Source organism: Eublepharis macularius, chromosome 19 (genome assembly GCF_028583425.1).
Source record: "Eublepharis macularius isolate TG4126 chromosome 19, MPM_Emac_v1.0, whole genome shotgun sequence".
Taxonomy (NCBI): domain Eukaryota; kingdom Metazoa; phylum Chordata; class Lepidosauria; order Squamata; family Eublepharidae; genus Eublepharis; species Eublepharis macularius.
The window spans coordinates 4,568,588-4,712,328 of NC_072808.1; the positions used below are offsets into that span (position 1 = coordinate 4,568,588).

General features: G+C 44.3%; 4 protein-coding genes across 6 annotated transcripts in view; 3 read left to right on the forward strand and 1 right to left on the reverse strand.

The window, feature by feature from the left end:
- The first annotated feature begins 16,261 nt into the window (after positions 1–16,261).
- VDR (vitamin D receptor) lies at positions 16,262–112,163 on the forward strand. Of its 2 annotated transcripts, XM_055003366.1 has the most exons (11): positions 16,262–16,303; positions 29,660–29,756; positions 60,777–60,848; positions 64,762–64,912; positions 73,906–74,036; positions 100,658–100,842; positions 102,242–102,350; positions 105,594–105,756; positions 106,871–107,022; positions 108,724–108,840; positions 111,098–112,163. In XM_055003366.1, exons 3-11 carry the CDS (start codon positions 60,785–60,787, stop codon positions 111,355–111,357), a joined length of 1,332 nt encoding a protein of 443 aa, XP_054859341.1. In that variant the 5' UTR covers positions 16,262–16,303; positions 29,660–29,756; positions 60,777–60,784; the 3' UTR covers positions 111,358–112,163. The 2 variants fall into 2 exon arrangements, with proteins under 2 accessions (XP_054859341.1, XP_054859342.1); XM_055003367.1 differs by lacking the exons at positions 16,262–16,303; positions 29,660–29,756 and adding an exon at positions 35,666–35,753.
- An 8,083-nt stretch (positions 112,164–120,246) lies between these two features.
- On the forward strand, positions 120,247–130,276 carry MYG1 (MYG1 exonuclease). The gene is made up of 7 exons (XM_055003168.1): positions 120,247–120,402; positions 121,940–122,052; positions 123,084–123,243; positions 124,202–124,351; positions 126,357–126,479; positions 128,423–128,604; positions 130,015–130,276. The coding sequence occupies exons 1-7, from the start codon at positions 120,247–120,249 to the stop codon at positions 130,199–130,201; spliced, it is 1,071 nt and encodes a 356-aa protein (XP_054859143.1). The 3' UTR covers positions 130,202–130,276.
- A 5,602-nt stretch (positions 130,277–135,878) lies between these two features.
- LOC129346585 (leucine-rich repeat-containing protein 3-like) lies at positions 135,879–136,661 on the forward strand. The gene has a single exon (XM_055003924.1). It carries the CDS (start codon positions 135,906–135,908, stop codon positions 136,659–136,661), a length of 756 nt encoding a protein of 251 aa, XP_054859899.1. The 5' UTR covers positions 135,879–135,905.
- A 6,789-nt stretch (positions 136,662–143,450) lies between these two features.
- Positions 143,451–143,741, reverse strand: part of AAAS (aladin WD repeat nucleoporin) — a 22,507-nt gene continuing 22,216 nt past the window's right edge. For both annotated transcript variants that reach the window (XM_055003535.1, XM_055003534.1), the window contains exon 17: positions 143,451–143,741. This exon is cut by the window's right edge and continues 262 nt beyond it. The gene's annotated coding sequence lies outside the window, so the exon portion shown is untranslated.

Below are 143,741 nucleotides of genomic sequence, written 5' to 3' on the forward strand. Positions count from 1 at the left end.
ACTTTCTAACCCGTTTCATTTTCCAGCGTGAAGCTGCTTGACAATATGGGCCACCGTTCCGTTCCGGATGAGGGTTGGTGTGAGTACCTTGTGTCTCAGGGCCAAGCTACACGTGACGAATGACACTTGAACGGCAAGTGTATTTCTCCCTGTTCACTTGCCCTCCGCTCAATCCACTTGCCGTTCAAGTGTCATTCGTCACTTGTAGCTTGGCCCTCTGAAGATAAAATAAGATGACTGATGATGATCCTCCATAAAACATAGGGTGCCTGCAAGCCTAGTGCTGAGGACAAGCTCAATGTCCAACCAGCATAGGTGCCGGAAAAGAGTTCATGAATGTAACTTAGAAGTCACTCCAGCATTGTGAAGAGGCGGACACATGAAGCTGCTATATACAAAATCACATCTTTGCTCCATCAAGCTCTTTTCAATATACTCAGGGCCAAGCTACACATGACGAATGACACTTGAACGGCAAGTGGATTGAGTGGAGGGCAAGTGAACAGGGAGAAATACACTTGCCGTTCAAGTGTCATTCGTCATGTGTAGCTTGGCCCTCAGACTGGCTGTGGCTCTCAAGACTCTCATGTAGAAGAGCAGCAAGATTAAAGACCAGTAGCTGAACATGTTCAGGATATAAGCTTTCAGGAGTCAAAGCTCACTTTGTCACATACCAGACTCTTGAAAGCTTACACCCTGGAAATCTTGTTGGTCTAACAATAACAAAATTCAATTTATATACTGCCCTTCAGGACAACTTAATGCCCACTAAGAGCAGTTTACAAAGTATGATATTATTATCCCCATAACAATCACCCTGTGAGGTGGGTGAGGTTGAGAGAGCTCTGAGAGAGCTGTGACTGACCCACGGTCATCCAGCTGGCTTTAAGCGGAGGAGTGGGGAATCAAACCTGGTTCTCCAGATTAGAGTCCTGCTGCTCTTATAACCACTACACCAAACTGGCTCTCAGGTGCTACTGGACTTGAATCTTGTTTTTCAGCTGCAGACCAACATGCTTGCCGTGAAACGATCAGTTAGTTTAGGTCTTGCTAGGTCCAGTAGCACCTATAAGACCAACAACATGTTTGATAGGGTATGAGTTTTTGTGAGTCACAGCTCACTTCTTCAGATACAGCTAGAAAGATTGGGAATTGGCATTACATGCGTAATGGTCTTGTATGTTAGGTTCTTGCAGGACTTTTTTCTGGGAAAAGAGGCACTGGAACTCCCAAGAGGGAAATGAGGGAGAAGCACACAGACCCCCTTACAAAACGGCCATTTCCTTCAGGGGAATACATATGTGTGAGCGTGTGTGTGTGTATGAGGTGGACTCTACAACTGTAAAAACCACCAAGTGCCATGTAGCAGGGTGGCAACATGTAATGAATTAATTGTTCTATCAATTAAAAACCTTTTGATTGACTTAAAAAGCTTTCCCCCGTGGTCTTTGGTTTATGGGGTTCTGCTGGGTTCCATTGACCTCCACAGTAATTAACATTTAGATAAAACTGCTGAGTGGAGTTTTAGAATTTGGTACTACCATTATGCCGATGAAACTCAGTTCTGTCTCCCGTTTCCATCTGATTCCAGTGTTGCCGTCCTGAGTGGGTGTCTGGAATCAATAGGGGTCGGGGCCACCTGACATGTGACCTCTTTGGGGAACTTCCGGAACTGCGTTCCTGCACATTCCCCCTCAAAATGAGCCCTGGGGGAACAGGAGCCCCTGTCTGGAGACTAGGGGGCGGGGCCACCAGACATGAGAGATGCCGGAACTCCATTCCACTCTGTTGCCGCTGAAAAAAAGCCCTGCGTTTTTGTATTAGTTATTTCATTGGTTAGTATCTCTGGCCATTTATACATTTTGATGTTTTGCTTCCATCATCAGTGTCAAATGTTCCCTCAGCCCAAAACAGGCTAAGCATTACAGACAATTTAGATTTTGCATGCAGCTGTTTCCCCCCCTCCCTTAACAAAAACAAAACCATGAAAAAATGGTAATCTTCAGTAAAGGAAAGGTTTGGAGAAAGGGCTAATCACCTCCCCCCATCAGCTTAATACTGCTTTCCCCAAACTGCTTTTCCCTCTGCAGGCAAAAAGCTAGGAGCGCCTGATTTTTTTCCGTAGAACAAGCTTCTTACATCATGGCTCTGCATTACAGAAGTTCCCAGGAATATTATCTTTTTCATATTAATATTGCCCTGCCAGAAGAAAAGACACGCCTATAGAGAATGACTCACATTGCTCTGCTTTCAATTAGGACATCTCTATAATTGAAGGCGTGGCACTGTTGATACATGTCTAAATGTTCATAGTGCTCTGGGACAGACCAATTCCCCCCTTTCCCCCACCCCCAGCAGCGTTTTGCACCACCTGGAGTCACCTAGTGCATTACAATAGTCGAGTCTTGGGCCGTTTCCAGATGGCTTACCTGAAGCCGCTCCATGCCGCAACGTTGTGGATCGTGCGGGGGGAAACGCGAAATATTGCGTTTTCTCGAGCGAGTGTTGCGCGATGTTGCACAAAACTCACGTGAGAAAACGCGATATTTCGCGTTTTCCCCGGCACGATCCACAACGTTGCGGCATGGAATGGCTTCAGGTAAGCCATCTGGAAACGGCCTTGATGTTTTTGACAGCATGGATCCAGGTGGCCAGGTTGGCCATGTCGAGGTAGAAAGCCATCTTCCAGGCTATAGTGAGGTTGTAGAAGGTGATATTGAGGTTGTCGAGCTTGGCCCTCTCCTGGTTAACGCAGCATGAGCTCCTGATCTAGACTGCAGGGATCCTTGGCTGGAAAACGTGCATACTCCCTATCTGGTTCTTCCCCCAACTCGCAAATATTCTTCTTCACTCCAGGTGCCTGCAAAGTTCTGCTCTTTTAAATTGTCTTTAAAAAGAGATACCAATTTCACAACGACATCTTTTTTCCTGATTTGCACCCATTAAGTCAATTTAGAAACACTTAGCAAAACATTTTTCCCCTGGGCAATTTGAAGCTGTTGAGGTTGCTGTGGATAGTTCATGGAGGGGACCAGTCTGTAGTCTTATTGCCACCTTTTCTATGCTAATCTTAGTTTTTACCTTTCTTTTGGTTTTGTGGTTTCCCAAATAAGTCTAAAAAGGGGGCAGGGGCAAGTACCTGCTGGGGACCAGGTGTTAGAAGATGCAATCACCTTCTTTGGGAAAAAAAAAGTATACAGAAGATCTAAAAAGCATATATTCTCCAGCACGTGACTAGTGAAAATAGGTAAACACTTGTTTACATTATGTGAACAGGAAAAAGAGATTTTACTGTAAAATCCCTGTTTACACTGGCGAGCTCTGGACGCTGCATTCCTTTCCAGGATCCAAGTGGAGGGGAAGAAGCAATAATGGATCTCTGGTTGCATTTACCTGCGTTTTCCCTTTGATGTGTGTAGGAAGGGGAATCAGGCTATACCCACCATTCTTCGTGATCTTTTTAATAGGGATCTAGACTCTGTAAGATCACAATCTTTATGCCAAGATGTATCATGATGGTGATTGATGTGAGATTCCAGAAAAACATGCACCAAGCTATTCCTGAATTATGGAAACGATTCTAATACTCCCCCTTCCAAACATTTTGCTTTTCTAATGAAGAGGTCTTCATCTCGGGGCTGTGACTCAATGGTAGAGTAGCTGCAGATGCAGAAAGTCTCAAGCTGTGAATTACCTACATTGTGTGGGGCGCTGGACTAGATGACCCTTGGGGTACCATCCAGCTCTATGTTTTATGTTTCCATCTCCAGAAAATCCAGATAGAAGGACCTGGGTAGAAAGACCTCTCCAAGATATCTTAGAGCCAAACTACATGATACAAATGACATGTGAATGACACATGAATGGACTTACACGAGTCTCCCTGTTGCTTTCCTGTACTCTCACCAGCACGGCCAGACTGCACTTGATCCCGTGTCAGTGCCGGCAGAAGTTTGTTCTGCACTCATCCAAGATGCAGGAATGGTATCCCATCACGCACCGCCAGTTTGAGCGTGCTTAAACCATCCCCTGTGACTGTCCCCTGTCCCCGATTGCCTTTCTGTGCAGAAAGAGGGAAGCAGAAGCAAAATAGAATCACCACTCTGCAACGGCAACTCAATGATATGGTCTGTGGACACTCGCCAATGTAAACTGCTTTTTTGCTGACACTTGCACAAAACAGAGCCATGGACACAAGTTCATCAGGGGTAAAAGAAACATGGGAAGGTGAGGAAAAAAACAAATCTGGCCACTCGCATAGACTCGTGTAATTCGTCTTGTTTAGTTCGGTTCTTAGACAGCTGCTGCCTGACAGCAAACTGACCTAGATTGACATATGGTCTAACTCTGGATAAGGCAGTCTCATATGAGTTACCTTCTGTGTGGCTAACTGTAGCATCTAGAAAATTCTGATAATTGACATGTGGATTAACAATCCATAAAGTTTCCACAGCCCAAAGGCAGTTGTTGCTAGTTTGATTAGAAAGTGGTACACAGAAGGTCTCACAGGAAAAAAATATATGTAGGAACCCTCTGCATGAACATTTTAGTACACGGGCCATAAACCTGTGAATGGTTCACACTTGGGTTTCCCATTTTGTAAAGTATTTCTAAGAAGGCTTTTGGCCCCCTAAAAATCTTTGCCAGCCACTTCCTTCATGTGCCAGTAGTTCTAGTATCCCACCTATCCCTCCAATACACCTTAACATAGGCCACACTACTCACCTTCATCTGGAACGGGGCACAACATCATGAAAAAAACGTGGAAGATAGCATCCTCTTGCGCGACGTCGCACAAAACTCAAGCAAGAAGATGCTATCTTCTGCAGTTTTTTTGCGACGTTGTGCCCCCTTCCAGATGAAGGTGAGTAGTATGGAAATGGCCATACAGTTTTCATTTGTTTGCTTGCTTTCTTGTTTGTTTACAAAGGGTCAAATTTGATTCCATACTAAGCCACATTTGGCTCTGCAGCCACGAGTTGAGAAGACCTCCGCTGTAACCATTATACTACTGTTGGTTCCTGCAATGTTAGTGGTTAATCATGAATCCCACAGTACCATCTGCATGTGCAGTGGCATGCATTGAAATCAGCCCCCATTCAGCATCGAGTATTGAAACAGGTGATTTCCCTGCTTTTGCATATCTTGATGAAGTTAAAAACAATGTGGCTTGGTGCCAATATTTCGGTAAACCTTTTCTTGTCCTGTTTTTTGGCTACAGAATTCACAAAATGTAGGGCGACTTGGTAATCACTCCTAAGAGGAAGTACATTTTAATGAGACTAGGGAAGATGTCAGTAATGCCCTAAAACCAGTTTGGTGTAGGCGAGCCAGTTTGGTGTAGTGGTTAAGAACACGGGACTCTAATCTGGAGAGCCGAGTTTGATTCCCCCACTCCTCCACTTGAAGCCAGCTGGGTGACCTTGGGCTAGTCACGGCTCTCTCAGAGCTCTCTCAGCCCCACCCACCTCACAGGGTGTTTGTTGTGGGGATAATAATAACATACTTTGTAAACAGCTCTGAGTGGGCGTTAAGTTGTTCTGAAGGGAAGTATATTAATCAATTATTGTTGTTGTTGTTGTTGTTGTTGTTAAAGGATGTCATGGGAGACTTCAGCACTTTGCTTTTCATGTTTCTACCAGAGGCGTGTACTGTAGTTTCCCACATCATGAAATCAGTTCAGCACAAAGACTCTCTGGGTCAATTTGAGGTTATGTTAAAAGCTGTAAACTGGGATGAACTTTACCATCTGCTAATATTCTGGTTGCAACTTGCCCTGCGTAGATGGTTTTTATCAAATAAATTCAGGATTCCATATGCTGAAGTCACTGCACATTGATTTTGTGATGTGTGAAAGTGAGGTGAGATTATCAGCCAAATGAGGAACCAAATTGTGGTGTAATCATCTAGGAAGAGCCCCATGGCGCAGAGTGGTAAGCTGCAGTACTGCAGCCCAAGCTCTGCCCACGACCTGAGTTCGATCCCAGCTGAAGCCGGGTTCAGGTAACCAGTTCAAGGTTGACTCGGCCTTCCATCCTTCTGAGATCGGTAAAATTAGGACCCAGTTTCCTGGGAGTAAAGTGTAGATGACTGGGGAAGCCAATGGCAAACCACCCTGTAAAAAGTCTGCCAAGAAAAGGTCATGATGCGACGTCCCCCCATGAGTCAGTAATGAGATGTAATAGTATTGACTGTACTGGGGATATGGCAGTATATTCAACTCTTCCAAAGCGAAAGCTCCCTCCGTCCCCCAACACTACACACAGGGTTATTTTCATCCACATTTTTTTCTCTTCCCAAATTACGGCCCATTTGCACATGTTCCAGTTTTTTTTGGATTTTCCCTGTCACAAGGCTGCATCTTCCCAATTCGCTTCGAGAACTCACTTTTCACATCAGATTCATTTTATTGTATATGGCCATTGGCCTTCAAAACACTCTCGAATGTCAGTATAATACATTATCAAAATAATCAGGTGATCAAACACTTTTCACACGCATCATCCTCATGTGTGTTTTGTGGGTGCTGGTCACAAAAAAGGTCCCCAAACAGAAAACGTGTTCTTTATTTGCGCCTCGTAACAAATGACGCGGCACATGCTTAGTGCTTTGTTCTCTACCATTGATTTCCCGCTCAAAGTTTTAAATGCAAAAGTGTTTAATAAATATGCAAACGGTAGAGTAGCACAATCGCGTGATTCCATATTTAAAATAAAATCAGAAATGGCATTCTGTTCTCAGTGTTGTTCCGAGACTGATAGTCCAACTGCTGAGCGAGCCAATGTAGCAAGTACTGCAATATGATTCCCTTTGTATATGTAGATATCGTAATAGCACAAGGTCAGTTTAAAAAAGTAAAAAAGGGGGCGGGGAATTATACGATCGGACATGTGAGCCAGAGGCATACATGATGCTTAAAGGAGGGGTAATGGCGAGATGAAGGGTTGGAGGTTTGTGGGAGGGCTCTTCTAAACCGCAAAAAAGCCTGCACATGCATTGAAATGGTAGGATAATCGCGCAGAAAACCTGCATCAAAAATAAACACAGAACAAAACAGGTCTCACAAAAAAAGCTTAAAAACTGGGATCATCATGAACTGCTCACGCATGGTAAAAAAAATGAAGTGCTTAATGAGTGAGATAACCCATCCGATTTCTGTTGGCAGGCCATCATCCCATTAAGCAGGTGTGGAAGTGGCCCAAGTTGTTAGAATTTAAAGGCAAGGCAAGAAACAATCACGGATGATCAATGCTCCATCTCTGGGTTTGATTGTTTCCTCATCCTTGATGTGGGAATATCAGGTCTGCTGGTTTGAAACTAGTGCTGACAGATACGTGTTGGCAGCTGTTTATCAGATAGATCTGACGTCTTGGAAGCACAAGGTGCTAGAGCCAGAGCTCTCCAAACCAGCAAATCTACCCATCAAAGATGTCCTGCTGAGTTGCATCATATGGCAGACTGACTACTTCCTTGTTAGCAGTACTTCTGCCCTTTTGTGGGAGCGATCTACAACAAATAGGTTGCTAGCTCTCATGATTATAGCAGTTTTTTAAAAAATGTGTGCTGCATTTGGGACGACGGTCTGGTTACAGTGGCCTCACTCTGCTCTCACCCTGGTCAAAGCAGAGCACGAAACCATGACATTTGCATTAAATTGACAACACGTCATCTGAAAGGTTTCAAGAACTGGATGCAATGATCTCGTTAGATAAAGGCTCTTTTTGTGTGGGCAGACACATGTGCACACAGTTGCATGTATGCAGACTTGAGCCTGTATGTGCAAATGCTTAAAAAGAAAGTGGCATCGCTCAGAGAGAAGCAAGTAGGGCCCCACATTCAGAGGATAATGCATTACAGACGTTTCTTCTCTTAAACCCAGTATTGTGTAAAAATACATTGCTCAAGCCAGAATGAATGTGCCTACTATTTCTTCCTGGTTATCTGGGTCCTCCTGATACAAACAAGAACCACAGCTCTCTTTGTCAGATGCATGCTAGTAAATAGTCCAGTAGCACCTTTAAGACTAACCCACGTTATTGCAACATCAGCTTTCAAGAACCACAGCTCTCTTCATCAGATGCATGATAGATAAGAGTTCAGTAGCACCTTTAAGACAAATCAACTTTATTGCAGCATAAGTTTTCAAGAACCACAGCTCTCTTTGTCAGATGCATGCTAGTAAAGAGTCCAGTAGCACCTTTAAGACTAACCCACTTTATTGTAGCATAAGCTTTTGAGAACCACAGCTCTCTTCATCAGGTGCATGGGATGAAGAGAGCTGTGGTTCTCTAAAAGCTTATGCTACGATAAAGTTGGTTAGTCTTAAAGGTGCTACTAGACTCTTTACTAATTTACAGCTACAGACTAACACAGCTAACTCCTCTGAAACATTTGAAAAACCTGTTGGAAGATGGAGAGAGGCTTCCTACTAGCTTCAACATGTAATTGGTGTAGGCATCTCCTTCAAATAGCAACTGGAAAGGATATTAGTGTTTGTTTGTTTTTTAAAAAAGCCTATCGCAGGAAGCAGTTTGTGAAATTCTATTTCTTGAACTTGACTAAGTGGATATAAGCTTTATCTTTAAAAGTAGTTTAATGGTACAATTTCGGAACGGCAGAAGTTTCCCATGCACAGTGTCCCATAACGGTGAAAAAAACTTCAAGAAACCTCTCTGCCAAGAACCATCCGCAGCCAAGCTATAAATCTAGATTGCTTTACATGATATTCATCCCTTCACGCAATGTGTCAGAAGGCAATTTACATGCCTGTTGATGTTCCACAGGTAACAACATGATTTGGCTTTGGCTCCAGCCCCAAAGGGGCTTCTGGAGGAAATTGCAGGGGAATAAAATTAAAAGAATGTGGGAGACATCACAAGAAAGGATAATTAATTCAAGGTCATAGTGGAGACAAGGGGTGTGCAGGGGAGAACCAGGTGGAAATAAATGATTCAATGAAGCATGTGCTGTCAAGTCGTCTTCAACCGTATGAATGAAAGACCTCCAAAACGTCCTATCATTAACAGACTTGCTCAGATTCTGCAAACCGGAGGACGTGGCTTCCTTGACTGAGTCCAGCCATCTCGTTTTCAGTCTTCCTCTTTTCCTACTGCCTTCCACTTTTCCTAGCATTAATAATGACTTTTGCAGAGAATCTTGTCTTCTCGATGAAGCATAATGCAGGGAATTCCAGAACAAAACAAAAAAAAGTTCTAAGCTGTGATCCACAAAGTCACTGCCTATGTACCACTCATACTTGAAACGGTTTAGAAAGCAATCGTGAGTTGCAACTGCAGGAGAATCTGTCTACTTCAGTGGGGTATTAAGACTTCATCTTGTTGATCTCAATGGGACTAAGCCAGAGTATGTGCAAATACTCCAGTCTGAGTGATTGCTTAATTATCCACTTGAACTAACGAGCCATGTTCTTTATCTACTTTGCTATGTCCAGCACACATTTATTCTGAATAACGTACGATGAAGACATATTCAGGAAGCTGATCAGTAGACTGCAATCCACAAGGCTGTGTTAAGTCAGCGGGATTGCATATGCACTGGCTGAACAACACTAAAAGGGAAGAAACGAAGGGCGAGGATGATTGCCAAATGTAACACTGCCGTTCTAAGCATGCCAACTTGGAAGTAAGCCTCACTGATTTCAGGAAAGCTTATTTCCATATGAACGTGGCTAAGACAGGACTGTAAGCAAATGTTGAATCAAAACCTCCCAAGGCTGTTTCTCATATATTGCAGACTGATTCCCAGTACCATTTGTTACGGGGAGTGCCTACAGGGCCCACCCATACCTCCATTCATTCATCTGAAGCTTTGCACTGAGCCTGAACAAATGCGCTCCGTGTGAGCTGCATTCTGCAAAAATACTTGTGCAGGGCCAGCAATGTTATTCCCCTCTGATTATCCATAGATTAGTCATCTGCATTGGTTTAAGGGTTGAACATCATGCCAAAATACCTCCCCTGCATAATGTTCACACAATAAAATACAGTCATGTGAACTGACCCGAGTTTTATTTATTTCTTTATAGACTACTCTTTATTGGCTCAAGGCAAATATAGATCTGAGCATTTCTGTCCTTAAAGCATTTGCCAAGCCATTGCTATGACCTATTTCTCAATTAGTCCCATCAGCACAATCTTGCGTTTTAATTTTTCTTTTCAACAGAGATGAAACCTATTTGATCTGACTTCTTAACGTATTAGGTCATAGCAATTAAAAGCGCTCTTAATAGTTCTATTTGATGTTGTGCCCAGTTTAAGAGGGGTGTCGGGGAAAGGCTTCATCAGATGTCTGCTGTAATGAATGTATGAAATTCTGTCACCAACATAGGATCCTCAGATTTGAAGGCAGGGAACCTTTACAAACTGTAAGGCCCGTGTACTTGAACTGTCAATGACTTACGATCAAATTATTTGGTTTGTGCGCAATGAAAAGATGTCAGATTTTCTCTCAGCTTTTTAAGCAAATCAAAGAGTTGGATCCAGTCAGCTTTTTCATTCAATCTTACCCTTACTAGACTCCCCACCCCCCACCCCATCCCACGTGACTTTTGTACATGCAGGACCCAAGATCCTCAGCATAGCCTTTTGGGTTGCTGCTAGTACAGATCTCTTCCTTGCTTTTTCATCAGTAGATGAAACCCAGTGTCTGGGAGCAGGGAATACTTTTTTTTAACAGTAATAGTATTTTCACATTAGTATTCTGTGACAGTTTGCATTAGACTCCTCCTGATACTAAATTAAAGCACTATTTTCTTGCATATGAAATATATCCCCAGTGTACTACTTGTTTGGCATTTTTTTGTGATTAATAAAATGTGGGCTATTTTAAAAGCCACCATGGAGAAGTACAAACCACCAGCACATCTTCAGTAGCTCATTCAGGGATTACACAACAGTAACTCACATGTTTGGTAATGCCATTGAACACTTCATTTCCAGGCATAAAAATCTGCTCCCCCTTTTCTGTAATACTAGCTGCTGCAAACTTTACAAGTGATGCAAACATGTGCAATAATGGAACTTTACTTGAACTGTAAACATCTACAAAAACACCCAGAAAAAAATGGCTTTGGTCGTACTGATGAAAAACTAGATGTTGCTCGAGGTTCCTGTTATTTACAGGGGGATATTTTTCCCCTACATGTAAAGTGCGAAACATTTTATTTCTTAACTTTAATCACCATCACTACAGTTTTAGCCTGCGATGAAAATGTCTGCCAAGTTTTAAAACACCTCTACAGCAGCTGTGTGTCCAGGGACAAAGAAAACAAATAGAGGATCAGCATTATTAGGAATGGTTGGTAACTGAAAAACAGCACACACACCTTTTCGGATCATTCCCGGATTCCAGACATCTTGGAGAGACATCTTTCCATGAGATCTTTCTTGTTCGCAATATTCAGACAGCCAAAGGTCAAGACTGGAAGCATAAAGGGATTCTGATGTTTGTCTGTGACAAGCAGCATTACAATTACAAAATAAAAGACGGTGAAGGTGTAAAACCAGATGAAATCAATGGGTGGGATGCATCACAAGTCTGTACAGGACCACATTTAAACTTGTCCTTTTCTATTTTCTGATTTGAGTTGTGCAATGTATGCAAGAGGTTGAAACATGGAGCCCTGTGTGCTTTCAGAATAAATGGTGGGAAATAAGTATTACAGGAATAATGATAAAGGAGTTCACGCCTTTGATGCCAGCACTTCTAACCCCCCACCCCACCCCACCCCAGAACCTTACTGCTTGGGTAGGCGTGTGTGTTTTATGCTTCCAGCTATATATAAAAGAAAAATATAAGCCAGGAAAAAATATTGTTATTGAATCTCAGCAGAGGAGAATATGAAAGAAGCTTGAATTGAAAGGAAATAGACCATCAGTCTATTTATTTTTCTAAACCTTTGCAAAGTGACTCACGAACATAGATATATTGTTTTACCACATACTATTACCAAAGTCTGAGTTGTCCAAAAGTAAGTGACCGGTTTGCCTTTTATTTTGCTTAAATACTTTGGGTGCAATAAACACTATATTCTGACGCATTGTTTCCATCCTGACAGAAAGGCATGTATGACGTGGGTGGATTGCTTACCTCACTAGCCTGCCGGGTTCTACACAGAGAATAAAAACGATCTACTTTCAGTTTGAGAAAGAAAAATAGTGAATTAGATGAAATTCAAAGAGGGACCACTCTGCTCACACCTGATTTCCATAGCTACTAGGCTGTTATCATCATTCCCCTAATATAATCATACTGCACATGTGTGCATACACACACAAACACACATCTACAATTTGTATCAGAATTTGGAACGTAAGAAAAGAAATAGGGAAAGAACGCAGAGCATACATGGATGCTGAATTATTACTTGACATTGAATGATGGGAAATGTCTAGAGTTTAATATTTTCTGTCAGAGTCCTTCTCTCACACCTCATGGAGGTACCCATATTACAGTTAGGATAATGCATGGGGCCCCAGCTGGGCAAACTATAGATGAAATAGATCTGTGAGGGAATAATCTGTTTATTCCTCTATGCTTGTACTAGTTTGGCTGGCAGCATCCCCAGGCAGATATCCTCCAACTGTGCAGAAACTGGCCTTAAGAAGAGTTATTAAACAGGCCTGTCTCCTGTCAATCTTTATTACGGTCATAGACCACACAATAATAGCATACAACCCAGTCATGGTAAGTCATATTATTTACAAATTTCAGGGTACAGAGTCTTAAATATTTAAAACCTTAAAACCTGAGTGCCTAAGACCAAATTATTAAATATTAAAATCCTTAACATTATAAAATATTTAAATATTTCCCCCTGTAAAATACTTCCTAATCCGTATGGCTTGCACAGCAAAATTTGCCACCTTTAATGTAATTTCATGGTCCTTATCGGCTAAAAGCTTATCTAGATAGAATCTGTCATTTCTACCTGGGAACCGATTACAAATTGGAGTTATAAAGATTGCCCTAATATTTTGATAAAGCTCACACTCGAAGAGTACGTGTCCCCTAGTTTCTATCTTTCCAGCCCCACATATACATACTCTTTTCTCGAGTGGTTGTTTTGCATATCTGCCCTCCATGACCGCTGATGGTAACGTGTCCATTCTGAGGAGGGTAACTGCTCTTCTATAATCTGCTTTATCCAAGTTTTGTAAGTAAGGCATCATTATCACTTGGTTTAGGCTATCTATTCCCGGGAAATACCCTTTGACTTGACTCAAGTCGTTCTGCCTTTCAATATCCAGGATTCTTTGTTTCACAAAGGGTTTGACCATGTCATGTTCCATATTCATCAGAAACTGTTTGGAAAGACCATAATAACCCAATTTGCGCTCTGTTTCTTTGATTCTTTGATCCAAAGTGGTGCTTGCCTGTCTCCTGTATCTGTGAGACTGTTCATCTACATGGCTTGTTACAGCGGATTGGAGCACAGCTGCAGCAAGGTCCCAACCCAGATCCCAAGGCCAAATACCGTTTGGGGGCACTCCTCCCGCACGCTTCCACCTCTGCCGCCAATAGATAAAGTAAAGTAGTATTTAATGATGATAAATTCATTCACAGCCGTCCACAAACTAGGCGAACAAGCCTCTTTACTTCATACTGTAAACCACTGCTCTGAAGTTCAAAGGTGAAAAATTGGACAAGCACTACCTTGTTTGTCCACTAACCTTAAGCAACATGAACCTCTATGACGATGCTAATACGTTTATCTCAGAGGTTAATGGTGGTATGAAATTGACTGGTTAAAATATTATTAAATTGCCTATGAAGAAGTTATGTATGCGAAACGGGATGGACTTTTGACATGCTGGCGAAACCGGTAGGCGTGGTTGTTTGGACTGAACATCTGTGCCCTGCACCTACTGCATCTTTGCAGGCTTCTATAGTTCTATGAACTGGTTGTTAACAGCTGGATATGTACAAAGCCACTATGGAATTATAAACACTGGATAGTTCTCATGTGCCAATTGTATTCCCACCATAGAATACTGTCAACGTTTATGTACATATATTCTTGAATGGGTTTAGACATATACTGGATATTTTCTATGTACTTATTGTGTTCCCACCATTGAATATTGTAAAAGTGTGTGTGTGTATATATATATGGTTGAATTGTTTCAGATGGAGTTTGACTCTTGAGGCCCTTTGGGCACTTTCCATATACATTAGATAGTAGTTTTGATAATTTTGGCTATTATGGTTGATTGTATGCCTCGGGGGGGGGGGGCTGTTTGCCCTCTCCTGTCCCAACTCTTGAAGACGGCATAGCCTGAAAACTTGGACTTATTCCAGATATAGAACAGTACTCGCAGATAGTTATGGGCTTCTGCTTGATCTTGTCTGGGGCCAGAAGGTGTCTCGTTACACATTCCTTGTCCTCATTCTAACTTGCTTTCCCCCCCTTCTCCCTCTTGTTAGTTATTCTATATATTCTGTTTAGGTACAGGTGCAACAGAAAGTTTTGGCTTTTGTTCTCATTCAGGTTTCAAGAAGGTTACCCGCCTCCAGGCTAGAGGAGATCTCCTGGAATTACAGCTGATCTCCAGACTACAGGGATCACCTCCCTTGAAGAGAATGGCAGCTTTGGAGAACGGACTTTAGGGCATCACGTCCCCTCCCCAGTCCCCTCCAAACTTTGTCCTTCTTAAACATTGTATGCTGAGGATGAGGAGAAAAGAGCAAGAGTCCAGTAGCCCCTCTAAGACTAAAAAAAAATTAGTGGTAGGGTATGAGCTTTCGTGAGCCACAGCTCACTTCTTCAGATACAGCTAGATTGTGAATCCATCTTGGAGAGTGGAGTGATTGTAGAAGCCTTTTAAAGGGGAAGTATCATGTTTGGGACTCACAGGAAGGAGGCATTGACGGGGACCTTCTCTCTCCCCTTTGCAGAGCTGCAGATAGACCTAGAGGGAAATGTCCTGTCTCTTTAATGGAGGGTCAGGGTGTAGAAACTTTATTCTGTTCCTTCATTTCATCCTGTATTTCTCTGACAACCAATCGAAATAGTTTCCCATCTCTGGTATCCCATAGCTCACTTCTTCAGTTAGTCTGTCTATAGCAGTAGAGAAGAGCAAAAGTCCAGTAGCACCTCTAAGACTAACAAAATTAGTAGCAGGGTATCAGCTTTCGTGAGCCACAGCTCACTTCTTCAGTTTGTCTGTAGCAGTAAAAAAGAGGAAGAGTCCAGTAGCACCACCAAGACTGACAACATTTGTGGTAGGGTAGGAGCTTTCCTGAGTCACAGCTCACTTCTTCAGTTAGCCTGTCTATAGCAGAAGAGAAGAGCAAAAGTCCAGTAGCACCTGTAAGACTAACTAAGTTAGTGGCAGGGTATCAGCTTTCGTGAGCCACAGCTCACAGCTCACTTTCGTGAGCCACAGCTCACTTCTTCAGGCGTCTGAAGAAGTGAGCTGCGGCTAACAAAGCTCTTAGAATGAGGTGGTTGAAGCACTGGATTGTGTCGCTTTTAGGGTTGCTTCGAACATTCTTGAGGATTGGTGTGTGTGTGTGTGACTGGAGATGGTGGGATTTGGAATGAGGACTGGGATGCTAAAGAATCTACCCTCCAAAGCAGCCTTTTTCTCCATATGAACTCATCTATTGAGCCAGATCAAGATGAGTAGCTGTGTTTGTCGGCAGCAATAGAAAATAACAAGAGTCCAGTATACCTCTAAGACTAACAACATTTGTAGTCGTGTATGAACTTTCGTGAGTCACAGCTCACTTCTTCAGATACCACACCCGTTGGTGTGGTACTTTGCAAGTGAATTTTGAATACAGAATTTGTAGGAGATGAGTAACTTTTGGGGGAGAGGCATGCTTGCTGGGGAAAGTATCTGAATAAGTGAGCTGTGCCTCACAAAAGCTCCTACTACCAATTTTGTCAGTCTTAGAGGTGCGACTGGACTCTTGCTCTTTTCTACTGCTACACACAGACTAACATCTTAATCTGTCCTGGGCGCCTTCTTCCCCCCTCCGGCCCCGCCTCCCTGTTTTTCATTGGCCTGAAGCCGTGTGCGCGCGGGCGGGGAGGGGAGAGGAGAAGGCGGAGGCAAATCCTGAGGGAAAAGAGGCGGGGTCCGAACCGGACCCGCGGAAAGTTGTTTGCTCCTGGAGGGGAGGAGTCAGGAAGGACTCCTGCTCTCTTATTGGGTCGTGTCGGGAGGGCGGGGACGGCGGGGCGGAGCTAGGCAGCCGGCAGTTTCCCGTCAAAAGGACGGTTACGGGACGGGGTGGGGGGAGGGAGCGGAGAGGCCGGGACGAGCCGGGCACGAAGGTACGGAGCGGAGCGGGGGGTTCCCGCGCTCGCCCCCGAGGGAGGTCGAGGGCAACGCGAACGCGCCTTGGGGAGGGGTCCGGGGGAGGACTCGCCACGGGTGACCCCAAAGCACTTGTGGCGGTGGCTGGGAGGCGGCGCGAGTGAAGCGAAGCCTTTAATGTCGCCACCTTTTTAAACCTCGTTCGGTGTCTGGCTAAAAAATGAAGACTCGGTAGAACGGGGGTGAAAAGTAACCCGTGGGTGGCGGGTGAATTCGGAATAGAGTCTTCGTACAAGAATCCAGGAGCACCTTTAAGACGAATCAACTTTATTGCAGCGTAAGCTTTCGAGAGCCACAGCTCTGTTCGTCAGATGCTGGCATCTGGCGAAGAGAGCTGTGGTTCTTGAAAGCTTACGCTGCAATAAAGTTGATTCGTCTTAAAGGTGCTACTGGACTCTTTACTAGCATGCATCTGGCGAAGAGAGCTGTGGTTCTTGAAAGCTTACGCTGCAATAAAGTTGATTCGTCTTAAAGGTGCTACTGGACTCTTTACTAGCATGCATCTGGCGAAGAGAGCTGTGGTTCTTGAAAGCTTACGCTGCAATAAAGTTGATTCGTCTTAAAGGTGCTACTGGACTCTTTACTAGCATGCATCTGGCGAAGAGAGCTGTGGTTCTTGAAAGTTTACGCTGCAATAAAGTTGATTCGTCTTAAAGGTGCTGCTGGACTCTTTACTAGCATGCATCTGGCGAAAAGAGCTGTGGTTCTTGAAAGCTTACGCTGCAATAAAGTTGATTAGTTTTAAAGGTGCTACTGGACTCTATACTAGCATGCATCTGGCGAAGAGAGCTGTGGTTCTTGAAAGCTTATGCTGCAATAACTTGGGTTAGTCTTAAAGGTGCTACTGGACTCTTTACTATCATGCATCTGAAGAGAGCTGTGGTTCTCAAAAGCTTCTGCTCCAATAAAGTGGGCTAGTCTTAAAGGTGCTACTGGACTCTATTGTTTTGCAACTACAGACTAACACGGCTAACTCCTTTGGATCTTTGTACGAGATGAGTCACTTTGGAGGAGAGGCGTGCTTTCTGGGGAAAGTGCAACTCTTGCGGAGCATTTCCAGGCATGTTTTCTCACTTAATTCTGTGGCACTGAAGAAGCTGGAAAGCTTATACACATTATCAGTGATATCCTAAGCTGAGTTACTCCGGTGTAAGCCCATTGGTTTCAATGTGCTTAGACTGGAGTAACTCTGCTTAGGATTTCATTGTTTGTTTCTTTGAGTACAGTGAAGCTTGCTTCCAAGTCACCTCTCCCATTTTGCTCCGCTCTTGGTCGTTCTCTTAATAAGTTAATTTCTAAATATGTAAGCTTCTGCAACTCTGCACAAGCTGCTTCCCAAGCTAGAATTCCAAAGAAGTAGGGCAGAAAACTGGGGTAGAGTAACTTGATAGCAGGGCTGTCATTTGGGCGTCAGTGTCATTGATACGACTTAAGTGCTTCCTAAAGTACTTCACCCGCTTTTGCGGGAAAGGGGCGGAAGTGGCTTTCCTTGCTGGGAACTCCCTTAGACCAAGGTTTCCCTAGAAAGAAAATCTGTTGCCACCACTCAGGGATCTCCTGAGAACATCTAGACTGACCCGCTGAGAAGGTGCTTTTCCAACTCAGTCACAGCATAGTAACAAAGTAACAGCGTGGAAACCCTGGAAAACTGGGCAAAGAAAATGTGTACATGCGGCAGTATATGTCCAGGTTAAAAGAGCTGTGGATGCATGGTTCATGCTTCTGGTATGAAAATGGGTTAAGGTTTTTACCTTGTAGAGTCATGGTATGTGAATTTTTTCCTTGTTTCTTTTTCGCAATTGGCTGTACACCTCACAGTTAGGTATTGTGTATGTGGTGCAGTGGTGTCATATTTGTTTTCTCTTTAACCTGTGGTTGCTCATAAACATTTTGTCCCCTCCCACCCCTGCATGGATGATTCTGTTTCTCTATTTAGCTTGCTTCCCTTTTTCCTAAAAAGCCATAACCTTGTGACTGTATAGAAATGAGAACGCTCCGTACTGCCTAGCTTTAGACACGTTTAGACATAGAGCCAATGTGGTGTTGTGGTTAAAGTGTCAGGCTGGTTCTGGGAAACCCAGGTGGGAATCCCAGCTGTGCCACAGAAGTTTCCTGGGTGAGCTTGGGCCAGTCACACACTCTAAGCCTAACCTACCTCACAGGTTTGTTGTGAGGATAAAGCGGAGGAGGGAAAAATGATACAATCCACTTTTGGAGCACGTTGGAGTAAGGAACTAAATAAACAGAACCTTGAATAAATATCTTCTCTGAATCCAGGATTCGAGTCCAGTGGCACACCTTAGAGACCAACAGGATTTTCAGGGTGTCAGCTTTCAAGAGTCACAGCTCCCTTCTTCAGATCACTCTCAATCCAGAGTGAATCCAGGCTAGGCTTTCTTCTGAATATATTTTGTGAAGTCATCATTTCCCCCTCATGTCACTGTTATCTTTCCTAACATCACCTACTGCCTCTGGTTTTGAAACAGTACATCAGTCAATTTCTATGTCTCTTTTAGCATGAAGCTGAGTCCGTCTGATATTTTTGTTGTATTCCGTTCTACATTTGAATCCTAAACTTCCAACAGTCTTGTGAGGTAGGTTAGGCTGACAGAGAATATGGGTCTCGAGGTCACTCAGTGGAGACTGAAACTTGGGTTTCCCAATCTCACTTTGGCACCCTAACCGTTCTACTGCACCAGCTCTGTGTGTATCATGCTGTGATCTTCCGCCCTGAGCCTGCTGGTGTGGAGAGGGCGGAATATAAATCTAATAAATTAAATTCCATACCAGGCAGAGCTGTGAATTTGTCTGTGCTCATGTGCAATGAGTCTGTCCTCCTTGACTCACCTGGCTCTGTAATACGCAAACGAGAACTTTTAAAGATTCTTTCTGCAGTGTTCTAATTATTTAGAAGGCCAGAATTGAATTAAATTACAGATTACTTGCGTACTATGTACACGTTAATCTACCTTGTCACTTTTCTCATTGTTTTTAGAAACAATCAGTTGGCTGTTGTCCTGATTGTAGGAGATGTTGGGACAGATTGCTGACAAAATTAAGTTCTCTGCATGAGCTAAATGGAAGCTTTGAGATGTCTCCTTGAAAAATAACCTTTCTATATGGCATAATTGCTAATGCTCTAGAGAAGCTCTACGCCTTCCTATTAGCCCAAACTCTGTGCAAGTATCACCAACAGCAGAGAGCTCCTATACTTTTGCATGTCATGTGCTATCCACATTACTTAATCGCATCTACCTATTACATGTTATTCCTCCCTTCCTTCGAGGAAGTCAGGGTGGTGCGTACGACTCTTTCCTCATTTTATCCTCTCAACAAGCTGTGAGGTACGTTCGGTTGAGAGACTGGCCCGAAGTCACCAAGTGAGTTTTATAGCGGGGGGGGGGGGGGGGTTGAACTCAGGTGTCTCCAGTCATACTCTGCCATTCTAGCCAGCGCACCATGCTAGCATTCATATTAGTGGTTCCAGGTGAACAGATTTTTGAGTCTGGACGCTGCTCAGTTTCTAAAGTGAGCTGCCGAAGCTTGAATCTGCCTTCTTTAACACTCAAATTCTTGCCATTGATCCCAGATCTGTGATTACACTGCCCATGTTGATGTGTAACTGTCTCTGTTGTTGCCTCACATGTTTCCTGGTTAAACCTTTGCAAGTACTGCAGTTCAGCAGCGGCATTGAGGTTGACAGTGACATCCTTTGTTCAATTTTCTTCTAATTTTTGTTGTCCAGCCTGGCTCTGATTTTGTTAATACACTGCCTGCAATGAAACAACCACACTGTTCCAGGCGTTGCTTTCACACCAGTTCCAGTAGCACCTGCGGTTGTTAGGATACATGGCTAGGCTGGGTCCGTGGTAACATATAACCAGAAAACCATGGGTGAATGGTAACAATATCATGCCCTATAGTAGGTAGTCCTAGAGGAATCCAGACTTTTTCTGTTCAGTTTGTCCTGGACACCATTCTCAAATGTCTGGTAAGAGTTAGGAGGGAGGGTAGCAGGCCGAACTCTCCAATACCTGCAATTCTTCCCCGTACACTCTTGTTCCACACATCCCATCCCCAAGCCAGAGATGTCCGGTTGCACAGAGAGAGAGGAGAGAGAGAGAGAGAGAGGTGTGTTTGTGTATTTAAACATTCTCTTCCCCACTCAGATTTATCTCTGCAAAAATCCCATAAGTTAGCATTGTGTGGCAAGTGCCAGGTTGATGAATTGCGATGCAGTTCTAACCTAAGTGTTTTATTAGATTTTTCTCCCCTCTGGAGTAGTTTTGTTTTCATAAATACATGAACAAAACACACTTTCGTTTGTTTGCTGTGCTTCCCGGGCTATGGCCGTCTAAATAATAAAAGTTAAACCAGCCTAGCCTGGTAAGAGCCAAACCTGTACTTAGTGCTGAACTTTTTGGACCGCCTTGGGTCTCCTGTATAAAGCTCACAGACTTTGTTCTTGGATGAATAATTGCAAGTACTTTGCAGTTTTGTCTTCAGCACTTCCGTGGGAGAAGTCAACAGACATGCCCAAAGCCCATCATCGTTTTCCAGGTCTGTGTCGCTACTGGTTGGGTCTAAAGTGGGTATCGAAGACATTAGCAGTGTCGCTGGGGCTCAGCGTTACTCCCAGAGGGCCAAGCCAAGTACAGCTCTTGTTTCTCTTCCTTTTGCCTGCTGGCACACCAACATCTTCCTGGGTTGGTGTTTATTATCTATTTTACAAAATTTATATCTTGCCTTTCAGTCTTCATCAGACCCCCCCAAGGGCAGCTGAACAGAGTTAAAGTGGTGTATAAATTTATTTATTATTTTATTTATGTCATTTATAGTCCGCCTTTCTCATTGAGACTCAAGGCGGATTACACAGTGTAAGACCAGTATAGTCAATTTCAAGGAGATTTCCATAAACAATGCTTTAGGGTAAATGAACACAAGTTTACAAAGACATAGCATTAGTAAGAATCCAAGACAGAGTTGGAGAAATGCTGAAACAGAATAGAAGCAATTCTAGGGCTGACATTAGACCGCATGAAGCACAGGTAACTCATGGGAGCACATATTTAAGAAACAAATAGTACGTAAGGCAACATAGTGGTGAAGTCTATGCTGTTAATTGATTAATTAAAAACATATATAAAAACATGTCTGAAAAACCGAATAAAACCAAACAAACTGATCATTAGAACAATTAAAAACCAAAGCTAAAATACACTTACAAAACAACGGGCAGGAAAGAGGAATTACTGAAAGAATGCCAGACAAAGCAGAACCAAAAAAATAAATAAATCACCCACCGGCAGAAGATGACAGCAGAAAGGGACAGAAGTCTCCCTAGGAGCAGAGCTTCAGAGCTGGTGCCGCAACTGAGGCGGTTGTCTTCTGGGTTGCCACCCGCCTAATCTCGGAAGGTGTGGGCACCCAAGCGGGACCCTGCAAGATGCTTGGGTAGGATGGTAAAGGGGCAAGCAGTGTTGCATTTGTTTCAGTGCTCAGGCCAAAACGGTTGCCTACCACGAGTTGGTCACAGTCTAGTGGAACTCTTTGAGCACATACAAAGGTACGGGCGGGCATGTGCAAGGATCTTCATTCTTTTTCTAATAGCATGCTTTCCCCATTACACGTTGCCAGCTGTTTTTGAAACTCTTCTTAACCCCCCCTTAAAAAAGCACAAGGTGGCTCCTGCTTGTAGAAGAAAGGAAATGGTCATGCTTCTTGAATAGTTCTGGACACATGCGTCTCTGGATTGGGCAGTTTCCATAAAGCAAGCAATATATTTTCACAGTTTTGTTTGTAGTCCATGCATTCCAAGGAAGTTGGTATCATTTAATACTTAAGAGACTGAACTCTAAGCTCAAAGTCCTTTGTACAAATCTGAGCTCACTGGGTTCCCTTTGGGCCAGCTGCTATTTCTCCAACACAGACCTCACCTATATAATATGAGGAGGATAATGCTAACCGGTCTTGCAGTCTTCTTGTTAGGATTCGGGATTAATATAGGTGAACACATTTGAACTCTCAAAGTGCTACATAACTATGAAGTATTATTAGGCTTCTCCTGTTAAGAATTAGTTGGTATTTCAGAACTGTAATTAAGCTAAAAATTGGCTTGATACGGTGCTTTAGTTTTCAAAACACTTCCTATACCCTCTCATAAGGTACTTTCCATGTGGTGAGCATCTCCCAGGGTTTTCCAATTGCATTGCTGATAAATGCAGCCGCAAATTTTCCACATGGTGATTTCCCCCGTATTTTCTCTGTCCCAGCCCCCCACAGTAATCGTTTGTTTTAAATCAGCAAGTGCAAGACCACTATATCACTGTAATACATAATGTATCTACTAGGTCCCCTGAATTCCTAGCTTTAATGTAAAAAAGTAAGTCTCTGTTCCCTTTTGTAGCAGACATGTATGTTAGACATAGCAGTTACTGCTATCCCACCAGCCTCCTACTAAGTGTGGGGTTATACAGTGTCCACCGGCCGGCTGCCCATCATATGGGCACAGCACGGGGCTATGTAATGCCCATTCGTTGCTGACCCACATATGGGTTGCAGTACATTATCTGTCCGCTTCCCTCCTCCTGTATGCTGAGGGGCAGGAATCTGGAATTGACCCCATCTTGGGACAGTTATTATCTGTTTGTTATTTTTATGATGAACTGTTGTTTTATGGTTTTAATATTTGTATTATATTTTTATAATTTGTTGTACCTTGCCCTGAGCCTGCTTGTGGGAAGGGCGAGTTAGAAATGTAATTAATAATAATAATAATAATAAATAACAATACAGCAGTCTAGCAGTTGCTGGGATTTTTTTGCATGTGGAGATTGGGGGGGGCTCTGCAGGAAACTGGGGTAGGGAAAATGGCACCAGTGTGGCAAGCACTGGAAAAGTTTAAGACTTTCCCATCCACATTGCAGCTCTCCTGGCTCCGCTGCAGTCTTTTTAAAAAGATCGTAGTCCAGCAGGTTTTGAAAAGAAGGCACAAAAGCCAGGGAAAATCTGTAAGGTCCGTGGATGTACCGTGAAGCTGTGTGAAAGTAGGGAACAACCCAGCTTTCCAATAGCTCCCAGTCCAGACCAAATAGCAGGTGTGGAAAAGACCCATGTCTTGTAAGGTAATTTAGTAGTATTAACCCCATATTGTTGATTATTGTTATTGTTATTATTTACTTCATTTATACCCCCTTCTTTCTCTCCAGTGGGAACCCAAAGCAACTTAGGTTATTCTCTTCTCTGTCATTGTTTCCTCATAACATACCCTGTGAGCAGGGCTTTTTTTCTGGGGAAAGAGGTGGTGGAACTCAGTGGGTTGCCCTCAGAGAAAATGGTCACATGGCTGGTGGCCCCGCCCCCTGATCTCCAGACAGAGGGGAGTTTAGATTGCCCTCTGCGCTGCTGCGTGAAGAGCAATCTCAACTCCCCTCTGTCTGGAGATCAGGGGGCGGGGCCACCAGCCATGTGACCATTTTCAAGAGGTTCCGGAACTCCGGTCCCCCACGTTCCCCCTGAAAAAAAGCCCTGCCTGTGAGGTAGCTTTGGCTGAGAGTATGTGACCGGACCAAGGTCACCCAACAACCTTCCAGGTATTTGAACCTGAGACTCCTGGATCCTAATCTCTAACCACTACTCCACATTCCCTCTCTGATACTTCTGATGAGAAAGTGACTTGCGTAAGGCCGTTTTGCGATTTCCTGGCAGAAGTGAAATGCAACCCAATTCTTGATTCATAGCTCTATTTCTTAGTCACTACGTTTCACAAACACACAAATTCTCATAATTACTTTTATTGTCACTTGTTCTTGGGTATTTTTGACACTGGAACTTACAATAACCTTGAATCTGTTTCTCTTTTAAAGGATAAAGGGGTGGAGTGGTTGTGAGTCTTCAGGGACACATAGCCTAAGATCCATCTTTCCTTTTTCCCTTTCCTCTGTGGTTAGAGGAGGTGGTAACCATCCTTTCACACTGTCTGGGATGTGCGTAAAAAGGGTGAGGCATCTGTGGTTTTTTGGCACCCGGCTGGAGTAATGGAGAGGGTGAAAGCCCCTTGGAAGTTTTGGAGGACAGACAGAAGTCAACATAGGGCTTAGTCAAGGAGGAGGGATTTATTCTCACCTGGGTTTTTTTTGTAGGATTTATTATTTTAAGAGGTTCCGTCAGCACTAAAATTCTGTTGAGCCAAGCTTTTGGCTACGGCAGTTCCAGGGCTTGCTTGGTTCTGTGGCATGCTTTCCTCCCACACTAGATACTGGCTAGGCGGGTGACTCATCTTCCTTTACGGGATCATTCGCAACAACAGCTTGTTCAGAAAACCTTCGTTTCCTTCTGAAACAGACTTCTTTTTATCAGAGTTCAACTTTATATTTGGATTTCTTCAGGGCTCTGGGACGCTGGAGCCTGTAGCGCAGATGGGGTTGCCTCTGAAGTTCAGCATGTGCGTCAGTTTGGTATCTAGAGTTGTATTCATCCCAGGAGCCTGTCTGCTCAGAAACTTAAACTTGTATATTGGAACCTACATTTTTTTTTTGTATTTCCCCCCAGCTCTGTGTAGATCTGGCTCTTAGGAACTTGGAATATATTAGATCAGGTCTGGAAAAAAGGCTTATAAGGCTTCAGTAAAGACTTATAAAACAGCTTAGCACTTTGGCTAGGATGAGTGTAATTGGTCCTGTATTTGTGTACACGTTTTGTTGCTGGCTTCCTAGCTGTGCAAACTGATAGAATTTGAGTACAAGTGGATGTTACAACACTTCTAAGAGGCAGACTTATTCCTCATATGAGACCATACTTGCATTCCAGCAGGGTGGGGAATCTGGGGATCAGCAACTGAGGCCCTGCCCCGGGTTGCTAACCCAGTAGGAAGAGGGGTGTGTCAAAGTAAGGGCAGCTACCGACATAAATGCAGTTTGTTTTGGGGTAGGATAGGCTTCTCCTCAAAGAGGTCCTTCTGTATGTTGCTGGCCAGGGCAAAAAGAACACTGGTGCTACAATCCAATGAGTGCTTGCTTTATTAGAAGTCATTTGTTTTTTATTATTTAATTTTTTATTTTATCATATTTGTATTCTGCCCTCCCCGTGAGCAGGCTCAAGTACAAGACGCTTGAAACCTGCGGTGGTATGGTGTATAATCCTATGAATATGTTGCCTTCTGTCTTTATTCTGAGTCTTTCTTGTATGATCAATAGAAATATAGGTATAACACTTGTGAGTTCTGTGGTGGATCACCCAAGTGTGTTGCATTGTCAAGGTATGGCACAGTATTATCACTTTTTTTGGCCATGCTCTGTTGTTGTTCTTTGGGTTATGATCTTGGTTCTTGCTATTCATGTTGTGTGGTTGTAGTATTTTACTAATACAGGTAGTGGCGATGCTCTGGTCCTACAGATGTGGATAGGGTATCATTGTATCTCATAGAAAGTATCTCAGAAATTTAACGAAGTGGATGGTGGGGTGAAATACTTTGTAGTTTAAATATTCTGTTATATATAACTATCTCTGATTTACAAAGTTATGTTATATAATCCCTTTTTTCTTTCTGTATCTCCTCTTACAATTATCCTGAAGTACAGTATGTTGAAAGTGCAAAAATCTTCCCGTTTGAATACAATTTTCAGTGCAGCAAGACTGCACATTCCTCTGTTGGCATATGCCCCTGCAGCTATACTACACCAGCATTTTAAAACTTTTTTACTTATGCATATTATCCATACCTCAGATTGGCTTTGGCCCCAGTAAACAGCTAGTGCAACTGTATCTTTGGTCCAAGACCCAGTTGGTCACAGACTAGTCTCCCTTTTGGTATATGAGTGATCAGATACCTGATACATCAAAGTTATTAAGGATGAGAACTGAGAATAAATAGCTTTCATGTAAAAGTAATTTATGAAGTGTGATATTAAATCTTAGTGAGTTTCCACATGTAACTTGGGATTGGTTGAACTTAGTACTCAACCACGGTTTGCTATTATATGAAAAAGCACAAGAGCTACAAACTTGATGTTCTGCTTATGCACCACATTTTGATTAGTTTCTTCCTGTTTAGTGCAAACCATGGTGGTGGTGGAGAGTACCCTCAAGTCATAGCTGACTAATGGCAACTCCTGGCGGGGTTCTCATGGCAAGAGACTAACAGAGGTGGTTTGCCATTGCCTGCTTCTGCAACTCAGGTCTTCATTGGATGTCTCTCGTCCAATTACTAACCAAGGCCAACCCTGCTTAGCTTCTGAGATCTGATGAGATCAGGCTCACCTGGACTATCCAGGTCAGGACAGCAGAAACCATACATTGCCTATACATTGCCCTCAAATCTCAGCTGGTGAACTATGAATCGCATTATGATTTGCACCATGGTTTGAGGTTGATTTGCAGACCTTGTTTGGAGGGCATATGCAAGCCATAATGGTGCTTCAGATTAATAGCAAATTCTAGTTTGCCCTAAACGTGATGAAACTAATTGAATTGCGGCAAGAGAGAGAAGGGGAAGGGAGCGCATGAGGACAAGACTCATTTATGTACTAATTTGGTGGTATGCCTGAATCACCAATGTGTGACTTCTGGTTGTTTCATTTGATACATGAAACATCTTGCTGATGTATGGCAGAAAACAACAATAAATTATTTAATGCAACCCCCCACTTATGACGTGGTCCTTAAGCAAAGGCATAACCTAAGAATTATAGTCTATCTTTGTAATTAGATGTTTTCCCATGGCCTAATTGTTTTCATCTCATTCTGCTTCTACATCAGATGCTTGTGATAAAGAATGATATAAACTGCTTTGGGTCCCCAATGGAGCCAATTCCAGCTTACAGCCTATCAACCAGCTGTCCCTAGTTTAAACAAAAAATTCTTTTGAGTTTCTTTGCATGTACAAAGAAACTTTAACCATCAAAGGACCAGTTTTGCTGTCCATCACCAGTACTCCAGAACAGCAACTTCAAAATATTAAACCTCGAGCAAGTTTTGCAGTCTGTCACAGTCAACGCTTCCGATTTTAAAGCTCAAAGTTATCATTGCCACGACTATTTGGCTTCCCAAATCCATTTTCAACGAGTGAGCTATGCCAGCCCCAGATCTCATAACTGGCACAGAATATTCAGGGAGATTTTAATTTCTTAGGGTTAAAACACACGAGACGCACGGGCGAGTGTCAGATCCTGCAAGGATCCCTGGGAATTGTAGTTAAAAAAAACAGCCGCTTGATGTGAATCTCAGCTCAGCCGGGGAGAATTGCAAATGGAGAGACTTTCTCTCTTTCGAAAATTCTCTGGGAGCTCAGGATGGGGGTGGGGGGGAGGTTAGGAATGACATAACAAGAGGCAGGGGAAAAGCTGAGGTGTTTTGCAAGCGAGAGAGAAAGCCAGTCCCTCCTAGTCTTCTTCTTCTGGCAGGGTCCTGTTACACTCCCCCCCCCCCGCCCCATCTCTGAGCTGAAGGAAAACCAGCCAATAGGATTTTTGAAAGAGAGAATCTCCGCAGTCGAGCGGCTGTTCTTTGCAAGAAAATCCACTTCACTTGGTTTTCCAGTTGCTTAGAGGGGGGGAGGGTTAGACTACCACTCCCAGGGATGCTTGCAGGACCAATCAAGTGCTCTTCACATGTAACTTTCCACTCTTAGTTAAGGCATTCCATTCAACCGTATCCCCAGTCACTTCATATCACAAAGTACCTTTAGATTAGAACAATACATTAAAGCGGCTCTAAAATCCATAGAAGCCTTTGACCTGTCTTATCTGGTTGGACTTTTGTTCCTCTTTATCTTGCTATTCATACGCCATATGATCCAGTTGAACAGTTCCCTCCTCCATTTCTACAAGTACAAGCAGTTCCCAGGCCCACTGATAATATTATGTAGTGTCAGGCTAAGTCCATTTCCCCCAATAATATTCACTTTGGGTAAGATCATCCAGAAAAGTACTCAAATGCCACAATATTTGAGGTACATGAATATGATTTTTTTTTTTAAAAAAAGGAGTAGATGTGATTAGAATGTTTAACGTAAAGATTCCATTGGGTGTATGTTAATGTAAGTGTTTGGATTTTTAAAAGTGTTGAACTGAAATGTATGTCCGTCGTGGGTAAAAAATCTAGGGAGGGTAAATATCCTAAGCAGAATGGATTTCCTTAGTAAGAGAGAGCTTAAGATCAAGCAATTTGAGCTTTCCTTTGACACCGGCTTGACCTCAGATCTGCACCCTTTAACATTCTGTAAATGTACGCCTTTAATATGTGACTACAGAGTTCACAACTTCCATTTGTTTGTTTAAATAACCCTGAAAGCCTCCTCACTTAAATGTGGAAAAATGTCATGTTGCAAATTAAAACAGATTTACAAAATTTGCAATATCCCCAAATTGTCGTGAAGGCTTGAACTCCTTGCACGCTGAAAACTCCTTTCGCTGCTTTGAATAAATCTGGTATACAAGGCTATGGCTGTCATATTCTCCAGATTTGAGATGATACTTCTGAACTTTTTTGAGATGATCAATCTAAAACTTCTTTTGTGCAAAGGGGGATTAAAGGAGATCATGTTTTCAATATGGAATTCACAGAACGTAAGCAAGCTAGGAGGGGGATGTCAACAAAATAGATGGTTGATATGTACAAGAAACGATGATTTCATTCAGCTGCTATGATGCAATTAATGGACAATACATGATAGCATTGGAAATTGTTCATGCTGATAACTAGAGATGGGCATGAACTGAAATACGAACCAAAGTTCGTGATGAACCAGGCTGGTTTGTGGTTTGCGAACCGATGGTTTGTCAGAGCCCATTTCCGATGAACCGCCACGAACTTTAGGCTGGTTCGTTTTTTGGTTCGTCACGGCGGACAGCCTGGCACCAATCAATCAGTTTCCTAGGCAACAGGGGATGGACTTCCTGCAGACCTTCAGCTGACCCAGAAGTGGCCTTCTACTGGCCCAGAAGCGACCTTCTGCTGACGATTTGCTGGCCTGGATGAGACATTTTCACGAACCAAACTAACCAGTTCGCAAACTGGGGCAGGTTCGTGAAAGTTCATGGTTCATGAAATACGACGAACCGCACGATTCGTTTCTTTCCAGTTTGTGCCCATCTCTACTGATAACGCCCCTTCCACCAGGCTGCTAATATTGGCAACTGTCAAGGGAATTATCAACTTGTTTTGTCAAAAGTAAGGAGCCCCCAGCCCAGGGATACAGTTTTCAGTATTTCAGTATTTTATTTATCACAAATATCTTTTGCATTTAGGTACCAGTGTGGCAACTATGTAATTATGTCTAGCCCTGATGAAATTAATGACTGAGCAATCTTTTTCAGTTCTAGAGCTGGTCTACCTTGGATAACACTACCCTGGACTGCTGTCTGCCGCAAAGTTTACAGCATCCCATCTTGGAAATATTTCAAGATAACATAGGTGAGAAGCTTGCTTATTTTAATTCAGTCTCCTGGTGGGCTTTTAAAAAATTGCTGCCATTTCCAATATGCTTTTGAATTTTCTGTGTGTGTGCGCGGATTCAAGTGTGCAAGGGCATCCATGTCATTTTACATGTTGGGGTTTTTCATGGAATTATGTAAACGGATGCATGTCCTGCATCCATTTAAAATCCCTCGATGCCGGCCGAAGAGTACTTGTGTAATTTGACTGTGGTGTCTCAGTACTGACTGAGCAAAATGAAATTGAGGGCCAGTGTTCTTTGGCTTGTAACTGATACAAGACCATGAGTGTCTTGTTATGAGACATACTGTTCTGCAACACCCGTCTTGCTTAGCACCTTGCATGTGAGACTTGCCCAAGGCTTCATGACTGAACAGGAATTTGATTAAGATTCATTCGTATGAATCCACCATATCCCTCAAATCCTCATTTTTATTTATTAATGGTTTTATTTATTAAAATATTTATTCCTTGCCTTGCCTTTTGGCTCAAGGCAGCTTGATCAACTGTGGCTGAGGCTGTGATGTGCAAGCTGCTGCACCAATGGTCCCCGGAGGAAGTAGGATACACATGCCCAGCCAGCAATGTGAAACATGCACAGGAGGGGCTGTGGCTCAGTGGCAGAGTCCATGGCTTGCATGTAGAAGGTCCCACATTCGGTCCTCAGCATTAGTTAATGTATCCTCAGGCAGCCATTGCTGGGAAAGATCTTTCTCTACTTAAGACTAGAGTTGGGCACGAACCAAAATACGAACCAAAATTTGTGATGAAGTAGGCTGGTTCGTGGTTTACAAACCAGCGGTTTGTCAGATTCCATTTCTGACAAACCACCATGAACTTTAGGCTTGTTCGTTTTGTCCGTTTTTTGGTTCGTCGCTGCAGAAAGCCTGGTGTCGATCAATCAGTTTCCTAGGTAACAGGGGATGGACTTCCTTCAGACCTTCTGCTGCCCCAGAAGTGACAATTTTCTGACCTGGATGTGACGTTTTCACAAACCAAATGAACCGGTTTGTGAACCAGGGGCAGGCTCGTGAAAGTTTGTGGTTCATGGTTCGTGAGATTTGACAAACCACGAACCACATGGTTCGGTTTTTTCCCGGTTCATGCCCATCTCTACTTAAGACCCTGGAGAGCTTCTGCCAGTCAATACTGAATTAGCTGGTCTGATTTAATATTAGGCAGCTTCATAGGCAGATAGAAGCAGGGCTGGTTGTTTAATTTTGGATGCCATGGGTAATGCTGAGTTACTGTGGCTGGTTGAAGTCCAAGGCAAGGCATTCTTCTAAGCATGCAACCATTCTGCTTAACCAAGTTTGAAACCTTCCTCCAGCCGATGCAGCTTTTATTCAACAGCTCTTCCATTGGTGGAACTTTCCATGGGCAGAGGAAGGTTTTGAACATGGCTGAGTAGGGTGGTGCGATACAAGCCGTTATGTACAGAATAGATCCTTCAGATTCTAAACTTTTATTGGTATATTGTCGAAGGCCCGGAAAATCCACAACAACCATTTTATTGGTATGTTTCTGCACTGTGATTATCTACTCACTGGTTAGTATTGCTACTTTCCTGGCATTCATCTGATTTCTTATATAGCTGTTAATTACTAAAAATAGCATACTTGTAGTTTGGACTGTAATTATGGCAAACTTCAATAGCTCACATCAGATAAATTTTATTTTTATAGCATATAATCTGACTGCTTTTTTTAGAAAGTTGATGTTGTATAATTTCCTTGGTTGTACGATACAATTGTAAAATAAGGCCTTGAACCCAAACTGCTTTTTTGCTACTGACTTTGCACTGTAGCCTTGGATTGTTCAGTTCACCCTGTTTTAAGATTCCCATTCTCCCACCCACCCCCATGCTTATACTCCAAGTGTACACTAGTTATTTCCAAAGAGCTCAGAAGCATGTATGCCAACAAATATTAGCAAAATCTTTAGACCGCAAGAAACTGCACACTTGAGTGTTCCCAAGCATCCTCTAGAAGCCTGAAGACACACACACAGCAATAATAAATTGGTATTATTACACTCCTGGTGGTGGGAGTTTTAAAGCAGATAGCTCGAGTAAATACAGTTGAATTTTAAGGTCCAGTAAGGGCTTTTCTGTACAGATTTTTGGCTTCATTACTACATTGGGGAAAACTTAAAGGAGAGTAACCACTGGCAAAGGATACCATATGTAAGGGAGGGGGAAACTTAAGCTGAACTGCAGCAAAAAAAAAAAAACAATGTGGAAAAGCCCAAAGAAGAGCTGATAGGTGAATACTTTTTTTTTTTAAACCTTTGAATGGGAAAAAAGAACCATGTTGCATTTCAGTTTTTTCTTGCCCCTCCTGGCTCAGTCCAACCCTTTGTGGATTTCTTGTACGGAGATGGTTCTTCCTCCCAGACTTTTGAGCTGTTGGGAGGAGCTGTGGCTAAGCGGTAGAAAGTTCTAGGTTCGGTCCCAACATCTCCGTTTACAGTACGAACTACATCGCTTCCATGCGTGGTCACTTTCCGCCAAGTTCATTACAGTCTGGATGCACCCTTATACGGTTCGGGATTCTTTTTAAAAGAATGAAAACGGGGTAGGAAAGGATTTACAACTTCTAGTCACCACCATCAAATTTTATGCGCAAGCATGCCCTTCGCTGACTAACTTTTTAAAAATGTGTAGGAGCATATGACTAAGGGCCAAATCATGTTACACTATTTCATATAATTTCCTCCAACTTTATTTTAAAGGTAAAAGCTGCTGTAACAGCTTGCGGTCCTGAGTGGAACTCCAGAGCGGGGAATAATCTGCTTGACCCATCTTCCTGCTTAAAATCACCCTAGCTGTTTTTTCTGCCCCTGGAGTGGGGGAATCTCATAGGGGAGAAAAGTGGCTGGGTATGTTGAGTAGAAAAGGCCGGGGGGGGGGGGAATTAAATCGCTCCTTTCTTTGTCAGTGATTTACTTGCGATGATAGCTTCTGTTACTTTTTCGTTTTTTTTAAAAAAAGGGCCAGATTGAGTAGAGTCACATACAGCTATAATAGGAAGCTCAGGCTTTTTAGATTCTCAGATAGCGGTCGGTGTTTTGAAGCAGGACAGTGATAAACTGTGTCGCTGGGCTCTATAGCTGTTCCCCTGGACAAACATGGCTGCCAAAATGGGTGGAGCCAATAGCTGCCAGAGGGGGCACAGCCAACCACAGAATGGCTGCCGAAAGGGGTGGAGCCAACCCCAGGATGTCAAGATTATGCATAACTCTAATAGTAAACTCTTCACCATTTCAGGTAGAAGCTCTGCTTAACAGAACGCCTTTTAAATGAACATATTGTTTAAAAATACTTTATTACATACACACAGCTTACCTTCAATCACACAGTGAAGATCCTCGTGCTGTGGTAGCAGCTGCTGCCAAAACAATTTTTTAAAAATCTGCACAGCCAGTCAAATCTACAGTGGTCAATCAGAGCCATGCTACAAGAGACGAATGACACTTGCCTGGCAAGTGAACAGACTCAGGGCCAAGCAACAAGTGACGAATGACACTTGAACGGCAAGTGGAGTGAGTGGAGGGCAAGTGAACAGGGAGTAATACACTTGCCGTTCAAGTGTCATTCGTCACGTGTAGCTTGGCCCTCACTTGTATTCCTCCCTGTTCACACTTGTGCTCCACTTGATCAAGTGGAAAGCAAGTGAATGGCAAGTGAACAGGGAGGAATACACGTGAGTCTGTTCACTTGCCAGGCAAGAGTAATTCGTCACTTGTAGCTTAGCTCTTAGAAACCTTGCTGGGCAAAAGCCCCACCTGACCTTGCACCCTTTTTAAAAACACTTGGCAGGCACCAGGAAAGATGTTGGCAGGCACATGGCACCCAAATGCGCCATGTTGGGAACCCCTGATATAGACTGAAGCAGCTCCCCCCCCCCTTTTGCCATTGTCTGAGCAACAGTCATGGGAAACTTCACAAATATATTTTGACTGCTCAGGAGCCAGGTGTCAATAATAGAATGTTGGCAAACAACAGATTCCAGAAGGGAAATGAAAAGTCAAAGAAAACCCTCCTACAGAATAGAAAACAGAGGAACTGTGTACGTTTGAAACAATTATAAACTTTCACAGTAACAGACAAGGTGACACACAACGCATGCCATCTTATACTGCATACACACAACGGATGTAGAGTCGAACAACGCCGGTAGGGAAAATAACTTGCACCGACTTGCGCGAACAACCACATGCTGCAAAGAAATCAAATTAGGGGGAAAGTTTCAGGGTAGTTGACCAATATGACCTTGGGGGAAATGAGTCCTTGACTCCAAACGTGATGATCAGTCAGGCCACGAGCAGTTTGAAGGTCTGGAAGGAAGAAAAACAACAACAGGGGAACACACACAGGAGTCAAACTCCAGCGCACCATTGCTAAAGCTTTAGGCATGATCTCAGTCTCTAATGAAACCCAGATTTGCCGGTCCTTTTGTGTGCACAAAATGTATGACCACAGCCAGATAGGCAGAAGAAGTGGATGTAGACGGCATTATTACTGGAATATTAACAAAGGGTTTGTAATGCTCCAGCGAGGAAACAATTACAAGCAGCAGACTTCAAAATATATATTTTCGTTCAACAGCTGTTAATAGAGACCATCTTCCAAACCGTGGGATCTTACTGAAGTCTGGATGTTTTTATTTTTAATTAAGAGGCACTATTGCTTTGAAACAGAAGGGCCCGCTTTTTCTTTTTTAAATTAGCCTCTTAAGATCCTGAATACATATCCCTGGTGATGTCTATTAGCAGACTGGGCACTTCAGGATTGCTAACTGTGGTTTCAGCAGCGGATGGGGCTGTGGCTCAGTGGTGGAGTGTCCGCTTTGCGTGCAAAAGATCACAGGTTTGAGCCTTAGCAGGTCCTTTTTCAAAAGATCAGGAAGGAGGCAACGTGAAAGACCCACCGCCGCCACCACCTGAGACCCTGGAGAGCTGCTCCCAGCAGAATAGACAATACCGACCCTGTGGTTGATTTACTGTGAGGCAGCTTCATGTCTCCAGGAGAGGTCTGGCCTAAATAGCCCATGACCTTGGGTGTAATCACTCTGGTAATGCTAAGGATGGGCAATATGCAGGAGGAAATTTAACGTCTCACGTTGGCAATTGATTTAAAAAGCAAAATGAAAGAAGATTGCACTGTAAAGAATACTTGTTCAAACTAGTTGTAGCATGGCTTGCAGTCCCCAGCAAGCAACTAATGAATGTTTTGTTGGAGGGTGGGTTGTTGTTGTTTTTTTGGAAGCGTTTTTTGTTGCAAAATTGACAGCTGGTGTGAAGTTCTCCGCAGGTGTTTGCAAGAGGATTTGGGTACATTTCTTCTCAATACCCAGGAGGGTTTGGTAGTTTCTGGCTAAGAAGGGAGAGATACATCAAAGACTGTCACCCTGAAGTTGAAATTCCATGTGCTGTTACTTGGGAGTAAGCCCCAGTGATCTCACGGAGAGCGCTATGGTTTGAATCTACCCGTGGAAGTCTTGGAGAGGCCGAGGATAAATGAAGAACACTTTTTAGGTGTATCACACAACTGAAAGCTGTTTCTTTCTTGATGTTTGGGATTTCTATATTTGATTTACATGTTTCAGAATTCAGCTCTGTTTTTCTGCTATCGGACTGTAAAACGTACAAGTGCTGTAGGTGCTTTCTCTCTCTCCATCAGGAGTGGCAGCACTTACTGGAAAGAGGAATTAAACCATAAGGATTTTCCCTTCAGAAGGCGTTTCAAGTATAATACAACCAGATTAGTTTCCTCAGACTTATCAGTACTGCAGGAGAAAGAACTCACAACAACTGGAAGCTGGTGCATTGTCGCTGTGCCTTTGGGTCACATGACTGCAGCCGCCACCAAAATTGTCAGTTCACTAGTTGGCTCGACTGTTCAGTTGCTAGAGGCACAGACCCTGGGAGCTCGGATCTCCTGTAGCTTAGTGCCGTGACTCTCAGGAACTGCAGGTAAATATTCTGTCTAGTTTCTGTGTTAGAGACTTGATACTTAGGTTGGTTCCTGGTCACCAGCCTAGCTGCTTAAAAGTTTAGCAAAAACTCCTGTGACTTTATGTGATAAATCATGATTTGTTCAGCAGAATTTTTAACTCGAGCAAAAGGTAGTAATCCTGATCGTTACCTTTTTTTAAAAAAAGTTTTGTTTTAAGTGTCCCTCCTGTACTTTTATCACTTTAGCAATTAACTTGAACCTTTTTATCTGTATGAATGTTAATTAGCATTGATTGCCTTTCTGCAGATCTTTCACCTAGTTAATCACCATTTCAAAACAGGTACAAAGGTGTCTCTTTTTTTCTCTCTCTTCCTCTCTCTCTCTCTCTCCTCCCTCCACCTTTTTTTTTTTAAAGGCTTCTGCTAGTCTTGATCTAATAGACAGCTAGTTCCAAGAAAACAAATTTGTTGATCTATAAATCTCTTGCCTATACTTTCCTGGAAAATAGTTCACTAACCTGACAGCTGTGATTTAGCACTGTGTTTAATACTGCAGTCACTTGGTATATATGCCTTTTCTGAATTTCTTGATCGTACTTTGTGTGTGTGTGGGGGGGGGGGGGAATTACTGTATTTGAAATGAGCAATTAATTTTGGAAAGTCGTCCTGCTTGCACGAAGAGCTGTTCAAACATCCATAGCTCTCCAGTGCTAAATTAGGAATACTGTTCCTGCTTTCCAAGGAAGAAAAGTAATACTTGTTATATCGGTTCCAACTTTGTGTCATCTCAGCCCACTAAGAAATAATACTGTCATGCTGAAATGAGTCTCATTTGACCCTCTTTTAAGGGGAATCCTTAACAGATGTGGAGCACTAGCCTTTCTCAGCCTGTAAATGTGGGTCAGGATTAGGAATCCATCCGGAGGGAAGGAAAACCTGAGCTCTGCAGGTTGTGGGACCGAAACAGATAAAATTACGCATGCCATGGGCACCGGTTGGTTTTGCCAACTTGAATGGGATTTCCTTTTTTTTCCTGCTTCCAAATGGGTTGTGTTGTTAGAAGGTGTGCGGTTTGGGGACTGAGATAAAAGTTCTGTTTGAACACTTATGAGGAGCTTGGAGAACGCTTTTAATATAAATCTTGCATTCGAATTTATTGATTGAAATTGTTAGAACTGACGAATCAGTTTGCACTGAGAAGGCTTTGGATTAATCCACACTGTGCCAAATGAATAAACTTGTCACAAGATACACACACACCACACACACACAGTGCAGATGAGAGTTGTGAATAAGAAAATTTGCCAGTTCTGAATACAGGAATGGTTCTGAAAAAGAATGGGCCTTAAGTAGAGCCTATTCCTTGACAAAACTTCTGAATAAGCCTTCGATTGTCCCCCGTAGTATTCCTATATTTTACTTTAGAAGTTGATTTAAATTATAGATAATATTAAGCTGAAATAACTAAGTTATGTAAGTTTAAATTCAGTGGCGGCACTCAAGAATAGAAATTATTTGTCTTGAATAATGTGCTGTAATAAGAGTTCAGCCGTATATCTGGGCATGGACGTGAAATTGCAAGACTAACCACAGTAGAGTGTGCTATTGTGCAACAGAAGAACTCAGGATTTGGTTTAAAATGTGACACACAAATTGCCATTAGTAGAATCAGAGTAAGTTGCCGACACGGTCCGTTCCATACTTTTCTCTGCTAGTATTTTCCCTTCTTATTATAAATCCTGTTGTTTCTTTCTTCCCGATCTCTTGATCCCCAAGTCGTTTGCTAATTGTCACCTTCTATTTCCCTTCCAATCTTCATATTCAGAATTCTTGTACATCTTACTTATGTCTTAACTTTCTTCTGACTCACACTTTTCCATTCGGTGGTTTCAGTGTCATTCCGCTGAAACTGTTTTTACTTGGATTTTCAGTGATTTCATGTTTGATAAAGGGGGTCAGGGTTTTTATGATGCTTTTCTTTTGTCCGTTTTTGTCATTCTGTTCTTCTCCCCACATGTTTTGGGGCATGTGTGCTTTTCTGGTTTAACCCTTAGCTATTTTTCCCTGTTAATTATGTTAATTATGTGTTTTCCTTCTTGATACTGGAGTTCCTTAAGACTTTCGCCGAATCCACACTTACCAGCACAGCGCTAAGCAGGCGGAGTGAGAGCATCTTTCTGGCGCGATTTATGATGTCATCGCACCATGATGCCGCTCTCATGACGCGATGACATCATAAAACGCGCCAGAAAGACGCTCTCACTTCACCTGCTTAGCGCTGTGCCGGGTAAGTGTGGATTCAGCCTTTGTTCTGAGCTCTCTTATGTTGTCTCCTCGTCTCCCTAACATGCATGTTTTTATGCTCTTAATCTACAGCTTTCTTTCTAATATTTCTGCTTGACCTTTTATTTCTGACAAGATTCCTTCCATGTATTTTAAGCTTTTACCTAAAACGGAACTATTGGTTTGTCCTGCTCCTTCTGCATCCGTATCTTCTTCTGTTTTTTCTCCAACTCTAGGAGCCAAGCTACAAGCGATGCCTGACACAGGCTGGACACTTGTCAGCTTCCCTCAAGTTTTGATGGGAAATGTAGGCATCCTGGTCTTGCAGCTGTAATGGAGAGCCAAGCTGTGAAACCAGGACGCCTACATTTCCCATCAAAACTTGAGGGAAACTGACAAGTATCCAGCCTGTGTCAGGCCTCACTTGTAGCTTGGCTCTCAGTTACACTACTGTTTTACCTTTTCCTTAAGCACAAATGTGGGTCCTCTTTGACTTCTCCTTCTCTCTCCTGTTCTCCAAGCTCCTGCAAAAACACATGGCACAATAGCCTAGTGGGTGCAGCTGTGCATACGTGCTGTAGAGACAATAAGCTTACACAGAGCCTGAGTTATCTTCAACAAAGAAACAAGAGTCCTTGATTATAAAGAAGTGCACTAAGGACAAGAAAAAGAAGAGATATATCTAAACTAGGATGGCTGGAGATTCAGGAAGCGTGTTCCCTGCTCTCGTGGTGGCAAGCCAGGCTGGCCTGGATTCTGGATAGCCAGGCAGAATAACTATGATAGATGGGCACGAACCAGGAAAATGGCAGTTTGTTGCGGTTTGTGGTTCGTCGCATTTCGCAAACCGGCATGAAATTGCCTGGTTCATGAATACGTCACTTCCGGGGCAGCAGAAGGTCTGCAGAAAGCCCTCCCTCCTCGTTGCCTAGGAAACTGATTGATCAGCACCAGGCCATCTGCAGTGACGAACCAAAAAATGAACCGGCCTAAAAATTGTCATGGTTGTCACGGTTCGTCAGAAATGCTCTCTGATGAACCGCCAGTTCGCGAACCAAAAAATGGGCCGGTACATGATGAACTTTGGTTCATATTTCAGTTCGTACCCACCTCTAGTGGATACATTATTTTATACATTTAGGTATAATGATATGACTTGGTTTGTTTATATCTAGATGGTTATCCGTGATGCATACTCCCTTAGCTCAGGGAAGGAAAAACCCCTCTCTGCTCTGCTCTATTTAGCTTAATGTTAGGGATGGGCTATTGCAAGAGTTGACTAGCAGCAAACAGTTCAAAAGCAGAAGGGAAGTGTTTTCAGAGACAATTGAGAAAGATGTGGTGGCACTCCTGGGATGGTTAGAGAAGGGGAGGCTGTCCCAAACATCAGAGGAATCCTATCAGAAGACCCAGAAAGTTGTTAATAGATGAGAACGGGACTGAGAACGTTTACTGTATAAAATCTTTCTAAAGCTGACACAAAGTAATATGGGTAATTCAGAGATAAAGGAGGCGTGACAGCAGTGGGAGGCAAAATTTAGAATAATTCCCCTTTCCCACATTGTATCCCTAGACTTGGTTGGCAAGAACCTTCCAGTGTTTCATATCTTCTCCTATATAGGAGTCCTCCTATATAGGAAATAGAAACCTTTCTCCATGCCCTGTGGTACAACTCTGCCCATGCCAGCTTATCTAGGTATTCTTCCACTCTCTGCCTATGGCCGATTTTCTCATTCTAACGCTTTCAGCTAAGGTATAAAACAGACAATCAATCAGAAGGCCATTCTGTAGCTCGCATCATAGTGCGCAGCGGAGCAGTTATGAAGAAATCTGGAATCTTGTCTTTAATTATTTGGAACTCGGCGAGATCGTAGCACGGAGAAAAGACTGTAGACTTTGGTTTTCTCTTTGATTGTCCTTACGTCTGAAGCTAATATATTCTTTTACATTCTCCAGGAGTCTAATTGTGTTTATATTTGTGGACTTTTTAATGTGAATAATTTTTTTTTTGAATTGGAAGAGCATTGAGGGTGCTTTGAGGAAGCGTTGTACACACACTTCGTTTTGCCCCTCTTCCCCCTTGGACAAACAGGGATGCAGACCTATTGTGACAGACCTATTGGTTTTTAACTCAATTTTGTATATGTGTTAGCTTTATGTTGTACAGTTACTTTCACACATGTAACTCCTTCACACATGTAACTGCTATTTTGGTCACTAAAGTGTTTAGCGGAGAGGGGGCATCAGGGCTTTTTTCTGGGAAAAGAGGTGGTGGAACTCAGTGGTGGAACTCAAGACCGCACAATGACGTCACTTTGGGTCAGCTAGAACAAAGGGGGAGTTTTTTAAAGTTTAAATTGCCCTTGGCGAAAATGGTCACATGGCCGGTGGCCCCGCCCCCTAATCTCCAGACAGAGGGGAGTTTAGATTGCCCTCCACGCCGCTCAGTGCTCGGCGGCGCGGAGGGCAATCTAAACTCCCCTCTGTCTGGGGATCAGGGGGCGAGGCCACCGGCCATGTGACCATTTTCAAGAGGTGCCGGAACTCCGTTCCATTGGGTTCCTACTGGAAAAAAGCCCTGGGGGCCATAAACTGGAATGATTAAAGAGGTTAAATCAGTCACAAGCAGCCACCATTGATTCCCCAAGATAGCTTTCTCAGACTTGCTTTTTCACCCCACCTTACCAGTAGGTTGTTTCAATATTTTATTGAGAAAGTCAGAATCACAAGTTGTGTATCTTGGCTGAGTATGTTTAGTGGAAGGAGAACCTCAATGCAATGTTTGCAGCACCACAGCATATCCTAGCATGTTTAGCCATACGTCATCTACTTGTACTTTGCAGTGTTCACTGAGAGACATAAGTGTACACAGAGTAAATATAGCTGACTCATAAACTGTGGATCTGTGATTGATAGTATTGAAATTGATTGGCAGCAAAGCTGTGATAGTGCTCGGTTGCACGTATGAAGTCCTTTGCTCTTTGGCTTCATCTGCCTTATGGCTTTATCTTGCGACATACGTCTTGTAGTCATTTGCCTTGAGCAAGAAGGGGACCCAGAGGCACTGCACCATTAACTGCTATAAATAATGGCTTTTAAAACTGTTTATAATTACTTGTTCCTTCTATCTCTGTCTGTCAAATTTACTGTAAGTGCTTTTTGCTTTCATTTTTTTATGCTGTGTTTGCCTAAAGATAAGCTAGAATATTAGAGGTAGCCATCTGGAACCGGTCAAACAAAATTTTCAACCCCTAGGCATTTTTTCAAGCGCCTTGCCTCCTTGGCTTTGTACTAAAAAACATCAGTATATGTTAAAACTGCAGCTCCATAAATCAAATAAATTCAAAGAATAGGTAGAAGTTCTATTATTCTTCAGAGACTTATTGTATTGTAGACAGGTTAAAAAAAAGTGTGGGTTGCCTAACCCGCCATTATTATTAAATAGAACACTTTTAGAGAGGTGGTACAGAAATATATTAATAAAAATTATGTGTTTTAAATTATTGCATCGCCTCAGGACTGCATGTTTTAAATCTAAATGTATGTAGGCGAACTTTTGGAATACTGACTGGAGCACCTGTAAAAGTTAGTATTATAAATTCTGTCGGTCTCTGAATCCTAGATTTTAAAATGGACTGAAGCACCCTAAATGTGGGTCATTCAGACACCAAAGATGCTGGAGCAAGGAATACATTGAGGGTCATAAAGTTTTGTAACAGAAAACCTGAAGCAATAAAGGACTGGAAGTTTTGATTGTAAAAAGGAGTCATTTTTGGTAGAATGGAATGCTTGCATGTCTGTTTGGGCAGCCTTCATGGAACAAGGGATGGTTTCAAAAGCAATCCTGTTTTACAAAGGACTGCTATTAGACTTCTACAAATGGGAGACCCACAAAGGACATGCAGAAGGTATCTCATTTCCTCTTCCCTTACCATGTCTTGTTTCCTTTCCCTGCCCCTCATAGCCTCTCCCCCTTTTCCTGCTCTCCTTATTCACCTTTGTCTGCCCCCCAGTCTTCACCTTTCCCCCTTCCCCCTCCCAGCAACCTTTCCCCTGCAGCCCAGTTCTGTGGTACCAGCTGAGCCAGGCCTGATGGAGAACCTTTAAGGACTTGCAGGAGGTACTTCAGTTTCCCTGTATCCCCTTCCCCACACTATTTCCTCTTTCCATCTTCCCAGCAGCCTCCATACCACTAACCAGCTTACCTTTTATCCCCCCCCCCCATTTTCACCTATATTTATTAATTTTCTTCATTTATATACTGCCTTTCTCCACAATGGGGATCCAAAGCAGCTAACATCATTCTCCTTGCCTCTATATTATCTTCTCAACAGCCCTAAGAAGAAGATTAGACTGACAGTGTGTGGCTGGCTCAAAGTCACCCAGTGAGGTTCCACAGCAGGGTGGTGATTTAATCCTGGGTCTCCCACATCCTACTCTGACCACTGCACTACGCTGGCTTTTGGGAGGTGCTGCTGTTGAGCAGCAGCAGCAAACAGCCAGGCCTTGGTGAGTCATGCAAGTCATTTGGTATCAAATCACCCAGTGGTGCTGCTGGGCCTGGCCCCAGTGAGTCCTCCTTCAAAAGCCAAAACAGTCCTGGAAAGGGCCTTGCCCCTCTCCCTGCATTTTACTTACAGAAACCAAGCCTGCAATACTGGCTAAACTATTATGGTTGCCTAGCAACAGCCACTGAGGGAATCTAATTCTTAAAACTGCAGGCGCTCCTTTTATAATTTTGGATTTTTAAAAAAATGTATTTTCTTTTAGATTTCAGATTTTTCTGCAAACCTGGGGAATTTTTTAAGTGTGTAGGAAGATCTGTCTTGTCCATTCAGGGGTCCATTCTCCAGATTTAAGTATCCTCAGATCAGGGCCACTTGTCAATTATTTCATAAGATTTCACTTTTCACTGGTTAGCTTTAAGTACATTTTAAAATAGTTTTAACTTGTGACCTTTGCCTATTCCCTCTGTTCCCTTACTGTGGAGCATGGTATTTTTTCCAGTTCTTCTCTAACAATGTAATGGTTTTCAGTAGGGTGGGGATTTTTAGCCAAGTCTGCACGGGTCTGTTTCGCCAGTTCAATTCAGGGTCTATTTTGCTGGTTTCATGACCATCTGCGCCAGATTTGCCACCATGAGTAGTCACTCTGGCCACTATGCAGTGATTCCTGGCTTTCCTGGGAGGGCTTATACCATGACTTTTTTGAAAAAATCCACTTTGCGGTAGGCTGTTTCCCGTGCATGCTCTTCATTCCATTTTTGGTGTTCCACCCTCTTCCTCCCCTCTCCTGCCCCCCTGCCAACCCACTGCATTGTGATTGGCTACTCTTGTCTAGCCAGCCACTCCCTCTCCCCTCCTTTCCATTCTTCCTCTCTCCCCTCTTTCCTCTTTTTAATTTTTTTTAAAGTCTAGCACAGGATCGATGAATCGCTGGTTTGAAAGCACACGGTGGGAATTTTTTAAATTATTCTTCTTTTTGCTTTAGCACTGGTGGGAATATAGGAGGATAAATATCTAGGTATCAGAAATAATTGAGTTTTAGATTCCCTTTTTATCCCATGCTTGGGGCAACACAGGAGGCTGCAGGAACGGAGCTTTGCCTGCAATTCATCGCTGCTCCAATGAGAAGCGCAAACGACCACATACGAGTTGATTGCATGCCTTTCGGCTTGACATCAGGGAAAGCGAGGCGTTCTGTCCCTGCTGCAGAAGGGGCTTTTGCCCATCTCATGCTGTTCCAGGTAGGGAAGGCTCAGCATCTGGGAGGCATTTAGGTTGCACAGAAGTCACACCCCATTGACAGAAATTCTTCCATCAGCTGAGATTTTCAGTGGGATCAAAGCCATAGCCTTGTTCCTGTCCTGCCGTTCTGTAACCAGTTAAAGAAAACCTTAACTACTCTCCGCTCTGCTACAAATGGCTGTTTTCCAAACACTGTTGAACGTCTCCAAATGGTGAGCTCCCTTCTTTACCCTGCTTCTATCTATGATGTTTCACTGTCTGGTTTCATCCCTCACTTTGCCCATCTTATTTCCTTTTTCAACCGCGTCGCAGTTATCTAGCAACTATTTGGTTACTTGGAATAATAAGAAAGATCAGACATAATTGATGTCAGTACCGAATTTCAGGTCATATCTGCCCTCCTGTCTGCTTCGTTCAAAGGCAGGCAGTCCTGTTGTCTCGTGAACGGTGCATGTGGTTTCTTATACTGTATGAGGACCTTTATCTTTAGAATCGTGAATGCTAGTATGGTCATGTCTGAGTGCGAATGCAAAAGGAAACTCTAGAGCAAAATGCAAATGGGCATTGAAATAATTACACTGTTGTGTAAGAACAAGATCCGTGTGATATCATCTATTACGATCAACCAAGATAACGTAAAGAGCACCATGTAAGCCTTTGAGTCCTCTAGAACTCTTCGTTGGGCTGCATGTTTTTAAAAAAGGGAAAAGAGAAGAAAAGATTGGGGCATGAAACGTCTTTCCCCTCCCCTTCTACTCCCCCCTCCTTTTGTATGGGCTAGCATCCAGCCAGATGGTTGTAGGGGACTTGAATATGCACAGTGTTCTATGTTATTTCAATGGGTCCTGATCAAAAAGGCTATTATTTGGCTTTTTTGCTTTAGATTTTTCTTTGGGATGACACAACTACGTGTGCAATCTTTGTGCAACTGTGGGAGATCCTATCTGATAATTGCCTCTACTCCATACTATATATTGCCTAATAGGTGGTCTCAGCAGTAGCCAACATCAGGGCTTTTTTTTTCAGCCAGAACGCGGTGGAACGGAGTTCCGGCACCTCTTGAAAATGGTCACATGGCTGGTGGCCCCGCCCCCTGGTCTCCAGACAGAGGAGAGTTTAGATCTCCGTGCATGGCGCGGAGGGCGATCTAAACTCCTCTCTGCCTGGAGATCAGGGGGCGGGGCCACCAGCCATGTGACCATTTTCACTGAAGACAATTTAAATTTTAAAAAACTCCCCTTGTTCTAGCTGACCCAAAGTGACGTCATTGTGCAGTCCCAGAAGCGTGCACACACTTCACACGTGCGCATGTGGTACCAGGGGCACCACCTCCTGCCAGGAGTTGCCCCCTGTGCTGGCAACCCACTGAGTTCCACCACCTCTTTTCCCAGAAAAAAAGCCCTGGCCAACATTAATGACTCTTTGCTTGTCTTGGATTTATAAAAGGATGGATAAGACTGTTATAAAGTGGAACTTTAACTCTATCCACCTTTTGCTGTGGTTTGTATTAAACTGTATACGAATGGGACGGCGCCAATTGCCAAGGTTTAATGATACGGTAGTGCAATTAACCGGATAGTGATATTAGTCTGGCAATCATGTCGATCGAGTGAAATGCTCTGTTTTTCCAGTGGAAAAAAGGCAGTTTGCAGAAATAATGTTTCGAGATAAGAAATGGAAATCAAATATGTTCCTTCTATTTTTACGCTACTGTAATTGGATCTCTTTATTGGCTTATTTGTATTCAGCCTCTAAAACGTTCACATGGCTGATTTATTTTAATGGCTAGAGTCAGGCTTGTTTAATGTCAGCATAATGACACAGAAAACACAGATCAGTGGTGTGCATGTTCCATTCTCAAAACTGATGCACAATTTTAAATGTCCTTCACTAAAAGAAAAGAATAAGCCGTTTCAACTCTTAAAGCTCTCTGGGGAAAGGACTTACGCCTTTAAGGTTCAAGAGGGAAGGAACAGCACTTCAGGGCCGTTTCCAGACGGCTTACCTGCCTCCGGAACGTCGCGCCATCTTGCGGGGAAAACGCGAAATACCGTGTTTTCTCGCGCGAGTTTTGCGCGACATCGTGCAAAACTCGCGCGAGAAAACGTGATATTTCGCGTTTTCCCCACAAGATGGCGCGACGTTCCGGAGGCAGGTAAGCCATCTGGAAATGGCCCAGGCCTGCTTCTCTTGCAGGAAACCAGTTTTGAAATCCTGCTGTGTGTTATGAATGTGTGGAGGGATGCACCTAGAGTAGGGAACTGAGTTGTGCGAAGGTTACAGAGCTTCTTTGGGTACTTCTAGTCTTGCGTCTCTAGACCCTGCTGGCAGCTCAGAAAAGTGCATCTCTTCAGTCCTTAAACCAAAGTATGCTGTGACAATTGCCGTATGATTTTGCCATGAGTGATGAGGGTGCTACCTAGCTATTGAATGAAAACACTTTGCTTTTTTTAAAGTGGGGTAAAATAAAGAACTATTTTAAAGAGCCAGTTTGGTGTAGTGGTTAAGAGCACGGGACTCTAATCTGGAGAACCAGGTCTGATTCCCCACTCCTCCACGAAGCCAGCTGGGTGACCTTGAGTCAGTCACTTAAGAGCGGCAGGACTCTAATCTGGAGAGGCAGTTTGATTCCTCCTCACTCCTCAGTTTGAAGCCAGCTGGGTGACCTTGGGCGAGTCACAGTTCTCTGGAGCTCTCTCAGCCCCACCCACCTCACAGGGTGATTGTTGGGGGGATAATAATAATACTTTGTAAACCTCTCTGAGTGGGCATTAAGTTGTCCTGAAGGGCGGTATATAAATCGAATGTTATTATTATTATTAAAGGAAGGGAGAGAGAATTAGTGTAAGATTGGAGTGAGGCAGAAGCCCTTTTCACTTGCCACTGTGAACGCACGCACATCCAGCATATACTTGCGTATATCTCTTTGTAAGAATAAGCCAATGCACGTTCACTTGGTAGTAATAACAACAACAACATTCGATTTATATACCGCCCTTCAGGATGACTTAACACCCACTCAGAGCAGTTTACAAAGTATGTTGTTATTATCCCCACAACAATCACCCTGTGAGGTGGATGGGGTTGAGAGAGCTCTCAGACAACTGACGAAGAGAACTGTGGTTCTCGAAAGCTTATGCTACAGTAAAGTTGGTTAGTCTTAAAGGTGCTACTGGACTCTTTTCTATTTTGCTACTACAGACTAACCTGGCTAACTCCTCTGGATCCAATACAGCTGTGACTGACCCAAGGTCACCCAGCTGGCTTCAAGTGGAGGAGTGAGGAATCAAACCCGGTTCTCCAGATTAGAGTCCCACCACTATTAACCACTACACCAAACTGGTAGTTGAAACCAGGGACTAATTCCTGGATAAATGTGGGTTTGTGTCATATAGTCAACTGTACGTGTGTCGAACGTAACATGAGAATTATACAACGTGTATTTCAAAAGTCTGCTTTCATGCGCACTGAATAATACACTTTTACATGCATTCACTGTGACATGTGAATGAGTACCAGCTGCAGCTTCCAGATAGTCCTCAGAAACATCAGTGAATTTGAGAGGATGCCTGTCGCCCTCTTTCCATACTTGCAGTCTAAAAGGCTGGCTCATGGCAGCTTTTCTCAATGGGAGGAAATCTCCATTTCGAACTTGGTTTTATTGTTTTTTGCTTGCAATGTAACTGCCTGCTAGTAGCTGAAACAACCCTGCCACTCAGCAGGTTTCCTAATCACGTTTCCTGAATTAGTAACAAATGCCTATCAGTGTGTACGTATTTGCATCATCATCCAGACTGGCAAACTAAAAATAGTCTGTTAACTTTGCTCCGTAAGTATCCTGGAAACAGGGCTAGAATGAAACACGGTACGTGTATCTATAGCTGTGCTCGTGTGCTTAACAGGACATAGTATTCCCAGTAGCTAAGCAGTATGTTCTACTCTAAAATACTACTAAATTCTTGGTGAAAGACCTGGTTGCTTGCTACTGGAACGTGCCTCTGCCAGGCAAGTACGTTTACTGCATCCTGTAAAAAGCTTTTTAGTACAGTGCTACTTATTACTAGGTTGGTTTGTAAATAGTTGATTTTTCAAAGAAATAAATCTAGCATTCAATACTGGAATGGGCCGTGATTTATTTTCCTCTTTGAACGGCTGCTGGTTACATATCGTTCCCCCAAGCCTTCTGCCTCATAAAAGGTCGAGACCTAATTCATTCATTTTTATGTCGGTGCTGAAGCTGTGAATCATCCAGGGGAGCTACTAGGTATTCTAGAAGTTAATTGACTATAATCTATGGCAGAAATTTGGCATGGGGGACAGGAAGAGGTATTTTAGTTGCCAGACTTCGGCGTGTGCTAAAATGCTTTGGTAATAGCCAAGGACTAATTCTGGCTGTATTGTCGAAGGCTTTCACGGCCGGAGAACGGTGGTTGTTGTGGGTTTTCCGGGCTGTATTGCCGTGGTCTTGGCATTGTAGTTCCTGACGTTTCGCTAGCAGCTGTGGCTGGCATCTTCAGAGGTGTAGCACCAAAAGACTGAGACCTGTGACACTGAGAGATCTCTGTCTTTTGGTGCTACACCTCTGAAGATGCCAGTCACAGCTGCTGGCGAAACGTCAGGAACTACAATGCCAAGACCACGGCAATACAGCCCGGAAAACCCACAACAACCACTAATTCTGGCTGTTCGTAAGAGCAGATCTTTTTGAAATTGGTAATTTGCTTTGCAGAAAAATACGTATCGTCTAGAAGCTACAGTATGATGGCCTCTCGGAGCGAGGGTTGCCTCCTGGCGGGAGAGGGGAGACCCGGCACTCACTTTTTCTTTGCTCCTGGGAAGTGACGTCGCTACGCAGGCCTGGGAGCGCATGCATACTTTGCAGCAGGCCAGTTTGGGCCCCTGCCTCCCCCAGGGGACCAGGAATCCCTAGTCTTAGCTTATTTTTAAGCTCAGAAGGTTCTGTTGGGTGTAGGCATGCCGGGCTTCTTGGCTTGAAACCCAGAGATGGTGGGGGTTGGGGTGGTGGAGGCTGGGAGCCCCCGCCCCCATTTGGAGAAATGGGATCCCTCGTTGGCTGGTTTGGGTAGGTCTGAAATAAGAGGAGTTGTGTAAGGCAAGTGCACACAGAGTCTTTCATACCTGCTGGTCTGTCCTGTGCACATTCATTTCTTTCCAAGGCTGCTGTGTTTCCTGGGACTTAGGATGAAACTAGACATGCGGGTTTTTTTTTAAACAGGTGGGTCCGGGTTCCCCGCAGCCGCACAGCAGCGACACAGAATGGCTGTTAAAAAATAAAGGAGAGCCTGTTTGGGCTTTGAACATTGCCAGGGGGGGGGCTTGTACCTCCCTCACCAAACCATTTTTCCAGGTCAAAATAGTGCTGGGGGGGGATTATTTTCCCTGGTTTTGCTACTCCATGTGCAGAGAGTACTCCATGTGGCTCAGCAAAAATGGAGAAATAAACTCTCCCTCAGTGATATTTCAGTGTGGGAAAATGGCTTGGAGGAAAGCAGGAGCCCCCATCCGCACCCCGATTGATGTTCCAAGCCCAAATGGGCTGTCTTTTATTTTTAACCAGCCATTCCTCACAGCTACTATGCAGCTGCAGGGAACCTGAGTAGTTGGGTCCAGGGAAACCCTGACTCGGCTCTTTCAAAATCTGCATATCTAGTTTGGCCCTTACTCGTGGGAGAGCCAGTGTGGCTGCAGGGGTTAAAGTCTCGGCCTGGGATCTGGGAGACCCCAGTTCAAATCCCACTCTGTCATGAAAGCTCATTGGTTGACCTTATGCCAGTCATTCCCTCTCAGCACAACCTACCTCACAAAGAAGAAGGAGAAATTATGTATACCCCCCTGAGCCTCTTTGAAGAATGGCAGGATTTAAAAGTTCTTAATAAAATAACTCCCAAATAAGTACACGTTGGAGTGTTTTCTTGAACTTCTGCTTTATCAGCTTTATGTGCACTTTGTCTGGGACTGCAGCAGAATTCAGGAAGGCAGTGCTATGTTGGGCTATATTTCTCCCCTTTTCTCTCCCAACATTTTCTCTGCTGAGCTGACACATGTTAGTAGCAAAGCAATTTGGCTTATATTTTGCTGCATGAAAGGTACAAAACTTTTATGCTGGCAGTAAGTGAATGCTTGAGAAAACTGAGCATTTCTTCACTAATGTTCAGACGAGAGTACACAAAGGCCAGTTAGAAGGTGCATATTTAACCTAGCTTGTTTACCTACCTATAAAGGCATCCTCAGTCTGTGTCAAGTATATATGGAAATGCTGTAGGCACTGCCAGTTTATACCCACAGCGTATCACTGGACTGATGTGAAACAAACTTTTCCATTGATGTTGCTGCACTGTAAAAAGATCACACAAAAAAAGGCTTCTATGTTTTCCATAACGGAAGCAGTCAAAAGGCATATGCCATTGTAGAGTTCTCACATAAGATATTGAAACATCAAGAGGAACGGCAAAGTGCAAATGGTGACCAAGGATCTAGGGGTATGCACCCCCAAAAGATTCATGTTACCCACTTTGGGGGGGAAATCATGAAAAAAATCTGGAATTACCAGAATCCCGAAGCAGCAGGCCGCTTCGGGATTCTGGTATTTAGCTTGCTTCGGTATGCTCTGTAAAGATTTGGAGCATACTGAAATGAGGGGGAGCAGCTGGTGGTGGGGAAGGCTGGAGCTGCCACCTCCGCCCTGTCAGCCCAGGTAAGTGGGAGGAGGTGGGCCAAGTTTAAAGGGCCCTGCCACTGGCAAACAGCAGGGAAAGGACCCTTTAAACTCCAGCTGGCAGGCAGGGGGAATCCAGCCTGCCAGCCCCGGGCCCCAAAGCTTCCCGAAGCAATCTGAATGCTTCGAGAAGTTTTGATTCAGGAGTTCTGAATTGAGGCCAGCACACTTTACTGTTGAAATTCTGCTACCAAAAAGCCCTTGAATTTAAACAGCAAAATATGTGTTGTGCCTTCAGTTGTGAATGGTGCAGCACACATGTTTAAATATAGAACCAATGATCAGAAGGGAAAGCATTTTTTCTAAACTGGGTAAATCAATGGCCTACCAATAGTTACAGAGCTCTAGAAGCCACACTATATATTTTTTTTTCAGAAACTGCTTTATCTCAAAAGCCTTTATAGAACCGAAAGCAAATTATTAGCATAAGTATGTTCATGGAGAATACAGTTTCTGGGATTTTGCCTTGGCCAAACAGACATGCATATTTCAGCAGTTTACCAGAAGGCACGAGCTATCTACCTGACCTTTGGCATAATGCAGGTCGTATCATATAATCATTTCAGCATCCAAAAGATTCAGGGGTTCTGAAGTAAACAGCAAGGTGGCAGAGTCCACCACCAGTCGCTTAAGGGAAACGCATCCCACTCTCTTCAGTGCTGGAGCACGCGAGTGGGGGCTTTGCTGAACATCAAGCAACAATGTAAAGTTTGGTTTGGTTGATCTTGTGGGCAAAACTCCACATTCCACAACTTTCTGCAATTCTAGCTAGGCAGTAAACAAGGGACCACGAATATGGGGACCGAGCAGGCCAAACGACGAATCCAAGAAATGGTACGACATCATTTAAGCTCAGAAGTATGCAAGTTGTAGAAGAAAAAACCTAGTACTGCATAGCTGTTAAGCTGCTGCTGTAATCTGGGAAGTCCCTTGTCCAAATCTCGCCTCAGCCCTGGTCGTCCTTTCTGATAATTGGTTCTGTATTTGAACATGACTGCTGCACCGTTCACACCTGTTCACTTCTGTTCTGCTGAATGAAAACTGGATCCAGCATGGGAACTTGGTAAGAAGTATACAGGGATCTCTGATTCTTCCCAGGTGTCCCTGGAGGGATAATGTGGGTTGGGAGGGGGAAGGAGGCTGAAACCACTTTTGTTCTGCTTCTTCCATCAAGGGAGTTCCCCTCACACTAAGGTTGCCAACTCTTGGAGAATTGGAGATGGAGCCAGGGAAAACTGAAGTTTAAGGAGGAATGGTAGGGGTTGATTTACTACAGCACCCCTAGCACTGGAAGGGAAATCACACAGAAATCACTTAAGAAACCTGGGAGGAAAGCTGCCAAGAACAGCAAGCTCCAGTCAGACATAATGGGTGTTTCCTTCCTTCGGTTTCAAAGCTAAAGGAATTCAAAGATTTAAACGTATTTTAGGGGAAATAATAAAACATGAAAAAGCAGCCGTGCAAAGGAGGGGTAAAGAATTGTCTTGGGTCTTCAGTCACGTGACTGTCCGACTCATGCAACTTGTTTTCATGCGCTTGTCACGTTGGCAACTGCTGATTTTCTTTTTCCCAAAGGAAAAAGATAAGATACTGTAGTCTGAGCTCTGGGAAAGTAAAATATCCTCTCTGGAACTGGAATGTCATCTTGAGGGAAAACATCTGGATCTTCTGCAACAATTGTGTGTTTATTTCACCAAGGAATGGTAGAACGTCATTCCTTGGTGAAACATCTTGGGCAAACATCTGGAAAGGCCTCGAAACCAAGAGATCCCAAACTAAAGGCTTTTAACATTGCATGGGGGGAGGCTTCAGTCTGGATCCAGATCAGTCTTGCGTGTGCCTGGAAATTCAGTTCCCAATGGAGAACTCCCAGTACACTTCTGATCGAAACACATCTGGGGGCCACGAGGACTTAATAATATACGAATCAGTCGGTCAAGGTGTCTTCCAGCATAGGTTTATATTACAGCGTGGAATGATCAAAACTTGTAGGAATACGATAGTGAGCTATAAAAACATGAAGTGAAAGTTTGGATCGGACTTACAATCCACCTTTTTTGTCCATTTCGGCTGTAAATAATAGGTTACTCACAGCTTGCAAAATAGTCATCTTTCCCCTCTAATTTTAATTAAAAAAGGGTTTTCAGATCTATTATGGCAGTGATTCTTAAACTGCAGCAGTGGTCCACCAGCTTGCTTGCTTCTTTGCAGACCACCACGTTTTCTTAAGTTAGCATTGTCCTCGCAAGAGTGTGTTTTAACATTCTCCTGAATTAGAACCTCCTTCTTGCTACATTTCCCCGCACTGGTACTCCATGCAAAAGAACAAATGCACGGGGAGAAAAGAGCACAAGTAGCTAGTACACATTTTCACACATTGCACGTCACTGAAAAATTTCTCAGGGCTAATTCTTAATTAAGTTTTGGCCCCGAATCATAGCCTATTGAATGCTAAATGTCTGAGTAACGTACAGGAAGAGAAAATCTGGCCACGTCTACCTGCTAACCGGCAATTATTTCCCTTTCTCTTCCCACACATATTATAATGCTGCACTTGAGTGCTGAAGGAGTTGAACTTTGGCATTAATCATATTCTCTCTTGAAAAGGCCTTATCTTTTTTCTTGAGTGTCATAGTCCCGAAAGCACACTGTGGGTAGGCTTGCCAGCCTCCAGGTGGTGGCTGGAGATCTCCTGGAATTACAACTGATCTCCCGGTGACAGACATCAGTTCCCCTGGAGAAAATGGTTGCCTTGGAAGGTGGACTCTATGGCATTATAGCCAGTTGAAGTCCCTCCCCAAACCCCGCCCTTTCCAGGCTCCGCCCCATAAATCTCCAGGAATTTCCCAACCAGGAGCTGTGGGCCATAGAAACAATCAGTACATGACAGCAGCGACCAAATAACATAAGAAGATCCCAGCTGGATCACACCAGTGGTTCTTCTAGTCTAGGATCCAGTCTCACGCAGCAGCTCTGGAGGGTCGACAAACAAGGCACAGTGGCCATAGTTTCCCCTGATGTTGCCTCCCCGCACTGGTGTTCAGCATTCTAATGCCCCTGGATGTGGTGACTCCTTTAAGTCAGGGCTTTTTTTCGTCAAAATGCAGCAGAACTCAGTTCCTTTGACCATCAAATCCAGACTGGGGAGGTTGCGGTCAGTTAAACATTTAGCAATAGAGTGCTAATTGCTCCACATGACGTTTAGAATATGAACAAGGGAAGCCTGGGACAAAAGAGCTGTGCTTTTCTGTTCATGTATTATGTATGTATTTATTTAAAATATTTGTACGTTCTCGGCGCCACCTACCAGAATCCCCAAAGTGGCAAACATCATGAGTTCTGGCACCTCTTTTTTTTTTTAATAAGAAAAAAAGGATTGCTTTAAGTAATCATAGCTACTAGCCATTGATAGTTCTATCCCCTTCAATCTGTCTAATTTCCTTTTAAAGATGTCTATGCTTATGGCCATCTCTACAGCCACCGCCAGTGAGTTCCACAATATAATATCACTAATTCAGTGCAGAAGTATTTCTTTGTGTCTTTCCTTAAGCTATTGCATTGGGTGGTCCCAAGTTCTAGTATTATGTAAAAGAAAGAAAAAGTTCTTCCTGTCCACTTTCTCTATGCCGTGCATAATTTGATAAACCTCCATCATGTCTGCCGTTCAGAGTCTCTTATCTAAACTCAGCAAGGATAACTGGAGGATAACGATATACAGGATTCAGCAAGCAGGCGCATCCTTTAGGAGCTTGTTTTCCATGCATAACGTGCTTGTTGCAAAGCTGTTGCTGCTTAATAAGGGTATCAGTATTCAGTATCCTCTCACAGGAGGGCCGTCCAAACATTAGAAAAAAAGTTGAGCAAAAATAGTCACTGAGCCTTCCCCGCAGTCTCCGTATTTGAAGGTTTAGTAGCCAAAAGTCATACCTGTGGAACTCTGGAAAATTTAGTAGCCAAAAGCCATACCTGTGGAGCTCTGGAAAATTTTCCCCTTTGGCAAATTTCCTCTTTTGGTAAAATTCCATTTGACCAAAATTTCCTGCAAACTCTGTATAAGCTTTGTTCTGGCGCTTGACACAGATGTTTGAAAGACGAGGGTCGGAAATGTCAAGTAGGATTGGTGTCAGGAAGCAGAGAGATGTGTTAGGATTAGCAAGTAGCCAAGAAATGTATTATTGGCCCTCCTAACTGAGAGCAAGACTTTTTTTTCCCCTTTGACTAGATCAAAGCTGATTCCGCACATATTGGATAATGCACTTTCAATGCACTTTATCAGTCATTTGCGGTGGATTTTTTTCCCCGCACACGAAAATATCCGTTCCAAATGATCTATAAAAAGGATTGGAAGTACATTATCCAACGTGTGCGGAATCAGCCCAAGTTGGCTTTTAGCTGTTGGTAGAGCTGTGTTGAAAATGAGGAGATGGTATCTCTGAAAAAGGCATCAGTTCAACAATTACATTTGCCTGTAATGGCTACCTAATCCTTGTTCGCTTACGCATTTCCAAACCCCACCCTAGTCAAGTTATCCTACCATTCCAATGTCCTGTCTAGAAGAAAATACCACTGATGTACTCTATTTTAAATTAACTAATTTAATTTAGTAGTATGCTTGAATGAGTTTGTTGCAGTACTTTGGATTTTGGTTCCTCGAGAAATAAAGTCTTCATCCTAAACATGAATTCTTCCAAACTTTTAAAGAAGTCACATGAAACAGTTCTGTTTTTTTTAAAAAAAATTTAAAGCAACTGTTTGCAAATGAAGAGTTTAACTCTAATTATATTCTAGAAGACTCTGCAGTTTGCAAAGCATATTGGAGGTCAGTAATTCCATGTGGAAGCTTGTTGTAGCAATACAAGAAAGAGGTCTTGAGGAGTTGAAGGACTAACAGATTTATTGTGACATGAGCTTTGTAAACTAGAGGCCACTTGAGAAGACGTTTGTCCTCATTTTGGCAGGTCTATATGGGTGTACATAACAAAATTGTGAACAATGGGGTATAAATACGATGAAATAATAGGCTGACATTTCAAATTTCAGTTATATACAGGATAAACTCAGTAACCATTCCCAACAGCCATAATAGGTGATTTATCCCTTAAAAAATTAGTAGAATTGTAACTTGGAATGTACTTTTGGGGTTGGTAAATTGAAAGTGAATTGTGTATGTTAGAATGAAATATAGCGTAACAGCTTTCTCTAGGGGACAGTAAAAGCCCATGTAGCCACATCCGTGACTTCAGTTTTGGGAACCACAGTTGTATAAGTTATTGTTTAATGACATAGAAATAATTGTGTATGGGCAATGATCTGTAGGCCCTTTTTTCTTCAGCATTTATGTATGCATCATAGGGAACTAGCAAGGCAACCTAATTCCCTTTGTATAAGGGACTAGGCTAAAATGGGCCTAGATACTGAATTCTAATGATACAGTGTGGGCCTGCAGGATGAAAAAGCTATCAAGCAGGTGTATTTTTAATGTGACGCCTATTGTCGTGCAGTTAAGTACCAGCCCGGTTGGGACACGGCCTCTTCAGAGACTTTCCCAGCCCCAATGCCTGTTTCCAGCTTTAAAATCTTGCTTGTAGCGAGAGAACCAAGAATGCACTTTTGTTTATTGTACCCATTTGCTCCTTAAGAAGTAAACCTGCTTTTGCCTTCTCTTCAAGTAAACACTGACAAACCGTAGGTGCTTATTTTTAAACATTTAAATGTTTGACGTTTTTGTCAATACAATTAAATAACTTTAAATTGACAAGGCTACATGTATCTATGTTCTGGCTGTTCTGTATTGATTCTGTATTCTATAGAGAGCTGCCATAGCGTAGTGGTGAAGTGGTAGGGTTGCAAATCAGCACTCTGCTGGTTCGATTCCCATTATTGCCATCAGCTCTGCAGGTGGCCTTGGGTAAGCATCTCTCAGCCCCAGTTCCCCAGCTAGGGTTGCCAGCTCCAACTTTGGAGATTCCTGGAGATCTAGGGGGTGAAATCTGGAGAAACCTGGAGAAAGTGGGGTTTGGGGAGGGAAAGGAACTTGGCATGGCGTAATTCCATGCCATAACTCCATGCCTACCCCCAAAATAGCCATTTTCTCCAGGTGAACTAATTTCTGTGGCCTGGAGACCAGTTGTAATTCCGGGAGATCTCCAGCCACTACCTGGAGGCTGGCAACCCTATCCCCAGCTGTATTCTTCACCGCTCTGATCCAGAAGGGCGGTATATAAGCACACTATTGTTGTTATTATTCCTTCCCCCTTTATGCCTCTTTAACACACTATTACTGGTTACAGAAAAATGCAATGCCTTGTCTTAAAGTGTCTCCGGTGGCTAACGTTACATGGAAGATGGACAGCTCTGTGTTACGCAGGCTGTGTTCTGGTGGCCATCAACAAGGGCTATGTTTTTTTGCCTCTCCAGCCTTTGAGCAAGGATTATCATCTATGTACCAGATACCTGTTCATAAGATAGTTAACTTTAGCCCAGTTACCAGCAGGAAAGATTTCAGATATCTCAAGCAAAGTAACAAGACCTTTAGTCAAACCAGTTGGAGGCTTTATAGATTGCTTAAAAGATAGTGGGAAGGTTTTTCTGGCCAAGGTCAAATCTGTCTGTTTTGTTTGTGTGCGAGAGCAAAATCTTTACCAGGGAAATCTGTCTGTCTTGGCCCTGAGTGATCACGTGGCCCAAAGGAAGGGAAATTGCCCTGGAGGTGCCAGAACAGAAAAAAAAATTGCTTTTTAAAATGCTGTTGATGAAACTGTCCCTGGAAGAGTAAAGTTGTTTCTTACAAATTCTGAGTTGTCTTGAGAGCTGCAGGAGTTTTTTTTAAAAAAAACCCAACAACAACAACTTCCCACCCATAACAGTGAACCCAAGGCCGTTTTACAAAGAGTGGCTTCGGATGTTGTCTAAAAGGAAACATGTAATGGAAGTACATTTCAGATGTCAAGTATTGTCAGTCGAATGCATTCAGCTGGCAGCATTGCAGGTGATGTCTGCAACTTTCTAAAAAGAGATTCTGCCACCGGTGAGGCGCTAATCCCTTAACTTTTCAAAGGTATCATTGGAAAACTCCTGCCTATATGAATGACATGAGCGTTGCTCAAATGGGAGAAGGTTACACTGCCTGTAACAAGCTACCTGAGCCAACTGCTGGATTGTATGTTACCCCATGGGAGAGAAGATTGGATTTAGAAAACTCCTCTTGATTTGTATTTTCTTGTGCCCATGGAACCAACTGTGATTACGAGTTACTGAGTGCCAAACTTCACAAATGCCAGAAATGAATTTGAAAATATCTAGCAGGACTTCTGAGAAATCATTGTTCTTTGTCCGAGCATTACACCCAACATGTAAAAACTGCCCATTATCTGAAATGGGAAAACAGAGGAGACTGTAAATAAAAGGGGCTGTGGTTTTGCGAGTTGAAGTAAATCAGTGAAAACTGGTATCCCAAAGTGTTTCTCAGGAAGTAGTAGAAACAGCTCATCCCAACTTACGCTTTTTGGAAAAAATATGCAAGGGGGGAGAACTCTTTTCTACACACATTCTTATGGTGGATGCCCAACATTTCACATCCTTTCTGATACGTTTGAACTGTGCCAGTTGGATGCTTGTCCTGATAGAGAGATCTGATGGTTCTGAAATATGGTTATTATGAGTAAGCCATCTTGTCTGACTGTCACACCTGCATCCAACCCCACATAGTATGAAAACATGGGCAGGATGCGTTAAAGTTAGTTAAATCGATGTATAGCAGTGGATGTATTAGGGTTGCTAACTCTGGCTTGGGAAATTCCTCGAGATTCGGGTTGGAGCCTGTGGGGGGAGGGGTTTCGGGAGGGTAGGGATCTCAGCAGGGTATAATGCCATAGAGTTCACTCTTCAGCATAACTAGTTTATCCAGGAGGACTGATCTCTGTAGTCTGGAGATCAGTTGTAATTCTAGGCAATCTCCAGGGCAGGCCCCATCTGGAGGTTGGCAACCTGTGCATGTATTATATAATTCCTAGAAACTGTGGAGGTGCAGGCTTTCTTCTTGAACTCTACTGGAGAACCTCCCTTGACTTGGCTGGCAAATTTTTAAAAATGGGGGAAAAATAGAATGTGTGCGGTCTGCTTCAATTTAACTTAGATTTATTTATTTATTTATGTAATTTATGGTCCGCCTTTCTCACTGAGACTCAAGGTGGATTACACAGCATGAGAGTAGTACAGTCAGTATCAAGGACAATTTCATAAACCATGCCATAGGGTAAATAAACACCAGTTTACAAAGCATTATTAAGAATCCAATACAGAGCTGAAGAAATGCTGAAACGGAACAGAAGCAATTCTCGGGCTGACGTAGGAGCACATATTTTAAGCAACAGATAGCACATTAGGCAATACAGTGGTAAAGTCTGTGGGTGCAGTCTATGGTCCCGAGACCCTAACTCATTAAATTCCTTGGTATAAGGATGGAATTAAATTCCTCGGTATAAAGCAGTTGCTTAGTCTAAATTTTGTGTTGCTTTACAAAAACTGTTCTAGCAAAAAGGGGGGAATTCAAAGAGTGACTGTGAAAAGAAATAGTGCATGTGCCCAGGCCTTAAGATTCCTGGATGCCCAGTTGTGTGTGTGTGTGTGTGTGTGTGTGTGTGTATTGGGAATAACATTTGACAGCAGTGAGATGGCTTTTCACATTTGGCATACTAAAACAAGCAACCTCGATATATCTAAGTAATCACATGCAGGGTTGGAGAACCTACTTCAGAGCTGAATAGAAGCTGTGAGTGATGGGCTGCGCACATGTCCTGCATGGCTAAATGGAACTTCAGGTTCCTTAAATGCCAGTCGCAGAAGGGCAACGGCGGGGGAGAGCTGTTGTCTTCATACCCTGCTTGTGGGTTTCCCAGACAGTATCTTCTAGATCAGGGGTGGGCAAATTGCGGCCCGCGGGCCACATGCGGCCCGCTACAGAGTTTTTTGTGGCCCACCAAGACAGTAGAAAAGTGTGATAGGGTACATTTGTCTCATTAAACTGATTCTAAAATTAAATGTGCTTGCAGCTATAGATGATATGAAATTAGCACAATAAATAAATTGCATAAAACGACCACTATTTTATTTAATTTATATTTATTGATTTTTATGATACAATTTATACCTTTTCTGAAATGCAAAGTTAACTAATGAATGCAATCATTTTAAAAGGTGCGGCCCTCCACTAACCTCTGCTCCCACAATGTGGCCCCCGAGCCAAAACAATTGCCCACCCCTGTTCTAGATAGATCTCCAAGATGATCCAGCAGAGCTTTTCTCATATCGCCCGTAAGCTTGAGTGACTACCTAGAGCTAAACTAGGGGAAGATCCAGAGGAGTTAGCCATGTTAGTCTGTAGTTGCGCAAAAGAGTAAAGAGTCCAGTAGCACCTTTAAGACTAACCCACTTTATTGTAGCATAAGCTTTCGAGAAGCACAGCTCTCTCTGTCAGATGCATCAGAGAGAGCTGTGGTTCTCGAAAGCTTGTGCTACAACAAAGTGGGTTAGTCTTAAAGGTGCTACTGGGCTCTTTACTATCTTGCAACTAGGGGAAGAGCTGCTGTAGCATAGCGGTTAACTTCTTGGGCTGCAAAGGTTCAAATCCCACTCCAGCTCTCAGCCCCTGGTTCCCAGCTGTATTTGGGGGGTAATAATAACACAGACTTTGTTCACCGCTAATTTGGGATACTAATCTGTCTAAAAGACAGCTGTTGTTGTTATTAAACACAAACCTACTTCAGTTCTGCACCAGAAGAGCGCTGTATTATTTGAAATGCTTGTTAAGGTGAACTGTGAAACTAAGAGAGACTTCCGTTCATCGGCGTGAGATTATTCCATTTAACTATACCTTGATTCATTTAAAACTTTTTGAGAGACAGGGTGACACTTTATAGGGGAAATCCCTTTTCCTGTCCCAGGCCACTATTTGAATAGCGAATGTAATTATCATCTTGAGAATTCTTCTGAATTGCCTTGAGAGTAATGTACTGTGGAGTTAGCGTTATCTCTGCCATCTTCCCGGCAATGTTATAAGATCTTAGGAGGCAGCATAGAGGTGACACCTTGTATTTTGTGAGTCCCATTTGGGTGTGGTAAAATTAGTTGCTGAGTGCCACGCCTCGCTCTTTATGTTGCTTACGTCAATGGGTCAGGGTTGAAAGCCAGGGTGAATTCCCAAACGGAAAGTATTTAAACTCTTTTGCCAACAGCTGAACGTGAAGCCATTCACTTTTCAATATTTTTGGATCGCAGGTGGCTCCATGTCACAATATCAGGACTCCTGGGGACTATTCCAGCAAGATATACAACATGACCTGGATATTGGTAATGTACCTCTTTTTCTCATAAAATATTTCCGTGCTGCGTCTCCGCCCCTCCATTAGGAAATAGAGAATTGGGTATCTTTTTTTGTGTTTCCTTTTTTTAAAAAATGCATGTGCTAGACTTTTGAAAGAAAGGCTTCTTAAGACTTATTTTGGCATGTTTTGTTTTTAAGATTGGTATCTGCAAAGGTTATTTTGCCATCAGAAAATGATATAATTTCATATGAGACCAGCTTTTTCAGGGTAGAAGAATGCAGGTTTTCAACTTGCGTGGAAGCTGGGTACAATCAGAAACTACGTATTGCAGTGTCCCTGGTTTAAATTCCACCTCTTCTTTGGACTTAGCAGGTGTCCTTAACCGAGCTACTGTAATACCAATTTGCCTTACAGTTACAAGGGTTAAAGGATTACAGCAAAAATAATGTATGTACTTTGAACTCTCCTAAATACTCTATAGATGCTTATTTTATTATTATATGACTTCTTGCTTAGCAAATGGGGTAGTTGATTTTGTTGATGTTATTCTTCAGTAGAGCATTTGGGACACATTGAATCTTGGCTTCAACTGTATAGTTAGGTTATTTTGAAGGAAAATTGTTTCTAAAGATATAGGAGCTTATGAAAATGAGTTGTAGGGATTCTGTTTAGTCCCTTTCTCTTAAAATTTCTCTTTTGTCATCACTAAATACTTAATATGACTATGAGCTAAAACACACGAGACGAATTACGCGACGACGCTCAAGTGAAGGGAGTCGCAATGTTAGCCAAGAAGCCAAGTTTTAAAAGACAGATCGGAAGGCTCTGTCAATTTCCCCTCTCTACAGAGCTGCCCAGATAGCTCCTGGGAAGGTTTGTTTGTTTCATCTTTGCCTCCCAGAAGGGGAGGTGAGACAGACAGAGCCTTCCTGGAGGCGAGGAGCGATCTTGGTGGCTCTGTAGAGAGGGGAACTTGACAAAGCCTTCCAGTCTGTCTTTTAGAACTTGGCTTTCCGGCTAACATGGCATCTCCCTTCACTTGAGCGTCCTCGTGTAATTTGTCTTGTGTGTTTTACCTTATAGCCATCTTTGTTGTCCTGTGTCCAGATTTTGAATCCTTCAGGAACAGAGAGCATTCTTGTTTGCCCATTTCCTGACCATGCTATCAAGGCAGGCTTCACTGGGCTGGAAGAGGAGAGTGCTGAGTTGTGAACAGAAGGATGAAAGGCAGGTACCTAGACAAAGTCAAGCTTGTTTCTTCCCCAGAAACCAGGATTCTCAACGTCCTGGTTTAGAATTCTGATTTCTGGGGGAGGAAAGAGAGAAATTCTAGTTTGCCCAGGCACACATGTTCAGATGTCACAACGAACTGAAGTTCGAAAATTTCTGTAATGAAGAAGTTTCCGGTCATGTTCTGTATGTGAGTGGAGGAAGCAGGGGTCATCGCTCCAAGCCAAGTTCTTGCACATCAGGAAAAAATCTTTGTCGGAACCAAACCGAATATAATTCACTATATTTAACTGCTCTTCTGGGGTATATAACCTGTGACCACAGCTCTTTGTTAGTAGCCGCATATGGTCCCCAAAGGGTATTATCAAACGGAGATTCTTCGCCACTGCTTGGGAAAAAGCTGTTTCAGAATTCTGTTTGACTTCATAGCATTCATTGGATCGAGAGACTATAAGCAACGTCAAGCTTTAATCAGTTCGTTTTATTATGCACGTGGGCTATAAATGAAACGACGTTGCAAAATACTTCTACCCAGTGTGATTGTACAATCCTGTTTTAGTTGTGAAATGTAGCCATTACGCTGCCGATAGCGAAAGCGTAAAAACGGTAACATGTCACAGAAAGTTCCCTCTTGGCCCAGACACAACAAATACAGCAAGTGGCACTGCTTGCTAAACTGCCATTCTTCAGGGAAGCCAGTAAGATTATGGCCTGTTCCTGTGTCATTCTTTCGGCTCACAGGAAAACCAGACTTGAGTTTTAAATGGAAACTGTGACATTCAAAGGTTAGCAGCCCACCGTTGATTAGTCCAAAATCAGGCCTGTAGTGAACGCAGCAACTAATAAGTGCACTTCCTATTTTGGCAGACTGTCAATGTTTGCCTTTGCTCCCAGAGGAGCTGGGTTAAGTCCACAGTCAAGAGTGAGTCTAAATTTCCAGGCAGTGGAAAAAGGAACTGTTGATGCAGTAAGTTCGTCCACTTCCCCTTTATTTTAAAATGCCTTTTCGACTGACTGTTAGGAAGGGAGAAACAGCAGAACAGATTTGAGGTTGGACAAATGGAAGGGTCCTTTCCTGCCCTGGCGTTTCCTTTTCAGAAGGCAGGTGATGACCTCAGTCTCAGCCTAGGGGCCTGAGCAGATGTCTCCCCGGTGGAACCGAGACCCAGCACCTCCACTGAATGTGTGCGCTCCATCAATTATTAACCCAAGAGATGAAGAGCTGGTTTTGCCATCACCGAGTCCTCCTCACCTTGCCAGTCTTCAGACCTCAGGCTGTGCCAGGTTCCGTTGGTTCTGGGATAGGAGACAAACCCAAGCCCACCTCAGAGCATAAGTGTGTGTGTGTGTGTGAGGTAGATGGGCAACAGGCTAACCAGATGAGCACAACTCATAAGTGTGTATCTGTTGAATGTATATGTGGAAAACGTCATGTCTGGCTAAGGCCTCAAAATGCCTGCAGTAGCTGCAAACTCCGTTTTTTAAGACCAGATCCGTTCCAATTATGTGTAAACCAGGATGGAGGGAGGTCCACCAGGCTTCAGTACCTGCAATGATCTTAGCTGAGGAAAAGTACTTAGGAGGGAGTGGTTGTTAAGTTGTCGTCTGTTTTTGGCAGATGGTGCGTAGCGTGATGGAGGCAGACCCATGTAGTTTGCACCTCAGCCATGCAATTGTATGCAGTTTAGTAGCTGAGTCTTCATATCCACATGTTACTTGTGTGTTGCAGGGTTTATAACTTTTGGAGACCTCCTTAGGGATATTCCAGGGTTTTTTTTTTTTAAATCTACCTAATTTACTTATGGAGGAATAAGGAAAACATCTAATGCTTCCTAATTGTTCATTGAGAAGTAAAACCTGCTCCTTTCCTCCAGTGCTCTGTTCAAGGTTTTTTTTTTAAAGAACTAGGATGCTTATTTCATTTTTTAAGATTTATTCTAACAAACACGTTAGCCATATCGGTCTACTTGTATTTAGGCTTTTACTTTCCATGATCCTCCCACCACACAGACAATTTCGCATCAGGGACCTCTTTGAGACGAGGAGCAAAAGCCGTTCAACTTCTGCACGGTTTTGCTCATTGAAACCACTCTTACACCCACCCCTGGGCTGATTAACACTGCAAAGGAAAAAAAAATATTGGCTGTTAAAGAACCTGTCTTTTCCCTTGAAAGTGCTTGTAACAGCTCCTTGCCTTTTAAAGACAGAGATTAATGATCTTTGTCATGTCTTTGCCCTTGGTTTAGAAAAGGACAATAAAGGATAGAATCTTTAGCCAGACCAGTATTATCTGTTCAGCCTGGCTGCAGTTTTCCAGGGTCTTGGATAGAAGGGCTTTCTTAATCCACTGCCTGATTCTTTTAACTAGAAATGCCAGGGGTCGAACCTGGGACCCTCTGCGTGCCAGGTAGATGTTCTTCCACTGAGACAAGCAGATGCTGTACCACTTGTGAAGATAAAAAAAACAAAGCATAGTTAGTTGCCGTGAGGGTTAGGGATGTGTTTGTCAGGAAATGCTTATCTTGTATAGGGGGATTTTGTTACATCTCAATAAAATTTCCCGGTTCCTTTCTTCCTCATTATTAAAAAAAATATCCTTTCTGACTTTAGCAGAGTCTCTTTTACCTACTGTTTGTGGATGGGACTTTGTTCAGAAAGTTTTTGTGAAGATGCTAACTTTTCTGGGTGGTTTCCCCCCCCCTTCTTAGAAATGGAACCTGTGGCTGCTTGCCCATCGTTTGCTGATCCAACCAGTGACTTCGATCGGAACATTCCCCGCATCTGCGGCGTCTGTGGAGACAAAGCTACCGGATTTCATTTCAATGCTATGACGTGTGAAGGCTGCAAAGGATTTTTTAGGTACATGATTTTTAATTTGTAATTACAGGCAAGATTTTGAGCTATGGTCAGTAAACCGAATCCACATTAAATTCTATAGCTACGTTGGCTTCTCTCAAATTAAAATGTCCAGAAAACAGAATAAATCTGGCACAAGGGTCATACAGTTTGAACCATTTCTGTAGATGGGATGGAAGAGGGTAACACCGCTGGTACCTGTCTGTAATACTCCCTCCTATTGCCATCTTTAAAATAAAGCAGTTGGAAAAAGTTTCCTCTTAGAGAGGCTCCTGGGGCATTTTTTCAGTTTTACAGCTGTCCCTGCAAAGAATATGGAGGTGGGGGCAATCTGCAAAGGTGGAAGAACTGCCAGAGAGAACACGGTTATAGAGCCCGTTTTTGCCCCCTTCCCCTTGCACAGGGCTTCCAACATGCACGATTGCAAAAACGTAGAAGAAACCCGCATGCCATTCAGTAATGTGAGTAGCTCGGCCCTGTTAGCTAAATGGAAAACTGGCTTGAATGCCATCAGCTCTCAGTTAGGACACGTCCACACACGGTACATTGTCTGGGAAGCAAGTGCGGTGCCGAACATTTGGACACCATTAATACTCCCACCTTCTTATGGGCTACTCCTGCATGTGCAGGTTGTCTACCTCTGTTGTGTCTGCAGGCATGGCGATCTGAGTCCAACACTGCAGGTGCATGTGCGCTGAATGAGAACAGTGAGGAGAGAGTGGGCAGCTAACCCTCAGTCTCTTAACCCTATTTAAGTGGGAGGCCAGCGTTATGTCTGCATCAGCTCAGAGGATTCCAAAACCCATCCACGTTTTAGCCTACCTGATCAGAGGCCGCCATTTATTCATCTTGATCCCCGCTTTGTAATGATGCCACAGGAGGTTTTTCCTAGGAACTGTTTGTTAAACACGATGACTAATAGCAGGCATAATTATAAGTGCGGTGTGACTAATCATGGAAAAAGCCCCGTTTATATACGCCATGCTGTAATAGGATGCTGGGAATAGCGTGTATTAGCCTCAAACACTGAGCCTCAAAAGGACAATTCCCCCTTATTGTGAATCCCTGACTTCAGCACCTCTGTAGGAGATGTATCCATGTTGCTAGATCGTGGGATAGGACGCTTTGCATACTGTTGCCTCACGGCCAGACTTTCAGTTGGGCTGCAGTGCAACCTGGCAAACCAGAAACACAACATTTTCTTCAATTACTGTTGCTTAAATCAGTAACTCGAGTGTGTCTTTCCACACACAAGGTTATTGCCCTCAGCTAATCAGGTCTATACTTTAAGTCCCAGACGTGATACACGTCAGCGTGAGTTATTAATCATCTTTATGAGGCACTGGCTGAAGCATCTGCAGCATGACCTGGACAGGTAATCCGTGAGGCTTGCAGAGTTGTGTGCCTCTCTTCCGAAGGAAACATGCTCCGTTCAACTCTCAATCTGAATGAAATTCCCAGGCTGGAAAAGGCTTGAGCAAGGAAGGGCTTCTTATTTCAAAGAACCCATTTTTCAAACCAGAAGTCCCCAAATTTCTGATATCGGCAGAGGCATGCTGGGGATTTTTTCTGAATCATAATTTGCAAGCGCGCATCGTTCATGCTCCCAAAACATTCGGAAGCAGCCTTGTGCAGACTTCTCCTGAAGGCTGTTCTGTGCTGGGTCTGAATGCAGTTGCTTCATTCTGAGTCTCTCTACACAAGACCTCTGACGCGAGGACGCTCAAATGAAGGGAGCTGCAATGCTAGCCGGGAAGCTGAGTTTTCAAAGACAGACCAAAAGGCTCTGTCAGTTTCCCCTACAGAGACACAAAGATTGCTCCTCAGGGGGTTTATTTATTTCCTCTGTGCCTCCCAGAAGGGGAGGTGAAACTGACAGAGCCTATTATAGAGAGACAGCAGAGCCACCCTCCCTCAAAGCAGAGGTGGATTGGAAGGGAGGGTACCTAGAGCCCGGCTGGCTTCTCATCCAGGTTTTCTTGCATTTCTCACAACACTTTAATGGTTCTGTCAACTCACTCCTGTCTGTTCCACTGCACAGTTTTGGGATGACCACTATAGACCAAATGGTGGATTTACTTGAAGCTAAATCAAAGCCATCTTGAGGATCAAGCTTTGTTGAAAGTTCGGGGTATACTTACTTTAAAATATTAGTGCTGTGAGATGCTAGCCTGGGAGCTCTGGCCAACTTTTCAAAAGCATGAAGGTGAATGCAAACAGAGGCTGTTTTCTCTACGCTGCTCAAAGAATATTCTCGCCTGTGTTTTCTCTCTTGCCCGCAGTAGCAAGCACAGCTCTAGCTGTGTGTGTCAAAACGGGCAGAGCGCGGTGAAAGTACTGGCAAAGTTTCCAGGTAAACTGTGTTCCTTTTCCAGAGCTTATCACCGTACTACCTTTCCGGTTCTGTAGTGATCGACTTGGATAGCAGGAACCAAAGTGTTCCATGACATGGCGTATGAAGGGAAGGCTCTTTTATTCCCAAGAGCTCAGGCATTTATCCTGACACTTGGTCATTTTCAAGTGCTGATTTTATTATCGTTTAAAAGAAAACTTCTGCCACAATTGCAGTACATCTTTTTCAGGTATGAATTGTCTGTAGGTGGAATGGAATGAGATGGAAGAGTGTTTGTAACATGGCTGGTGACTGTATGTAATACCACCTCCTCTCTTTAAAATAAAGAAGCAATTGGAAAAAGTTTCCCCCTAAAGAGGCTTCTGGGGCCCCAAAGGCCATTTTTTTCAGTTTTACAGATGTCCCTGCAAATAATATGGAGGTTGGGGCAATCTGCAAAAAACTGCCTTCTCTTTGCATGGGAACTATCTAATGTGCAGTTGCCACTAAACAGGGCTAGTGTAAGTAAAAAAATATGTTTTTGTCTAGAAGTACCATTGGCTTCTTCCTCCTGGTAACAAGTTTGTGATGTGACACGGCCTACCACTGCCAGCTAGCAATATGAGGTGAGGGCTGAGACACTCTTAATGCAATGATGTCACATCATACGTGTTATACGAGATGTTATCAAGACGAGGGGGAAGAGACAGCATGGCGGCAGCAACTCTGTGTTACTAGTTCCGTCCAGTAATTATAGCACTCTATTGAGGATGGCTAACCACAAGGGTAAGTTGCCAAGGCGGTTGGAGTTTCCATTATTGGATACTTCTCTGAAATATGCCGAGACAACTATGAACTTGCTAACATCCTGGTAAGTGAAGGAACGTCTGTGGGTTAAATAATACCCAAGGTCAAACTAAAGCCCCAGTGGCATTTATCTGACCTCGAAAAGGGGATGAAAAATGCCACTCGGAGTAAGGTGTGTCCTGGAAGAAACTTGCATACGCCGTTTGTTTCGGAGACAAAAATGAGATGCCTGTTGTGGAACTTCCCCTCTGGACATTTTCCTCTCCTCGGCATGATTAAGAATGTTTTCTGAACACTTCTGCCCCTTGGTCCTTCTGAGAAGACTTTAGTGTGGGGAGTATAAGAAATGCAGGTCTTGGCAGAGAACACTGCCTGTGCTGCGCTACCCAGTCGTGTGCATTGTAAATCTGAAAAAGGAACAGGTCTCAACTGCTTCGCTAATCACAGAATCAGAATCACAGAGTTGGGAGGGGCCGTACAGACCTTCTAGTCCAACCCTCTGCCCAATGCAGGATGAGCCGAAAGCATCCCTGACAAATATTCATCCAGCCTCTTCTTGGAAACTGCCAGTGAGGGGGAGCTCACCACCTCCCTAGGCAGCTGATTCCACCTTTGAACTACTCTGAACATGAAAAAGTTTTTCCTAATATCCAGTCGGTACCTTTCTGCATGTAATTTAAGCTCGTTACTTCAGGTCCTACCCTCTGCTGCCAACTGGAACAGCTCCTTGCCCTCTTCCAAATGACAGCCTTTCAAATATTTAAAGAGCAATCATGTCCCCCCCTCAATCTTCTCTTCTCCAAACAAAACATTCCCAAGGCCCTCAGCCTTTCCTCGTAGGGCTCAGTCTCCAGACCCCTGATCATCCTCATCAGTCTCTTTGCTCTCTTTTTTTTAATCTAATACAAATGGATGGAAATAAGTATACACTGTTAGGCCATTGATAACCAGTCTCTCACGTTCTAGAACTGACAAGGGAACCCGGTTTGTGAAATGTTTTGGATAAATCTGCATAGATTCGTTTTCTTGCATTCTTCTCCATCCCTTGGCAGTTGTCCATAATTTCTGGCTACCAGCTGCTAATTTGATCTGTGCTAGAACCATCTTGGTTCTATCTGAGGGCCAAGCTACACATGACGAATGACACTTGAACGGCAAGTGTATTTCTCCCTGTTCACTTGCCCTCCACTCAGTCCACTTGCCGTTCAAGTGTCATTCGTCATGTGTAGCTTGGCCCTCAGAGAGAGAGAGAGATCATCATTATCCGTTGCATGATAGAAGGTTAGCTCACTTCAGCCCTGAAAACGAAAACAGTGGTAGAAGACGGAGAAGAGTGGAGGAGAGTTCTCTTAAATATGCATCCTACCATCTTGCTGTAAAATACTGGAAAGCCGAACCTACTGGGTTATGGGTGTTTAGGTTCACATTGCGGTTGGGGAGCTAAAAGATAACAGTGCTTTAGTGTGTCCTACTTTATATTAAGAGTCCTTGATTTCCTGTCTGCCTCGTCACCTTATCTTGCCCCAACCCATGGTGTCTTCCCTTAGTGAATCCGTTTCTCATTTAGCAGTAAAAGGTCTCCAGCAAAGATTTTCCTTGGTACATGAGAAATTCAAGTACATTATTTTAATTAATTAATTAATTAATTATAGTATGCCTTTCTCACTGAGACTCAAGGCGGATTACACAGTATGAGATTAGTACAATCAGTATCAAGTACGTTTCAAGACAGTATCAAGGACATTTCCATAAACAATGCCATAGGGTAAATAGATACAAGTTTAAAAGACATAGTATTAGCAAGAATCCAGTACAGAGTAGGAAAAATACTGAAGCAGAACATAATCAATTCTAGGATTAACATTAGACAACACGGAGCACTGGTGGTACATAGGAGTACATATTTAAAGCAACAGATAATATGTAAGGCAATATAGTGATGAAGTCTACGGTCCCTAACTCATTAGTGAAGCATCTGAGACCCCTTCCCTACAATACAGCCCTCCCAATTGAGTAAAAAGCCTTTGGTTTTGCTTCATTTACGAAAAGCCAGGAGAGTGGGGGTTCTTCTGACTTCCTCAGGCAGGTCATTCCACAGGATAGGGGCCACCACAGAGAAAGCCCGTGTGTGCAGCCTGGCACCTACCGGGGACCCTGTTCAGATGAGCAAAGCTGCCGTGGAGGAACATAGGGAGGGAGGCGTTCCCATAGGTATGCCGGGCCGAAACCATGAAGAACAAATTTAATTTCCTGGTCTGATTAGCAGAAAACAAATGATCTTTATTCAGCGTAGTGGTCAGGAGAAGGCGTATTAAATATATAAAAACCCGAATGACTTTAGGTTAGAGTACTGCAACTACTCGCTTGTTGGTTGGAGACAAATTCCTGAAAAAGAAACTTCTTGGTAAAGAACGGGACCAACAGATGTATTGCAGGCAAAGTTCTGTTTAGGGATGCTAAATATGGAAAGCAACTATATGTCACGTACAACTTTATATCTGTACATGTTTGTTTGTATGAATACACATGCAAAAGAAGAATGGCTTGGCTAGTGATATTTTTTTCTAGTATGTCTGCTCTTCATTTATTTTTCAGGAATGAACTATGGTGGGAAAGAGATTTAATTTTCTCAGTTTTTAGCAAAAGCCTGGGATAAAATCTGAAGTGGACACGATGTGGTTAAATATAGAGTTGAGTAAAAATACATTTGGAATAGATGGTACCAGAGAGTCTGTGTGCCTTGCTGTATAGCTGTGGCTAGAAAGTTTGTCCTCCTTGTGTTAAATGTGTAATTTTGTTGCCCGCCGAGACAATATGGCTCACTTTTTAAAAAAAAATCTGTGTTGGATGATATTTTTGGGTTTCTTTGCAGTGTAGTCAGAGAACATAAAATAGCTTCCATGCTGGTCCAAATCAGAGCGGTGTTACATGCAGACGTTTAAAATGTACAAGGTGGTGGTACCTTTCCAGTTCGTAAATGGAAATTTCCCTAGTTTTTTCATCCTTTGTGATGAAAACAATGATCCGTTTCTTATTCTTCCACACTCACGTATTTTAAAGTCTCATGGCAGACCAAAAAAGTTCTGAGGTGAACTTTGGGAGAAACCCATGAGGGTACATGTGGGATGGACAACTAAAGTTGCTAAGCAGAATTTACATGTCAGGATTTCATAGAGGAGTAAAGGCAAGCCGGTGGAGGGGAATAACCCCCGTGTTTCTTGCTTCAATACAGTATCACTAGTTTTACTCATTAATTGAAGATAAAAACTATTTTCCTCATGCAAGATAACATTTGGCTTTCCTCTGCATCTGTTTTGGCTCTCTACATGTATAGCCTTCATTTTCTTACTAAATTCGATTGTCTGTGTACACCCCTGTTTTGAGAATAATTGCTAAATATAGGTTTGTCCAGGGCTTTTTTTCAGCTGGAACGCAGTGGAACGGCGTTCCGACACCTCTTGAAAATGGTCACATGGCTGGTGACCCTGCCCCCTGATCTCCAGACAGAGGGGAGTTTAGAGTGCCCTCCACGTCGTAGTGTGGAGGGCGATCTAAACTCCCCTCTGTCTGGAGATCTGGGGTGGGGCCACCAGCCATGTGACCATTTTCGCCGAGGGTGATTTAAACTTTAAAAAACTCCCCCCTTGTTCCAGCTGACCCAAAGTGACGCCATTGCACGGTCCCGGGAATGTGTGCGCACTTTGTGCGTGTGCTTGTGGTACCAGGGGCACCACCTCCTGCCAGGAGTTGCCCCCTGTGCTGGCAAGCCACTGAGTTCCACCACCTCTTTTCCCAGAAAAAAAGCCCTGGGTTTGTCAATATCCAGATGCATAACCCCCCTCCCCCTATATATAAACACATGCACACACTTATACATGCATTGTCTGCATTCTTAAATATTGCAGTGTAGAACGTCTTTATGTCATCTGGACGTGTGGTTTCATCATCCAGTCTGCTAAAGATTCCTACATGATACTTACATAACAGGCTCCAAAATTCAAGACAGGTCTTCATAGGAGATCCCTGTACCTGTTTGTTATTTGAGCTAGAAAGGCAACTCTGGGTAGCTTGTTCGTTCTGACGGGACAGCGCTTTTCAAGCTTGTCAACAAACAGGGAACTCAAATGACTTTGCGCTCCCCGCACCCCAGTGGCCGAGTGCTAGCATCAGACCTGCAAGACTAGCACCCATGCACCACCTGGCCTGCTGCCCGCTCTTTCCCTCCCCAAGCAAAACTGCCATGTATAGATGATGGAGTTTGATCGTGCCTCCCAGACATAGCAGTGTTTGCTAACTGTTTCTGCTAATGCTCCAAAAGAACAAGCCGGCCAGCTTACTCGGCTTCCCTTCTGCACCCTGGCCTATTTGGCTCCTTGCGCACCTGTTAGAAAGACGATCCCTTAAAGCCTCGAAAACATTTAGTAGCTGATATGAGCCTGTCATCCCTGGGTGAAGCAGAATGTATTTTAGTGGGGAATATGTTAATAATGTTGTTAGAGCACCATGCAGCCAACGCCGGTAGTTTGGGGTATACGGAATTTGTGGCCTATTTGCTGTCCTTTATGTCTGTGCTTCCCTCTCTGCATTCTTCATTGTATCCCCAATAGCTTTCCCCCTTTTTAATGGGCTTATATTTCAGTGTAACGTGTTTGTGTGTGTAATTGGTCCCATTCTCAATCTGTTTCATGAATCTGATGAAAGGGGTTATTTGTCAATGAAAACTAACCTCCACTGTAGTCTGTCCTAAGCAGAATTTCACCCTTCACTCCAGTGAAATCCTAGGCAGTGTTACTCTAGTCTAAGCCCATTGAAATCAATAGTCTCAGGGCCAAGCTACACATGACGAATGACACTTGAACGGCAAGTGGATTGAGTGGAGGGCAAGTGAACAGGGAGAAATACACTTGCTGTTCAAGTGTCGTTCGTCATGTGTAGCTTGGCCCTTAGACTGGAGTAACTCTTCTTAGGATTTCACTGTTAAAAAGGTGTAACTGCTTAAGATTGCATTGCTAGTCTTAAAGGTGCCATAACATTCTTTGTCATCTCACGGGAGAGAGCTTCTTTTTGAGTTTTTTTTAAGGGAGGTTAGAAATAAGCATAATTTACCCGACTACATCTTGGCGTACTCGTTTTCCTGTCTTGGGCTCTACATTTTTGTCCATGCCTTTCCATGTTCAAAATTGCCTTGCCTAAACTCGGAAAGCTAGTTGAGCTGTGGTTAATGTTTTCCTTTTTATAGTGCAAGTTTCCTCTTTTACATAATTTTAAGGATCACTCTGATGAGCAATTAGTCTTTTATCAGACCAGAACCCTTGCAGTACTAATCAAGTTGCTAGGTATCTTCTAGCTGCTATGAGACTTCATGACTTGATTGTGAATGAGCTTAGAGAACTTTTTCCTGCTCTTCTTAAAGCTTCTGATTATCTATAAGTGCCGTTCTTGATGTTGTGCTATTTAGTTATGCAGTATTTGGACTTTTTATTCTTGCTTTATGGTACAAGCTGTATCTGTTTGAATGATTTTTTTTCTTCTCCCACTTCTCTATGTGGTCCATAAATTATTGAGCATTTAGACAGAAAACCTTGAAGATGTGTATATTGTTACCACCTTTGTAAATGGGATAACAGGATCGATTTTTAAACAATACAAGTTCTTAAGAAAACAGAACGGTAACTTCTTAGAGGATACTTTCCCTGTGCCTGGTAACCATTTGCATGTTGCCTTCTTAGATGACAGGTGGCTTTGTATGCAGATCTGTCACACTGTTTGTTTTTAAAATGGTATCTATGCAAAAGACCTTTTTCTAACCTCAAGCAAGTGAAGACATCATGCGTTGTGTTTATTTTATTTTTTTCAGGAGGAGTATGAAAAGAAAAGCCATGTTCACATGTCCGTTCAACAACGACTGTAAAATCACTAAAGACAACCGCCGACATTGCCAAGCCTGTCGGCTGAAGCGTTGCATCGACATAGGCATGATGAAAGAGTGTGAGTAACCACACAGCCTTCCATCTTGCATCGCAACTTTTGCAATGGTTCAAGTCCAGCTCTCTGCATAAAATTCTCAAGAAGGCCTTTTGATTTCTTTTAACACCATTTTGTAAACCGTAGCTTCCGGGTTTGGTCCAATTTCTTTCTCTCCCTCTTTCTTTTTAGCTATTTTTTTTTACACTGGTTCGTTTTCTTATGCTGCATGTTAACAGCAGGCAACCCCAACAGAAATTTCTCCTTCAAGTTCCTGTTAGCCATAATATTTATTTATTTATTTACGTCATTTATAGGACAGGGAGGTCCTTGAGTTTCGGTAACAAAGGCAAGCTATAAATGAAGCAAATTAATTAATATGCAGAATACAGCATTTTTTTAAAGAGGGAACTGGGATTGGCCATGCCCTGTTCCAAGTTAAGGTAACTGGAACTGAACCAGCACTGAATCCACACACCCGCGGAGCGTCTCGGCGTTGCGCTAAATGTTCGCTAAACACCCGGAAGTGTAGCGTCTTTCTAGTGTGATTCAGAAATCATGCTAGAAAGATGCTATACTTCCGGGTGTTTAGCGAACATTTAGCGCAACGCCGGTACGCTCCAAGGGTGTGTGGATTCAGCCCAGGAGGCCCGTGTAAACTGAAGGAGGGGTGATAAGCAGTGGTGGTGGTCAGAGTTTTGTAGTTGATCATTTGGTACATTATATTAGCACCTACAGGCAAGTGTGCAAGAGCGCAGGTGGTCTATGTTAGCGGGTGCTTCCCCTCGTGACTATGCGACGTCCCCTATGTTCGCGGGTGCTTCCCCTCGTGACTACGCAACGTCGTGGTCAACATACAGCCGTCTGAACTTTGATTATATAATCCCTGGGACTGTACTCTCTCACTTTAATTGGATTTAGCACTTTTAGTGGATATTTACTACACAGGGTATAACTCACTTGTTGAATTATTAAATTTATAGTCTCCTTAGAGAATTCAGTTATCCCCTTATTGTGTGGCACGCTTCCTTTTCCTTCCCCTTTGAGTTGTTTTCGAATGGGGCAATCCCTCCGTTTTGCTGTCATTGCCACTGTTAATGTAAAGGCATTTGCAGCAGCAAATCTTCAGACTTTATTTTTAAAGGCAAAAGGTGTTCGTTCCTGCAGTCGGGGTTGGGCATGAGGGGAAACGATGCCTCAAGGTACAGTCTTCCCCGAAAGGTCATCGTGAAGGAGGCTTAAGGTAATGTGCAGTAGAGCGAGGGAAAACCCAGAAGGTGAACTAATGCCTGTTGATGCTGAGCCGAATCCCAAATAAGAACTACTGCTCTTTGGGGAGGAGCTCAGAGCGAGAGCTCCCTGTTGGAAGCAACTTCGGTTTTCATTTCTAAAAAAGCATTCAGCCCTTATAGTACCTGAAATACTCACTTGGGGGGGGGGGGGCGGCGGTCAGGGTAAAGCTCACTCAAATTTCATATTGTCCTTGGAAGAACTATTTTTTCATCTTTGAAATGTTCTTCTGATTTAGCTTAGGCTTCAGCCCTGAGAATTCAGGAGGAAACACCCCCGGGCCATCAGTTTATTCTAAGTCTTCTGTATGTGTCCGCTCATGATAACGTCTGACTTGTAAATTGAGATGGGTCAATAATCTGGCACTGAAAGCTCAACTACCTTAATGTTTAGCCCACATGATGTTTTATTTTTGTGTGTGGATGTAGTCCATCTGTTCATAACCACATGATGCAACTGCACACATTCACAGATACCACGTGATATAATTCCTAGCAGCGTGTAGAATTACTGCTCTTCGCTGTGGTGTCTCCAGGTCCTACTGCATTGATCCTGCAGATACTAAAAACTTGGAAATCCTAAATTGACTAGAATTCTTGGCTGGTGAGATTAGGCCTCTCCATATTTCTCAAAAAATGGAAAACCATGCAACATAGAGGATAGAACATTACAGAGAGACTGTAACTTGGTCACCAGCTGTAGGCTGTGTGTGTGTGTAAAGTGTTGTCAAGTCGCAGGTGACTTATGGAGACTCTTTCAAGACAAGAGACTAACTGAGGTGGTTTGCCATTGCCTGCTTCTGCATAGCATCTCTGGTTCCTTGGTGGTCTTGCATTAGGGTTGCCATTCCCCCACTGGGGGCGGGGGATCCCCAGATCCCCCCCATGCCCACTTACCTGGCTGGCTGGGGGGCATGCTCCTTGGGGCGCCAGCCAGCCAATTGAGACCCAAACACCTGCAGCAGATCCATACCCAGAAAAGCTAGAGGGGACGCCCCCTCTTGCCGCCATTTCCACCTCTTGCTGCCATGGCCCCTGTGCGCCAAATGAGAGCGGGCTGTGGTCGTGGCGAGAGCGGGCGGGTGGCGGTGAGATCGAGCAGCCACAGTCACAGTGCGAGCCGGCAGCAGTGGCAACACGGGCGCCCTTTGACCCGGGGCGCCCTTTGACCCTGCGTGATGGTATCACTCGTGGAAGTGACATCATCACGCAAGCCAGGAGTGCGAGTGCGCTATGTGCGCGTGTGGAGAAAGGAAGCCGGGGTAAGTACTGGCTCCCAGTCCCCCACTGGGAGACTACGGGGACCTGGGGATCCCCTGTCGAGGGACTCCAAGCCCCTGGCAACCCTGTCTCGCATTCAAGTACTAACTAGCGCTGACCTTACTTAGCTTCTGAGACCTGACGACATTAGGCTCGCCTGGGACATGTAAACTAGCTCCCACCATATTTATCTGCATTTTAACCTTATTGTGTTAAACTTATTGTGTTATTGTACCGATTGGCTACCCCTTGGCTCATGTTATAGTGACTCATGTTCAGTGTATGTGGGAAAACTTGTTCCGATGCAATAGACTCATTGCAATAAACTAATGTGATGAGTTCTGTATATGAGGGCTATAGGAAGAGATTAAGATCTTCCATTAAAAGACATAGCAACAATAAAGGTTGTGAATGTTAATGGTAAGTATAGTCAGCCGGCAGTGGTGGACTGGATGTGTGGGACAGTCCTGGGCCCTGGATGTGGGGGACAGAGAAGGGCCCTGCCCGCCCTGCCCCCAGCCCACAAAGGAATGTCTGCCTGGCAGCCCAGAACAGGAGGTACAAGGCCAAGGTGGTTCGTCAGGATGAGGCTTGGTAGAGTGGCCTCATTCCATCCCTCACCACAGTGTCCACCCCTCTTTGGGGCTGGGGTGGGGTGGCTCTGGCAGGGGGTGGTAGTTTCCTCTCCCCAGCCATTGACCAACTGGATCTCTTCCTGGTGGCCTTAATGGTATGACTGCCCTGCCAGCTAGCAAAGAATAAAACAGGTTGGTTTATCAGAATATATCTGATGTGTTATGACTCTTCTATGCTTTCCTAATCCTTTCTCAAAAAGAGCGGACAGTAGTCTGAAGGGGCAACTGAGTTTATTTTACACAACAAGCAGAGCCTACAGGGTTGTGATAGAAAAATTGTGGACGACAATAACTAATCACCATGGAGAAAAATCTTACTCTAGACCAGAGGTTTTGAGCCTGTGGGCAACTTTGGGATTTTGAAATAGGGTGGCGGGCAAAGTTAAAAATGGCTGCCGCAGGAGGTGGAGCCAACCACAAAATGTCAGGAAGTTAGATCATGCCTAACTAAAACAGTAACACTTCCACATTGCAGGCAGAGACTCTGTTTAACAAGAAGTCTTTTACGATGAACATATTGTTTAAAAGTATTTTCTTGCATACACACAACGTACCTTCAGTCACACAGTGAAGATCCATGTGCTGTGGTGGCAACCTAAACAACTTTTTAATTAATTAAATCTCTATTGGCTGGTTGGAACTTTCTAAAAACATTTGGCAGCTGCTATGAAAAATTTCAGCAGGCCACTGGGCGTCCATGAGTGCCAGCTTGGAAATCCCTGCGCAGTGCACAGTGGCTCCAAATTAAGAACGTGAATCACACTTTTAAAGTTTTATTTTGGAAACAGAATCTTACTGAATTCAAATAAGTGGATCACGTCGCTCTCAGCTTCACGAATCATTCGCTGTTAAATCAGTGTGGTTTTAAGTAGTCCCTGTGGACCCTCAACTCTTTAGTAACAGTAGAAGTTGCCTCTTTTGATACTGGCCCTGATCCTGTGACTTGACACGGAGGAATTAAGCACTATCATGGGACGAAGTGGTTGGAAAACATTCACCTGCTGTGTTTCTGTGGCTGCATCCATACATGGCTGGATAGTGCCCTGTTGTTCCGCTATAGCAGTTATTTGCAGTTGGGTTGTCTTGTATGAACAAGCCCATCCAGTAGCAAGTGATGGCTGCAGCACAACAATATCACAGTCCCATCAATGTGAGGAATCACCAGGCTGCCATTTCAGAGAAATAGAACCAGGGGAAAAAATAACAGCTCATCAAAGTCTTTGTTCGCCCAAGTAAAATTAAAACGCTTGCATATCTTGACGAGTGTTGCCAACCTCCCAGGGGGTCTTGAAGATCTCCTGGAATTATGCGACAAAGATCAGTTCGTCTGGAGAAAAGGGCAGGTTTGGAGTGTGGACGCTATGGCATTATATCCCACGGAGGTCCCTCCTTCCTCTCCCTGAACACCCACCTCCTCAGTCCCCATCTGTAAATCTCAAGGAATTTCCCAACCCGCAGTAATCAACCCTCTGTCTAACAGAAAAAAAAATTAACACTAACTCCAACCAGAGTTATCTAATAACACCATTTTTGCCAACCTCATGCCCTTCTATGCTGGCAGACTAAGAGGTCAAATTTCACATGCATTTGGTGTCAACGGTTATCAAGATTTTTGTCTAAAGAGTTGCTTCTTTTTTTTTTTTACACAACGCTACAGGGAAGCGATTCGGCAGATCTCCTGGTTTATGCTGGAAAGGATCTTATAATCCATTAGCTGCAGAAATGTGAACAGTTTTCACTGTATTGGCATTTGAAGTACCGAAGTAAATCAGCAGTTTAGGATATTCCAGTGGTAATAAAAAACACTTCGGCAGGGCTATATGTGCCTGATTTATAAGGAGACATTTCTCGGCTTTTTGCACTGGCCTATCCAAACCAGAGACAGAGCGTTTTCTTGTAACTTTTTTTCACCATGTAGTTACCTTAGTGTAATCATTAGTCAGGCAGCATAGATGCAGAGTTAATGCTTTTGTGCTTATCTGGAGTGTTTTTGTGGGGCGAGCCCTGAAGAGAGCCGAGGACTTTGAATTTTGCGGCCCTTTGCAGGATCCAAAGGGTAACAGGAAGGGAACGGTGCCCGTTTTGGTGAGTTCATGAAATTGGCACGGCTGGCCTTGAATCCTTGGTAGCGGTGTGGCCATGAGATGTTTTCTAAGCACAGCAAAGCGGGATGGGGTGGATGTGCCCCGTATAACAGTTACCTTGTAAATGATCCTTTTAGTGAAATAGTTACTTGATAAAGGAAATCTTAACTGACTGTAGCTAAAAATAGCCTGTCCAAACTGACCGCTAGTTAAATGAATGGGAACAGAATGTGCTTCAATGAGCTGTAGGCCAAATTACTAAAAGGGTCATGCTCTCAGTAAGTGTGGGCCAGCTGTCCCCCCCGCCCCACCCGGGGATATGAACGTATGTTGCAATCCACACTATACCCTGGGTGGAGCTGCTGATCAGGACTCCATTTGTGAATGTTGTTGTTGGGTCATAAAGAACGCTGGCCCATGCAACTGCAGGCTCGTTGTTTGAAACAAAAGGCTGGAGTTGCTTCCCTAGAAGTAGTATCTGTAGACAAAAAAGCACGGGGAAGACAGAGGAGGCCACCGTCTCCTGATAGCCTGTCTGGCATCCCATTTTGGAGTCATAGACGCTCAGGTCAGATATCAGGCGGAGCTACGGCACTACGAATCCTATTTTACAATCCAAACCACGGTTGGTACTTCCAAAGTATTAGAGGGAAGCTGTGGCTTGGAGCCAGCCACTTGAGCGCTTTCCATCTACTCCACGCTCCTGACTTCCAGAAGTGGGTTAACACCATTAACCACATTGTGGCTTGTCAGTTCAGATGCTAAATCACAGTTAAGCTTCTAAAACCATGGGTTTCTGATGTATGAATTGAACTATCCTCTGTCCTAACTCCCCTCCTCTTATGTGTTAGTTCAGTGAAATATCTAGTGAACATCATCATCATCATCATCATCATCATCATCATCATCATCACCACAACAACAACATTCGATTTATATACTGCCCTTCAGGGCAACTTAATGCCCACTCAGAGCAGTTTACAAAGTATGTCATTATTATCCCCACAACAAAAACCCCTGTGAGGTGGGTGGGGCTGAGAGAGCTCTGAGAGAGCCGTGACTAGCCCAAGTTCACCCAGCTGGCTTCAAGTGGAGGAGAGGGGAATCAAACCCGGCTCTCCAGATTAGAGTCCCGCGCTTTTAACCACTACACCAAACTGGCTCAATGTTGTGTTGTACCTGGAGTGGTGGGATCTTGGATTCCAGATTCTACTATCTTTCCTAAATAATATTTTTTGTAATTTCCTTTTAAGTGCTTAGAAACAAGCTATGGAGTAGCGTGCGTGAAAAAACCTTGATCTATTTTGATAAGGAAGTACTATTAAAATGGGGGGGGGGCTAGAATCCTTTCAAATTTGAAAATCCATGACAGTCCTTTTACTAATTGTACCATTCGCTAACATCAAGCTCTTCAAAAACCCCTCAAATCTCTTCTATGTCCTCCTGCTGAGAACTAGGGCAAACCTTCTCCTTTTACCCATCCTTGTATCCTCTAACTCAGTCTGGTCGAGTCTTTAAAATTTGTATGGGTTGAGAATTCTGCACAAATTACAGGGTTGCCCTCTCAGGAAATTCCATGGTGGCTATAATGGCCAATCCATTCCTGCTTATGGACTTACACAACATTTTTGCAGAGGTGCTATTGAAAAATACCCGAGGCTTACTATTGATTGTTTATTATAAGGGTCAAGTGCATCTTTTTTCAAATATTGATCAAATAGTTCCATCAAATAATTTTTAAAAATACTGCCATTCTGTATTAAAAGGATCGAATGCCATCTGCCTTCCCACAAATTATCTGTGTGAGCAAAATTGGCTGACATGCAAAAGCTGTTGATAGGTAAGGTCTGATTAAGCATCAGGCCCTAAGAAACCAGTTTGGGGGTGGGGGGGGGGGTCAAGGTTGAACTGCAAAGCCAAACCTTGTGAAATTTAAGCTGAACAAGATGTTGGCCCAAGTCCATAGGAGATAGGCTGTTTTGAAAACAAACAAAGCTGGCTGTCACTCCAGCCCTGCAAGGGCCAACCACATTTCCTTTTTCATTAGGCTATTTGGCGGACTCCCAATCTTGAATTGAACAGACTAGCTCCGCTTTAGAAATAAGAAATTCATTAGGGGTGATGGTTACAAGGTAGAAAGGAGGCTGCTGAGAATGAGCTTGCAAGTGGTGAGCAGCTATGTAGGGAGGGGGGCAAACACGGAGGTAATGAACTCTTTTTGTTATTATTATTATATTTCTGCCCCGCTTTCCCCATGAATGAGCTCAGAGCGGAATACGACATTTATAAAATACATAAACATATTACTTTAAAACCAGATAAAAACATCAGTTTCTGAAAGACAGCCGCACACATATTGCACAACCCAAAAAGCAAGCCATGGGGCCGGATGGTCAACTAGTAGATGTTGACAGAAGGGAGAACAGACCACCTTCCATGGCAGGAGGCCGGTTTCACAGCCCACCCGCCTCAACCACCATATGACTGGCGGAACATCTCTGTCTTACAGGCCTGGCGGAAAGATAACAATTCCCACCGAGCCTGGGTCTCCACAAACAGAGAGTTCCGCCAGACGGGAGCCAGGGCTAAGAAGGCCCTGGTCCTAGCTGAGGCAAGGCAGATCTCTTTGGGGCCGGGGCAGACATTTTGGAAGAAATGCACAATTTAGATAGACTTGCGAATCAGGAAGTTCCAGGTTCAAATCTTGCCTCTGCCATGAACTTATTTGGGTTGCTTTAGGCGAGACGGCACTCTCTGCTTCCTCCCTTTCCAATATCGGGATGATACATACCTGCAAGTGGGAGAATCTGTTTAGTAGGATTTGACATTATATGAAAAGATACAGCAAAAAGAGGGGGCGGGGAAATGGTGTGTGTGAGTGTGTACACTCCCCTCACATATGTCCAGAGGTACTTTCTATTCACACATTGGGGTGTAAGAGTAGATCTCCACTTTGTTTTTAAATAAGAATGACCACAGTGTTAGTGTCACCTGTTGCACCTATCTGCACAACTCACCGCATTTCTGAAGGAAGCACATGTAAGCAGTAATTGTAGAACATTGTGTGTAATGATGATAGCGGTGTGAACAAAAACCAAATTCCCATGACTGCTGTCCTGTTGTGCTCAAAGTATCTTGTTAAACCAGTCAATAGTGACATATCAGATGTATCTGTGAATCTTACTGTCTCTTGAACCTTTTAAATAGCTGCCTGGAGCATGGAAGAAATTTGCTGTATCAGGCAATAGATCCAGAGGAGAGCCACAGCTCCCTTCATCAGATACAGCTCCCTTCGTTTACGCTACAATAAAGTTGGTTAATCTTAAAGGTGCTACTGGACTCTTTGCTAGTGTGTCAGGTAAAATTCCCAATTTTGCTTACTCTTTTACAAGACGCACTAACTTCTCCCACGTTGTGTTTAGAGTTCACTGTTTGGTCACCGAATGAAACCTCCGGGGGAGGGGGGAATAAGAGTCATCTTCGATACCTGGAATTTGGCCTGACATCACACAGATGTCATTAGCTTCTTCTGAGGTTGTTACCTAGCAATAAGTCACCTCTGTATTTATGCACACTTCATTTGGGGACTGCAAACAAGCAGTCCCAACAAGCAATTCCGTACATTTTTATTAATACAATAGTCAGGTTGATCGTTGTTTGCAAGTCTTTTCTGATTCTTTCCCAGGACGGAAGGGGCCTGTGCTAACCGGCTGTTTCTTGGGGATGAAAGGCTCCATGCTGCTTGTGAAGGTAGTCTGGAAAGTGGAGAGGAGCCCTAACAGCGCAGCAGCAGTGACACACAACCGCCTGCAATCTTTCCTCTCTTCCTTCATTTTAACACACCTGCTAGGAAATCCGTATTTCCAGTTCAGTACACTTGGGTGTCAGGATGAGTCTTCTAGACTTTGCCTTTGTACGATTTTTGCAGTGATAAAACACTACACAGATGAGCAGAGTGACGGAGGAGCCTTAATCTGTGCTCTTTAAATGCCCAAACTTGAAGATATTTACACTGAGAAGTCCTCAGACTCCAGATCTCCAATTGCTGTTTATCTTTTGTGGTTTTCTGCACGGATGAGAAGTGCACAAACGCTGCAGACAGACATGGCAAGCATATAAAAGTGGGAGGAGGAGGCGCTGAGGTTATTTGGAAGAATCTGCAGTAGTTATTGCAGAACGTTGTTTGGGATCTGGGGGAAGGTTTCTTACCACCACCCCTAGCTATGGCAGCTGCCAGTTCTGCATAAATGCATGCATGGCGCCATGCATGGATGAGCTCTTTATCAGAGCAGGAAGATTGCAGTATAGCCTCTTGCATGCATCTTCTCCTCCCGCCACTGCCCCCCACCCAAGTAGGGCTGACACTTCTGTACTGAGTGCAGGGGAGCCAAGGTCTGTTGTGGAAACTACACTTATAATGGTTAGGTGGTTGGGCTGCGAATCGGCGCTCTGCTGGGTAGAATCCCACTACTGCCATGAGCTCAGCGGCCAGCCTTGGCAAACCACTTCGTGCAGCCCCAGCTCCCCAGCTGTATTGTAGGAATCATAATATACTAATTGTATTCACCGCCCTGAGTGGGGCATTAATCTGTATAGAAAAGCGGTATATAAGCACGTTGTTCTTGCGGGGAGGGTGGGATACAAATCCAATAAAATAAATAAATAATGTCTACAAGTTTGTTGCAAATACTGGAAATTCCTATACATTTTTGCAGTCCATTCTGTCAGGAAGCAGAAGGGGGCACATTGCGGTATTTATCCGTTCAGAAATGAATAAAATGCGGATGCCTTTTTGGAGCGTCCTGCTGCATTCAAATGGTGAGTAACCACCCCAGTAGCACCGGGCTGCAGTCTGGTTGCCTCACTTTGGCAGAGTTCCAAAAGTGTGTTGCCATCTGGTTTCTGGTAGGAGGCACTGAAGTCATTTTACAACTGTCCCAAGAAAACTGGAATGTACCTTATTAATGCAGACGAGGCACTGCATGTTGTTTCATGGTTAGGATTATGATTTTTCAAAATGGAATGCAGCGTGCAGAGGCTAGGGGGAGATCAACACAGGGGAGGGGAGCTATTTAACCCTTTTCCCACCATAAATCACCCTCCCCACCCTAGGTGTTTTTACCTCTTAGTCCTGGGGGCAAAAATAAAATTACCCATAAATCTACCCCAGTTGGGGATAAAAGGAGTTCAGAGGTTGTAATTGCAGCTGCAGTCTGTAAAGGAAAAAGAATGTGTGATTCGTCGTAAGGCTGCAGGCCATGTGCAGCGATTTGGTGCATCAGGTTACATGTAGAGTTGAATTGCAGCCTGTTTGTTCAGACTGAGCAGCCATGTTGAGCTGTGTGTGTTGGGGTCAAATTAGGACTAGAGATCCAAAGGATCCTTTTCATTACTATTTGTATACTAAGGGGTGTCGGGGGGGGGGGATTAGTGAGCTCCCAGAACATACAGTCCTGTAATAACATTGTAAATGGCCCTGTCGTGGGAACCAGAATGGTGTTCAAGGGCATAATTCAGCTGTCTTTTATCATTTTGCCTTGGATCACCATATTGGTTTTGTCCAATGTGCACTCCCTAGACTCATGCTTAAAGCAGAGAAACAAAATAGTTGTGGTCATGATTTTTTTTTTTTAAACTCATGGCTTAGTTTGTTTGAAACAATAAAGGAATAAAATTGCATTCCTCCTGGGATTTATTAAGTGGCATGTCACTATCTGTTCTAGGTTAAAAATACATCTTATTCATTTATTTTGTTTCATGTATTCACTACCTTTTCCCTGAATGGGAAGCCAAAGTGGCTCAACGTCATTCTCCTCTCCATTCTTTTCTCCTCTTCTCCATTCACAACAACCCTGTGAGGTAGGTTAGGCTTAGAGAGTATGGCTGGCCCACGGTCACTCTGCAGGTTTCCATGGTAGAGCAGGGATCCGAACACGGGCCTCCCAGATTAGTCCAACCTGACCACCGTGTCACACGTGTAGAGAAAGTCCATACGTTCTCCCCTTCCCTTTGTTTTTTTTGGTCATTTTTCGGTTCTCATCATTATTAACTCGGGTATGGAAGCAGATACGAAGGGTCTGCTGTGATCTTCTTTCCATAGTATCCTGTAGGAAAAAAACTGGACCGTGGCATACAATGTGCTGTGAGGACACTGTATGTCAGCTGCGCGGTAATTCAAGTCTTATCTCTTCCTTCTTTGAATGAGCGACTTGTAGTTGCCGCTCTTTTTTATCTTCTTAATTAATACCCCCTGGTTATAAAAGCAACAAGTGAGTAGCGACATGGAATCCTGTGGGTTGAATCCTCTCCTCGGAATTGGTTGACCTGTTTAAGTCTTGTACAAATATTTCCTAATTGTAACGCGCTTTCTATGGTGCATTTAATGAAGTAGGCTCTTGCTTCTGAAAGGCCATACGTTGTAATAAACCAAATAATCTTGCGATTGCAATAAGATACTCCTGCCACACCCCTGCACTCTGTTTACACAGAGAGGTGCCAGCCAGTTTCCGTTAGTCCTAGCGTAGCCATCCTCTCTCGCACCATATTGCTGCAGCTCTAAGAACACGGCAGCTTGTTCTGCCCATTAGCTGCCTCCTGATATTGAGCCTGGGGAAGAATGAGCACGGGATATTTGAATCCCTGGAAATCCGTGATCTGGCCAAGTTGCAGCGTGCACAGGGCAGCAGGGGTATGGTGGGAGGAGCAGAGTTAGACTGAAAACAACAGGAATATTTCCACATGCTGCTTCCTCTGTGCGCAAAATGCAGGATTATGACCTCCTTTTGCTCAGACAAGGAAGTAGAGTTGACATGGGCAGAGCAGGTTATGACCTTGAGGCAGTGCTTTATGGGCCCGGTCTTGATGTTCGAAACCCAGGTTGACACAGTGGCCCAGACTGCATTCTGCCAACTGCGTCTGGTTTCCCAAATCGCCCCTTAGACTCAGCTGACTTGGTCACGCTCATCTGCTATTCGGTAACATCACAGTTGGACCACTGTTACATGCTCTGTATGGGCTGCCCTTGAAAGCAGCCTTGCCAGTGGTTCAGGACTCAACTAAATGTTAACATGTGATCCGACTTGCATTACACATAACATAATAATAATAATAATAACATTCGATTTATATACCGCCCTTCAGGACAACTTAATGCCCACTCAGAGCAGTTTACAAAGTGTTATTATTACCCCACAACAATCACCCTGTGAGGTGGGTGGGGCTGAGAGAGCACCAGAGAACTGTGACTCGCCCAAGGTCACCCAGCTGGCTTCGTGGAGGAGTGGGGAATCAAACCCGGCTCTCCAGATTAGAGTCCCGTGCTCTTAACCACTACACCAAACATCAGCTCCTACTCTACCACACATGTTGTTAGGCTTATAGGTGCTGCTGGACTCTTGCTCTTTTCCACTGCTATAGACAGACTACCACGGCTACCCATCTTGACATAACATCAGGGCAGTCTAGTTTTCAAGAACTGAGGAACCAATTTCTGCTCGAGTCGTGAGCACAACACGGGGCAGGGGAGGAAGGGCTTCAGCCTTCCCCCCACACTGTTTTCTCAACCTGAAACAGCTGCAGGAGGTGGGATGGGGGGGCTGATCTACTCTGGTGCTCCACGTGTTGCACTCAGTACTTGTAGAGCTCCAGAATAGGGGAAACGGCCCTTTTGGCTCAAGAACATGGCAGAGGGGACTGAAGCCCCTCTTCTCACCATGCTTGCAAGCAGAATCTCAGGCCCACAGCACTTGGGAACAAAAGTGCCTTGATGTTACAGGGGCCGCACGTTGGTCCCTGTAACATCAAGGCACTTTCATTCCCAGGTTGGGTTGGGAGATCCCTACTCTGGTTACCCCGTAGCATTTCTTTGATCCCTCAGAACGCAACAGCCCAATTATTGTGAGGGGCTAGTTTCCAGGAACACATTTCACCTATGTTAAAACAGCTGCATTGGCTGCCAGTTGGTTTCAGCGTTCAGTTCAAGGTGCTGGTTGCAATCTTGGGCTGGTTTCAGGGCAGTGGTGCAGTACTCGTATATCTAAATGACGGCCTCTCCTGATACGTTCCCGTCTTCCAGTTGTGGTCCTCTGCAGTCGCCTTCTAGTTGTCCCTCCCTCCATTTAAGGTTATCTGCTTGGCCTCTACCAGAGGCTCTTTCTTTTCAGCAGCGGATCCCATCTTGTAGAATGGGCTGTCTGAGGACGGGAGAAAGGAGCCGTCTGTATAGTTTTTAAGAAGCACTGTGAGGCTGTTTTGACTTGCTGGGGCTTTTAGTAGTTTGTGGTGTGGGTATTTGCTTGATTGTCGGGTTAACGGCATTTTATTGTATTACGGATGATTTTAAGCTGCCTTGAGCCACGATGGAAAGACGAGATAAAAATGTTTTAATCAATAAAATAGAAATGCGCATCACATGCTTTTACTAGATTGTGGTCTTCATGTCTGGAGTTTCTTCTCCCCCTCCCTCCAACCCCTATTATCAGCTTTTAACAAGCAACTTATCTAAATGAATCTATATATAATCTGCAGAGCGTTCAAAATTATCATAAAATCAGATACGGGAGGTGGGGAGGCAACTGCTCTAAATTGTGAGTCATACAATCTCCTTAGATGGAGTGTGATAGACAAACTAGTAAGAGGTTCTTAGGGTAAATTGTATCTGTTTCTTTCCTTCTGTCTTCTGTTTTGCAAATCAAATCTAGTCATGTCATCTGGTTTCTTGAAGTCTTTGCAGAGATAACTTCTACTTCGGCTTAGAATATAGCACTGATTCAACTACCAAATGGCTGTTCTTGGGATAGTAAAGAATCCCGTAGCACCTTTAAGACTAACCAACTTTATTGTAGCGTAAGCTTTCGAGAACCACCACTCTCTTCGTCAGATGCATCTGATGAAGAGAGCTGTGGTTCTCGAAAGCTTACCCTACAATAAAGTTGGTGATGGAAAGACACGAGTCTTTAAGAATCCAAACATGTCATTTTGATGCTATGTATCTCCATTGATCTGAAAGTGTTTCTATAGCAGCGTTTAATCTTTCTACATACTACCGCATGGGAAGCTGCAGTGATTCATTTCCTACATTCTGTTTTAACATGCAAGCTCTTGCAAGAGCCTTTCCTGGCACTGTTCAGAATATTTTATTTGTCATGAGAAGTTTTTAAATGTGTCATCAGGCCCTTTTACTTTGTAAATAAGTTCCAAAATGGCAACTTTCATGGGGATTGAGGCGGTGCGGGTGTGTGTGTGTGTCTTTTCAGACTTTCCAGTCTTTGGTGTTAGAAAAGGAAATTGAAAACTGTTCTTGATTAAGGAATTATTTCACAGTTCTACCTCTTGGGGTTTTTTTTCATTCTAAACAATATTTCCTTAGTCATGAGTAGAGATGGGCACGAACCAAAATACGAACCAAAATTAAGCATGAACCAGGCCGGTTCGTCAGATCCCATTTCTGACGAACCACCACGAACTTTTAGGCTCGTTCGTTTGGTTCGTTTTTTGGTTCGTCACTGCAGACAGCCTGGTGCCAATCAATCAGTTTCCTAGGCAACAGGGGATGGACTTCCTGCAGACCTTCTGCTAACCCCGAAGTGACCTTCTGCTGGCCCGGAAGTGACGATTTTCTGACCTGGATGTGATGTTTTCATGAACCAAACGAGCCAGTTCGTGAACAAGGAGCAGGTTCGTGAAAGTTCGTGGTTCATGAAATTTGACAAACCACACAGTTCGGTTTTTTTCCAGTTCGTGCCCATCTCTAGTCATGAGATCTTTTGGGAACAGATGATTAGGCCTTGATCAAGGCAACCTAAAGTTCTGATTTAGAGTGCAAGCGTATATACCTCAAGTGGAATAAATGGTAACCTTGGAGGCATGGGTCATGAATGATGATTAAAAGACTGTAATTGGTTAAAGGCTGATGTCTGTCCAGATATCTAAATATATTGGAACCTCAGTCCCCGATGGAACCTAGACGTTCTTCTAGAAGATACGTAATTGGAGCTAAGGGCTCACATTCAGAGATGAGCTGAATCGCTGACAAATTTTAACTAAGCTCACCCAGTTCCTGGAGTTCCTGAATTCAAGATACGTACGGGGTGTGAGCAGTGGAGATCGGGTTTCACTTGTTGGAATCCTGGTTTTGATACCAAGCGGTATCCTTATATCATTAGAATTGTCTCCAGGAATTTCCAAGCCGTAACAATTCTGACTGTGAGTCAGGTTGCAAAGAGCCTTGTGTCACCTTGAAGACTGACACGTTGATCATGACCTAAGCTAGAGCCCCATTTATCACCTGCCTGAAGTGTTTCCAGCTAGGGAATCGTGGGAGATGGTTGTAGGAACAAATGCAGCTGAGTTTCACATCTGAGTTCATGGGACAAAGTGGGGCATAAATGTAGAAAATAAAAATAACTGTTATGGCGATCAGAAATTCTTTCAAAAAGAGTCCAGTAGCACCTTTAAGACTAACCAACTTTATTGTAGCATAAGCTTTCGAGAATCACAGTTCTCTTCGTCAGATGCATGGAGGGCAAGAAGAAACTGGTCAGATATAGAGGAGGAGAGGGGAGGGAGGAGTAGATGCAAACAGCTCCTTAGAAATTCTTTCAATTTTTAATGAGATTAATTAATTTGGCATGGGGGTGAGGAACGCTTAATATAAATCTATGATGTTCCTGATGAAGGACTTGTTGTTTTTGCCTGTTTTGGTAAAGAGATTAGTTTAAATTAGGTTAAATATTGAGTGTAAATCTGTCAATATTAGGGCTGCATGTGCCTCCAACGGCCAGCAGGAGAGAGAGAAAATTTAAATTGGCAACAGCATGACATCAGTTCCTGGGAAAACCAGAAGTGATGTCATGCCTCTCTAGGAATCACTAGAAATTCTGTTGTTTTATGGTAGAGTTTTTGTTGATTCCTAAAGAGGACCGGCATCAGTCCTGGATTTTCCCAGAAGTATCATCATGCCCTCACTGACAGTTCCCCCTCTTATCTCCACCCCTCATATCCCCTGCTGGTTCCCAGGCCAGGTCTGGGAATTCCCCCATAATTATGACTGATTTCCAGACTACAGAGATCAGTTGCTGTGGAGAAAATGGCTGCTTTGGAGGGTAGACCCTATGACATTATACCATGCTGGGGCTCACCCCCTCCCCAAGCCCTGCTTTACCCCCAAATCTCCAGGAATTTCCCAACCTGGAGTGGCAAACCTAGCCAGTCCTGGCAATGCTAGTCAGCACGTCTTCTTTTTGCTGACACCTACTTCTAAAACTCTTTTTGCCTTAACTTTTATACAAGCGAGAATATAAAAAGCAGGTTCCTATCCTTTGGCTACAATTAAAGTTAATCTATTGTCACAAGCGTTTTAAGAGAGAACACTTTTCTCAGTTTTAAACATTTAAATAAAGCTCTGCAGTGCCAAGAGCCGTGTTAAATAGACTACTAATCATGTCTAGAAGTCATTTGAGCCTCCTAAACAAACATGATGTCTTTGTTAACTAGCTGCCTGAGTACCTTGTAATGGGTGTCTGAGGTCATGGCAGCCTATACAATCCCACCCCCTTTACCTTCCAGGAAAAGTCTGCAATATTACCCTATCATTGTGCTTTTAAAAAAATCAAGTGTTGTCTTTTTAATTCATACACTTTTTTCGTGGTTGGTTTATTCTGTGAAAGACTTGCTTTCCCTTTCTGCTTCCCTGCTGCATTGGGCCGTTTCCCCAGCGTGCACAGTGTCACATATACTCACCAATGCTTATTTTTCTATCTTGTTTGCACACACAGTTGTGCACATTTGCAGTGCGTGTTTGTTGCATCCAGGGCTTTTTTTTTCCAGCTGGAACGCGGTGGAACGGAGTTCCAGCACCTCTTGAAAATGGTCACATGCCCCCCCCCTGTTCCAGCTGACCCAAAGTGACGTCATTGGACCTGGGAGCATGCGTGCACTTTGGGCGCACACATGTGGTACCAGGGGCACCACCTCCCGCCAAGAGTTGCCCCCTGGGCTGGCAACCCACTGAGTTCCACCACCTCTTTTCCCAGATAAAAAGCCCTGCTTGCACCTATATGTCCTGCAAGGAAGAAGTGTGCATTTCTACAGAAAAGGGGGTATAGAGGAGGGTTACAGTCTGTAGGCAAGAAGTCCTTATCTTCCGTGCCATCCCTGACAAAAAAATGTCTCTGCTTTTCAAACAGGCCCAGACAAAATAATTCCAGCTCAGACAGTACAACATGAGGTGAGGACCTGCTGTATAGCAAGCAACGCACTAAGGTCCCTCCAGCATTTGATTTTGCTTGGTTTGGTTTCACATTCGTGCAGGTTTGCCAACAGGCCAGGACGGAAAATGTCCTATCCCTTTAATAGAGGCATAATTTGTGGAAACGGGCAGCTGCAGCTTTTCATGGCATGGAGGTAAATCGCATCCCATTGAGCCACTATTAAAGGGAGAGGACTTTTTTTTCCCCTCCAGGCCTGTTTGAAACTATATGTGCAACCTCAGATAATAGAAATTATTTTAAAATTTCTATTAAATAGCAATATTGGGTATGCGGTTAACGCACTTTCAGCAGTGCAATCCCTAAGCAGTGTTACTCTAGTCTTAGCCAATTGAAATCAATGGGCTTAGATTGGAGTAACTCTATTTAGGATTGCACTGTTTGTTACTTAAGATTCTGATTTGCCTACCCGCACTTCCTTTATTTTTCACGGCAGCTTAAAGATGTGCTCAGTTTCTATATTTTAGCCCATAATATGAAAGGGAGAGCCGCTTGCGTGTTGTATAAACCTCTTCTTCAGTTTCTATTGTAGGTAATCCTGAAAAATGCTTTGCTGGGGTTATATAACTCAAAATAATTACATCGCCGAATGATATTACGATGACTGTTCTTCTAGCGATCACATAGCTTGGTTAACGCACAGTTAGATACCACCTCGATCTGGAGGTTCTTTTCAGGCGTGCAGCACGCGAAGGGTTGTGCAACTTTTTGTATTGGAAAAACACCAGCAGCTAAGTAACCCTCATCTCTTAAGTCGCTGCAGGCTTACAGCAAATGACCCAACTTCTTCTATTTTTCTTGCCAGACTTCTCGTTCCAGACTCCGCCTTAACCATAAATTCCCATAAAAGGCCCCCCTCCCCATTCTGTGAATGTTTCCTTGTTATTTGTTAACAGTCTGTTTTTTGAAAGGTGAACAGCATCTTGACAACAGAAAAATTGCTGTTGGTTGTACGGCTTTTTATAGCATGTTGCTGATTTGCATTTAAAACGCCTGTGGTGTAGAAATGCTGGAATAAAAACCCTGTGTTGAGCTGTAAGGACTTATCTCTGTTGCTGTTGTTGTATGATTTGCAGTGAATTCTTATGAAGGCAACAAAGGAAATATTAAGCATTTGGAATGTACTATTATGTGTTTAGAATATTCTTCAGATGTACAGCAGTGGTTGAAATTTCAACCACTTTCCCTAGGACTATGCTGAGTCCTAGGGAAAGGTCGGTCTGTGCTTTGTCCTATTTCCCCCATGAGTTGGCAAAGATTAAGGACATGCCAGCCCAACAGATCTGCAAATACATTTAATTTTGTTTACTTTATAGCCTGCCTTTCTCACTGAGACTCAAGGCAGATTACAAGATATAGAAAATGGTTAGATTAGACAGCACAAAACATCCAGTGCATTAGGCCTGGGATTATAAAAACTAGGAAGCAATGCAATATTAACAGGAAAATGTCTCTAATGTGTGACATACCACAAGCAAAGTAGAGAGTGGGTTACGAAGTTATAAGATGGTGCAGTAAAAGTAAGATAAATACGTACAATAAATTTTTCAATAGACCATACTCCTGTTCTCTTATAAAAGCACCCTCCTGAACTGCAGTTATGCTCTCTTGATATAAAAATGCCCCTCTGAACATTTCCGTTCTGTGTATATTTATATTTATTTTTATTTATGTCATTTATAGTCCAGCTTTCTCACTGAGGCTCAAGGTGGATTACACAGTGTAAAACCAGTACAGTCAGTTTCAAAGATATTTCCATAAACAGTGCTATAGAGTAAATAAACACAATTTTACAAAGACATAGCATTAGTAAGAATCCAAGACAGAGTTGGAGAAATGCTGAAACAGAACAGAAGCAATTCTAGGGCTGACGTAGGAGCACATATTTAAGACAACAGGTAGCAATAACAACAACAACAACTGATTTATATACTGCCCTTCAAGATGACTTAACACCCACTGAGAGCGGTTTACAAACTATGCCATTTATTATCCCCACAACAATCCCCCCTGTGAGGTGGGTGGGGCTGCGAGAGCTCTGAGAGAGGTGTGACTGCCCCAAGGTCACCCAGCTGGCTTCAAGTGGAGGAGTGGGGAATCAAACCCGGCTCTTCAGATTAGAGTCCCGCACTCTTAACCACTATACCAAACTGGCTCCCGTCAGAGGTGCGGCTATAGGACCAGCCCCCAGGTTTGTAATCCCAGCCTGAGCACGGGAGGTCAGACCCTCCTTTTTCTGTAGCACGTAAGGCAACAGAGTGGTGAAGTCTGTGGACCTTAACTCATTAGCGAAGCATCTGTCAGAGTTTCGAAAATCAGCAGGGGTGGAATTTCCAAGATTCCTCGTTGTTCCACATGAAGGCTCCCAGCTCTCCAGGCCCCTCTGTGGTGGGGACCTCTCATCGGCCATCCTCTTTGCCCACTGCTGCTCTGAACATGCTAGAACACAGCATGGTCCGGCGGGCCCATATGTCAGAAAGACCTCCTCCTCCTCCTATATGTTCCTCTGCACCAGCATATCCCGGAATTAAAACTGATTTCCAGGCAACAGAGATCTGTTCTCATGGAGAAAATAATGGCTTTGGATAGTGGACTCTATATGGCATCATACCCCACTGAGGTCCCTCCTCTCTCCAAACCCCAACCTCCCCAGGCTCCACCCCCCCCCCAAACCTCCAGGAATTTCTCAGCCCACAGCTGGCATTCCTAGACTTTTCTGACATGGCTCCAGTCTGTGAAATGCGATTCCGGAAGAGATGGAGGGAGGCCACTCGCTGGAGGTCTTCAGCAAGCTCTTCACTGCTTGTTTGTTTGCCAGGGCTTTTGATGGGGCATGAACAGTAGTCATCTTTGAGGGAGGGAGGTAGTTAGGGGTTTGATTTCATTTGGTTTTGATCTGTAATGCTTTAATTGCTGCCAAGAAGAGAGGCAGAGTATAAATACTTTAACAAATAAATGTGGACTCTGTGTCCATAGCCTCCTTTGCCTTCATTCAGAATTGAGGGCAAAAATTAGGGCTGCCTGCCCCCACCTTTCACCCCCCCCCAGCCCCACTCGCCTGGCCAGCAGAAGGGAAAGGAGGAGGGAAGTAGGCTGGGAGCCATTGGAGCATGTGGCGAAGTGGTGTGTGTGTGCACCAATGACACACTCCCAGTGCAAAACTGGAAGCTACAAGGGTCATAGGGCCAAGCTACAAGTGACGAATGACACTTGAACGGCAAGTGAACAGACTCACGTGTATTCCTCCCTGTTTACTTGCGCTCCACTGGCGCTCCACTCGATCACGTGATCAAGTGGTGTCATTTGTCACTTGTAGCTTGGCCCTCAGCAGGACCAAATTGGCCCCAAACAGAGTGAAAATGTTATGTTTGGAGCCAATCTAGCCCCAGCTGAGATCCCGTCTCTTCCATTTTTCAATTGCAAATGATGCCAACAGGGGCTCTGGAGCGTGCATGAGACCGAGGACAACAGATCCGGCGCCTGTAATTCAACCCTCTCCATTCCCCGCTCTGGAAGTAAGGGGGCTGATAACTCTAGCAAAAATAGCTAATTGGTTGCTCTTGAGTTTATCTGAGCATATTAGCATTTTTGTATCAGAGGCTTTGGGAATAGCATTTGTGAAGCAGGATTCCATTGTGATTTTGTGGCTGTTTTTTAGATTAAAGCCGGGGTTATGCAGCTTGTTCATTATCGTTTTGGATGGTCTGGAATGAATCGCCTTTTTTCGATTTCTGATTCCCATCTTTAGCATGAGTCTGAATGGAACAAAAGTGATTATTGAAATGCATGAGATAAGGACAGTGAAGGTGCAAGCATGGTTGACATTATGAATAATAAACAGAGGCCGTGATGATATCGGATCACTATTCATATTCTCCATTTCATTCTGTGTGACTTTGACATTGTATCTCCATCAGAAGCCATTACGTTTTATCTCTGCGAAGCCTCAAATGGTATCAGTAACTCTAGAACCATAACTTGTTCAGCAAGTAGGAAACATATGGTTAAGGGAACTCTTTTTAATGGATCCCTAGAATAAGAGCCAAGAGTAAGAGCCAACGCCTGACACAGGTTGGACACTTGTCAGCTTCCCTCAAGTTTTGATGGGAAATGTAGGCATCCTGGTTTTACAGCTTGGCTCTCCATTACAGCTGCAAGACCAGGATGCCTACATTTCCCATCAAAACTTGAGGGAAGCTGACAAGTGTCCAACCTGTGTCAGGCGTCACTTGTAGCTTGGCTCTGATGAGTTGACACATACCTATTAAAATTGTTACAGCAACCGGAGTCTAATAGATCTGTACTTGTTAAGCGGCTGTGAATAGCTGTGCTCTGTATAGCACTCTCTGGGCACGTCCAGTGTGGCCTTATAGCTAGCTCCTATTGCACCCTCTGGCCCTGTCTGTTTCTAAGTCTAGATGAGTAGCCGTGTTAGTCTGTCTGTAGCAGTAGAAAAGAGCAAGAGTGCAGTAGCACCTCTAAGACTCACAAAACTGGTGGTAGGGTATGAGCTTTCAGGAGCCACAGCTCACTAAAAGAGCAAGAGTCCAGTAGCACCTATAAGACTTACAAAATTGGTGGTAGGGTAGGAGCTTTCGTGAGCCACAAGCTGAAGAAGTGACCTGCAGCTCCCGGAAGTTCATACCCTACCACTAATTTTGTTAGTCTTAGAGGTGCTACTGCACTCTTGCTCTTTTCTACTGTTTCTAAGTCGGTATAATGAGGTGGGGGGGGTGGAACATGCACAAACACCAGTTTTACCGCACAGTTTTTGTGAATTCTAGAGTGTCTAATGATGGCACTTCAAGTTGTTATGGAAAGCGGTGATGCAATGCTGGCACATCAGGCCCCATTCCTCAATTTCTCTTGAGGGTTGCCGGCTGTAGACTGGCAATCCTAGCAGAAATGGTTGTTCCCTTGCTTTACAGCATACTTTAAATCAACGGTCACAATAGAGATCAGCAGGGCTTTTTTCAGCCGGAACGCGGTGGAATGGAGTTCCGGAACCTCTTGAAAATGGTCACATGGCCGGTGGCCCCGCCCCCTGATCTCCGGACAGAGGGGAGTTTAGATGGCCCTCCACGGCACTGAGTGGCGCGGAGGGCAATCTAAACTCCCCTCTGTCTAGAGATCAGGGGGCGGGGCCACCAGCCATGTGGCCATTTTCACCAAGGGCAATTTAAACTTTAAAAAACTCCCCCCTTGTTACAGCTGACCCAAAGTGACATCATTGTATGGTCTTGAGTTCTACCACCTCTTTTCCCAGAAAAAAAAGCCCTGGAGATCAGGGAGATTAAGATGTCTAGTACCCAGAGGCATTCCTGAACATGACTGGCCAGATACTACTATACCAAACAAAAACAAACTTACCACTGCCACACCTCCCTATCTCCCTAAATAAGGAAAGATGATGAGGCACGGTAGAAGAGCTGGCAGTGGAAAGGAAATGCGTGCTCCTGCGGAATCCAGATACCTATGAGTAAAACAATTAAGCTGGCAAGCTGGAAACGGGTTTCTAAAGGAACCCTCCCCTATACCAGTCAGGCTAAGAACAGGGTTTTTATTAGAGAGCCAAACCGAATGGATAACCATAGATTTTGGTGAACACACTAACGTTTTAAAAATAAAATTGATCAGGGTGTGGCCTTGAATCCTTTGCCCACAGCAGCGTGTATTATTTTTGCTGTAGAAGCTCTGCTGTACAGGGCTCGTGGAGATATTGCGCAAGTTTCCAATAACGAATGTATCTGATTCAGAGAAAAAGAAATTCTGCTTGGTAAACAGCCTGTTGACAGGAGCACAGTCCCTCTCGATTTCCTGTGAAATTCAAAGTTGCCAGTACAAGGAGCTGAGTCTCTTCCCCTTTGCACACGTATCTTGCTCTGAATAGCATGTATTCAAGAGAAATGTGTGTGGTACATTAACCGCAAATCTCAAATTTTACTGTATATTTGATGGTGCAATAAACCCATGTCGATGAAATCAGATGAGATGGTACATGGGTGGGGTTGAGGAAACAAGTTTTATGCGCAGTAGAGGAATACGCTTTAGCTAGTGCCAAGCCTTTTTCAATAAAACTAGAGAGAGAAAATGGGAGCCATACGCTTATCCCATTCCTCTCTTGCATTCCTTTGGGGCAAGGGGCAGCTACTACCTGGCTGCAGGGATTTTGTTCCAGCTCTAAGAGAGAGCTTTTCGGTTTTGTCATGTGAGTCAGTTGCTGGCTCCAGCCTCCTGCGGTGATGTTTCCGTAGAAGAGCAGCACGGATCTCCAGGCTTGCATTCTTCTGACACACCCCTCCGAGATAAGAAAGCAAAAATCCCACAGTTGTAGAAATTCCGGCGGACTGGTTTACATCGGAGGGACTCCATCTGCTGTCCTGTCCGTCCTAAACGTCACACATTCCAGGGTGACCCTTATAACAATTTTAGCATGCGAAGAGCTTTATAATCTTTTATCTTATCCTCAAATCTGTGTTATAGTTCGTTGTTTTTTTTTTCAGTTTACGGGCAGAGGAGCGTAACTGATTGCTGAAGGACACAAATAGCTGAGTTGAGATATGAACACCAATTTCCCAGGTTCCAAGTCCAAATTCTTTCCATTGTCCCTAGAAATGAAAACACATGTGTTTAAACTGTTAGGGCAGTGGAAAGTCTGTGTGTGGGAAGAGAAGAAATGTCCCTGTCTCCAAGGAAATGTACAGCATGGGGCATTATGTATGCATGCACACTCTGCCATCTTTTATTTGCTAACTCGAAAAAGCATTCCTCAAACGGGAATTGGTGGTCTTTTGGACACAAAAGTAATGTGTGCCTTGATTCCTCCCACATTAGTCACCATCATTCCAGTCTGTGAAGGGTTAGGGTGGGTTTTTTCCTGCTCGTAATGTTTTAGTTCCCTGATCTGGATAGCCCAGGCAAGCCTGATCTCATCATATATCAGAAACTAAGCAGGGTCAGCTTTGCTTAGTAATTGGATGGGAGACCTCCAATGAAGACCAGGGTCAGTATGCAGAAGTAGGCAGTGGCAAACCACCTCTGTTAATCTCTTGCCTTGAAATCCTCAGTAGGGGGCAAGGTTGCCATGTCAGCTATGACTTGACAGCACTTTATCCTAATATGATAGCACTAGCAACAAAGCCTGTTGCGGGGAAAAATACAACAGGCTCTAGAAAGGGGAGGGTGGACAGGTGGGCATTCCCTCCTTCTCTGTTACCAATCCCAGCCGGATGAAGGCAGGGAGGGCAGGCATGGCCATTCCTTTGTGCCTGATCCTGGCCCGAGTGAAGGGGGGTGGGCATTGCCTCCTGCTCTGCACCTGATCTCGGGTGAAGGTGGGAGGCGGGCACTGCCCCCTCTCTGCTCCTGATCCCAGCTGGGTGAAGGCGGGGGGTAGACATCGCCACTTGCTCCACTCCTGATTCCAGCTAGGTGAAGGCGGGGGGCAGGCCTTGCCACCTGCTCCATGCCCGATCCCGGCCTGGGCTTCCCGCCACGGCACGCTCTCTGGAGGTTTGGCTGCCTCATCTGGACTTCCCTCTGCAGCAGCGCCCTCTGGAGGTGCACCAGGGTAGGAAGTGAGTTGTCTTGAATACGCTTAGCTTTTTATATAGTAGGATATTATCCTAAGAAGGAAACTCTTTGCTGGGATGAGAAACTTTTTGATATTGGAGGCCTGCGCCATTCTGGCAACAGTTTCCTATCAGCAGTCATTTACTCGCTGGCGCCTCCAGATAAAACGCTTGCATATGTCAAAAACTGCAGTGTTGGAGCAGACACTGGTACAAGGGAAAATGCCACTGGATTCTTATTTCCTTCACTTGAATGAAACGCAGACATGTGTATAACACTTGACCAAGGCAGCTAGAGTTTGCTTGCTTTTGTCATTTAAAAGATTTTTATCCTATCTTTCCACAAAGGTATTCAAGGCAGCAAACAATAATAAAACTTCAAAATTCAATAGGTGGCAGTTTTGTTTTTTTTAAAAAAGATCAAATACAAAAAACTTCAATACCGTTGTCACGTACATTGTAAAATCCTAAAAAGAACAACTACATAAAACGGCAGCAACATCCCAAAATATAATAAGGCCCAATAAAACAGTAGCGCAGGCCGTCAGTAAAGGGCAGTAAGGGCTATAAAGTGCTGCAGCAGCAGACTGCTAAACATAGCCAATTTCTTTTAGCAGCAGGACTCATGAAACAATTTCATCAACATTGCGTCGGAGACCGTCACCTCCACCGACCTGTGTACTGAACAAAAGTGGACTGATCTACAAAAGCTCTTCTCCTGGTGCTGAAGCTTAAAGACACAGTCGCTTTAATGTCTTAGAGCCAAGCTACAAGTGACGCCTGACACAGGTTGGACACTTGTCAGCTTCCCTCAAGTTCTGATGGGAAATGTAGGCATCCTGGTCTTGCAGCTGTAATGGAGAGCCAAGCTGTAAAACCAGGATGCCTACATTTCCCATCAAAACTTGAGGTAAACTGACAAGTGTCCAACCTGTGTAAAGTGTCACTTGTAGCTTGGCTCTCAGTGTAGGCAACTTACCAAGATGTGTAATGTGTGAATATAGCTCCCAGACTGGCCGCGATTGTGAAGCTTTTGTAGAATTTTAAAGCGAGCATCTAGCCAGGTCTTATCCATTCAGACCAGGCAGTTCAAGGAGGGTTCTGGCTTACAAAAAGTTGATGGCACAGTAAATTCGTTAGTCTTTAAGGTGCCACAAAGGTTGTTTCGTTGATTTCATTTCTCTTTGGACGTTGGTGTAACTCACAGTGACCATTCCATGCCCCTATGCAAAAAGCAACCCTGTTGTCATCTGTGTGGCTCGTTCCAAGACTGTGATCTTCACCTGCTTTTCCTTCCTTGTCTTTTCCTTGTAGTCCACTTTGTATATTGTTTATAGTATACCTTGCCTTCGTTTGTTGTTCTCATTGTTTTCTAATTCCGTAATGCTGGCCCTATTGCGTTGTTCACTGCTTGTCGTATACTGTTTGATTGTACTTGGTTAAACCCTGTAATCCGCCTTCAATCTCAATGAGAAAGGTAATTTATAAATAAATAAAATAAAAGTTAACCGTATCGTGCTTGATATCTCTTGACCTGCAGTTATTCTTACCGACGAAGAAGTTCAGAGGAAAAGAGAGATGATCATGAAAAGGAAGGAAGAGGAAGCTCTTAAAGAGAGCTTGAAGCCCAAGTTGTCCGAGGAGCAGCTGCGGGTCCTTGAGATTCTCCTGGAAGCCCACCGCAAAACTTACGACGCCACTTACTCTGATTTCAGTCAGTTCCGGGTAAGCTCCGGGGCTTGCTCCCCTTCTAATCTTGTCGTAGTTGTGACTGCGACGACATCTGCTGGTGAAACTCTTACCAGCCCATGAGCCTGCAGTTCATGTCTTTTCAGCACTATGGCTTTTCTGAACCAGCAGTTCTGGAGAAACCCTCGTTCACTTTTGCCTTGGCCGCAGCCAATGGATTGAAACCATGAGACAAGCACATAACTTGCTGGCTGTCAGAGGACCCTTTTGTGTCTTTCCTTGCGTTTGGATATATGTTCCAGCCATTTTAACATTAACTGGCTTGGGAATTGGAGCCTAGCTGTAAACAACACTTTAAATCATTATAGCTTAACCACTAGAAAGATCAGTATCTCAGATCAGAGACTACAGTGTGTAAATAGTTTCAGATGGGTAGCCGTGTTGGGCCGTAGTGTAACAGCAAGATGCAGGTCCAGAAGCACCTTCGAGACCAACTTGATTTCCAGGGCATGAGCTTTTCGAGAGTCAAAGCTCTCTTCATCAGAAGTAAAGGGGAGGGAACTGGCCCTTTATCTCTCCCTAATCTCGAAAGCACGCGAGTTGGTACCAAAAGGTGATACAACATCTCTGTTATATGGTGATAGTCTCCACCTTACTCCATCTACTCTGGAAAGTGAATAGGTGTGGTAGCTACCACAGATTAGCATTTGCAAATTTCTTATAATAACAACATTCGATTTATATGCCGCCCTTCAGGACGACTTAACGCCCACTCGGAGCGGTTTACAAAGTATGTTATCATTATCCCCACAACAACAATCACCCTGTGAGGTGGGTGGGGCTGAGAGAGCTCCTAGAAGCTGTGACTGACGCAAGGTCACCCAGCTGGCTTCAAGTGGAGGAGTGGGGAATCAAACCCGGTTCTCCAGATTAAGGTCCTGAGCTCTTAACCGCTACACCAAACTGGCTTCTTGCAGAGCTTGTATGCAATTGATGTTTATAGTCACATTTGCTGAGGCCTGCTGGCTCATAAACATGCATTTTAAATCAGCTTTCTTCTACTTCAGGCTTCATACATGGCTATAGAAATTAACCAGGTTGGCACGAAATCACGATAGGGAAGAAATATTTTTACGCTGGCTCGTTTATTCTAGGAAATATGTCAGTAAGGTAAAAGGAAGTCGGCAAAATTAATAGAAGGCGTTTGCAAGTGCACCCTGTACTAACCTGTCCCCATTGCCCATAACTTCTCTGGCGGAGGAGCTGACCAAGAGCATTCTTGACAAACCCTAAGGCAAACCTTTCTTCTTAGCAAGATGTCCTACTTGGTGCACAGAATTCTCCAGCCCTATAATTAGGAGAGCAGATATAATTAGGTGATAGTAGGGAAGAAAGGAAAAAGGAAACTAATAGGCCATTACCACTTCTGTTCCAGCCTCCTATAAGAACTGATGCACACAAAAGAAGTACAAGTAGATCTTCCTCCTTCACGACGCAAGGATTCTCCTCAGATGAATCTTCAGACACTTTTAACTCCTCTCCAGGTAACGTGCACGGCACAGAGTGACATCTTTGCTCGTAGTAGCCAGCTACAGAAATGCTAAATGCTAATACTTGGTTAGGTAAAGGTAGTCCCCTGTGCAAGCACCGAGTCATTGCTGACCCATGGGAGGACGTCGCATCACAACGTTTTCTTGGCAGACTGTTTATGGGGTGGTTTGCCATTGCCTTCCCCAGTCATCTATACTTTACCCCCAGGAAACTGGGTACTCATTTTACTGACCTCAGAAGGATAAGTCAACCTTGAGCCGGCTACCTGAACCCTGCTTCCGCCAGGATCGAACTCAGGTTCTGAGCAGAGCTTGGGCTGCAGTACTGCAGCTTACCACTCTGCGCCACGGGGCTTGGTTATAGAGCTTTTATTTTTTTCATCATTTATCCATTTCTATGGATTTAGTTTTGTAAAGCTTGTGGCCAACCTATCCCATTGTTCAGCATTGTAATGATCAAGTTTAATTATTTTATTTATTTATTAATGTCATTTATAGTCCGTCTTTCTCACAGAGGCTCAAGGCGGATTACATAATGTGAGATTGGTACAATCAGTAGCAAGGACATTTCCATACAGTGTCAAGGACATTTCCATAAGCAATGTCATAGGATAAATAAGTTTGCAGATGACATCCAAATTATTCAGAATGGTAAAAAACAAGGTCAACTGAAGAGCTGCGGAAGGCTCTCCACAAATTGGATGAGTGGATAATAGTGTGGCAAATGAAGTTCGGCTTAGGCAAGTGTAAGGTAATGCATACTGGAACAAAAAATCCCAGTTTCCAACCGTATGCACATAGGGCCTGAACTTGCTGAGACTGAGAGGGAAAGAGCCTTTGAGTTTCAGTCGATACCTCAATGAAAATGTCAACTTATTAGTGTACCACAGCAGTGAAAAAGGCAAACTCTGTGCTGGGGTTACAAAACAGCCAATATCATAATAGATCTGTGGTGTGTCCTTATTTGGAATACTGTGTGCAGTTCTGGTCACCCTATTTCAAAAAAGACATTACAGAGCTGAAAAAAATTACAGAAGAGGTCAATCAAGAAGGTTAGGGGGGTTGGAGCAGCTTCCCCATAGGGAAAGGTTGAAAAATCTGGGACTTTTCAGTATAGAGTAAAACACACAAAACACTCTAGCATGTAAACATATGTACAAATATTAAAAGATTAAAATAATCTGAACAGAAAATACCAGTCGGATAAAACCATCGCTGTCTCTGGAAACAACTCTAGCCCGGATTTTTTTGGCTGCTAAGGCGAACAGAGAGACTCTATAAGAAACAAATGCAGCAGTGTCAGACAGGAGGAAAAAACAACTTCTCAGAGTCTGAAGAGGAGTTTAAACCAATTAAAAACTCTTCTAGGAATTTATTCCTTGGTTCTGCATAAAGTGGCCAGGATAGTAGGCAGGGCTTTTTTTCAGCCGGAACGCGGTAGAACGGAGTTCTGGCACCTCTTAAAAATGGTCACATGGCCAGTGGCCCCGCCCCCTGATCTCCAGACAGAGGGGAGTTTAGATCGCCCTCCGTGCTGTGCGGAGGGCAATCTAAACTCCCCTCTGTCTGGAGATCAGGGGGCAGGGCCACCAGCCATGTGACCATTTTCACCGAGGGCGATTTAAACTTTGACACACACCCCTTGTTCCAGCTGACCCAAAGTGACGTCATTGTGCGGTTTTGAGTTCCACCACTGAGTTCCACCACCTCTTTTCCCAGAAAAAAAGCCCTGATAGGTAATGTATAGAAAAGAGATAAGTAAAGGGGCACATGATAAAGGTTTATAAAACTATGCATGGGGTGGAGCAAGTGAACAGAGAGAGCTTTTCTCTCTCACCCAGCATACTAGAACGCAAGAACAGTACACTCAGGACAGACAAAAGGGACTCACTTCTTTACAAGACGAGTGATTTAAGATGTGGAATTCACTGGTGGAGGATATAACGATGGCTACAGGTATAAAAAGCTTTTAAAAGGGATTAGACAGATTCATAGAGGATAGATCTATCAGGGGCTATAAGCCATGGTAACTAAAGGGAACCACCAATTTCAGAGGAAGCAACATCAGGGGATGGCTTCCGCCGCTGTTCCATGTTGTTAGCCCGCCACGGTAACTGGTTGGCCACTGTGTGAGACAGAATGCTGGACTTGACGTGCCACTGATCGGACCGGCACGGCTCTTCAGATGTTCTTAATTTAATATTTATGCCACTTTAATAGCAAAATCTATAAAGCAGTGGTGGTGGCGGAGAGTCGCTGACATGGCCCCTGATGGGATTTTTGTGGCAAGAGACTCACCGAGGTGGTTTCCCATTGCCTGCCTGCAGTGCCGAAAAGGGCCACTAGAATGATTAAAGGGATGGAGCACTTCCCCCATGAAGAAAGGTTAAAGCGCTTGGGGCTCTTGAGCTTGGAGAAACGACGACTGAGGGATGACATGACGGAGGTTTACAAGATGATGCACGGGATAGAGAAGGGAGAGAAAGAAGTATTTTTCTCCCTTTCTCACAATACAAGAACTCGTGGTGGGCACTCAATGAAATTGCTGAGCAGTCGGGTTAGAACAGATAAAAGGAAGTACTTCTTCACCCAAAGGGTGATTAACACATGGAATTCACTGCCTCAGGAGGTGGTGGCAGCTTCAAGCATAGACAGCTTCAAGAGGGGATTGGATAAACATATGGAGCAGAAGTCCATCAGTGGCTAATAGCCACAAGGTATAGATGGAACCCTCTGTCTAGGGCAGTGATGCTCTGTATTCTTGGTGTTGGGGGGGGCGCAATCAGTGGGAGGGCTTCTAGTGTCCCTTCCCCACTGGCAAACCTCCTGAGGACACCTGGGTTTTGGCCACTGTGTGACACAGAGTGTTGGACTGGATGGGCCATTGGCCTGATCCAACATGGCTTCTCTTACGCTCTTATGTTCTTATGCCTCTGCAGCCCTGGTCTTCCAAGGCTGATCCTGCTTAGCTTCTGAGATCTGTTGAGCTGGGCTATCCAGGTCAGGACATACAAAGCCGTGCACGATGGAAAATTAAAAAACATAACTAAAACAGCAATCATTATAACAATGATAAAGCCATAAGCAGTAGTATTCCTGCACGTACTAAGGCTCATGTTTCCTTCCAAGGCTATAACGATTTGACTTGGCTTTTGTTAAAAGAAAAAGTAAGACCGTCATCAGTCTATCTGAAATATGCAACCACAGTATTTCCCCACCCTGTCTCCTACCCTGCAGAGCCCAGGATGTTCTCAAACCTGGAACTGAGTGACGACAGTGACGACAGCGCAGCCATGTCTATCGGCTTCTCTCAGCTCACCATGCTGCCTCACCTAGCCGACCTGGTGAGCTACAGCATCCAGAAAGTGATCGGGTTCGCCAAAATGATCCCAGGATTCAAGTAAGAACAGATGTAATTTCTCTATCGACTTGTCCTGATCGGTGCGTGTGTGGTTTGTTTGTTTTAGGAATTGTCCCCTACAATGCGCCTCCAAGGAGAACTTGGGCTGGGTTACAAGTGAAAAAACAACAACCCATCAATAGAACATACCAAATGCCATTTTCCTAAATGAAAGAGTCAGGAGAAAGGCAGGCTTAATAAATACATTAAAGAAATACGTAACAAAACGCCTTTTCTCAGTCGAGGAGTTCCGGCTGAACTTTCCTCCTTCCTTCTGAGCACCCCACCCCACCCCAGCTCACCAGAAGTCATCTCTCTGGGTGATAATAACAACAACATTCGATTTATATACCGCCCTTCAGGACGACTTAACGCCCACTCAGAGCGGTTTACAAAGTATGCCATTGTTATCCCCACAACAACAATTCCCCTGTGAGGTGGGTGGGGCTGAGAGAGCTCTGGAAGAGCTGTGACTAGCCCAAGGTCACCCAGCTGGCTCCAAAGAGAGGAGCGGGGAATCAAACCCGGCTCTCCAGATTAGAGTCCTGCTGCTCTTAACCATTACACCAAACTGTGCACTGATGAGCGCGCAGCATAATCACCAAACTCACTCTTGATGGACTGGGGGTGGCACCTTGGCAGTTAGAAAAGAACTAGAACAGGGCGTTGCTGGCTGTCAATCATAGAAGGAGGGAGGAGGCCCAAAAGCTGCTGCGGTGGCTAGAAGTTCTTTTGTATGCTCCCTGCCGCTCTGCATTTTTTAAAAATTAGCGCACCATTTTTGGTGCCTGCAAAACTAAACCTCTGCTCCTGGGAACGCTCTTCATTGTACACAGTAGTACAGCCTACCATCAACACGTTATGGGCATGCATATGTGAGTGAACCAGGAGTTAGCGGCAGATCTTTCCCTTGTTCTCTTCCCCTCTAGAAGTTATTTCTGACCGCAAGAAAGTTGATGGTTGCACTAAGGAGGGGAATGGAGTGAAAGAACTACACAGCCTTTTAAGATTTTTAACTTCCTGCTTTAGTGAGATGATGACGTTGATGATGATAATGATGGTGGAGGTGGTGGTGAGAAGTCTCAGATATATATTTTCCCATTCCAAAATGTAGAGACCTAACAGCAGAGGACCAGATTGCTCTGTTGAAATCCAGTGCTATTGAAGTAATCATGCTCCGTTCAAATGAGTCATTTTCACTGGAGGACATGTCCTGGACCTGCGGCAGCGATGACTTCAAATACAAAGCCACTGATGTTACACAAGGTACGAGGGTTTCAAGACGGAAGGTCTTCCGAGACCAAGCTAATCTCATCTTACTTTCCTTCCAAATGTAGTATCAATCAATCAGTTTATTACGATACAGAATCAGCTCCGGAGAGTAAAAGGAGAATAGGATAAAAAACAATAAAAATAAGAATAGGGTGGGCACATGTAGTGTGACGAGCACAGAACCGTGGGCACCGGTTGTAGGGGGGAACAGAGAAATGATACCTTCTTCTGGCAAGGAAGTAAGTTATTGGGACTCAGTCAGCCGCTTGCGTATCCCACTCGCCTGAAGGCAGAATTTGGCAACTTTGTTAGTTATCTTCTGGGAGGAGTCTGCAAGAAGGAGGGAGACATAATGTTGTTCAGATATTCCTGGTAAAGTTGACAAGATTGGAGCTATCTAGTGAGAACGGATGTTATTGTAGAACTAGCAACAAAGCCTGTTGCGGGAAAAATACAACAGGCTCTAAAAAGGGGAGGGTGGACAGGTGGGCATTCCCTCCTTCTCTGTTACCGATCCCAGCCAAATGAAGGCAGGGAGGGCAGGCATGGCCACTTCCTCTGTGCCTGATCCTGGCCCGAGTGAAGGGGGGTGGGCATTGCCTCCTGCTCTGCACCTGATCTCAGTTGGGTGAAGGTGGGAGGCGGGCATCAGACCAAAGGTTCTAGTCCATGAAAGCTTACACTGGAATAAACATTTGTTAGACTCTGGGGGCCAAGCTACACATGACGAATGACACTTGAACGGCAAGTGTATTTCTCCCTGTTCACTTGCCCTCCACTTAATCCACTTGCCGTTCAAGTGTCATTCGTCATGTGTAGCTTGGCCCTGAGATGCTGCTAGGCTCCTGTTCAGTTTTTGAAAGGAATCTTGTAGCAGTGTACTGAATAAGGAGCCGGGTGCCTGATGTAGCCCACAATCATTTTGCCGTCTTTAGTTGCCACCCACGATAGCAAAAATCACTACAGGATTGGTGGGGATCGTGGGAAGGGGAGGGAGACATCCAGCCGATTGGCTTTTAATGGACTATTATTGCCTTTGCTCTGGACTGCGCCAGTAATTGTGTATTCTGTTAGCATCCGAGACCGAGAACCCAAATATCCACAGTGCATCCCTTCAAGCCCCTAAGATGCATGAAGATGGCACAGCTCTTAATAAAGTGGTGCTAAAGTCACAGCATTGGAGGAGACCCACGAAGGTCATTTCTACATAACTCTGAAACGACGAGGTGTTAATTTAGCAAATGGTTTGTGAGCTCATTGCACTTCCTTACACATAAACCGCTTGGAGCTTCTATTAGGAAAGCAGTCTACGAGCATATTAAATAAATCCTAACGGAAAGCGGACACACGCGTATACCCACGCTTAAAGGCAAAGTTCTTGAACTGTGTTGTCCTCGAAACTGTGAATAAAATATGCAGTCAGGTATCTGCATACTATCTTGCCGTTCATTTATAACAGAACAGAATCTCCAGGATCGAATTGGACTGCTTTTGGTTCTGAATGCTCTCAAAAATGACTCTTCTTTTATGTTAGATTGGTAGGTGGGATGAATTTGTGCGTCGATTGACCAACCCTGTTACTAAGTTGATGAGCTTACACTTGAAGTTTGCTAATTGCTGTGTCCCCGGCTGCTTGCGAATCTATCAAAAGACTACTGCCTTCATCTTAAAACTGCTGTTCTGTTTCTCATTCAGCGGGCCACAACATGGAACTGCTTGAGCCTCTTGTTAAATTTCAAGTTGGCCTGAAGAAACTGAACCTGCATGAAGAGGAGCACGTGCTCCTGATGGCTATCTGCATCGTCTCTCCTGGTAAGAAAAACTAGATCGCCTGGGGCTTCCCATTCTGTGTAACAATCAGACACAAATTGCTGGTTCTCCTCAATTCCCACGTGCTGTGCCCAATTTGGTAAGGTTTGTGGCAGGGGTGGCCAAACTCTGGTTCAGGAGCCACATGTGGCTCTTCTAAACATACTGTGTCGCTCCTGGAGGTCTCTGAGTATCGCCGGGGCCATAGATTTTATTTTAGTTTATTTTCTCCCTTCCCTCCCTTTCCTACTTTCTTTCCATGTCTTTCCCTCCCTTCTTTCCTTCTTTCCATGTCTTTCCCTCCCTTTTCCTTTTTTCCTTCTTTCTTTCCATGTCTTTTGTATTTTCAATAAAAATGTCGGGGGTTGCCAGGTCTGACTCAGAAAGTACCTGGGGGTGAAGCCGAGCAAGGATGTGACATCACTTCTGTGATGTCACTTGCATACTGCACCAAAACCCCACCCCTTCCTACGATGTCACTTTCAGGACACTCCCCCAAACCCACCTCTTCATCTGAAGTCACTTCAATGCATCATGTCTTGCGGCTCTCAAACATCTGACATTTATTCTATGCAGCTCTGACATTAAGCAAGTTTGGCCACACCTGGTCTGTGGCATGTTTGGCGAAGAAACGTTGGCCACCCTCCCTCTCTTTCTCACACACACACACAGCTTTCATGACCTGAACCTGTCTTGGAGGTTTCCAGGGTACACGTGGGTTTCCCCAGGGGGTCAAATAGTGCCCCTCAACCACTTCAAATCAGAAAAATGAAAGAAATGGGTCTGGAACGTCTTTTCCGCACCTGCCGCAGTCCCAATGAGACACCACGTGCCTGACAGTTGAGAAGAACCCACAACTCGTGTCTGAATGTTACAGACCCAATCCATACATTGGGCTTTTCCACACAATTTATTCCTGATTTTCTTAGCAGTCTATCCCCAAACATTGGAATCAGTTTAGTTCTTCCACGTGTCTGCTCTCCCTTTGCATTTTTGCAGTTATGGAGTCAGGGTTTCTTTTGTTTCTGTATGTGCCTTAAATAATCAGGATTTTCAAGTGAGGGTTCTGTGATCATCAGTGACAGCACAGCACTCCGCCCTTTTTTTATTTTTTGCGCATGCTTATAACATATTACTATAAAGGCTGAATGTTTCATTTTTAAAAGATCGAAATGAACACATGGGCAAGCCTTTGCATAGGGGAGCGTTCTGCCACCCATTCCTAAGTCCTCCAGCCACCATCATCATCATCATAGATAATAACAACAACATTCGAGAGCTGTGACTAGCCCAAGGTCATCCAGCTGGCTTCAAGTGGAGGAGTGGGGAATCAAACCTGGCTCTCCAGATTAGAGTCCTGCGCTCTTAACCACTACACCAAACTGGACCAGAGAGCCCTGCAGGGGCTGACCCAGAGCTAGGAAGTGGATGCCGGTACCAATAGGGCAAACCAACATCTGTTAGGATGGAGCCCAGAGCAACAGTGGCTCTGTGCTTTTCAAACCTTTTCCTGGTGCCAGAAGCGCCCTTAATTTTTGTAACATCTAGCCTGATGAAGAGTTCTGGTGAGCTTGAAAGCTTGCCTGATGCTTCATGTAATTTTGGTTGTCCCTAATAAAAAGCATTTTGTTGGATTTTGTTTCTTATTCTGGATCCTACGTATCAGCCCATTAACTGGGCCAAGAGGAAGCACAGCCTATATTGGCTGCAGGGATTGCACTGTTCAGAGCTTCACTTTCATGCAAAAGTTTGTATGTTCAAAGGAAATACAAAATTTCCACAGTGGATCTTGATGAAACTTTCAAGTCCTGTCCCTTCCTGGGAATTCCTCCATGTCATCCTCTGTTTTTTTTCCACTTTTCTAATTTACATGCTGGAGCACTACCATTCTACCTATTGCCTCAAATACTGGATTTATTCCCCACCCCCCACCTCCAATTTCTTTTAGCAGAAGTAAAACCTGGTTATTTCACGATCTCCCAAACTTTGCTAATTTGGCCCCATTTCAAGTTTTGCGACACAACCTCCAATTTCTGGCACATGCCAGGAAATTTATAGGGAGCTCTGTGGCTATTTAGTCGCAGTCGTGCACATTATTTTAGCAATGCATTTCCTTAAACAAAAAACGGTGTCTGCAGTTTTGAGAATTCTGTGCCAGACACAAACGAAATTAAATACACGAACGGTTGCGCATGCACTTTGAATTACGTGTCCTGTTTTGTGTCCGAGTATCAAGAGTTGTGTGCGCTCTGTTTCCTAGACCGCCCTTGTGTGCAGGATACCGCCCTGGTGGAGTCCATCCAAGACCGCCTTTCAGAAATCCTGCAGACGTACATCCTCTGCCGGCACCCACCCCCGGGCAACCGCCTGCTGTATGCCAAGATGATCCAGAAACTGGCCGACCTGCGGAGCTTGAATGAGGAGCATTCCAAGCAATATCGCTCCCTCTCCTTTCTGCCAGAGCACAGCATGCAGCTCACGCCGCTCGTCCTCGAGGTCTTCGGCAATGAAATCTCCTGATGTTGCGGGGCTGTTATCAAACTTACAGTAAGGAGCCAGCCTGGCTTCCCACAGGTGGCAAGCTGGGAGCTCGGGCCCGTGAAGTTCTGTATATTCTGCAAGCAAAAGAGTTTTGATTCTTTTTTTTCCACACTACTGGAGGGGACTGTGTGATGTGTGCGTCTTCAGTCTTGTACTTCTTCCTCGCTGCTGAGCAGCAGCCTGCAAGCAGCCCACCTCTTCCCATCCAAACTGAATCAATTTCTCAGTTGCTGCTTTGTCCTGATGAAACCGCTTGTCGTTCTCTTCAATGTGGAGCTTTCTCAGCCAGCAATTGAAAATTCTGCGTTGTGTCTTAAGGAAAGTAATGGTTGAAGAGCACATGAATATGGTGAAACGTAGGGTGGGATGGGGTGGGGGGGCGTTTAAGACTGGACATAGTATTCTTCCCTTGCCATTTGAATCCAGTGTAAGCCGTAACACGTCAGAAGTGACAAAGTGGGGTTTTTTTTCTGCACAATGTGCATTTCCTGCATAATTTTCTGCCAAAAGCTAAGGTTCTCCAGCTCTGCAAAAGCATTTATCGGCCTCAGAATGAGTAAAAGAGGGATCTTTAATGGACTAGGTCATTGTGCTGTTTAAAAAGAAAAAAACCCGACAATGTATTGAGTGTATGCATATTGTGTGGGAGAGGATATTCGAGCCAACCATGCATGCCTTCTTAGAGAAGATAGTGGAGCTCTTCGGAGGCTCCTTAAGGGCTGGGCCTCTGCCGAGAGAATCCCAGAATTGTTTTCTTTAAAAACAAGGCACTCCACGTTCCTTTTTTTTAAAAAAAGAGGACAGATTTTATTTTTTATAGTCCGCCTTCTGTGTTGAGATTCAAGACAGATTACAAAATTTGGAGACGATGCAATAAAAACGATAGGATACATCCAGCGAACAATGCCATAAAGCTAGCGGCAGGTTGCTAGGAGGACCTGGTTGTTGGTGTCAAGATGAGGCAGAGCAAATACCTGTGCTGTGCTCAGACTCCCATGACCATTTTTAACATGAGAGGAACTCCCAAGTTCTTCCCCTCTCTGGGTTTTTCCCTTGCTCACTTTCACATGCCGACTGCCAAAGGCCATACCTAATAAGCCCGTGATCTCCAGTCTGCTCCCGAGCCTGACGTTTTTGTACAGAATAAATACTTTAGTATCACTTCAGTTATATGGAGACGCTCCTTGTGATCCTGCCAATCTGTGTGCAAAGTGGCACACGGACATGGCTGTGCAGAAACGGACGTCTTCACGTGGGAGCCATAATGTTTGCCTTACTCATTGTTAGGGTGGTTGAAGCTTACTTTTGTCACTCACAAGGTGCACACTGTGAGCTTGAAAATCTCTAGGCTGTGGGGCCGCTAGAAAAATAAAGCACGTATGAAATTATATTCAGCAGGATTTGAGTTCCGTGGCACCTAGAGACCAACAAGATTATCAGGGCGTAAGTTTTTGAGAATCGAAGCTCCCTTCTTCAAATAGGTGCCCCTGGACTCGAATCCTGCGGTTCTACCGCAGACCGAAATGGCTACCTGCCTGAAACAACAAGCTTACGTCGTCATCTTCTGACAAGGGAAAGAATGCCTCATCAATATGAATTCAGATAATATAATCGGCAGTCAGCCTGTTCAATATAGATGTTGCCATGTTGGTCCCAGAGAACCTAAAGCCAGACGAATAGATTGGATCCAAACTCTGTTTTCCAACAGTGGAATGGAGGTTCCCTGCCTCCCCTCTCCTACTGCTGCCCGTCGATCTTCACGAAATGCTGGTCCTGGGGGGATAAGGGACCCTTGAGGAGCAACATGCAGGAAGGCGGAATCAGTGGAAAGTGCCAGTTGAGTCTGGATCCAACCCGATAGCTTCTTTCGGCCCAACTTCTGTGTTCTATAGGAATAGCCAGTTCCTGGGTGGCAGAGTTGTTAATCCTGCAACTGGGAAAGATTGCCAGTGGATGTTCTCAACCCCACGCCCCTCCTCCAGGCCACCTGGGTCTTTTAGCTTACAGGGTAAGTTTCGCATCGGCTGTGGTCCTGGAGGGCCGTTGGCAACCAGGAGCAAGCCAGAGCCCCAGGACTGCAGGTGGCCCCATAGTGGGTGGCTGGGCTTGGACCCGGCATAGGTCCGCTCACGTGCTTTATGCTGAATGAGACCATCGGTCTAGTCAGACCGGCAGCAGCTCTCCAGGGTCTCAGGCAGAGGTCTTTCACATCACTTGCTACCGGATCCTTTCAACTCAAAATGCCGGGGATTGAAGCCAGGAATTCCGGCGTGCAAAGCAGGTATTCCACCAGTGACCCAGGGCCCCTTCCCTGTCAGCTCTTCCCACACCATTGTGAGCTGACTGGGCAAAGTGACCCCCTAGGGAACATTTGCCTCAGCTCATTCCTGGGCTGTTTTAAGACCCCAGCCTTCTCCTGCAGTCCTCCTCCGGAACCACGTCGCAAAGGCAGAATGCTGTTCCTAAAACCTCCGCTTAAAGCACATGCTATATATTTTGCCAGCATGTTGCTGCATTTGCTCTTGCTAGGACTCTTGTGCTACTTGGAGACTAGATAAAATGTCTGGCAGGGTGACCTAGACTAAATCCCACGGGTCACATTGAGCAGGTTAGCGTGGCCAGCCTCTCGGCAGCACTGGTAAGAATGAGTATTGGACAGGGTAAAGATGGGCACTTCGTATTCTCAGATTAAAATCTCCCTTTTGCTCACTAGGTGTCAGTAGGGCAGTACAATAAAAATAATTAGTGTGCGGAGAAGTGCCGTGTGTTTGCACCAGACCAATGAATGTTCCCCACAGCTATGAGTAGATTGCTTTGCTCTTAAATTAGCCTAAATTACTAGGAATGGAAGGATTCATCAAAGTCTTAACTTCCTTTTGTACTTGGTTGAAATTTGGCACAAGGGCAGCCCACCCACATCAGCTAAGTCGCTGTGGTGTGTGCTTAGAGATCTCTCCCCACACCCAGTAGAGCAATTTTTTTTTCATGGATGCATGCCTTTAAAGATCAGTCTTGTGGAGTCTGGCAGTGAGAAAAAGAAAGCACTCATGTGCCACACATGCTCGGATACGTCACCTTCCGATCTCCTTTTTCGAGCTTTGCCACTTGCTTTACAAGAGCAAATAGTAAGTTCAGTCAGCTTAAAAGCAGCCTAATGTCTAAGCTCCTGTAGTACGTTTGCAATAAGTCTCAGCATTGGGCCTCTTTACATTGTAAAATGGGATTACAGTGTGTCTGCCTCATGCTCAGGCCGTGAACAGCATAACTTTTGAAAGGGAGGTACATGCACAAATGTGTGGCAAACTTGCCCAGGGCAGTCCTGGCTAATTGCAGTTCCCTGGCTTGCGTCTGATATATTTGGCACCTACCTCCTCTTGGAAGAGCCGCTGTGAGGGAGCTAGAGAAGCTCCCTAAAGATTAAGATGTCTCTCTGGGGACCAAGCTCAAAATAATCCAGACTATGGTATTCCCCATGACTATGTATGGGTGTGAAAGTTGGACAGGGAAGAAAGCTGACAGGGAGAAAATGGATTCGTTTGAAATGTGGGGCTGGAGGAGAGTTTTGCAGATACTACGGACAGCCAAAAAGACAAATAAGTGGTTACTAGATCAAATCAAGCCAGAATTCTCCCTGGAAGCTAAGGGCCAAGCTACACATGACGAATGACACTTGAACAGCAAGTGTATTTCTCCCTGTTCACTTGCCCTCCACTCAATCCACTTGCCGTTCAAGTGTCATTCGTCATGCGTAGCTTGGCCCTAAAATGACAAAACTGAGGCTACTGTACTTTGGTCACATTATGAGAAAACAAGATTCTCTGGAAAAGTCAATAATGCTAGGAAAAGTGGAAGGCGGCAGCAGGGAAAGAGGAAGACCTAAAACAAGATGGCTTGACTCAATAAAAGAAGCCACGTCCTCCAGTTTGCAGGATCTGATCAGGTCTGTTGATGATAAGATGTTCTGGAGGCCTTTCTTTCATTCATAGGGTCGCCATAGGTCAGAGGAGACTCGACAACATGTAACACACACACACCCCTCCTCTTAAATTTTTGTTTTTATTTTTGGTAGGATACACAGCCCACTTGTCGGAAACTTTTCTGCCACATACAATGTTGAAGTGACTGTTAGAACTCCCTATTGTGCCAATCTTCAGTGTGTGTGTGTGTGAGAGAGAGAGAGAGAGAGAGAGAGAATTTTCCTGCACTTCTGCTATTAAGATTATTGGTAAAGGGAGAAATTAGCATTTCCTTGACATTCTTTTCCTGTTTTTTTTTAAAGCCATAACAGGACTGAATTTGAAAGGAAAATGCCCACAAAATAGGAGCGAGATTTGAATATCTCAGGGGAGGGATCTCTCAGGGAACCTAAATCAATGTTGTTCAATCAGTGTAGCTACGTATGCAAATTCTCTCAATGAGGAAAAGAGCGCAACCTGTGATACTTTGAATCCTGGCACACTTGCTTTGTACTTTTTGATGTCGCATAGAAGCGCTTAGAGGAAGTGGGTCAACCTGAATTAGCTGGGCCTCACATGTACAAACTGGTTTCTGTGTGAAAACATCTCTTCAATTCTGTTTTTTTTTCCTCCCCCCGCCCCCATTGCTTCCTTTCTTGGGAGTGTTGGGTATTTTTCATTTTTTGGTTTTTTGAGGGGCTTTTTTTTTAAACTTACCTGCCCTGAACTATGATGAATATAAATCCAAGATACAAGTTACCGCTGCAGTCCTTGAAGGAATGGCCCCGGCTGCTTCATTTCGGTACCTGTCTTAAATCCCTTAGTAATGCCTATTCTGAACAATTTGCACCAGATATTTGTGGCACAATTGAATGTGTAAATAGCTATTTAATATAGGTTGGAAATGTTCTGTTGTAAATTGGATTTGTTAGATATTTTTAAAATATATATATATGAATCAAAGCTGCTCTTTTTACGGTAGCAGAGTAGTTAAGGATTAAAAAGTAAGACAACGTTCACAGGTATAACATATGAAAAATCTGGCACGACACCCTACATACGGCAGAAAGTTGTACAGAAATGTATGTTAACGGCTGCCTTTCAGCAGGCACCCAAGTGCATTGCCCTCCCCTAATTGCGGCCGACTTTGTCTCATTTCTCCTCCTTGGTCCTGCTTCTACAGTCTTGCTCACTTAAACCTTCTGCTTCTTTCATTGTCTTTTGTACTGGCCCACTTAATTTCTTCCATGCTTTTCTCTTTCTCGTATAAGCTCTTCACGTCAATCCTCTTTGCTGTCCCTGCTGGGTATCTGGACTGCTATCCGCGAAATTCAGGATACACTTAACCAGCATCGTTGATCACACTGTGGCCAAACACTCGCACCACAGTCCCAATAGTGGGGTAAATAGGGCTGTGGAGAGTCCTGGTGTACGGACTGTCTCGTTCACATATTTGCTTCCAGTGAGCACGGGAGGCTCTTAGATTGGGGACTGCTCTTGCCCTTTTGATTGACAGCTGTATCGTTCGGATGTCCACAGATAGGGCTTGTTCCTGGTTGTGAATTAAAGGGGGAAGACGTGCAGGGAATCGAGGCATGGGCAATTTGGGTTCCGAAGTCTGAGTTATGTATCTCTTTTCTTCTTCTCCAATGGTGGAATTGCTTGCCTTGGTATTTCGTCCTCACCAGAGGGTATTGATGGAAGATAGATAGAGGGGATTGCCGCTTTTCAGGACGAGGGTCTGTGCTTTAGGGAACCAAGACTTCTTGGAGATCTGAGGCAGGTTAACCAGAATGAAAAGGGAACTTTTGCCCTCGCTGGAAGTTCATGGCCCTAGAGCTGAGCCCAGAGGCACCTCGCATCTGCTGGCAAAGTGCCGTTCTCTTGTTCCCGAAGGGGAGGGAGAGAGTCTTCGCTCTTTTTGTGGGAGAAGCTGAGATTTATTTTTTTCTTTCCAATCTTGCATGTGAAACCCAAACCTGTACAAGAAGAGAGGAATGTCTTCTTTCCAAATGTGAAACACAAATCATCTCTCATTTGTTGCCTTGCGTTAATTTACATGGTCATGCAATGCACTTTATTAAAAAAAATCAATAGAATGTTTTAAAGAGAAAAATATATTTTAATTATAGCAGCAACGATGACGATGACTTCTTAGGGGTGTGTGCTCTCTTTTTATTCCTCTGTACATCTTTGGGCTTTTTTTCCCCTAATGGATAAAGAGAAGATCTAATATTAAAACTATTCTAGAGCTTTATGGACATGATAAAGAATGATTGAAGAAAGTTTTCGTAGTTGTATGTGTAATATGCTGTTACCTTATTAATAAAATGTATTGCTTTGTGGAAAGAAAATCCTTTCATTGGAGTGATTTTATTCATTCTCTAGTTGTTTGTAAAACCACTAGGAGGTGGTCTACACAGTACCAGCCAGTTGGGCGTGTGGAGGGTGCATTTTAAAATAAGATGGCGTACTGCAAACTTAATACTTTTGGGAGACTTGAGACTTCACTAGTTGAAGGAGTTTGTTTGGGGTTTTTTTTGTTATGAGGTTTAGGGTTTTACTATCCCAAAGAAAATCCTTGATTTGGGAGTTAAATAAATCCAGATGTATCTTATTAGTTCTATGTAGATTTAAAAAAAAATTGTTAAGACTTCAACATCATTTTTAAAATACAGAATTACAATTTACTATAAATGATTGTTTTGTCAAACATACGTCTTACAGGCAAAATTTGCCTTGCTCTGTCCAATCTATGTAGCTCAGTTTCAACGGTGTAACAGATAAGTAAAAACAGAACTCTGAGTCACAAAATATCTTACACGGGGACAGCCAAGTGACTTACTTTCTGTGTGGTCTTACATTCAAGTGTACCCTGTCTCCCTAGCAGTGCATATGTATCCACTGTCTGGGAAACACGGGTTCAAATCCCAGCTCTGCCATGGAAGTTTACCAGGTAACCTTGGGCCATTCACACACTGGTCTCCTAATCTACCTCACAGGGTTGTCGTAAGGAGAAAATGGAGAAGAGGAGAATGATGTAAGACGCTTTGGGCTCCATTAGAGAGAAAAGCAAGATATAAATTAAGTATATGGCCCATTAAGAAAGACCTCCCACCTATCTGCTGTCCCTGCTCACTTCTTAAAAACCTTTCTGCAGTTAAGGGACTTTGGCCTGGCCTCTACTGCCCTCAAGGTCCAATCTGCAGCAATTTCTAAACTGGTTTCAGAAAAATATGTGGTTTTTTTCATCAACGTTTCTGAGAGATCTTTACAACGCTTCCCCCTCCTCATTATGTCCCCTGGTTCTTCCATGTGGCCTTTTGTGGGTGTTATCCCAATTAATGGATAAACCATCTGAAAAGATGAAAGCTATGAAAGCTCTCTTTCTCATGGCTATTAGTGTTGCCAGCCTCCAGGTGGTAGCTGGAGATCTCCCAGAATTACAACTGCGCTCCAGGCAACAGAGACAGTTCCCCTGCAGAAAATATCTGCTCTGAAGGGTGAACTCTATGGCATTATACCCCACTGAGGCCCCTCTCCAAACCCTACCCTCTCTAGGCTCCACCCCACAAATCTCCAGGAATTTCCCAGCCTGGATCTGGCAAACCTATTACATCTGTTCAAAGGGTTAGTGAACTCACTGGTTTACACTTTGACCCTCCATTCATCAAATAGAAAAGAGTCCAGTAGCACCTTTGAGACTAACCAACTTTACTGTAGCATAAGCTTTTGAGAATCACGGTTCTATGGTTGTTGTCGGTTTTCCGGGCTGTATCACCGTGGTCTTGGCATTGTAGTTCCTGACGTTTCGCCAGCAGCTGTGGCTGGCATCTTCAGAGGTGTAGCACCAAAAGACAGAGATCTCTCAGTGTCACTGTCTTTTGGTGCTACACCTCTGAAGATGCCAGCCACAGCTGCTGGCGAAACGTCAGGAACTACAATGCCAAGACCACGGCAATACAGCCCGGAAAACCCACAACAACCATCGTTCTCCGGCCGTGAAAGCCTTCGACAATACAATCACAGTTCTCTTCGTCAGATGAGTCTTCGTTGTTAGTCTTAAAGGTGCTACTGGACTCTTTTCTATTTTGCTACTACAGACTAACACAGCTAACTTCTTCATCAAATGTTATTTAGGAGAGGCGGTCCTATGAGCTACTTTGACATTAGTCCTTCAAGTGGTTCCACAATTTCACCAATCACAGGACATTGTCCCTCCAGTGTTTTTTCATCCAATGTATGGAAAATGTGTCAATGTATGCACAATGACTGAGCTAGCATTTCATACTCTGAACTCAGAGCTTTTTTATTTTACTTGATCAGAACCGACCCTATTCTTCTGTTTCTCTGTCCTGAAACTGGGTAGGGAAAGTGGACTGAGCCCATTCTCAGACTCTATCCAACAAAGTAATGTTGCCAGCCTCCAGGTGGCAGCTGGAGATCTGGGATTACAACTGATCTCCAGCCAACACAGACCAGTCCCCCTGGAGAAAATGGCTGCTTTGGAGGGTGGAGTCTATGGCATTATACTCCCTTCCCCAAACCCCACCCTCTCCAGGCTCCAGCCCCCCAAATCTCCAGGAATTTCCCAACCTGGAGCTGGCAACCCTACAACAAAGCAGTTCTTCAAAATTAGAAAACCTGAGTGAGTTTTACTAAAGGGCTCTATATAAAACTTATTCTTCTGATAACCGTCATCTACTTTTGGGGGAGTTTAAAATAAAAAACAACAACACCTTTTTGCTCCGGGAAAGGAAATTTTTATTCAGGTGCAGATTCCAGAAAATCTACCCACGCTGGGTCATGGGGAACTTTGTTCTGCGCTTGGGCTCGCAGGAATACGGTAAAGGCGCTCGCCCGGGCTGGGGACTGAAGGGCGGCGCTGGGGCCGGCCTCTCTCGCCGTGCGCATGCTCCGATTGTGCTTGGCGCTGCCACGCTTGGCCCGGGGTCTCATGCCTGGCCCGAAGCGCCCGCGCCCGCCCCGCATTGGCACCCACGGGGGCACCTTCCACTGCGACGAGGCGCTCGCTTGCTTCCTCCTGCGCCTGCTTCCTTCTTATCAGGTAGGCAATCCGGATCAAGAGCCATCCCGAGAGCTTAATCCGGATTTGGTCCTGCATCCCTTTCCCCTCTGCCCTTCAGTTGCATACGCCCCTGTTCTGGGATCCCTCCACCCCTTCCTGGAAAGAGGCATTTTGCCAAGTGCTCCACCTGCGCTCGTTGCAGTTTATTTCCATGCACGCCCCCAGATTGCATTGCATAGTAAAGAGTCCAGCAGCGCCTTTAAGACTAACTACCTTTATTGTAGCATAAGCTTTCGAGAACCATAGCTCTCTTCATCAGATGCAAGATAGTAAAGAGTCCAGTAGCACCTTTAAAACTGACTTTATTGTAACATAAGCTGTCGAGAACCACAGCTCTCTTCGCCAAAACCGAATTGTTCAAAAAGGCTTTTTTACTCAGGAACCAGAGAACTCACCACTATGTTGTATTGGATTCTTGCTAATGCTATGTCTTTGTAATCTTGAGTTTATTTACCCTATGGCACTGTTTATGGAAATATCCTTGAAATTGACTATACTGGTCTCACACTGTGTAATCTGCCTTGAGTCTCAGTGAGAAAGGCGAACTATAAATGACGTACATACATACATAAACCAAAACCAAACGTGTTTTGACCAGGAGGCCTTCCTCAGGGGTTTGAATTTGTACAATACACACCATATAACAAATTTGATAAAATCACAACATATCTGACTCAAGCATTAAGAACTAAAACAGAAAAAGGAGAGGAGAAGCCAATGGTTGGATTAATTCTTGTTTGAGTGTTTTATAGAATTCCCAAAATATTAACTTGATATATTTGTATTACACAAACAAAATATAAGAACTTATTCATAGAATGTCCTAATAAGGAAGGACTGTTGCTACTATTACGTAGCTTGTGTGATGCCTTAAAAAACGCTTCTCAGAGCCAAACTACAAGTGACGTACAGCTTGGCTCTCCATTACAGCTGCAAGACCAGGATGCCTACATTTCCCATCAAAACTTGAGGGAAGCCGACTAGTGTCCAACCTGTGTAAGACGTCACTTTTAGTTTGGCTCTGAGTCTCTCTTTATCTGGGCAAACAGCACCCATTGCACGGAAGTATACTCATTCCATCTCTCCTGGTAATGCACAGAAGGCAAGTATCCGTCCGTCATCCGTCCGTTTAGTTGGCAGAAAACTCTTGTTTCTGACTTTTTTGCTAACCAGAATTGTTATGCTTTTTATTTAAAAGCCAAATTTTTGCTCTGCTTTTTATATGCCCGCTTCTGCTCCTAGCAAGGTAGAGGCGTAAAAAGTCCCTAATCAAATAATTGGTTACACCCAGTCACCTACCTTGGTTTCCGAGATGTCAGCTGATGGCGGACACAGATGGGTGCTTTTGAAGTTATCGTCACAGTCTCAAGAGCCAAAAGCTTGTTTGGGAAGTTCCTTTGGGAAGGCTGACCCATCTAAAAAGGGTTGTGAGACCACAGTGACCCAAAGCCACAAGGTAGAAGCCTGGAGTGGCATCAAGATGGATTTGTTTCACCGTTTGTTGTGTGACCCGCAGGATGCAGAGATTGTCCGGACACGGGATCCAAAGCTACTCTCAGAGTGTGATGTGGTGGTGGACGTTGGAGGCGAATATGACCCCCAGAAGCATCGTTACGACCATCACCAGAGGTACCGCTCTGCATGTTCAGTTGGATCTCTCAGTACAGGGAAGGCCGTTCTGGCTCCCCGTCCCGTGAGTTGTTCCCCCCACACCCGCACCCTTCTTGAAACAGACTAGGGACAGTTTCTGGGGAGCAGTCAACAAGCCTTGGGTCAGGTCCTGCCAGGTACCTCCCCAAACACTTCACTGCATCACTCAGGTCTATGAGTTAAAGTTGTTTTTTTATTAAAGGATAATAGCAGTATCAAGATGCTATGATAGTAGCATTGGCTTGAATGGCTAAAGGTTGCAAAGCTAGGTTACTTATAGGTTAAAGTCCCCGCCCCCAGTGGGAAAGAAAGTCCATTAGGAGCTTTTGGCACGCAGATCCTGGGAAGAAGGGAGGAGGGGAGGGATGAGCTCTATACAGTCTCTGTGTAGCTTGGTGCAGTCTCTGCATTAACTTCAAGTTCGAGTTCCCAGGCCTGCCAGGAACTAGTAACCGAAACACCCGCAAGATAAGCAATTAGCAACCACTCAGCAAAAGCGGGTTTAACTCTGCATGTTCTCAGAGGTATATTCCCTCTCTAGCAAGAAACACTTAATACATGGCAGATATGCTGGAGGTTTATCTGACACCTTGTTTGCCTTCGCTTCCACTGCATTGGGAGACTGTAAGAGATGCAGTCTTAAAGGGGCAAAAGAAAGGATCTATATCTGGAAAATCTTCAGAAGGTGGCATAAATTATGCTAGTTAATATGCTTAATGGATGCTGTGTTAAGAGATTTGGTTCTAACACCACCCCCTTCCCCTCCCCCGAGTTTTTGATTTGGGTGACAGAGCCGTTATTTAACACTGTTCATGCTTTTTTAAAAAAAATAAAACTTGCACTGCTTATGTGTAGTTTTATCCTCTGTTCTGCTGCTGTTATTGTTTCAGGTTGGTTTACTGGGTGCGTTGATTTGTAAACTGCTTTGGGCACATTTTTGAAAAAAGCGGTATATAAATACGTTTGAGTAAATAAGAATGGCTCCCCCTGACCCCACCTTATTGCTGCAGATCGTTCGGAGAGTCGATGCACAGCCTGAATGTGGATAAACCTTGGGAGACCAAGCTGAGCAGCGCAGGACTGGTGTATTTCCATTTCGGCTCCCAGATTCTGGCCACCCGGTTGGGCCTAAATGAAGAGGATCCTGTCCTGCGTGTACTGTATGACAAGGTACCAGCTGGGAAGGGAAGTAGTGGCCGATCCATCTGGTGATAACGGAAGAAGAAATATAGCCGAACTCTGGCCCCCGTTCCTTCTGAATCACTTCAAAATGAGGGAGAATGCTTATTCGCAAACACCTGCATGTGTCTAGTAACAGAACAATTTGGCAGAGAGTCGGTAATGGAATTGGTGGCTCAGAAACATACCTGTGAACTGTTAAGGATTGTTCCCAGCTTCTTTTTTCCTTTCCACGGCATTTTGTTTTAGAGATAAATGCTCTATAGCATAGTGGCTTTCCTTCTATATTGTAGTGAGTGTAGACTCTGGGCGCTTGGATGGCATCATCCACGCGACAGTCAGTAATGGCAGGACACATTTCCCGGGAAAGGCAGCTTGTCCACTATTATAATCTTCGCCTAGGCACCCACATGGAATTTCTGAGTGCGTTCTAGGTTGCGTTCTCAGTGCATAAGGGCAGGCTCCGACAGAGTTTACCCTGCATGGATTGGATGGGTGCCCTAGAACTCTTTGATGTCGTGCTCAAATTGAACTTGACAGGCAGTAACCTGTTTACCTGAGACTGCTCAGTCAATTCATGAATCAGCAGGGAAGCAAAACAAAGTCTGCTGCATGCGGTTGGTGGCTGCTTCTGAAACCCATAGCCTCCTTAACACTGTGGTTGCTTTGTTGTGGTTTGATCCCATGCTTCTGCATGTGAATACTAGTCCTGTAGATTCTTGGCACTCAACAAGGACAGTGGGGAAGCAGCTTCCACATGGATCGACATGTATGTGATGTGGGCCTGTGTTTTATGTGAAAACAGCTCTCTCAAGTGGCTGCGAGCAGCAAGTGTTGAGACCCAGCTTAATAAGGAGTGCTAAGGTGACTGGCCCCTCCCTTGTAAACTGATTCTCAAGGGCCTCAATCTGAACAGGCCCTTTCCCGTTCTTGTTCTTCCTCCCTCTAGTTGTATGAGAACTTTGTGGAGGAGATTGACGCAATAGACAACGGTATCTCCCAATGGGATGGAGAACCCCGATACGCGATGACCAGCAATGTGAGTGCAAGGGTGGGCTATCTGAACCCCCGATGGAATGACAAAGATCAAGATACTGAGGTAAGAAAGTGAAAGTACATACAGAGGTGAAGTATGAGTATGTGTGTCTAGGGGTGTGTGCTTCGGTTTTTAAACCGAATCAGCCCCGATTCGGAATGGTTTGGTATTGCTGAATTGGCCTCAGCATTGCTGAGCCGATTTGGAAATACCGAAGCAAAGCTTTCCAAAATCTTCAGAGCATTTTGGAAAGCTTTGGGTAGAGTGGCGGCAGCCGCAGCACTTTTCTTACTGTTCGCAAACAGCAAGAAAAGTGATGCTTTGAGCTTCCTGGCTTTTTTTGCCCGACTTACACTCACTAAGCTGCTACCGCTCTACTTGAAGCTTTCTAAAGCAGCTTAAATACCCGAATCTTTTTCCCACTTCGGTAAACTCAAAGCGGGAAAACCGAATCTTTTGGGGGTGCACACCACTATGTGTGTGTATCTTTCCCAGCCATCTTGGAATGAACATCCAACCCATCTGAAGAATTTTTTTTTCCTGTAGCAATTCTGAATCAACTGACCTTTAGACAAAGTTCCCTGGAGGTCTTTAGTCTTAACTTTCACACCCCGATCTGATTATTCTTTTTACCTGAGAGAATCATCAGCAAATGTCTTTTGTAATTTTTCTGAGGCACAGGTAAGGAATCAAGAAATACTCTGAGAGCCAGTTTGGTGTAGTAGTGGACTCTAATCTGGAGAACTGTGTTTGATTCTTGACTCCTCCACTTGAAGCCAGTTGAGTGACCTTGGGTCAATCACAGCTCAGAGCTCTCTCAGCCCCACCCACCTCACAGGGAGATTGTTGTTGTGGGGATGATAATAACATACTTTGTAAACCGTGAGTGGGTGTTAAGTCATCCTGAAGGGCAGTATATAAATCTGTTGTTGTTGTTGTTGTTGTTGTTTGAAGAAACTGGTCTGTTGAGTTAGCTTGCAATCTTTACTAAATGACAAGCTATCCTGAGTTGGTTGTGGAACATCTGAATGAAAGCACTTCTCAAGAAACATGGACAGCCTGCCTGACGGGCAGCTGTCCATTCAACCGCTCTCCAAAGGGATAGCTGTAGTGGGGCCTCTTCTTTCTTCATTAAGCAATTGTGAGTGTAAGTAAAAAGGTAGTGAATATTGGGCACGCCTTGTGTACCGCAGCTTCGGTTGCTGACCTCCCAGTTTCCACCAGGGGATCTTGCATCCAGTCACCAGCTCGAGTGCAGTCACGTTTAAGGGCCTGTTATACAGCAGCTTGGTTTTCTAGCAGCCTAGACGGCTTCTGACGTCCACAGACTGGCGTCTGTTTGCATAAGTCTCGTTGGCGAGAAAGCAGCTTGGTACGTGTCTTTCCCACCTGCCTGGAATGAGTCTCAGCTGATACAGAGCGGAGAGGAAACAAGATAAAAAGCCATTTGCTTATCTTGAGCAGTGCAGATAGAGGTCAATAGCCAGTATTGCTGTCGCCTCGCAGGCTGCAAATAGATGGGTAGCTAAGACATCTGCCCAGGTGGGACAGACTGTGCGAATCAAAGGCCTGCATGATTCCAGGTTTCCTTAATAGCTACCCTGAGCAGCCGTTTAACATTCGCCTTGTGGACTGTGATCTGGATAAATATGTTGCTTGTGCTGTATCTGAGTTTGCCTTGGTAGCTTGTAAGAGTCATTATAATCTTGTCCAGTTGATTGCTTTTCCCTGCCACGGAGACCATTTATTACTGTGGTGTGTACTCAAGTGTATTTCGTTAGTTCGTTTGTTTGTTTGTTAGACTTACAGTCCGCTGTCCCTGCAATGCAGGCTCAGAGCGGATCACAACCTGATTAAAACACAATACAATATACAATAAATAACATACAACTAAAAGCAATTTAAAACTGGAAGCAACATTTGATCTAAAAATTGATTGGCCCACTGATATTACCCTCCTCGAAATACCTTGTCTGATGACATTTAGTTTTAAACCAGTTGTTCAAAAAATAACTGGCTGACTCGAGAGCAATAGGCTTTGGAATTTAATGGCCATTTCTCTTCCCAGGCTGGATTCCAGAAGGCCATGGAGTTGGTGGGCAGTGAATTCCTGGACCGGCTTGATTTCTATCACCATGGCTGGCTGCCGGCACGTGCCCTTGTGGAAGAAGCCATCCGGCAGCGCTTTGAGGTACCGTTGTCCTTCATAAGGGTTGGCAGGATATAAGACCTTCCTCACCCGTTTACAGGGCCATATTATTCATAAGGCTGACTAGGCCGAAGCCTAGGTCAGGGCCGTATTATTCATAAGGCTGACTAGGCTGAAGCCTAGGGGTCCCGCAGGGACTAGGGCCCCATCAATTTTTTTTTTGCTGAGGCACTGTTATCAGCGCCCTCAGGTCCAATGGTTAAAGGCACTTTATACTCTGTGCCATAGCAATACGTGTACATATATATCCATATATATACTCTCATAAGTATATATGAAGCGAATTCTTCAGGAGACCCTCCAAATGGATCTAGGGCTATGTACTGCGGTCTAGTACTTCCCGTACCAGGTTCAGGCTGTCAGCTGTAGTGGGGTGAAAGATTGAAGTACCGGAGGGGGCCCGAAATACCTGACAGCTTAGGGGCTCAGCCATGGGCTAATATGGCCCTGCCCATTTCCCTTAACTCCTCACCCAAGAACCTGCTTCACACAAGCTGATATTCCTTAAACAGAAGCAACTTCAGTGTGTGAGCCCCACTTGTTATTGCTCGTGTGTGGTACATACTCTTCTCTTAGCTGTCCCTTCATACAGGGAGGTGAGGTCAGAAGCAGCTCCAATCCCGTTTTTTTTCTGTGGTGGTCCTGTTGTGGAATGGGTTGTGAAATGTTGTAGAGATATTCCATGTATCTGGTATGCCTGTTTTCGAGATGGATTGTAAAACTTTTATTTTGGAAAGCTGAAGTGGGCGGGTGGTTTTTGTGGTCCTGATGGCTTGGGTCATTTTTGTGTGGGTTTTGATTCATTTGTAAGCATTCTCAATTGGTGTTGTCAGTTTGCTTTTATTGCACGTCATAGAGATATGAAGGCTTGGGAAACATTTGGTTTGGGGTTTTTCCCTCCAATGTTTCTCGGTGTTTCTTACGGGAAATTCTGGGGAGCACTGGGAAAAAAACTTACATGAATTTTTTTTTTCCTTTTGGAATGAGTGAAATGTGCTAAAGTAGCATAGGGTATTGCAGTTTGCAACTCTCTCACTTTAATATTGGGTATATTTGCCATTCTGCTTGTAGAAAATGAAGGCATTTATATTTTAAATCCATAAATATGCCAATCAGTGCAATGTTATATGCTAAGTATAAGTAATGCGCACACTTTAAAACAGCAAAATAGGTTGAGGTTTGATTATGAAAGTTAATACTTCAAAAAAAAGTATTGGGAAAAAAGTATTCCCCTCCCCCAAAACTTCTTAACATTTTACATCTCTAACTTAGAACCATTTTATTGTGGGGAGGGGGGACAGTTTCATAACTGCTATGAAAACTTGAATGAATGTACATTTGCCTCTCTTGCTTTACACCCTCTTAACACTGGAAAAGCCAATCCTGCTAGGAAAAGTAGAAGGCAGTAGGAAAAGAGGAAGACCTAAAACAAGATGGCTGGACTGAATCAAGGAAGCCACGTCCTCCAGTTTGCAGGATCTGAGCAAGTCTGTTAATGATAGGACGTTTTGGAGGTCTTTCATTCATAGGGTCACCATAGGTCGGGAGCAACATGACGGCACATCACACACACCACTGGGAGGATAAAGATAGAGCTTTGCAGACAGAATATGCACCACCACCACCCCCGCCAAGGAGAAGTCTAGTTAGCAATTCTAGCCTTAGATTTCCTAGCAGACACTGCATGGTTTCATGCCCAATCAGCACTGGAAACTCATGAAAAAAAGCTGACCTTCAAGTTTCCGATAATGCAGCTGGATTTTGCACCTGACTCAACACTTTTATGGTCATCAGGGGAATTACAGGAGTGCAACGCTAGCTTTCCCACACACAGCTCTCTCCAGCCTGTATAGTTGATAGCCAGCTATTGCACGACTGTCTAGTTGTGCATTAGCTGATAATGAACTCTGTGCTTCTCTTGGTAGGTCGACCCCAGTGGTGAGATCTTGGTGCTGGCACAAGGTGGTTGTCCATGGAAGGAACATCTTTTCAGCCTAGAGCAAGAGCTGGGCATAAAGCAGCTGCTCAAATTCGTCTTGTACACAGATCTCAATGGCAAGTGGCGGGTGCAGTGTGTCCCTGACAGGCTTCACACTTTCCAGAACCGGTGAGTGGGGGCTTCCAGGTGCCCTTCTTGTGGTATCCTTCTCATGGAGGAGGCGGAGAGATGGTCCTGATATTTTTATATGCTTTGCAGAGATCCCAGATCCTAAGGGTCATTATTCCTCCAGTTATAGACCCGGAGGAGTTAGCCGTGTTAGTCTGTAGTTGCAAAATAGTAAAAAAGTCCAGTAGCACCTTTAAGACTAACCAACTTTATAAGCTTTCAGGAACCACAGCTCTCTTCATCAGATCGTCAGATCCTCCTGTCACGCCACTATCCTGGTATTTATTTAAAAGCAACAGGGAGCCTTGTGGCACACTAAAGCTGTTGCATATTGACAATGCAATCCCAAGTGTTGTTGTACCCTTGTAAACTCACTGATTTCATTGGACTTAGAAGGTATAACTCTGCTGAGGAAAAAATAGCACAAAAATATTGCTATAGCACAATTTAATTTAATTTAATTTATTATATTTATATTCCGCCCTCCCCGCTTTCGCAGGCTCAGGGCGGATAACAAATTCAAACATGTTTAAAAACATTTAAAAACATTAAATAATACATTTAAAAACATTTAAAAACATTAAATATAACAATTCATGCTGCATAGTGGTTCATACATGCCTCTGTGTTTGCATAGGGGTGATGGTTTAACCCCCCCTTCACGGGGGGGGGGGGGCGGGCACTGCCCGGCGTTAGCCATATGCCTGGCGGAATAGCTCTGTCTTACAGGCCCGGCGAAATGCAAGCAAATCTTGCCGGGCCCTTGTCTCGCAAGACAGAGCATTCCACCAGGTCGGGGTCAGGACTCAAAAGGCCCTGGCCCTGGTCGACGCCAGGCGGGCCTCCCTAGGGCCAGGGACACTTAAAAGATGTTTTCCGCCATCTTTTCCGCCATCTTTATAACAATAGCGTTATAACGACAGGTGCAGCACAATATCTCTCTTCTACCACCCTTAATAAAGCAAAGCAGAAATGTCATCCTTTTCTAGAGAGGGAGGTGGTAAGCTTGGCATGCCTGGATGTTTCTGTAACTTTGCTTACCTAGCCCGAGCGGGGGGCTTTGCAAGATCTCTCCCCTTTTGCCAGCTATCTCGCACACCTCTTTATTTAACACTTTGTACCTTGGATAGAGCCTCTTTAAATTTGTCAGAAATAATCTAAAAGTGCACTTCTGGGGAAGCCTGAAATCAGAAGAAATTTTTTTTTGCCATGCACTAAAGGATCGTCCTGAAACAATGTCCCACCTTGTTAAATAAATCCCCTGGCTTCAGTTAGAAAGAAGCAGGGGTTTAGTAGGGACCTAATTCCCTCATTTTCCACTTGACATACCAGCCATAGTATTTTCTTCCACTGTCGTTTTTGGATACCAGGCCGGAGCCGTCTGACTGCTTTCCCCATCTGCCTCAACAGGTTGTCGCTTCTGGAGGAGTGGCGCGGCTTGCGCGATGAGGAGCTCTCCCAACTCAGCGGGATCCCCGATTGCATCTTCGTGCACTCCAGCGGCTTTATCGGTGGAAACCACACCAAGGAAGGCGCACTGGAAATGGCCCGGAAGACATTGGCACAGCGGACTGAAACCGATGCGCACAGCTCCTAAGGAACTGAATACCATATAACTGGACTTGTGGAGGAATTATGTGCTAGGTGGCCATCCTTATAAACATTTTTTTTAAAAAAAAATCTTTTCCTTGTGTGTTTGTGGGGTAGAAGGTGAAGCCCGTAATTCACTGGTATAGCATCTGTTTTGCACACAGAAGGCCCCAGGTTCAACCTCTCAGATCTTCAGTAAAAAGATTAACTAGAAGGTGATATGAAAGACCTCTGCCTGCAACCCTGATGAACTGCCAATTAAAGTAGACAATTACTGACCTTAACTGGCAGGCTTAGTATATGGCAGCTATGTGGATACAGAATGGAGCTCAAAGAACAAGACGCAAAGCTAGCTTAGGACAGCCACAAAGTGTAATTTGGGGTTATAAACCAGCTGGCTTTGCAGGATAGATTTAGATCAAGGGCAAGAGCTTAGAAAGGGTTAAGGAAAGTCTGTTTCTTAACCCCTGGAAGCCCCATCAGCTACCTATAGTTGCGCCCATAGTGACTCTGTGGTGTTGCGCGAGGGGGGTCAGTCTGCCTCAAGGAACTGAATTACCACTTCACAAATGAACTGAATTATCATTCTACCCTGGAAATGAAACCAGCTTTGAAGAAGGGTGAGATTCTGAAGCATTTCATAGTTCTGTAGAAAATAAAATTTTGGCAGAGGTGGCCTTTCTTCCTTCAAGCAGCGCTTAAGTCTTAAGAGCCACCCTGTCTATACCTATAAAAGGGAAGCCGTGTTTCCAACAACCTACCTCTATTCCAGAGTGCAGGCGCACTCACACGCCTCTAGCAGCGATAAGAGGGGAGAGCTCGGCAACGGCTTGCTGAAGAGGCCAGCACAGGAGTACACCAGGCTGCCTGCCTCTCCCCTCCTGCCAGAGCTCCCCGCCCCTCAACCCGCCTGATTCGGCCCCCAATGGGGCCGAATTGGGCGGCTGCCAAGTGCAGGAGCATGCCAGGCCGCCTGCCTCCCATTGGGGCCGAATCAGGTGGCTGGGGTGGCAGAGAGAGCTGCCGGAGTGGGGGGGAGGTGGCCTGGCACACTTCTGCGCCTATCAGCCACTCAAGTCAGCCCTGTATGCACACACACATGCCCTGGAAACCAATATTTACCTCCTAAGGAATATTGATAAAATGTGCTCATTTGCAAAAATCATCTTTCTGTCCTATAAAGCACCTTTGTAAAAGATGGGGCTTCAGAGGTAAATTAGAGGGGAGAGCAGTACTTTTCCCCAGCATTAAGGAATCAGATTTGAAATCGGGCCTATTACATAAAATAGATTAAATGTTTTATGGTACAGTTAAGTAATCTTTACAAACTGGCCTCTAAGTTCATCAGTATTGCTTACTAGGTAAATACCGGGTGGTGAAGGGATGTATTAGGGTCTAAACACTAACAATTAAGGTTTTATTAAAAATGTTTAGTAGCCTTAATTTTCTAAGATAAGTTATTCAGCAATTCTGCATGAGCTCCGGTACGATGAGCATCTTGTATCTGAATTTTCTCTGAACAAAATTTTCTCAGAGTGTTGCGAATTTATGAAAAGGACATTGCTGAGGGAATCGTAACACAGGAGAATAAAGTCATCAAATGAACTTTATTGCTTTAACCTGAAGGTGGCAGGTTCCAGTTTTGAACATCCTTTCATATTTAAAAAAAAATCTCTACCAAAGGAAAACTAGCACAACAGATCCGAAGGAGTTCGCCGTGTTAGTCTGTAGCTACAAAATAGTAAAGAGTCCAGTAGCACCTTTAAGACTAACCAACTTTATGGTAGCTTAAGCTTTCAAGAACCACAGCTCTCTTCATCAGATCTGACAAAGAGAGCTGTGGTTCTCGAAAGCTTATGCTACAATAAAGTTGGTTAGTCTTAAAGGTGCTACTGGACTCTACTATCTTGCATCTGACAAAGAGAGCTGTGGTTCTCGAAAGCTTATGCTACAATAAAGTTGGTTAGTCTTAAAGGTGCTACTGGACTCGCATCTGATGAAGAGAGCTGTGGTTCTCGAAAGCTTATGCTACAATAAAGTTGGTTAGTATAACAGAGAAAGATTCGGTTTTTGCTTGCTATGCTGGTTTATCTGTTTCCAGGGTTTTTTTTAAAAAACAGGTTCGCATTCCAAAAAGCAGCCCTCCACTTGCAGCCGGATGTGGTGCAAGGCATCTCTATCCACTTCATTCTCTTGCTTGTGTTAATTTGGCAACTTCAGGACTCTTCAAGAAGTGGAGTTACACAAACAAAAATATGCATCCCTGCTGCTCCTCTGATAGCCCAGCAGGGGCAGGCTCTCTCTCTCTCCCTCTCTCTCTCTCCCTCTCTCTCTCAATTGCCAGCACTAGGCTGGTAAAGGATCCCTTGATCTCAGCTTTTTCACTGCTGGGCAGCAGGCAGAGGAACTGAACCGGAGGGCACCGTCTGAGAGCTCCTTCACTGAGGCTTGCAGCTTCTACACCCATCCAGAAGCCAGGCAGAGGCCCCAGGAGAAGCTGAGATGTCCCTTGGAGCTGCACGGCTTTGCCTGCTTCAGCGAAGACGACCAGCCAGCGTAGCAGAACTCACACAGGTGTGTTTGGAGCAGGGGGTGAGTGAGGATTGAACACAGGTTGCCATCTTTTCTGTCAGCTGTGCTCTTCTGACTTTAGCAGCCGAGCCTGGCATGCAAAAATTCACCCACTTTTCAGCACACACATCTTCAAAATACGTTGTCAGTTCACTGTCCAGCTGCAGTTAGAGTCACGGGAGCATAGTCAGGAGCAAAAGGTGGGAGGTGAGAGACCAGAGCTGTAGGGCTGTCCTAATGGAAGAGCCCCTGTATGTTACTACTTTGGTGCAAAAGCTTCCCCTAATGTATTGCCCCCATTATGTCCTGCCAGGATCCTTGTGCAGCTCTAAGAATGACAGTTCTTATATGCATAGTCCTGGTGCCCAAAAAGATGTCAGTTTCTGAAGAGAGCTTTGACTCTTGAAAGCTGACATTCTTGTTGCTCTGCAAGGTGTCACAGGGCTCGAATCCTGCTGTTCTACTGGCGACCAACACGGTGACCGGTCTCAAGCTTTTGGAAAACGAATCATGGCTTATGAGATCAGGCAGGGAGCCAGATACTTCCTTGGTGGAAGAATTGCCCTGTTCCTCTGTCCCACTTGTGGGTTCAGCTGTAATATTTTTTTAAACAAAGCCCCAGTTTGCACTGCCACAACAAAAAGAAGATTTATAGGAGCAAGCAAATAAAAGAACAAATCGGTTGCAGAATCTAAACACAGATCATTAGCAGAAGCTAGAATTCATCGGGACTAGGGGCCAAGCTACACATGACAAATGACACTTGAATGGCAAGTGTATTTCTCCCTGTTCACTTGCCCTCCACTCAATCCACTTGCCGTTCAAGTGTCATTCATCATGTGTAGCTTGGCCCTAAGATTCCCAGATGAACCTGGGGAGGGGGGGGGGCGATGCCTTGTGCCTTCAACTGCACTTAGATGGCAGAAATTAGCTGATGTCTTTCAAAGTGTGGCATTAAACATTATCACCTGCTAATATTTGCACTTTTGATAAAGACACAGCTTAAAGCAGCCATTGGACGAGGTGGCCTAGCAACCCTAATGGGCACCTGTGAATGTTTTTTTTAAAAAAATGAAGTTCAACAAGCATAGGCAACTTGTGGAGGTTTAATTGACCAAAAGTTAATCTGACCCATCTTATCTGGCCTGTCCCCTGGTGACTCTTTCCTTGCAGAAGTAACCAAACAAATGTGACCCTCTAGTTCCAAGCACTCTTCGTCGCTGAATCTTAAACTACGTTCCTGGCATTTGGGTGTTTCTTAAGAGACTAGAAGTACAGCATGCTAGAGCAGCATTGAAAGCAAAATTAACAATTTTTTCAACACTAGAAGACAATGTAGGGGAAAACCTAGGGCCAAGCTACACATGACGAATGACACTTGAACGGCAAGTGGCTTGAGTGGAGGGCAAGTGAACAGGGAGAAATACACTTGCCGTTCAAGTGTCATTCGTCATGTGTAGCTTGGCCCCTAGTCAAAAAAGAAAGATCAGCCTTCTATAGCTGCAAGAATTCCATATGATTTGGTTGCCCTTTTGGGGACGTCTGAACATCTTAGTTATGTATAAGCTGGGAAGTCACAACTTGGGGGGGGGTGCGGGAATTGTGGTGTATGGTAGGGTGCTTTTTGTTTGGTAGTTTCTCCTATTTCTGTTTAAATGCTGCTTTTGGTTTCTGACAACAGTAAATTTGGAGAATTGTGTTGCCTCACTTTGCCTCACAAGAAGTGGCAGAGTAGTTTTTTTCAAAATGAATCCAGAATATACAAAGGTAGTATGATCCGCCAGGCGTATGGTTGAGGCCACCAGGGTTTCCACCAAATGAGCCTCTCTCCCGGTCTCCTCTATGACTGTAGGGGGTATTGACCATCTACCCCCTATATATGAGCATGGTTAAGCCACACCTCCACCTCCGTCAGATGCTATATGGGTTTTATGTGGTGAGCAGGTGTTTTGTTAGAAAGCTGTGTTAATTTATTGTGATTTTATCTTGTATATTTTATCTTCTGTTGTAACCCGCCCTGAGCCTGCTTGCAAGAAAGAAAGAAAGAAAAAGAAAGAAAGAAAGAAAGAAAATGATAATGATAATGATAATGATAATGATAATGATAATGATAATGATAATGATAATGATAATGATAATGATAATAGAGGCTGCCTCTAGGTTTCTGCATGATTTACTGTTCTGATCATGCTTCTTTACAATCCACCTCAGTAAACACAGAGGAATCTGCCTTGTGTCTGAGGGCCAAGCTACACGTGACGAATGACACTTGAACGGCAGGTGTATTTCTCCCTGTTCACTTGCCCTCCACTCAATCCACTTGCCGTTCAAGTGTCATTCGTCATGTGTAGCTTGGCCCTCAGATCCTGCAAACTGGAGGATTGAGTCCAGCCATCTCATTTCAGGTCTTCCTCTTTTCCCACTGCCTTCCACTTTTCCTAGCATTATTGACTTTTCCAGAGAATCTTGTCTTCTCGTAGCTTTTACTATTATATTATTTTGCTAGCTGCCTCAGGGCCAAGCTACACATGACGAATGACACTGGAACGGCAAGTGTATTCCTCCCTGTTCACTTGCCCTCCACTCAATCCACTTGCCGTTCAAGTGTCATTCGTCACGTGTAGCTTGGCCCTCAGTTAGGTACGATTGAATAATTCGATTGCTTCTAATGCGGAGATCATCATGACCGAATGGCAGAGGTTTAACCAGAAACATGACACAGGCTGAGACAGAAAGCCTAGGCGCCTCTATCAGAAGAGCTGGAAACAATACAAAAATAGAGTTGACAACCAACCAGGAAAATCCATGTTATCTATTCATAGCGGTGGAAGAGATGGGGCAATTTTTGCCGTTTTCCATTCTAGACCCCCGTATCACATCCACTCCTGTTCCCGTGGGTGCTTCGAACCGCAGAGGCAGAGTGGTAGGAAAGTGCCATTCTGCTTGAAGAACCCCCCTGGCAGATTACGGTTTCTACCCCACAGTGCAAATTTATGGAACGTGTCAGAGACCTTGTCTTGCTTTTATCTGTCTCTCCCCTCCCCCTTGCTTTCCAGCCAAGGTTCTTGGCCCATGGATCTGGGCCCCATCCTCTCTTGTGACCTTCTCAACCCTCTGCGAGGAAACAGAGCTATGCAGAGATGCCAGCGTTGCCCCCTTTCTTCGTCTTACTCCTGTGCCTGCATGGTAGCCTCTCGTGCCCACAGGGGTGTGACTGCCCTCCGGGGAGCGGGGTCGTGTGGTGCAACCAGAGACAGCTGATGGCAATCCCTTTTGACATTCCGCCCGACACCCGCGTACTTTACTTGGACTCTAACTGGATCACCCACGTGCCGAACGGTGCCTTCCGCGGCCTGACGCAGCTCCAAGAACTCCACCTTGCCGACAATCTCATTGCAAACATTGCTCCGGGAGCTTTTCGGGGGTTGGGTGGCGGGTTGAGGCTACTGGACCTCTCGGGCAACCAGCTGCAAAGGATGGAGGTGGCTCCCTTTGTCACGTTGGCATGGGCCAGGCTCGAGCTGTATGACAACCCTTGGCACTGCGATTGTTCCTTGCAGGAACTGATGGAGGCTCTTCCCTTGGATGCGGAGACCGTGGACGACATTGTGTGCGCCACGGCTCCGTGGGAGGAGCATATCGGCCAGCACCTGGCCCATTTGCTCCACAGAGGTGTCAACTTCTGTGTCAGCCAGCAAAGGAATACTGACCTGGCTATGCTGCTCACCATGTTTTGTTGGTTCACCGTCGTCATCACTTACGTCATCTATTATGTCCGGCGCAACCAAGCTGAATCCAGGCGCCACCTAGAATATCTCAAATCCCTGCCCGTGCCCAGCAAACAACTGAGCCCTGAGGAGGAGGTAGAAACAGACACACTCAGCACCATCCTCTGAGGCCTGACTGGCCCAGCCATTTTGAGAGGCAACTTAGTCGTTTTGCGATGGATTTCCTCTGAGGGCTGACTGGCCCAGCCATTTTGAGAGGCAACTTAGTCGTTTTGCGATGGATTTCCTCTGAGGGATGACTGGCCCAGCCGTTTTGAGAGGCAACTTAGTCGTTTTGCGATGGATTTCCTCTGAGGGATGACCGGGCAGCTATTTTGAGGTGGGGTTATGCAAAAATAGCAAGGTTCGTGACCTGGTGCCCAACGATTTACACCAAGACTTGGAGAACTTTGAAGAGGAAAAACCTTTATTTTATGAAATGAGGAATAGAGTTTCAACGAGTAAAAACACTGTGAGCTTGCCCAAACATGGCGGGGAGGGTCTTTTTATACCCTTCTTCTTCTTGAGACAAAGGCTCTGTTTTGAGGAAAACCCACCTCCTTTTGTTTCTGTGCCCTAGTGGAACTTTCTCTTCTCCTTATCTCTCTAGCTCAAACTAGTTCTTGTTTACAGCTACTGCCTTTGCTGTCTAAGATTCTCTCTACATGTTACTAAGTACCTAGGGACGCTCAAGTGCAGGACTGTATGTCTAGTCCTCAATTTGTGTGCAGGCTGTTCTTGCTCAATGCATGTGAATGCCAATTTCATGGGAGCTCCCTTTGTGTGACTGCATCTGCAAGTGATTCAGGAGGGCAAAGCACCAATTCTGCTCTGTTTCTGCTGCAAGAACAAGTACTGTAGGCTCCCTTGAATTGCCAAGTTGCATTTCTTTAAGGTGTGAGAGCATGTCAAGATCTGCATTTCAATGAATGGATGTGGGGGAAACTGGGATATTTTTAGCAGTTGAGGAGGAACTGCTATCAAACACATGATGCAGAGCAAATTGAAGTGTGACTGTGCGAGTGAGTGCATGGAAAGTTGGAGGGGGGACATGTGAAATGAGGTTCTCTTGAGCGTCCCTAGGGACTTAGTAATGTATAGAGAGACTGCCTTTTGTTCTTTTACATTATTATACATTGAAGGCCAAGCAACTAAACTGCTTTGTATTTCAAGCTAGCAAAAAAAAAAATGGCTGTGCTTTTGCTCACAATTCCCCCCCTTAGAAACTAAGCTGACTCTTTAAGCGGAGGCGATAGCTTCTTTTGTGATTGCCTTTTTTGTGTTATAGCAAGCTCTGTGCTGGGCATAAGACTGAATTGCCTGAGACTTAATTAAAGTCAGGTAACCCACAGATGGATATGAGCGAGTTGGTGCAAACCAAGAAGAGCATAGAGTCCAGAGATGGAATACATTGTATACAATAACAGATGCAAATTAAAAGAATAAGAGATTCCATGGGTTTCGAACTGTTTTGAAATTGGTTTAAAAGCTTTTTAAAAAACAGTCATAGCTTTTCCTTTTAGAGATATCTGGGAATGAATTTTATGAGCACATCCACTCCGACACAGAACTACAAGTCCCAGCATTCTTTGCGAGGGAACTCATCTCAACATGGCATTAACCCTCACCTCCTATCCATCTTGAGGCAGCATCACTATCCATGTAGTTCTGCTACAGCAATTCACAGCAACTCCCCAACTATTGCCGCGTTATTCCAATCCCCCTGCTATTCCAAATGCCCAAGCAGCAAGTTAAACTCCTAGGCAGGGCCTGGTTCAAGGGTACTAGCCAAATTATACTTTCTCTATCTGCTTGGTATTTTTGCTTTGGGTTTGGGACCAGGTTACTGTAGACCAGCTAGGAGCCAAGTCTGTATCTTATGTTTGGTGTGGTGGTAAAGAGTGTGGGACTCTAATCTGAAGAACCGGGTTTGATTCCCCACTCCTCCACTTGAAGCCAGCTGGGTGACCGTGGGTCAGTCACAGCTTCTAGCTCTCTCAGCCCCACCCACCTCACAGGGTGTTTTGCAGGGCTGGATAGACGGAGGGGCAGGGGGGTAGTCTGCCCCAGGTGCCGCCAAAGAGGGGGCACCGGGTGCAGCTGCCAGCCACCGGGAGCGTGCCAGCGGCAGCGTGGGCAGCTGAGCAGCTGCCCGCACCATTCACCTGCCCCGCAGGACAGAGAGTATGTGGCAAGCCGGCCGCCCCCTCAGCAGGGTAGGCGAGTGGCACAGAGAGCTGAGCAGCCCCCCTCGCCATTTGCCTGCCCTGCAAGACAGGGCGCGTGCACAGCAAGCCGGCCACCCCCTCAATGGGGCAGGCGAATGGCACGGGCGGCCTCCCAGCCGCCCGTACTGCCACCGCTCCGCTGGCAGCATGCTCCACCCCTGCATGATGACATCACATGGGGGGGCCGGACTTGGGTTACCCTGGGCGCCTAGATCCGGCCCTGGTGTTTTGTTGTGGGGATAACAACAACATACTTTGTAAACTACTCTGAGTGGGTGTTAAGTCATCCTGAAGGGCAGTATATAAATCGAATGTTATTATGTCTTTCCCCCCTTGAAAACGTGTTTGATCATGAAGACCAGGGGGAAAACATTGTGTAGTTAGACCCTCGGACACTCTTTAAGGACTGTGATGAAAATGCTTACTCCTTGTGCCGATTTCCCCTTAAAAATCCTTCCAGACCCAAATTCCTTTCCAGCCTTCCCTGTGACCTACCAGCAATTAAAAAGGGGTCTCTCCTGTATGCTAGGGGATGCAGCTAGATAAAAAGACTCCCGCTTTCTTTATATACACATATTTTCCCCAGCCACACAGTGCGTAATCTTGAGCATACCAGATTTCTCCCTGCAGCGAGTCACCTCTTTTGCCAGGGATTTAGCCAGAGATATATACAGTCTGATGCTAGGGGATTAACAGTGAAACAATCATAAATCTCCAACCCTTAATCCTTTTTTTTTTTTTTTTTGGTATGGGCAAGGATTTCTGCCCCATCTGCTCAATTACAGCCATTTCTCTGTAACTGCTGGTGGGGAAAGGGGTAGAAGAGGTCATTGATGCCCTGCTGGGTATGTGTGTGTGTTTGTTGAATTACAGGCACATTCTCCAAGCTCACAGGAAGATAAAGTGGGACGGTGTCTCCGAAAAAGACCGAATCCTACAGAATTATGTCACAAATGGCTTCGTCCGCTACGTCAGGGATGCATGGATGCTCTTCAAAGCTCAGCAGAAAGAGACTTAAAGAGCGGTCCTGGGTTCAGATGTGGAACTGCATGACAGTTTATAGCACCGCTGGGATTTGGTAGAACACATGGCTGTTCTCACAGTTTCAGTGACTTTCCTCAAAGGGGTGATATGCGGAAAAAAGAAAGGAGACTGCAAGTATTTTTCCCCCATGAACATGTGTTAGATTGAATAAATAGCAATAAACGTAGCAGCTATTTCAAAAGCAAGGTGCTATATAGCTTTCTACCCGCTCTGTTCCTTGTCTGGAAGAGCCTCTAGTTAATTTCATCTTTTAATAGCAAAGGCCCTACAGAGAAGCTCTTTTACAGCTTTGGGTCTTTAGCCTTTCTAAACCTCACGCTCATTGCTTGATGACAACATTCTCTGATTTATTTACTTACTTTACTCAGGTAAAAGTAAAGGTGGTCCCCTGTGCAAGCACCGAGTCATTACTGACCCATGGGGGGACGTCACATCGCAACGTTTTCTTGGCAGACTTTTTGTTACGGGGTGGTTTGCCATTACTTTCCCCAGTCATCTACACTTTACCCCCAGGAAACTGGGCACTCATTTTACTGACCTTAGAAGGATGGAGGGTTGAGTCAACCTTGAGCCGGCTATCTGAACCCAGCTTCCGCCGGGATCGAACTCAGGTCATGAGCAGAGCTTGGACTGCAGTACTGCAGCTTACCACTCTGCGCCACGGGGCTCAGCCTTCCAGCCTTCCATGGTCAGTAAAATGAGTACCCAGTTTCCTGGGGGGAAAGTGTAGATGTCCGGGGAAGGCAATGGCAAACCACCCCGTAACAAAAAGTCTGCCAAGAAAACGTCGTGATGCGACGTCCCTCCATGGGTCAGTAATGACTCGGTGCTTGAACAGGGGACTTTACCTTTAACTGTACTTATTTATTATTATTTATTGATGTTATTCATAGTCCACCTTTCTCACTGAGACTCAAGGTGGATCACACAGTGTAAGTCAATACAATCAATAGCAATAAAGAACGCAATAGCGTATACAAGAAGTAGAAGTTTGATACAGAACTGAAACGCATACCCGCATTTCTTAATATCAGTATCAGTGTCTCTGTACCAAACTGTTATTAAGCGGAGACAGCAAAAAAGTTGGTTATTGGCTTCCCGAATCACTAGGTAAGGGTTACCCATTGCCATAGGTGAGTTTACACACAGAATCATTTCAAATCACCCCACGAGAACTAGCATGTTGTGTAATAGATTAGGATCGCTAGAAGACTTAATTTCAAACCTCCACTCTGCCATGGAAGCTTACTGAGTAACCTTGGCCCAGTTACACACGCTTAGCCTAACCTACGTCACAGGGTTGTTGTAAAAATAAAATGGAAGAGCCAAGAACAATGATGTAAACTACTTTGGCTCCTGCTGGAGAGCAAAGTAGCATATAAATATCTCAAATAAATAAGTGGCAAGCTTATGCTCAGGAACAGTCAGCAAAGCTGCGCCCAGAATACCACATGAAATCTTGCATTGCTTCCAGTTTTGTTTTTTAAGTAACCAGTGAACTATCAAAGGCTTTAAATGCTATTTTTTTTAAAAAGGTTCTAAAATTTGCCCTTCAGGAGTCTTTGGAGAGTGGGGAAGTCTAAAATTAAGCAGATATATGAAACTCAATAGCAACGTAAAATATCCCATCTTCCAGACGTGCTTCCAAATGCTCTTTTTAGCCAAAGACAAAGTCTGAGTCTAATTTAGGTCCTCAGATTTCATCAGTTCTGGCTGTTCCCCACTGCTTCCGTCCAAATCATTTTAATAATTGACCTAGCCTTTCAAATCCTTTCACTGGCTCTGTATCAAAAGCACAAGGCCTATGTTACCCGCTGCTGCAAGGCTAAGATTGCCCGCTGCGTGTCTTATCTGAAATTGCCTCCTCCCCACCCTCCTGCCAGCATTGCAGCAGCTTTACAAAAAAACATCTTTATAATTAGTGCTATGGTTATCACATGGGCCTGGAGTGAAGACTATTGTTACGATCGATGCAATCTGGGGCAGGCGGAAAGAAAGAAGGCCAACAACAGGTGCTGCTTTATCCGGCACTGGAGCGCAGCTGATCTTCTCTCTCCTGCGCCAGTTGTCAGGTTCAATATTGCACCCTAAAATAAAATAATAAATTCGGCAACAAGAAAAACATACTCTGTCGAGCCTCGTTCTCACCGTCAGCCTCTCTGTCAGGGGCTCATCTGACTGAATGGGCCTCCGTTCAAAAAAACAAAAAAACCCTGCACATGGAAAGTTAGGAGCAAACCAGGTGAAACACTGGAAGGTCTGGGACAAGAACACCAGTGCCCATTTCCTTCATAAACAGCAGCTGAAGGGGATCCCAATTCAGAGTGAAACTGTGGCACTGGGAATGGGGGGAAGGAAGCTAACTGTAAATGAACTGTTCCTCCCTGGTCCAGATTCAAATTGGATCCTGCTGCAGTGGCTATAGACAAAAGGAAAACAGAACAGAAATCCAGTTAAGGATCTTCCTGGATCTCACCTGCTTTGGTCCCTGTGTGTCAAGATGCCTTCTGGCCTAGCTTTTTCCATAGCAAGCTAGTTGTCTATATGCAGAGAATTTTTTTTCTTGTATGATGCAACGTTCTGTGCAATATGATGTGGTACAGCCCAAACACAAGTTTTCTCCCTTGGTAAGGACTAGGCCAAAAATTAGATTAGAGATGGGCACGAACTGAAATACAAACCAAAATTCGTGACGAACCAGGCCGGTTTGTGGTTTGTGAACCAGCGGTTCGTCAGATCCCATTTCTGAAGAACTGCCACGAACTTTAGGCTGGTTCGTTTTTCAGTTCATCACTGCAGACAGCCTGGCTCCGATCAATCAGTTTCCTAGGCAATGGGGGATGGACTTCCTGCAGACCTTCTGCTGACCTAGAAGTCACCTTCTGCTGACCTGGAAGTGGTGGTTTGCTGGCCTAGAAGTGACATTTTCACGAACCAAAACAAACTGATTTGTGAACCGGGGCAGGTTCGTGTAAGTTCATGGTTCGTGAAACGTGATGAACCACAAACCGCATGGTTCGTTTTTTTTCTGGTTCGTGCCCATCTCTAGGATAGATGCATTTTGAATGAATCTTGTTTCTGCCAGCCTCAGGAAGGCACAGCTATAAAACAAACTTAAAACTCCAGAGCCTACCCATCAAGAACCTCGGTTGTTCCAACCTTGAAACTGGTGCCACAGAATCAAGTCACCCAATCATTTGACCGTTGGGAACTTCAGTCCAGGCTTCCTAGCGACAAGGATGATGTGTTTTCTCTCTCTCCCATCTGCCTGAAAACTAAACGTCCTCAGTTGCTTTTGCCTTTCCCAAGCAAGGAGGATGATCCCACACACATTCATGCGCTGAGTTTCAGAGCGCACACAAGTGCAAATGATCCAATTTTTAGGTTTCAGGCTCAGTGGCACACAGGACAAAATTAAGAGAAGCCGCCTTGTACTAAATCAAACCCTTGATCTATGTGAGGAATGGAACTCAACAGATCCAGAGAGAAAGAACCGATTTCTGAAAGACCAGTGAAAGTTTGTACTTGTGGAGATAGGGGCTGTGCGCTCAGAATAAACCTCCCAGAATCGGATGAAATGGGATCCAGGGCACACAAGTTATTCTAAAATATATTTTTAAAAATCACTCAACTTTTTCGAGGTGCCACAACACTCCTGTTTATTTCCCTTAGAAACAACAACTTCTGGATCCTGATTATACAAAGTCCCGAGGCAGGTTTGCTTTAGAGGTGCTGAAATGTCTCTGCCTTTGCACAGAACCAAGATCTATGCAAGCAGACAGACAGCATTCCTCCTTTTTATTTTCAGTTTCTGCCTCAGGTACAGTTACAAGGTTGTCCATCTCAAGTGGGTAGTCATTCAGGGGACGAAGGCTTCGGATATCCCACAGGTATGCAACATGCCAGATAATCCAAGCCAAGGGGAGGCCAGCTGCAC

Coding starts and splice junctions, on each gene's coding strand:
- VDR (XM_055003366.1), top strand. CDS start 60,785: ATGTCACAATATCAGGACTCCTGGGGACTATTCCAGCAAGATATACAA. Junction 64,913..73,905: donor GGCTGCAAAGGATTTTTTAG/GTACATGATTTT, acceptor TATTTTTTTCAG/GAGGAGTATGAAAAGAAAAG. Junction 102,351..105,593: donor CACTTTTAACTCCTCTCCAG/GTAACGTGCACG, acceptor CCTACCCTGCAG/AGCCCAGGATGTTCTCAAAC.
- MYG1 (XM_055003168.1), top strand. CDS start 120,247: ATGCTCCGATTGTGCTTGGCGCTGCCACGCTTGGCCCGGGGTCTCATG. Junction 123,244..124,201: donor TGCGTGTACTGTATGACAAG/GTACCAGCTGGG, acceptor TCCTCCCTCTAG/TTGTATGAGAACTTTGTGGA. Junction 126,480..128,422: donor CCATCCGGCAGCGCTTTGAG/GTACCGTTGTCC, acceptor TTCTCTTGGTAG/GTCGACCCCAGTGGTGAGAT.
- LOC129346585 (XM_055003924.1), top strand. CDS start 135,906: ATGCCAGCGTTGCCCCCTTTCTTCGTCTTACTCCTGTGCCTGCATGGT.